A 144,179-nucleotide genomic window follows, 5' to 3' on the forward strand; every position below is an offset into this window, starting at 1 on the left:
GTGAATCATTTGGAATGGCAGGTAGCAGACACTGGCGGACTCCACCCACATCCCTCAGATCCCTGGTTCTTGTTTCCATCCCACCCCTACTTTTCTGCCTGCAGTCACTCCTAATGGCCCCCCTGGTGCTTTTTCAGAGAACTCCCCTCTGGCTAGAAGGCCTAATGGTGTCCTGGAATTTACACCCCCCACTCCCCACCCCCCACCCCCGCGGCAGCCCTTAAGCAATGACCAATATGCTGTCCTAGTTGGGGCAGCTCTGAGGCTAATTGAGAGCCCAGAGTTCCCCCACAGGACCAAGCCAAAGCTGCCCCGGTGGGACTAGGCTTCATGGGTCGTCCCGGGCTGTGCCCTTAATGGCTCTCTCCACTCAGCCTCTGGGGAGCCGGGCCTGCCAAGACCTCATTTCTCCCGCATCAGGACTGTGTGCTTCTGAAACACCTATCGATGTGGTTTGGATCTCCTGGCCCTCTTTGGCAGGTGCTTTGATAAACTCCACCCTGGAGAATAGCCTCCACACCGTGGAATTGATTTTCTGGAGAGGGAGAGCCCTGATTTGATGAGAAGAGGCCTTGCTCTAGCTCAGCCCGTGCTTTCTGAAGCCTCTCTTTGCTGTCCTCAATCCTGGGCAGGGTTTCTGCAAGGGCTCTGAGAAGAGATTTCCTATCCCAGCACCCAGCATCTCACCTGGGGAATTCAGCAGATCGGGCCACGTGGGCTGGATTTTCGAGGCGAGCCTAATTCACCTCTGCCACGGTGCTTGTTTATTTTTGGAGAATGGGTCCCCATAAACCTTTCTCACTGTCTTGAATCTATGTCTCCCTTTGTGGCATGAGGTTTGCCTGGGAAAGAAGTCAGATGCCTGCCTGGGCCAGGAGGATAGTGGAGGGTGAATCAGCCGTGTGGTGAGGTGACTGGGAGTGACAGGGGCTGGGACAGAAAGAGCAGGGTGCCTCCCATCAGAGGGGGCAGGGCCAGGGGCTCCAAGCTAGTTGTTGCTTGTAGGAATTGGACTTACAGGCCAGGAATTTTGGGGGAAAGCCAGAGATCCAGATGTTACTCAAAATCCCTTAACTTCCCCATATTAGCAAGTAGTTCTAATGTTTTAAAACGTTGTGGTACCAAGTAGTCTAGCAGTGCAGGCTTGATGAGAGATGCCGGGTCTGGATCATCTGCAGAAAAGCAAAGATGGTGGAGAGACGCCGCCATGGAGGCAGAGGTCTCTGCAGATGTACCCCCTACCCCCAGCACACATATGTTGTCCACTCACTTTGCACATGCTGGTCCCTCTGCCTGAAACACTTGTCCTCCAATGCGTTGCCTGGCTAATTCCTTCTCATCCTTAAGACCTCTGCTTCCTCCTGATCCCGGGCCCCTGAGATGGCCTCACCTTCCTGTGAGAGCTCCCACTGGCTCTCAGCTTCCCCTTTCATAAGACTCATCCCATTTATAACTACCCGCTCAAAGTCTGTCTTCTGTGCCATTCTGCAGGCTTTCTAGGGGCCAGGACTGTGTCTGCCTTGTCCTCTGTTCTATTTCCAGCACTGGACATAAGCCTGACACACAGCAGGTGCTCAGAAGGTGTCTTTTCAGTGAATGAAAGAGTAGTGCATCCAAGAAGCTTCCCTTAAGGGTAATGAAGATCCCACACTCAGTAGAAAGGATTTTGTTGTGTCCTTGAAAACCACTCCCCTGGCTGTTGGTAGCCACTCACTGCGATTGTTCTTGTGTTCACATTGAGGCCCCCAAGGGTGGACATTGCTGAGCAGAGAGCTTAGGGCTGTGCATGCTGAGCTTTGTGAATAGAATCTCCTAGGGTGAGGGGTGACAAACTAACCTTAAGCCAAAGCTACTCAGTATTTGTTTTGGAAAATAAAGTTTTTCAATAAAACTTTTATTGATTGACAATATCAACTTTTATTGAAACATAGCTACACCCATTTATTTCTATGTTATTTTTGGCTGCTTTTGTGCTGCAAGAGCAGAGCTGTATAGTTGAGACAGAGACCATGTGGTCTTCAAAACCTAAAATATTTACTACTACAGTAAAAATGTATAGGCCTCTACCCTTCAGTGCTGCAGTGCCCAACCTGCACAGCTTTACGTAGCGGCCATGGGGCTAAGTGCACCCCAACCCAGATTTGAGAGCCACTAGCTACTGAGACCAGGCACATGCCCACAGGACTTGTGAGTAGTCCTGTTTGGCAGGACAATCGTCAGCACCCTTTCTCCATTGCCATCCATGGATAGAAAAGATGAGAGAGAGAAAGGCAGTAATCAGAGGGCCACAGATGGTATGTGGAATAGCAACCACCTTTCCCCCTGGCCTCTCCACCTCTTATGAGATGGAAAGTATAGAACAAGTCAGAGACTGGTCATGGTCCTTTTGCTCCAAAGTTGTCAAGCTCCAGGCCAGTGACTCCTGAGTGTGGAGAAGGGGCAGGAGGGAGCTGGAAGAAACGGGATAGCCTGCAGGCCCACCTTCCAGCCTACCCCCGATTAGTGTCTCCCATGGTACTATGACTGAGCCTTCCCGTCACCTCCCCTCCCCAGTCCATAGGTTGAAATCCTCACCCCCACCGTGATGGTCTTAGGAGGTGAGGCCTCTGGGGGGTGATTAGGTTAGGAAGGTGGAGCCCTCATGAATGGGATTTATGTTCTCATCACCAAATCTTCCAGCACCTCGATCTTGGAATTCCCAGCCTCCAAACAGCATGAGAAATCAATTTCTGTCGTGGGTAAGCCACTTAGTCCGTGGTGCTTCATTTTAGCAGCCCACGCAGACTAAGGCACGGGGGTCAGTGGCTACCAGTGAAGGTGGCTGGCTGTTGCCACCACAGGGATCTCAGCAACAAGAAGCCATGAGACAGATGGCCCAAAGCAGGACCTGCAGATGGGGGTAGGAGGACATTGAGCCTGAGCCCGATTTCCCATGTCGAGGGTCCTTATGGCAGGGACATCCCCACTGGGCCTTCCAGAGGACCAGCGATTGTTGCTCTAGTTATCTAATGCTATAAATAAACAAACTATCCCATAACTGAAAAGCTGAACAAAACAACAGGATTTATTTTGCTATAAATGTGTGGGTAGGTGGTTCTCAGCAAGGACAGCTTGTCTTTGACCAACTCATCCTGAGCGAAGGGGTGTCCCGGGCCAGGGCTGGAATCACCTGGGGGCTTCTTTGCTGGTATATGTGGTGGTGCTCACCAGCTGTTGGCTGAGACCTTCCCTGGGGCTGCTCGCTGGTCCACCTCCCACCTCCATCCATCCTCCCCATCAGCTGCTGGTTTTCCTCACGACATGGTGCCTGGTCCCAGTGCCCCTGAGACAGAGCTGGATGGAATTTGGATTGTGTTCTCTACCCTAGCCCAGAAGTTCCATGGCATAATTTCTACAGGATTCTGTTCCTTAGGAAGTCAGTCACGAAGGCTGGTGTATAAGGAGAGCGCATTGGAGAAATCGTGGACATGTTTTAAAACCTCCACCAATACACTTCACCACGAATGAGTCTTTGGCACCTGCCCTAGGGAGACCCCAGAAAGAATGCAGCAGCAGAAGGAAGGAAAAGGAAGCCTGTTTCCTTCTCTCACTCCATCACTGGGGGGACTCTTGCGGGAGGCGGAAACAACCTCTGTGGTCAGTGCAGACTCCAGACACCATGCTCAGTCCAGTGTTGGGAAGAGTAGGCAAGCCTTTCAGTCAAATGTTAGATTCAAGCTTTAGGGTAGGGCTAAGCCTTAAGATCCAAAGTGAGGCAGCTTTGATAATCAGAAGGGATGGCCACGTTAGGGAATGAGATGGAAAGTCAGTTAAGGAATCCTTCACTGCTTAGGGCAGCAGGGAAGGGTAAGGGTTGGGGGGACAGGTGTCCATAGGGCAGCGTAGATAGTAGCAACAACAAAAGTACAGACGGGCCATATTTCCAGCCCAGCAGCAGCAGGCTGAGAGTCCTCTCCTAACGGTCTCCTTTGAAAAGCCTTGCTCGGTAGTCCGGTCCCATGAAGTTTGCTTTTCAGGCCCTATGTTTCAGGGAAATTGGATAAATTGATCCCTGGGGGCCCTTCCCAGACTAACATTCCCCGATTCTCTTGCTAACAGGGGCCGGGTGCTGACAGTTTAGTTAGGAAACGGTGACTAAGAATGTATTTATTTCATTAAGGCAACTCTCAGTACAGACATCATAATAGTAGCTGGAGGAATTAGCTTTGTTCTCTGATTTCAGTGAAAGAGAAGTAGTTACACATGGCCTTTCCCAGTGTCTCTGTCTCTCTGGCCTCTCTGGAGATGGCAGCCTCACCCCCCACCCCTCCCCGAGTGTGATTTGACAAGAGGCTTTGAACAAATTTCTAGCAGTGGGACCACATTTGGAGCCAGACTTCTTGACTACTGGGAGTCAGTTTTACAACCCCTGGTCTTTAGAACTTCACAGCCCAAAATGTGGCCGGGAAACCATCAGCATCACCTGGGAGCTTGTTAGAGATGCAGGCTCCCAGGCTCCGTCCCAGAGCCCAGGGATCAGAATCTGCATTTTAACAAGATAGGGGTGGGGGGTGGTTCAAATCTTCTACATCAAAGTTGGAGATGTGCTGCTTTAAGGATCACAATCCCTGGCTTATTATTCTTACTCTGTCTCTTTCAAGACATCTGGAAGTCAAAGGGTCTCAGAGGTGAATTTCTTCCAGTTTTGACCCCTGGAGTCCCTGGCAACTCCCTTTCTAGCTGGTTCTTCAGTGATGGCTAGAGAGCTTAGGGGTAGCTCGCTGTAAATCACTAGCTAAAAAGAATCATGCCACACTTTCAGTGCTTGAATTTAAAATGCCCTTCTTGGAGCCCCTGGGTGGCTCAGAGGTTGAGCATCTTCCTTCGCCTCAGGTCGTGATCCTAGGCTCCTGGGATCAAGTCCCGCATCAGGCTCTCTTGCAGGTAGCCTGCTTCTCCCTCTGCCTATGTCTCTGCCTCTCTCTCTCTCTGTGTCTCGTGAATAAATAAAGTCTTTAAAAATAAATAAATAAATAAAATGCTCTTCTTTACTCCTTATCTGGAGAATGCTAGGCAGAAATACTTAATGCTAAATGGTTTCTATTCAAATGTCCGTGTTGTGGAAAGCCAGTGTCTTTTTTTTTTTTCCTTTTAATTCCAGTCTATAGCAAGGTTTCCTAACACCCAGAGCCACTTCCAACTGTGCACTTCAGACTTTAGTTAATGTCAAATGGCTTGTCCTGTTGCAAATCTCAGAAACATTTCTGTTACAAGGTGGCTTGCCTCTAGCTATTTGTATAAAAAGCTAAATGAGCAGTGGAAGGTACAATAAAAATCCTCTATGTACTAGAAATATCACACCATTGTGTTGGGCTATTGTGCATACTTCTCTTTTACCATTTCCCCCTTAGACCACGAACATAAAAACCAACAGGGAGAGGTTTATAATTTTAGACACCCACAGCTCTCTACATTGACTTGAGTTAAAATGCTCTCATCTGACCCGATGAAGTACTTCAGGCATTTCCATTTTCATTTCGAGGCATTTCCATTTTGAACAAATTTTGGCTTGATCAAGTGACAACAGTCCACAGGTGGACTCAATCCATTTTTAGGCCTAAAGTGGTATCTTACTAAGAGTGTATCAAGGCTCTTGGGCACAATCTAAGTCTCTGAGCTAGCCCACCTTAGAAGCAAGGTTTCCCAGCACTCATGTCTACTCAACTGTAGACGCCGGATGAATAGTGATAATAGTGGGTATTCTTAAAATGGCTGCTTGACATCTGCTAAACTTGCTGATGATTTTTTTTTTTTTTTTTTAGATTTTATTTATCTATTCATGAGAAAGAGAGAGAGGCAGAGACACAGGCAAAGGGAGAAGCAGGCTCCCTGAGGGATCCCAGGATCCCGGGATCATGCCCCGGTCCAAAGGCAGATGCTCAACCTCTGAGCCACCCAGGTGCCCCCTTGCTGGTGATTTTTAGTCTTCCTAAGTTTGGGTTTCCCCTGAATGCCCAGCCCAAAGCGAGTTTGGGTGCAGGGAATTGAGAAGTGGTCCCAGGAAGCCGGAGTGAGGGGAGCAAATGGGGAAGGTGGTGGGGGGGGGCTTCTCAAGTTTACTGCAGTCTGCGGGGGCCAAATGGCCTTGGGGCTTTCGAGAAGCATAGAGAACACCTCTCAGAAAGGTGCCTAAAGGGGGATCCCTGGGTGGCTCAGCGGTTCAGCACCTGCCTTTGCCCCAGGGTGTGATCCTGGAGACCCGAGATCGAGGATCGAGTCCCACATCGGGGTCCTGGCCTGGAGCCTGCTTCTCCCTCTGCCTGTGTCTCTGCCTCTCCCTCTCTCTCTCTGTGTCTATCATGAATAAATAAATTTTTAAAAAATCTTAAAAAAAAAAAAAAGGAAAGAAAGGTGCCTGTAGCTCAGGGAGTCTGGAACATTCATGCAGTGCTCTCAAACCTGGTTGGCAGAAGGCCGCACCGGGGGCACGGAGCCTGCACTGCTCTGGCCTGGGCCTTAGCCCCAGCCTCGCAAGCTCCTGCGGCCTGGGCGCCTCACGCAGAGCGCGGCCGGCCTTCGCGCGGGAGAGGGCTGGGCACTGCCGGTGAGGGTGCGTGCAGACGGGCCCCTGCCCCATCTCGCAGCACCTGTGTGAGGCAACTCTGTCTCCGTGCTAGAGCCGAGGAATGGGAAGCTGGAGAGGCGAAGCCGTGTGCCCTGCTTTGAGGTAGGGACTTGCGGGTCCCGCAGCAGCTCTCTGACCCCAGAGCCTCTTCTGAGGACTGCAGACCACCCATCCTGTTTGCCCAGGACTGTCCCAAGTTTAGCCCTGCAAGCGGCATGTCTGGGAAACCCTCAATGCCAGGCCCTAGGAGAGGACAGGGGACCTGGTGGCATTTCCCTACCTCGGCAGCTCCTGGCTTCCTCCCTGGGCTCCCTCCCCGAGCAACAGCACGCACATGGGTTCCAGACGGTCTCTCTCATCTCTTGCTCCACTTCTGCATTCCGGTGAGGCTGTTTCCAAGTAAAACCCGGATAAATTTGGATTTCATATGGTGGTTTCTCCTGAGTGAACCTTTTGTGTAGAAAGTGGGAGACCAGAAAGTTTGGTTTTTTTGTTTTGTTTTGTTGTTGTTGTTGTTTTACTTCTTTTAAATGAGGCCCATTTATTCTAATGCTCGTCGGGAGGGTGTGATGTCTAGAAATGAAATTTTATTTATCAGCTAAGTATCCATTATTGTTTCACTAGGGTTTTTTTTAATGTTAATGAAAAAAATGTGTGTGTGCACGTGAGGGTGTGTGCGCATGTAGGCACACATCATAAGTCTACGTGTATAGTTTCTAGGGCTGCTGCATCAAAGTACCACAGACCAGGTGGCTTATACAATGGAAATGTATGAACTTGTGGTTCTGGAGGCTGGAATTTTGAGATCATGGTATTGCCAGGGTTGGCGGTGAGGGAGGATCTGGTGCAGGCCTCTCTGCTTAGCTTACAGTCACCTCTCTTCCCCCTGTGTCTCCACAGCGCCTTTCCTTATGGATGTTCTGTGTCCGTACTTCTCCCTTTACAAAGGACACTGGTCATGTTGGATAAAGACCCACCCTGATGACCTCATTTTGACTTGATTGTCTCTGCAGAGAGTCTCTCTCCAAATATGGTCATATTCTGAATACTGGGGCTAGCACTTCAACATATGCATATGGGGGGACACAATTCAATACATAACACCCTTAGTTACCCTCTGGCGTAACTAAGAAGATCTCAGTTTTGCTGGGCCTTATTGCCTTACCTTCTTCCCTCCTCGTCCCCTTTGAAGCTCCTCACAGTCTTCGCCTTGGAGGATCCCACTGACTCAGCTCTACTTCCTATCAGAATACGTCAGGCAGAGAATCAGCAGGTGTGACATTCCTATAGTTCCCTGACTCACACCTTCAACAAACATTTATTGAGCACCTGCTGGGTGCCTTGCAATGGGCCAGATGCTAGAGAACAAAACAGAGATGAACAAGACTCAAGCCCTACCCTCACGAAGCTCACACAGGGTATAGGAAGAATCTAGTCCTTCGAGCCAAATGACTTTTGGTTCAGATTCTGCTTTTATTTTTATCCAACTTTTGGTGGCCCTGGCTTGTCACATGAGATCTCTGAGCCTCACTTCTATTCTTGGCAGTAGTAGGCAGGGCAGGTGATGAAAGTGCTCAGCCTTAAGAGGGGCTCTCCGGGTGCTGGCTAGCATGTCGGCTCTGATGCGCTTGGCGTCTTTGGTTCACGTTGGAGGCCAGTTGTTCAGAGGCCCCGGCCAGCAGGCGGCTGGAGGCGGTGGAGTCCATCATGCTGGTGGCAAGGTGCATATTGAGCCCCGGTGTAGACAGCTTCCCCAGCTGACCAGGTCCCAGATGATCCAGGCCGAGTTCTTCAGTGGCACCATGTGGTTCTGGATTCTCTGGCATTTTTTGGCATGACTCAGATGCTGTGCTGGGTCACTTTCCATATCCAGATCCTTCCCAGTGGATGGATGAGAAACTAGGTATCCTTCCTGATGATGAAGACTGAAAATATAGATTGAACTCTTTGCAAGCAGGAGCCAGGTGAGAATTTCAAGCAATTACGGACTTCATATTGTACATGAAAGTTGTACAATTAAAGTATTTTGGTCAACAGTGGAAAAAAAAAGTGCTCAGCCTTCAGGGTTGTTGTGAGGAGTAAGGGTCCAAGTAAGTGCCCAGCACAGTGCCCGGCACACAGTAGCCATTTAGTTAATAGCTGTTCAGTGAATGAGAAGTATGTGCTCAAGTAGTAGCACCAAAGTGATTATTAGGAATAGCTAATTGTATAAACAGATAAAGGAAAAATCCAAAGAGGTAGGTCCTACCCTAGGCTGCGGAGGTCTATGATAGTGTAATTTTGGTCTGTTGGGCATGTTTCTTTGGGTATCCCCTCCACATGCTGTGAGTCCCACTGAAGCCCATCTAAAGTGCCCTGCATCCTCAGGGCGAGGTTAGGCCCATGACCTCAGATGGCCAAAGACTGAAAAGTTTGTCTTCCCTGGCCAAAATACTGGGTTCACTGATGCATAGAGGAACAACAGGGCCAATGATACCTCCCTGGAAACGCCATCTGTGTGTTGAAAGAGAGGGTCTTGTTTTCCACTGGCTTGCTAAACTGGGACTACATGTAGATAGCAGTCATTGTCCCATGCTGCATATAAGAGGACATCTGGGGACAGAACTAAGGAATGGAGATAAGAGAGAAGGAGACAGGAAACTGACAAAGTTGATGGTACTGTCTGAGACCCTGGATCCAGCCATGGTTGAAGCTAGACCTGCCCCTGAACATCACCTTCCTGAGTCTGGAAGTTATCTATACTGGCCTAATCTGAGCTGAGCTGAGAGATCTCTGCCTTAATAGTGGGTGTGAACAAAGTGATTGGGAACCCAGAAACTGGTCCTACTAATCTTGACAAGGAGTATCAACTTAGTTTTCTTGAAGCGCATGACACGTGGGCCCTCTTCAAAGATTAGCCCATCCTCACCCGGCAGAGGAGCCCAGAGGCACTGGAAGGAGCGGTGTGTGTGCAAAGGGAGTGATGGGTGGAAGGGCAGGGCATATTCATGCTGGAGAGGTTGTGGCATATTCAGCCACAACCTTGTGGCTATGGTTGGAGCTGGATCTTATTACTGGGGATGGAGAATATGGTTGGACTATGAAGGGCCTTGAATGCCAAGGCAAAGTGTCTTTGTTCACTCAAGTCAGGGTCCTCTGCTTTTTTCTCTCCCTCCCCTTGGGAGGAAGATGTGGAGGTGAGGGGAGAAATTGTTTGAAAGGGGGAGAAATCTTGTCTCCAGGCTGTCAAATGTCAAGGGAGGCACCCATTTCCCCCACATTTTTCCAGTGTCTGAGTACCCAACCTGAAGACAATAACTGAATGGGAGGGACCAGTTCATCAAGAAGTTAGGCCCATGGTTCCTGTGCTAAAAATACTGATAGATACGGGTGAGCAAAGGCCCAGAAAGAGGACCTGACACTGAGTGAAGAACTTGAATGCTTTAGCGCAATTTCTTCTTCAAATGGGAAGAAGGGAGCATGAAAGAGGAGGCAGGCAGGTATCGTAGACAGAATAATGGCTCCCAGAGGTGTCCACGTGGAATTCCCGAGGTCAAAACCCCATAGGATAGGTTACCCTACATGGCATAGGAACTTTGTAGGTGGGGTTAAGGGAAGGATCTTGAGGCAGGAATGTTGATGATCCCAGTGGGCCCATGTAATCACAAGATAAGAGGGAGGTAGGAGGGCCAGAGACCGAGAAGGAGGTGTGAGCATGGAAGCAGATGCCACGTTGCTTTCATTGCTGGAAGGGGCCACGCTCTGAGGAATAGTGATTCAGTCCCACGGGAAGGTCCAGGTTGGAAGTGGGTGGTGGGATTATCTCCCTGCCCCATGCAACATACCAAACCAAACTCGTGGATCTGGGTGTGTACTATTTCGGGGAAGGCCATGGAGTCAGACAGGGGTCATCTTGAAAACAAGAGGACGGCACTATTTTAACAGAGGAAATAGAATGTTTGGCATTCTATTTAAGCCTCTTAAATCAGGGTCCTCTGGTCAGCAGTGTCTGCATCTCCTGGGAACTTGATTGAAAAGCACATCCTCAGGCCTCCTCCCAGACCCCCCCGATTCAAAAACTCTGTTAAGACTGTGCAGGCAGGAATAGATTCTCCCCTAGAGCCTCCGGAAGGAACACAGCTCTGTAGACATGTTAATTTTAGTCCCTAAGATCTATTTTTGGACTTTGAACTACAGAACTGTAAGATAAAAGTTAGCATTGTTTTAAATCCCTGTTTGTGTTAATTTGTTACAGCAGCAGTAGGAAACAAAGTATAGAAGAAGCTGTTCTGAAACAGTAGGATAAAAGCTTAGGGCATGGGCTCCTGGGTTTACAGACCAGTCCTGCCGCCGTCCAGCCTGCAAGTTAACGCACGCGCTCTGGGCCTCGGCTTCTTCCACTGTAATGTGCATTATGCCCGCTGCTTAGGAGAGTTGGAGAAAAATCAAATGAGGTAGTGCACGCAATGATAATCACAGTGCCTTGTGTGTGGTAGGCGCTTAAGTAATACTGGCCATTTTTCCTTTCATTTTTTGAAGATATTTATTTGAGAGCAAGAGCAAAAGCGAGAGTGAGAGCGAGAGCGAGAGAGAGAGAGAGAGAGAGAGAGAACGAGCACAAGCAGAGGGAGCAGGAGAAGGAAAGGGAGGAGCAGGCTTCCCCACTGAGCAGGGAGCCTGATGCAGCAGGACTTGATCCCAGGACCCCCTGATCATGACCTGAGCCTAAGGTAGACACAACCCACCGACTGAGCCACCCAGGTGCCCTTTCCTTCCTTCCTTCCTTCCTTCCTTCCTTCCTTCCTTCCTTCCTTCCTTCCTTCTCTTTCTTTCTTTCTTTCTTTCTTTCTTTCTTTCTTTCTTTCTTTCTTTCTTTCTTTCTTTCTTTCTTTCTTTCTTTCTTTCTTTCTTTCTCTTTCTTTCTTTCTTTCTTTCTTTCTTTCTTTCTTTCTTTCTCTTTCTTCTTTCTTTCTTTCTTTCTTTCTTTTCTTTCTTTCTTTCTTCTTTCTTTTTTATCATGACATGCAGAAAAATGTAAAAAATATGATGTATTCAATGTAAAAAAAAAACTTTTTTTCCTCGTCTTTTAAATGTTTATCTTCCAAATCCTTTTCCGTGGGGGCTGTTTTGGGATGTCATTTGTAACATAAAACAAGAGAATTATGAAGGAGCTTTTATGAACGCTTTCAATAACAATTTTTACATTTATATGATGTTTCATGGGCTCTGCCCAAACACATAAACTAATACGAAAAAAGAGAGCAAGCACAACACAGAGTTATATTAAACCCAATCAAACCACAACTTGTTTTTCTAGCAGTTGGTTATAAAACATTTCAGCTGACTGGATAAAGGTAATCTGTTGCTTCAAATTATTTACTTTTTGATGCAGAAATAAGGACTGTTTCCATTTTTATTATTTTTATTTATTTATTTATTTTTGTTTCCATTTTTAAAGCACTGCGTGTTGTCCCAGGACATGTTCCCATTTTACGCAGTGGGGAATGAATCTTTCCAGGATCCATGTCCTTGGACCTAGAGTTGGTACATGTTGGAGGGCATGAAGGCTTTGTCCTCGATCCCCCCATCCTCTCCCTGCCTCTTCTTTCATCTATACCCTCCACAGGTGACCTTACCCAGTTCAGTGATTTTAAATCTTGCCATGTGCTTGTGAATTTGAAAAATACACTTCTAGCCATGGCCCTGTGCTTGCAGACCAGGCTCATGAACTAACGGGCTACTGGCCTACGTGATGTCTCCATTTGGATGCCTGCTACGTATGGCTGACTCATCCTAAAAAGAAGTTTTGATTTCTTTCCCTTTGTGGGCTTGCCCCTCCTCCAGCCAGTCCCCTCTCAAAGAGTGGCGTCCTCATCCACGATCCTTTGTGGGGTCTTTCCGACAGCTAGTATTATTGGCTGTATACTCACAATATGACCCAAATCTGTCCTTCTCTTGCACCTCTATCCCTGTCATCTGTACCTAGATGCCTTCAGCTGCCCCTTAAAGTCCTGTAATATTCTCGCATATAGTCTCCCTGCTTGGTGCTTACTTCACTACAATCTGTCCTACATAGTAGCGGAAACGATCTTTGAAAACATTGAAAATTTGATCTTGTCACTCTCGTGTTCAAAACCCCATAGTGGCTTCTCATCGTATGATCAAACTAAACTCTTTACCTCCAGGAGTAAGTCCTCAAAGGGCATATAAAGAGTGTTTTCTGGCTGAAATGATGTGGAAGGAGAGGACCACAAACTGTCTCAAGGTCTACTTTAGGGAAACCAAACTAAGACACCTTAACCAGACTCTCTGCATAACAGGAGAAGCAAGTCCCTACTGAGGAATTGCCAATATGTGCTTCCCAATTACTACTCTAGTAATAACAGCCCTGATTTGCACATGACTGGTATAAAGACTAAATTTCCCAGTCTCGCTTGCCTCCAAGTGTGGTTGTATGTAAGTTACGGACAATGCAACATTTGCACAAACAAAGGTTTGTGTGCACAATTCTGGGAAGTACCCTTTAAAGAAGGGAGCATGTTCTTCAATGCTTTCCTTATTCCTGCTAGCTGCAATGCAGATGTGTTGGCTGGAGCTCTGGCAGACATTGTGAACCATGAGGTGACCTTGGAACAGAAGCTACATCATAAAACACAAGAATGAAGGCTGGGTCTCTGGTGGTTTGAGGAATGTCACACCACCCCTGAATTGCTAATCACATCTCTGCATTTTTATTTTGAGTTTGTCCCTTGCAGCAGAAACAAATGCTAAGTACTGTAGAGGAGGGGCATGACCAACCAGAAGCTGGGAAAACAGTTTTTTTTTTTTTTTAAGATTTTATTTATTTATTCATGAAAGACAGAGACAGAGAGAGAGAGAAAGAGAGAGAGAGAGGCAGAGACATAGGAAGAGGGAGAGGCAGGCTGGATGCAGGGAACCCAATGTGGAACTTGATCCTGGGACTCCAGGATCATGCACTGAGCCAAAGGCAGATGCTTAACCGCGGAGCCACCCAAGCATCCCGGAAAAACAGTTTCAAGATGCCTGCAGCTCACCACCCAAAGGCCTGAGTAGACTGATGGTGATGGAGAGATGTGGAAAACATTGAGGAAGGTGTAGGATGCAGACACCTTGATAATAAATTAGAAGTGGAGCATATGCACACAAAAGACAAATGTCAAAGACACTTCCAGTTTTCTGGCCTGAGCAACCACATGGTTACTAGTTACTGAGTTAGGGGCCAAGAGAGCACACAATTAGCATTTCTGTGAAAGAGCTTTGTAGTGTTGTGTATCTCTGGCATTTTGTCATCTGAATCATTGTATTTATGTCACAAATTTGTGGTGAAATGACCCACTATTTAAATCAATGCATATGATAGGGCTATTGTATACATGTCAGTGCTTTTCCAAATATCTGTAATTTCCATTTCTCATGAAGAGAAATGCCCTTGTTAGAGCCTATTTTTAGGGGTTGGTTCTCAGGTAATGATGTTATTCTCCCTTTGAGCTCTGGGTCAGTATAATCTACAACACATACAGATTGAATCCTAGGCTCTTGGTAAGAGAAACACCATGAAAGATAATCTCCCAGGCCCTTATCCAGGCCTTCCTTACATTAGATTTATGATTTGGTGGTGGGGAGGGGAGGAGGGTAGTTCTAAAATGTGCTTGGAGCTTTAACTCATGTGGCCTTCCCACTTATTTGGGTTGGCAGAGTCACTCATCTTCTTTATAAAGGCTTGGCTCATTGAGGATGGTATTTTATATTTTTTATGTTAAGCTGGAATTTCCGGGTTGGGTTCTGCAGCATATGGCTCTGTTTTTACTAGGTTCTGGTGGGCTGACAAAGGAATTTTCCCTGTTTTGTTTATTTCATGCTGGAGTTTGGGATTGGATCTCCATGGAGGAGGAAGGAAAGTATTGGCAGGGGAGACATTGTCTATCCAAACACAAGTCTATCCAGCACAAGTCACATTTTGGTTCCAGCTCTGGAGATCTGGTTATCCTCAGACTCCAGGCCAGAATCATAAGCACAAGTGAAATGAATTGCACTAAGGTCCTTCTTTTTGCAAAACAATTGGGCTACATGTTAAACTGTTACCCTAAGGCATCTAGCTGTAGACCCACCCGATGTAAGATGAGGGTCCCTGACTCTACTCGGTAGAATTATCAGTCATGTTCTTAAAGACTTCCAAAAGAGTGGGCTGCTTTCAAAGAAAGTGATACTGCATAGCCAGCCTCTAAAATGGCCCGTGGTATTACCTATCTCCTGATATTTAAATTCTTATGTCCAACGCTTCCACTTTGAATAGGGCTGACTTGTGTAACCAGTAGAATTCTACAAAAACAAAAACAAAAACAAAAACACGATGTGACTTCCAAAGCTGGCCCCTAAAAGACACCACAGCTTCCATCATCATGCTATTCTTGGATCACTCACTCGGGGCAGCCAGCTGCCACGTCAGGAGATCACTCAGCAATCCTATAGGGAAGTCCATGTGGTGAGGAGCTATGGCCTCCTGCCAACAGCCATGGGAACAAGCCATCCTGGAGGCTTCAGTCAAGCCTTCAGATGACAGTGGCTCCCCACTGGCATCTTGCCTGCAACCTTGTGAGACACTAAGCTGGAACAACCCAACGAAGCTGCTCCCAAATTCCTAACCCACAGGAACTGTGAGATAGTAAATGTTTATTGTTTTAAGCTACACGTTTCGGGAAAAGCAATTGATAACTAAAACATGATCGTACAACTTGAGAGTCTTACTTAATTCATCTTGAAATAAAATAGCAAAATTAAAACCTATAATAGGAAACATTTTCAATAATTTTTCCCCTTCTTAAAAGTCTTATGAAAAAAAAAAACCTTTTGGGGGGGGTATTGTTGTGAATGGATGTGGCAGTTGTTTGTCATTTGCAGCTACTCCAATTTCCTTCACCTCATAGTTGGAATTTCTATCAGGGACGTTATTCTTCCCTTATGTAGAAAATCTGGTTAAAATGTCTTTCTTTGGGTTCCTATAAGGCAGACCTTGAGACGGGGATTTAAGTGCAAGTGGTCATTTGGGGAAAGGTTCCAGGAAACCCTGAGAGAGTGTGGAAGTAGGACATGGAAAGGAGGCCACTGTTTCTTATTTGCATTAAAACTCTGGTCATCACTGTGGGCAACTGGACTCAATCACACTGAGGAACTTCTGAGAAGGAACATACTTCAGAATTTATTTTTGAAGGATGAGGGGGCTGAATTATTGATCTTCCAGACCCTGTCCCTCATTGGTTGGGAGTAGCTCACTGGCCAGGGAGAGAAACAGTCTATACATAGGTGAACCTACAGGTAGCTTCTGGTGTAGGATGAGGGGATAAAGATGAGCATTGACTGCAGCTTCTGCAGAGGGCAATTTCTGGTGACCACTAACCACAGGGAAAGCCAGCTGGTGGAGAGGGAGGGGGTGATGTGGGATAGAGAGTATAAGACCTCAGCTGAGTCCCTCAGGCATTTTCTCGGGTCCCAAGAGTACAAGAGGAGGGACAGCTTAGAAGGCTCTCACCGAGTTAAAGACATTTGGATCGGACTGTTCTAGGTTCCAGACTGCAGCTCACCTTCCTACTTCCTTGGTTCCTGTTGGTCCTAAATCCAGTCTCCAAAAATAACAGAGGTCTCCTGTAAATTCCACAAGCCCTGGACATCCTCTCGAGAAGTTCCTCTCTGCCTACATTGGCCAGAGTTGGGTTCTGTTGCCCACAGCAAAGAGGCCTAACTGAGACAACAATGGGTCTCACTGAGATTAATAGTAAAGTTCATACTTTTCCAACCCAAATCCCAGCGGGATAGCATAGATTTAAGAACTTGCTAAATGGAGTCTAAAGGTCATCTGTATGTGCAAGATATTCAAGAAGGCTTTGAAAAAGAAATGTGAGGCTGCAAAGATCTGTGGTGGCATTAAGTGGAGACTGCAGTTTATAGAACCACTGGTTTAAAGATAAAGGGCCGCTGGCTGGTCTAATTTGGCAGACAAAAATTTCATTATCTAGAGCACATAAGCCTCTCCCTCTGTTGGACAAGAGATGAGATCCTGTCTATAAAAGCTTGCTCTCGATTTCAAAGGTCAACACTCAAAGCGTGTACATCTGCCACCCTCTTACTGCAGACCAAAGACTGGGTAGGAATGACTTGATATTTAAGCATGACCTGCCTGTCTAGACCTTTTCGTTCTCTCGTGCTGTCTTTCTCCTGCTACCACTTACACACCAGTGCCTGCAGACCTCATGGATTCAAAACTTGTGTTAGCCCATTAGGAAAGGGTGAGGAAAGGCTGCTTGCAGTGAGTACTTCTGAGAGGTGTCAGCAATAATGCTGCTCATTTTCATCAGGTGTAGACCAGCTACTAATCTCTTTGGTGCTGAGGGGTAGTGGGAGGGAACCAGTTTCTTTAAAATACATTATTGACCTGCTGAAGTTGTGCACATGGTGAGGTTGGATGGTCATCACGGCAGTATAGCATAGTGGTTCAAATTGTAGTTGGTGCTCAAACAGCCTGGGTTCCAGTCATGGCTTGTTATTTTCTGATTGTGTGAATTGGAATTTCTCTAGGTCTGAGAGTCATTGACTGTACGGCAGAATAACAATACCCACTTCATGGAATTGTTGGAGAGGAGGATTAAATGAAACAGCCTTTGCAGAGCTTACAGTAAGTGTTTAATAATCCCCATATCATTTATACCAGTGAGGCTCATGGCAGGAAGCAAATGGCAGACTCTGACTGGTACCTTGGAGAGAATTTAATAGACTGCTTACAAAGTATAGGCAGGCTGTAGGGACATTAAAAGGGAGAGTGCAGTTTTACCAAGGGCTATTACCACCCCTGGCCAGGGAAGGGGGGAGTGGGGAGAGGCTTACCAGAACCCTGACACTGAAGAGTTTTGTAGAGAGGACCACCTGACAAAATGGTCATGATGGATGTTGCCACCATGGTGGGCCTTGAGGAGGAGGGTAGGGAAATCAGCATCCTGACCTCCTTCTCTTCCCTCCCTCTAACGTCCTCATGTTGGTGCTCCAGAACACAAAAGAAACTGGGGGAAGATATGAACAGGGCACAAAGCAAGTTGAGAAAGGGCACAGCATGGATTTAGAAGGAACAGTAGGAAATGTCCAGGCTACGATTACTGCCGGTGTTTCTGGGATACTGAAAAGAAACTTAGAGGAAAAAAAAAAAAAAAAAGAAACTTAGAGAAATGCCAGGAGCTTCCAATCAATGTGCCCACAGAAGAACCATGGATTTTTTTTTCTTCTGAAAAGTCTCTGTTTGCCTGAAATTTTTCTGTGTTAAGCTGTCTTGATTTGAAAGTTTTGTGATTCCTCATTCCTATGATTCCTCTTTTTCCAAATTCTCCACCTAGTTTTGGAAGAAGACTGAATTCAATGAAGCAACTTCTCCCCTCCTTTGTTCATCTCTTTCTAGAAGCTTCTAAATTATGGTAAATTTCCCATCACCAGCTTCCCACTGAGCCTGTGCATGCAAATTCAATTATAATGGCTAAAAGTTCAATACAATCTCTGGAGGTTAAAGCTACATTAGGTGGAAGCTTGGTAGCTAGATTGAGGACACACAGTTATACACCAGGGTTGGGTGTATATGGTGTACATGGTTGGGCTATGAGCATCCAGCTTTGCCTTTAAGGTTAGCTGAAGTTTGTAGGTGTGGCTTACCCCATTGACAGGAGTTGATAGTTCCCTCCTTCCTTTTTAATACCCTCGTGTTTTTATCATTTGATTTAATCATTGTGTTATTTCAATAACCTCCTGTTTGAAAAGACACTGGCTTATTTATAATGATTTAAAATATTTATATTTTGGGGGTATCTGGGTGGCTCAGTCAGTTAAGTGTCTCTGCCTTCTACTCAGGTCATGATCTTGGGGTCCTGGGATAGAGCCCCACACCTGGCTCTCTGCTCAGTGAGGAGCCTACTTCTGCCATTCTCCCTGCTTCTGCTCTCTGACTCTTGCTCTCTCTCAAATAAACGAACAAATAAATAAAATCTTTTTTAAAGATAAAAATAAAGTAAAATATTTATATCTTGAATTTTTATAATTAATTCGCAAACCCTCTTCATTCAAAAAAATTTACTACAATCTTCAGCTCCACCTAACTTTCGGAAGATTAGGCATGTCTTATGACTCTGGTGAACTATTTTGAAGCGCCCACATTGACTCCCCAATTTAAAAAGTTTATAGTGAAATGCTTACTGACAATTAGAAATTTCAAGGCTCAGCGCTTTGGAAGTGGCCAGGCCTTTCTACCCCCTTGTCAATCAGACATAGATGTGCCCCCTCCTTTAAGGGCTCTCTGCAGCTGAGACAGTCCCTCGGGACTGATGGGTTTTCAGCTGATCTACCAACTGCACTTCTCATCCCCAGGGCACCAAGGCCTTCCTTGAAGGGGGATTTAGGAAGAGTACCCCCCTGTCCTTCACAAAGAGCTTGAGGGAAGATGTGACTGTATGCACATCTTGTCGATGAGGAACCTGAGATTTAAGGAGCTGAAAGATCTGACTAAGATCATACAACCATAAATACACAAGCCAGTGCCTGACACTCTCAGGACAAGAGTTTTAGATTCAAAATTTTCTCTTCTAGAAAGGAAATTTAGTGCATACACCACAAATCACACTATATCTCTGTATTAGTTTCTGTTGCTGCTGTAATAAATAAGCACCAACTTAATGGCTTACAACAACACAGATTCATTATTTTATAGTTCTGGAGGTCAGAAAACCTGAAATCGAAGAGTTGGCAGGGATGCGTTCCTTGAGGAGGCTCCAGGGGATATCTGTCCCCTTGCCTTCTCCAGCTCTAGAGGCCACCCACAGTCCTTGGTTCCAGCCTCTTCCTCTGGCTTCCTAGCCATCAGCATAGCTTCTTCCAGTCTACTCTTTCTCTTTGACCTCTGCTACTGCCATTTTGGCTCCTGTTGCTCTGAGCCCTCCGTCTCCCTCCTAGAAGGACCCCTGTGATCACAGTGGGCCCACATGGATAATGCAGCTCATCTTGCTATCTCAAGGTCCTTCATTCAATTAGATCTCCACTCAGTCCATTTTTCCATATAAGATAATGTTTTTTTTCAGGTTTCAGGAATTAGGCATAGATATTTTTGGGGCCATTATTCTATCTTTTTCTATCTAACACAACACCAGAAGTGTTTAGGAGAGCAGTCATAATCAGAATCATTAATATTTCTGCAGCAAAATGTGTATACATTCATGCCAAATCATGTACATCAGTGGTTAGCAAGCTATAGCTTCTAGGCCAAATCCCACCTGTTTTGTAAATCCATTTTGTTAGAACACAGCCCCTCCTATTTGTTATGGCTGCTTTCATGCTACAGTGGCAGACTTGAGCAGTTGTGACCTGCAAAGCCTAAATTATTTCCTGTCTGGCCCTTTACGGAAAAAAGAAATGTGCTGACCCCTGGTATAAGTAATATCTCTAAATGGTTCAGATCAGCTTTGCCACCAATTGAATTTTCCACAAACCTAAAGAAAATCTTTTGGTTTTCAAAATTCCTGAATTTTGGAAGTAGAAACAAGACTACTTGTTAATGATTGAGCAGAGGACTTGAGCCCAGATTGCCGTAAAGCCCATGCTTTTTTTTTTTTTTTTTTAAGATTTTATTTATTTATTCTCGAGAGACACACCGAGAGAGGCAGAGACATAGGCAGAGGGAGAAGCCTGTGGGGAGCCCAGTGTGGGACTCGATCCCAGGACCCTAGGATCACCACCTGAGCCGAAGGCAGATGCTCAACCACTGAACCACCAGGTGCTCCAAGCCCATGCTTTTAATCCAAACAATCCTTGACCCCATCGCCTTTGCATTTAAGGCAAGAGTATGGTGTGACTCTTTACTGGACCCATTTTAGGGCTCAGACACCAAGAGTCTTGGAGCAGAATGTGGCCCTGGGCATCACCCCCTCCTTGGGTCTGAAGATAATAGTCCAAAGGCCACTTGGGACCAGAGGTGTGGTGGCTAGAGCAGTGATTTCACAGCCGTGTACCTGAGAGCCTTTAGCCAGAAGCGTACATTCTGATCAGCGAGGTCACCAACATACCCTGACTCCCCATTGCCTCACCCAAGCTCCTTCACTCATTGACATTCCCGGCTTGGTCCCTGAAGGCATTTGAGATCCAACTACTGACCTCTCTCCTCCCTCCTATCCTATAGAGGAAGAAAACAAGGTCTAAAGAAGCAGCTAATGTAAGGTTACAGAGAAAAGAAGTGGCAGACAGGAGACCAGAACCTGGTTCCCCTGCTCTCTCTTCCAGTTCCCTTTACTACGCTACAGGTACTTGGTCTTGGCACAGGGCCAGCTGTGATTCATACACACGGCCTTTACTGGCTCGCTCCTCCTGCCACGTCAGTCCCCTCCTCTGCTTGACTTGGTTTTCCCCGCAGGTCACCAGTAAATCACTTGCCTAAACAATCATCACCTTTAAATGTGCAGTGGTCCCAGATGTTGTAATCTCTCTTGGCTTCCTTTGGTACTCTGGAGAGAAATTTCCTTGGAGATCTTCCAAATTTGGGGCTGAGAACTTGTGATCACATGAGTTTCAGACTATGCCAGACTTGGGCTTTCAAAACCATCACAGCTCACCTTTCCCCTAAGTCAGGGTTGAGCTGTGGCCTGAGGAAAAAGGTGCCTGAGTCTGGGCGGGGTCAGTTCTAGGTGGGGTTCTGGGGTCTTGTTGTTAGAAGGAAGAACTTTTGGCCCTGGGATGATGATCCACTGACATCATCCTCCCTGAGGTCATTCCTGAAGGGATTCCAGAAAGAAAGAAAAAAAAATCTACCTTAATGAGAAAGGGTATAAAATCTCTTCCAGCTGTTGGACTTTTGTGAGGACGATAAAGTTCCCTTTCTGAGCACTCCTCTGGCTTGAACTTAGCCAAACCTCCTCCATAAAGTATCCACCGTGGGGAAACAAATCACTTTTTAATTAGAATCCTTAACGATAAGTTCAGGGATAGGGCCAAGAACACCCTGGTATGCTCCATTACATCTTCCTCTTGAGAGACATTGCAGAGAGCTGGATGTTTCTAGAGGCTGAATATCTGTTTTTCTCTGCATTTGAATGTAGGTATTGTTTTCATTGCTATTATTACATGCTTCAACAAGTATATGGTCATTGATATAGATTGGAAGTTGTACCTGGAAGGGTCTGGTACACAGAAGAAATTTAAATTCCCCCATGATTTCTATCCACTGATCCTCCTCCAGTCATTCTAAATGAACATACTACCTGAGTAAAAATAAGGAGCTTCTCTGTAGATGCACTTCCACACCAAGGCTTCCAGCCATTCCCTTCCCTTCTACCATATTGTCTCCAAGCATCTCTAGAGGGAACTTGTTCAGAGCCACTGTTTGGAATTCAGACTATCTTACTGAAGCTTGATTTGCTACTTGGATAATTACTGTAATGATCTCCACCATTCAATAAAACTGTATTTTCCTGGGGTGCATGCGTAGATGTTTTGCCAAAAGCCCAAACTGAGGGAGCCCTGTAATGTCCTGTAGCCCCTTGATATTTCGTACGGGCTACTCGTGTTGGTGGGCATTCTGTCATATCTGCCCTTCATCTGGGTGAGCCCAGAGTTTCTGTGAGGCTCTTGGGCCTACTATTTGAAGTCTTCATTTATCCTCCAACTGTGCTTGTAGGTGCCTGCTAAGTACGCTAGGCTCTGTGAGGAATAGTCTACTCCCTTTACTATAACTATTATGAGTATATAAAGCTGACGTTGGATTTCTTCCTACACACCAGGCACCATTTTAAGTACTTTATATGTATTAACACATTTAACCTTCACGAGAATCTTATAAAGTAGGTACTACAGCATGATTATTCACATTTTACAGAAGAGGAAACCGCATCAAGGAAAGGTTAAGTAACTTGCCAAAAATCACACAGCTAGTGAGCCGCAGCATGAAGCAGGACTCTAACTGGTTTGGGTCCCAAGTCCATGCTTTTAACCATCGCACCCCATGAAGATTAAGAAGGGATGCTTTCTGCCCTCAACTTTGGTACAACAGGGCTGCAAAAGCAAATGCTGCCCAGGAGCAGGCAGGAGATGGAAAAGAGAGAAATAGGCCGGCTGGGCAATGTGGGGAAACAGACAGCTCCACCTTTTTTCAGGGGGCAACTGCTGCACAGACCCAGCCCATCATCACCCTGTAGGCCTAGCAAGGCCCTGCTCACCCGTGCTTCAAGAGAAGCCAAAAACACAGAGGTTTGAAAGTTGAACTCTCTAGCCATAAATGAATGAATGAATGAATGAATGAATGAGTGAGTGAATGAATGAATAAATAAATAAATAAATAAATAAATAAATAAATAAATAAATTTACGTTTACCAAATATCTGTAAGCTGGGATGAGTCTGTGGGTTGGCAGTTTGCAAATCCAAATCATATAACCCATATATGCTGGTACCCATCCTGTAATGGGGACAGTGCTGTGCTCGAACAGAGGCACACTGGGGAAATGGTATGGGAATTCAGAATAACAGAGAAAGGTGACATCTACATGGCACTAGGGTAGAAAAAAATGGCAGTTCCGGTGGTCTGTGACAAGGGGCTGGATTTGTAAATGCAGAGAGGCCCTTGTAGGGCACGTAAGGGGAATCAGAAGTTCTGTTTGGCCCCAGGGAAGTCTGGTAGTCGTTAAGTGTTGAAATGTGCTGTACTGGTTGGTAGGGAGCCAGTGGCCCCCCCAGGGGTCCTCGACCAGGCCTTTCCCAGAACCAGGAACGATAAAGGGTTAATGCAGGGCACCACTGACGTCCAGTCTGCTTGGTCAGTGCTTCTTTGGCTCCTTGTCAGGTACTTCAGCACCGCTGCCCTTGACTGTAGAGAGGGTAATGGAGCTAAGGCTGGCCCTGGGGAGTCAGGCCACGCGTAGTGACTCCGGGTGCCAAGCCCAGGTGTGCGGACCCTGACTCTGGAGAGCCCTAGAAGGTGTTCCTGCAGGCCCGGACTTGGCCGTGCGTTGGGCCTTTCAGTTCTGAGTCAGGGAGTGGAGGAGGGGAGCCCTGGTCACAGGAATTAGGGCAGAGGCAGTGGGAATGCAGTGGGAAGGCGCAGGCCGAGGAGAGGCAAGGCTGGTAGGGACGCACAGGGGCCAGTGCAGCCACGGCCGCTTCCGGATCGAAGCCCAGGTGTGGTGCAGGTGGCATTACCAGATACCTGGAGCTGGGCGTGGTGGAACGGGCGAGGAATAGAAGTAATCTTCGGGACAGTTCGGTTTTGAACAACTCCTGGAACTTTCAGGCCGTGTGTATTACTGCCTGTGTTTCCCAGGAGGATAGCCCACGGTCCCAAACAGGAACTATATACATCCACCTCCTTGCCCCTTCCCCAGAAGTAATTTCTTTAAAACATATCAAAGCTTTGAGAGAAAGAAGCACGGGACTGGCAAGTTGTACCTCAGAGGATGAAACACTAGATTTGGGAGCTTTGTCATAAAAAGTCCAGGTAGGAGCAGCCCGGGTGGCCCAGTGGTTTAGTGCCGCCTTCAGCCCAGGGCTTGATCCTGGAGACCTGGGATCGAGTCCCACGTCAGGCTCCCTGCAAGGAGCCTGCTTCTCCCTCTGCCTGTGTCTCTGCCTCCCTCTCTCTCTCTGGGTCTCTCATGAATAAATGAATAAAATCTTTACAAAATAAAAATAAAAAATAAAAAAATAAAAAGTCCAGGTAGGCCTCGCTAGAGGCAGCTCAGGAGTGCAGGGGGTAACGTTTATGGAGGGCTTGCTCCCTTCCAGGCACAGGCGAGGCTTTATGCAGATTATCTCATTTGATATTCAGAGCAGAAGGGCCCTATGAGCTAGGTTACTCTGACTATTCCCATTGTATTTAGTTTTATTGTTTTATTATTCCCATTTTAAAGATGAGGCAGCAGGGGGTCCCAGGAATGTCACATCTATTTGTGGGAACCGTCCAAAGGAAAGACGAGGACTTGTAAGGCAGACTTGATTCACTTTATGATGTGTTTTCAGAGAGCTCCCTAGTTCCAGGGGATGCTATTGTCATGAGTCGCAATTCCAGTGTTTCTACACTTATCTCAGAACTGCGGCTTTTCATGAGCGCCCAGCCCTGGTGGACTTGTCTTTGAGCCTTGTTGAGGCAGCAAGCGCACAGCTTTTCTTAGAATTTAAGGCGCCTTCCTGTAAATTTTACGTACTATTCAGAGAACTTCCATAGGAGGGGATATGTTTATTTGTTATGACAAATCATATTAGGGTCAACCCTTGATGACACAGTGGCTTCTACGTGTGGGGTCAAGTTGAAAAGCATGGACTTTGTTTTGTGTTTTGTTTTGCTTTGTTTTGTTTTTGAAAAGTATGTACTTTGGAGTCAGAGAGACCTGAGTGCCCATTTTATGTCCATTCTTTACTGGCCCTATGACCTTGTTCCAGGCATTTAAGCCTTCTGTGCCTCCGTTTCCTTGTATTTCATGCCAGCCTCATTGGATTGCTAGAAGGGTGATGCAGTCTTTTAAATAAATGCTTTTTTCGGGATGCCTAGTTGGCACAGTTGATTAAGCATCTGACCCTTGGTTTTGGCTCAGGTCGTGATCTCAGGATCGTAAGATCGAGCCGTGTGGGCTCCATGCTTAGCTCAGAGTCTGCTTGTCCTCGTCCCTCTGTTTCTACCCCATCCCACACTTGTTCACTTGCTCTCTCCCTAAAATAAAGAAAATCCTTAAAAAATTAAATATATATATGCTTCCCCCCTCTATTCTCTCCTATAATTCTCATATTTTTCGCCTATATTCTCTTTTTTTTCCACTCCATTTCCCTTTTGGATATAACCTAGGCCAGGATCAGCAACTGTTTCTTTTCTTTTTCCAGATCAGGAACATCTTAGACTTTGGGGGCCCTACAGTTTCTGTTGCAACTATTCCACTAGTTTCTGTAGAAGAAAAGCAGTCAACAGATAGGATTCACAGGTAGATGTGGCTATGTTCCAATAAAACTTTATTCATAAAACCAAGCAGCATCTGATTGGGTCCATGGGCTGTAGTTTGATAACCCCTGGTCTAAACTGAGTGGTTTTGGGGACTGCCCTGGCAAGTTTGGGAATGAAAAGTGCTCTGCTGGCAAGGAAGCCGACTTCCCGATGGGGGGAAGGATTCTAAAGTGCTGCTTTCTCAAACATCCCTCACGAACATGATGGGAACTCTGTTTCTAAGGAAATGCACAAAAAGGCCTTAGGGATTTCTGAAACAGCTTCTAGAAGATGAGATTTTAATCACTTTTAATGGTTCTGAGATTAAACTGATCAGATTTACTTTCAAAGAGGTACTTGTAAAAACAAACAACAAAACAAAACCGTTGGGCATTGGGATGTCTGCCACACCGAGAATGTGCTCTGCTTTATGGCTTCCGGAGGACAGAGGGACCATTGCATCCCAATGGGGCTTTGCTCACTGCCTGCTTTTCTCCCACAACTCTGTTGCAGGACCATTAATGCCACCAATGTCCATGGTCCCTGGGGTCTGATTCTACTGGCTCCGGTGCATTTAAAAAAAAAAAAAAAAAAAAAATGAGCGCCAAATAGGCCTTCTGAGGCTCGGACTCAAAACAATAAGGCAAAAAAAAAAAAAAAAAAATTCTCCGAATGTGCGGGGTTTCTTTAATAATATATGTGGCAGCATTGGGTGTGAGCCACTGTAACTCCAGCTCCTGGGCTCTGAGCTCCACCCCTGCGTTTACACCAAAGCCATGCTTCCCACAGATTGCTCCCCGCCAGTGACTGAGTGGATACTGGGGCCCACTTATTCCTGGGATTTACAGACTCTTTGGATGCTGACTTTGGCTCTAAACCTTCTTGAATTTTCCTTAGTCTACACAAATCCTAGGATGCTTTTCTCTACACTTCCATTCTCTCCTTGGGGCAGGATCAGATGGACATAGTTGTCTGAAGTCTCTCCCTTCCCTTTCTCTCATGAGTGTTTTCCATAATAAAAACCTTGTCTGTCTAATCCCATCTTGGTATCTGTCCCTCAGAGGACCTGGACTGGCACAATATATACTTTAAAAAATACATGAACCCCCAGCACTAGAGTAAGAAGGCCCTTTCTGTGATAGCAGCCACCTCTTACAGAGAGAGCATTTTGAGTCCCCAGCATCCCTGCCTTAGTTCGGGTCTCCCCAGGAGACTGCAAAGACTGGGACTTGACTATAGTAGTTAGTACGGAAGACAACTGTGGGGATCAGCAGCAGGAGAGTGTGCAAGTGAGACAGGGAGGACCCAGAAGCCAGTAGAGGCTGTGTTAAAGTCACTGTCACGGACGATTAAAGCCGAGTCCTGTGGGGGGGTCCCTAGGAGACCTCCGAGTTGTACCACTGAGGGAGGGGTGGGCAAGGAAGCTGGGTTGGATGGTTTTTCCATCCATTCCTATGTGCCATTGGTTGGGGGCAGATCCTGGGGGTATTAATTCCCCAACACTTTGGTCTTCTCTGAGCATGGGCAGAGCATGCTCTCCTCTCTAGTGGAAGCTCTCAGGGAGTCACAGGTGCTTCCACTAGGAGGCCATGGGTGTAGGAACAGTGAGTGCCAGGACTCATGGTTGGAGCCTGCCAGTGCTTGCCCCAACCTTCATTTTTAGGTTATGAGGTTCTGACCCAAGGCGTGCTCCCATAACCTAAACACTGTCACCTTCCAGCCACGGTGATGAGTTTGGGTCCCCAACTCAAGCTGGACCAATCACAGTCCTCCCTGGAACTTTCACTAGCACTATCGGGGAAGGAGATACTTGCTTTTGAGGTCAAGAGGACTATACGCCACCAAACGGTAGCTGGCAGCCGTCTTGCCCTGACAGTGGAGCAACTGCCCTGAGAATGAATGAAGCCAGCATAGAAGAAAGTAAAGTGAGGGAATGGAAACAGGCAGAGAGGGGCTGATGCTTATTGGTGACATTACTGAAATGTCTAGATCCAGCTGTGCCTGAAGCCAAAGCATTTCTGGGCTTTCTGATCTCAGACTGATTAATTCTGTTCTTGCCAAAGCAAATTTGGGTAGGGGCTCCATCATTTAAAAACAACAAGATTCTGATATGAGTAGACTCCTCTCCCCCAAGGGTATTATTTTTAAAATATTTTATTTATTCATTCATTCATGAGAGACACAGAGAAAGAGGCAGAGACAGAGGCAGAGGGAGAAGCAGGCTCCCTGCAGTGAGCCTGATGTGGGACTCAATCCCAGGACCCCAGGATCACTGCCTGAGCTAAAGGCAGACCCTCAATCCCTGAGCCACCCAGGTATCCCTCTCCCAAGGGTATGAATGCGGACTTGAGAAAGAGGAAAGAACTATTTCTTAGCGTAGAATCTTAGTTTCATGAGAAGACTTGCCCACAAGATATGATCTAGATAGAAGATAGAAAGAAGAAATGGAAGATAGAAATGGCCCTGAAGTGAGGCATAGCAGGAGCTTTTAGCAGACATCACAGGCCACAGATTTTAGAAGGACCCCTTCCCAGGTCCTATTCTTCTCAAAAGAAAACTTCATGGAGTGACATAATGGAAGCTCTTACGTTTGTCGTTTGAAGCTTTTCAATAATCATAAAGTAAATGAGCACGTCAGGGCTAGATTTCCAGGTAGCCATGCCACAGGAGTGTGCTATTGGAAAACTATTTTCACCAATATTTCATTCCATTTATTATTGAAGAATTCTCTGAGCTTGACTTTTTTACTATCAGTACCCATCTCCTAAAATTACTTCTGTGGCTGAGGCCTGTAGTTATATGCTTTTTTAGCCAGAGTTCTGAACTTTGCATAGAGTACAGATAATTTGCCCTTTGCAAGGTTCAAATAGTCACTGTGTAAGACCTCCCAGTGAGGAATGTTACCAGCCCCATTCCCATGTTAAACCCCTAACCCTCAATGAGATGCTATCTGGAGATGGGTCCTCTGGGTGGCAGTTAGATGGAGAAGAGGTCATGAGAGTGGAACCCTCATGATAGGATTCGTGTCCTTATAAGAAGACACACAGCTTGCTTGTTCTCTCTCTGCACATGTATGCAGAAAGAAGAGGTCAAAGGAGCACATCGAGAGATGACGGCAGTCCACAGGCCAGGAACCAAAATGGACAAGACCTTGATCTTGGACTTTCCAGATTCCAGAACTATGAGAAAACAAATTTCTTTTGTTGAAGCCACTGATTCTATAGTATTTTGTCATGGCAGCCTGAGCAGACTGAGACAGAGGGGAAGTGGATCTCACTGTAAGTGGAAAATGAGCCCGGGAGTAGGTGGCTTTTTGTCACCATCTCCAGGTCTACAGTCAGAGGTAGTGCTGCTCAGCACAGCCACATGGCCACAGTTGGTGGCTGCGGAGGGTGTGGGACCTGGAGATGTCTACCGTGGTTTCTCGACAGGATTGGTAAGGATATTTGGGGTGGGACAGTTCTTCGAGAGGGGCTGCTACATGCATTACAGGATGTTTAGCAAGCCTGGCCCTTGTCCACTAAATGCCAGTGGGGCCTCCCAGCCACGGGGACGAACAGAAGTACCTCCACACATTTCCAAACTCACCAAGGGGAAGGTAGTCCTGCGCCTAATTGCAACCAACTAGAACCGCCACGTTCTGAGCGTTTAGTCCTTGCTTTATTACCATTCTAATAGTTGGCGTGTTAAAGCTTACCCCGTGGTCAGGGCTGCCCAGGGAGTTGTAAGGGGAGAGCATGTCATTCCTTCCGTATTTGATGAGAAGGTGTCCTGGTGCTGTAAGATTTCCAGGGCTAATCAGAGGTAGTAACATCTGAAATCCAGGCCCTGGAGAGGCAAAATGGCATGTGTCCAATGGGTATGCAGTCAGTATTGTACCTTGACAAATTATTTCATTGATTTCTCGCTTCCAGACAGAAACATTAAACTTATGAGGAGTGTCACCTTTTTCCCTAGCTGGCCCTCTCTCATTTGTCTTCTGAGTCTGTGCTCTCAGAAATACCTTCCTTAATTAGTCTTGCTGCAACTTATACCACCTTCTCCTTGCCTGGGCATCCGTATCGTATTACGCTCAGAGACATTAGAACACACGGGGTCTACAGATTGATCTCTGGAGTTAGATTATAGGTTCGAGTCCTATCTCCGTCCTTATTAATCGTGAAACTGTTAGTTGTATAACTAACAGCAATATACTTTTTTCCTCCTGTCTATAAAACAGGGGTAGCAGTAATAGCTCCTATCTCAGGTTGTCGGGAGGGTAAAGTGAAATTCCTGGCATTTGAGGGATGAAGAAGCAACAGTTGCCCAAAAGTCTTCTTGCACAGAACATTCTGTGGCTTCACCAAGGTGCAAGATACTCTCAAAGTTCTCTGCCATTTTGGGGTTAAATTATTTAAAACTCCAGTTTAAAATGCAAATATTGGGAAACTCCTGGAGCACAGAGTTGTGTGTTATCTTTGTATCCTTTGCATGAACGCATGGAAGGTGGGCACCAATCGACTGTGGAGTGAGCAGTGTGTCCAAAGGCTTTCTTTGGCCATTGTGATGGTACCGATAATGGCAGCCCACCTCCACTGAGTACATACTGTCACGCTGAGCTCCAAGTGTTTTACATAGATATTGAGTTATTTAATCCTTATGAGGTAGACAGTTTTATCATTTCCATTTTTTCAGGGAGGAAACTGAAGCTGCAGAGAAATTGATTTGCCCACGTTCACACAGTCGGTAAATGTGACCTCAGAAAAAGACAGAGCAGCCTGGGAGGGAAGCAAAGCTCTGTCCTGAGAACCCTGGCCTGCTAACAGCTCCCCGGGGCCTGGGTGGGTGGGTGCTGAGTGGCAGAGTGGATGGTGGTGGTGGGTGGGTGGTGGCTTTCCTCCAAAGAGTGATCGCACAGGATGTCATCTGTTCTCAATTTCCACTCTGGTTGTCCTCCGTGGCAGTCCTCCAGCCCAACACACGTGCTCAGGCTGTTGGCCAGGAGCTAAATTTATTTGCAAGCTTTGGGTTCAAACAGGTACATAAATTGTATGTATACACCCTCATTCCTCAGTTTAGCCTGACACAGCTGAGTACCCATAAGGTTTTCACAGGCTATGTATTCCCAGGCCTAAGCCATCAACCCCGTCAGACGGCCTCCAGCTGGCCCCCCTTGCATTGCCCCCCAAGCACACACCAGGCACCTTGATGGCCAAAAACTGGCGCATTTCCACCCTCACCTCTAGTGAGGGCTTCCTGATATCCCAAGAACCTAGAACTCAGTCCAGCCTTCTGTCTGAACTCTGCTCAGCTTAGTCCTTATGTCCTGTTCTCTCACAGCCTGACCTCCTCTGATCCTTGTGATTCATCCCTCTCATGCTCCTTCAGGCTTTTCCATTGCTCCCAAATCAAAACCCACTCCATTCAAGGGATTTATTACTCTCTTTACCCTGGGGTTCTCGCCCATCTCTGTGGGCTCCCACCAACCTCCCTCCAGTGCCTCCCTGCATCTTCCTGACCTTCCTTAGTTTCTTATGAGTGAACAGGATATTTTGTTGTCGCCAAGTTGGGTGATCACTTTTCCTTCACTATGAGGGAATAGTCTTCCAGTGATGGACGACGAGCCTGTGTCCACCAATAGGCTTTGCTGGAGGGATCCCAGCAAACCGCTCATAGTGTAAATCACCTTCTTAGAAGTCTCGTCTACCATGGAGTCGGTTCCCACGTTTGTGTTTCCTTCAGTGCCATCAGGTGTATGGCTTTCAGAGGCTGTTTTAGGGAGGCCCACATGACAGAAATTTCAGATGCTCTTTCCACATTTGAGAAAAGACTCCATTCCCCCCAAACACAGGGCTTTTGGGTTTTTTGTTGGGGGGGTGGGGAAGGTTAGCCAAACAGCCTTGAGAGTAGGGCCTTAGTTTTGCATCTTCTGCAGAATTTGACATTTGTTGAACCGAATGGAAAGGGGTAAAGTCTGGTTAGGACATTTCAGAGGATAAGGAGGAGGACGTGCTAGCTAACATTGGTAGCAACCCTAACCCGCAGTGAGTGCTTTACAATACACGGCATCTGTTGATAATCCTCCAAACAATTCTCTGAGCACATATTTTTTATCCCCATTTTGTGAAGAAGAAAACAGACCCAGAAAGGGTGAGCAGGTTACCTCAGGCCACACAGCTCGTCTTGGGCAGTGGTAGCATCATAACTCAGGCTTTCCATTCCTTCTACGGTACTGACTTGCTGATTAAAGTCAGGCCATCGTTGTGTTTCAGCTTAGATAGATCCATTTGCTTTTCCCTGTTCCTACAAGACCCTGTTTTCCAAACCTCTAGTGAGGGCTTCCTGATATCCCAAGAACCTAGAACTCAGTCCAGTTTCAAATGTTGTCAGAATTCAGAAGTTTTGAAAGGCTGGTATCTACCCAGATTTTTTTTTTTTTTAATGGAATTCTGGTAGTAAGTAGTCAGTGTTTGGAATCCACTATCTGAACATTCAGGAGAGTGTCGGAAACGTAGCTGAATAATTTACTGAAGTTTCGTTCACATGTGCCTGCATTATGAAATTCCAGTCCTTTTGCTTTTTCAATCATGGGAAATATTTGGGGTTGAGCTATATCTAAGAGGGAGCATTTCTTTCTTTATTCAAAGGAGTTTAATTTTTTTGTTAAATACTGAAATACATTGAGGGGGCCTTACTTGCTGCAGATATGGAAATGGGACCACTTGGGTTATATGTTACCAGTTGCCAATCTCGCACGCGCTTCCACAATCTGTCTCCTTTCAAAGTATGACAGTTGGCAGAAATTCTCCAGCATATGAGACTGTGATTGTTTCCCGACATTAAAAATCAGCCTTCAGATCATTGTTCCCACATCTCTAGCCCCGTCCTCCGCTTGCCTCTTGCACACAGCTGTAGCTCACCGGCATCCTCGGGCACGGAGGAGACCCCCTCGGGTGTGCACACTGGGGGCATCGGGTTTGATGCTCTCTACCTTCGCTCTGGGGTGGCTAACGGCTGCCATCCCCTCATGTAGAGAATCCATCAGCTGCCTGGAGAAGGCAATGAAGCATGTGAGACCCAGGAACTAACTCTATTTCCTAGCAACCGGGGAAAACCATTTCTCCTCTGTCAGCAGGAATGCTCAGATTTATGTAAGCTACAAACGCCCGTTATCACTATAATAAACCATATATTTGCAGGCGGTATTTACAGCCAGCTAATCGTGGCACTCCATCCTGGCAGCCCCCGGCTTGAGGGCTTCCTATCTGGAGCCCCCCAAAATACGATTAGGTGGATGCTGAGTACTAATTTAGTTAACAGCAGTGCCTGACAAAGCTACTAACCGCCTAATTATGAAGGAAGATTACTGATACCATTAATTGAATGGTTGTAAAACTCTGGTAAAGTCAGATGGTAGTAAAGTCCATTTTCAATTTACTAGGCTATTAAAAGTATTTCCGGCTATAAAATAAACAGACACAAAGCATACTAAACAGGCTAATATGGAAACATAAAAAGAGAAGGGAGAAGCTTGTCGTAGCAATTAGTGGTCGTGATTAGCTGTGCCACAGACCCGGTGGTGGAAATTAAAGATTAATTTATGACAGCGCTCTGGCGAGGGAGATCTGCTGGTGACTGTTCGGCCTACAGGTGGGCCGGGCACTTGTCGTTTCGGTTGCCAAAAAAAATCATCTCTGACTTAGGCAGTGCTTCAGGCTTCTGTGAGACTGTTTGTTAACCTATAACTGAAAGCTGCTTCATTGATACAGTCCCTCCTTTGGAGCCTCCGTTTCCCTACAGGACTGAGCTGGTTTAGGGGCATTGCAGCTGTAGGAGACCCTAAGGGGACCTGTTCCAACATCACATCCTAGCAGCCGGGATCCTTACTGATCCTTAAATACAGTTCATCTGTTCATGGTGTTCCTACCTGGACACACCTCTCCACTCGCTCTTGGGGAAACTCTTCTGGTTTCCACATTTTGGAGAGTTCTTTTAGAGAACCTGGTCTCACTTGCCATTCATCCCCACTGCCTCTTCTTGTATTTTTAGTTGACCCAGCTGGTAGGTTCCTAGGGAGCTCAATAAAGGTATGTGGTCTAAGGGAAGGGAAAGCATTCCAGGGCCGTGAAGCATGTCACATCTTGGTCAGTTTCACCTAGAAGGTGTGGGAAAGTTGAGAAGAGGTTACGTAAGAACCAGTTACTATGCACAAATAACAGGAATGACGTTTGGTGTGGAATTTTGTTATCAAAACATCTTTCATGTTCTGATGTCCAGAAGCAGTGATCAAATAAGCTGTTATAATAATAATGCGTATTACGCCACTCTTGCTACTGAGGAGATCGAAGCTCAGATAGGAGCGCTGACCTCTTTCCAGGTCCCAAAGTCAGCAAATGACAGAGCTAGGAATAGAAGCCATGTCTCTGGCCCAGGCTCGATGAGTCGAACACAGGAACTCCTTTGGGGGTTAGTATTGGCCTAAAACCCTACAAATGCACTAAAGTACTTATTTGCAATATGAATGCAGATAAGAATGCACCGTTGGGGCGGGGGGGACTCCTTAGACTCCATTTTGAGAATGATGTGTGACATGTAGCTTCATCCAATGAAGTGAAGACGTTATGCTCCAGCAGAGCTTGGGTGCATTACCTTTTTTCCAGCTTCTTGGATTGGACAATTGGGGATTGCTTCACCAAAATTTAGCCACCCCATCACTTTCTTGTTTCTCCAGCCTAGATCTGAGCTACTCAGAGTGTGGTCCCTGAGCCAGCAACATCAGCACTCCCCAGAGCAAGGAAGAAATGTAAATTCATGGGCCCTACCCCAGATGGGCTGAATCAGAATCTGTTCCCTAACAAGACCTCAGGTGTTTTCTGGGGGTGTTTAATGCACAGTAAAGCTTGAAGAATGCCTCTCCAAATGTTTCTTCCTAAATTATCCCAGAGTAAGAATCATCTGAGGTATTTGCTGAACACATAGCCTCCTTGGCCCCTGTCTGGAGCTTCCCCACAGCAATGGGTCTAGATGGGTCCTTGGGCTATGTGGGTAATGCTTTCAGGGGTTCCTTTCCCTGAACAGAAGTCAGGGTTCTCTGCTGTAACCCTGTGGTTCTCAGTCCCAACTGTCCATTAGGATTACTTGGCAAGCTTTTCAAAAATACTGAAGCCAGGAATGTACTGAGAGCAATTCCACTCCATTGGGTGGAGGTGGAGCCCAGGTACTTTCCCTGATGAAAGAAAGTGATTCTGATGTAAAACCAGTGTTCATAGCCACTGTCTCAGTCATTGGTTCTCAAAAATGTGGTCCATAGACCAGTTGGATAAACATGACCTGGGAACTTGTTAGAAATGCAAATTTGGGGGGCTACCTCCCAGACCTACTGATTCAGAAACTCTGGAGGTGGGCCCAGTTTTATGTGTTTTTTAATAAGTTATCCAGACAAGACTGGCTACATAATTTGTGGGGCCCAATGCCGAAGGAAAACACAGGGTCCCTTGTTCAGAAATTAAGAATTTCAAGGAGGTGTCAGCAAAGCATTGAATAAAACATGGAGTCCTCTAAGCACCCATGAAGTCAGCACTGCTTCCAAGTGATTCTGATGCATGCTAAAGTTTCAGAACCACTTGTCCAGATTTTTCTCTAGGTTCAAGCTTGTGTCCAGGGGTGATTCTCAGGACTTAGCATCCATTGTCCCTGGAGTAATGATAATAACAGTACTATTCACTGATCATTTGTGAGATACCAGGTTTGGCACTTCCCACACATTATTTCATTCAAATCTCAACACAACCCCGGGAAGCAGGTTCTGTTATCTTCGTTCCCCTTGTACAGATGGGAAAACTGAGGGCCAAGGCCAGTCGCCATTGGTTGGTTGACTGTGTTGAATATCAACTGCATATCCCCTCCTTACAATTCTTCTTGCTACAGTAATTGTCAGCCCTGAGGCCATCTTTACTCATAACTCTCTAGGTGAGGACAGATTGGAAGAGGAGGGTCTGAAAAGCTTTGCTCTCATAGGATATAAAAGTCTATAATCACAAGTCTTCTACTTAATGTTTTACCAATAGGGAGCTAGAGGCTAAGACAAGGGACAGAGCTAGTTAGTTAGTGACAGTCAGGATTTGAATCCAGAATCTTCTGATCTCGAGTTCCTCCTACTGTTTGAGGCTGCCAGAGTCCTACACACTCATTTACAGGACAGATAATGTTCCTCTTCTGGTAGTTCTGAAAGAGAGGGGAAGAGTAACAAGCCAAGGAAAGAAATGACATCTTCAGAGGGCTAGAAAAAGTGAGCAAGGAACAGCAAAATACTCTAGAGAAGACTTGATTAGAAGAGAGAGGACACTAAAGTGAAATTGTCCCATCGTTGTCAGCTGGGCATCCCTGAGCAAATGATTTCACCTGAGTCTGATTGTTCTCAGATAATAGGAGTATAATAACTACCCACCTTTATTGGGTTATTGTGAAAATTCAATGAGACCATGGTTTAAAAGAGCCAAAGTGTTTAATATAGTATGTGCTCCATAAAAGATGGCCACTTGTGTTATCACTGGGGTAGCCTTTGCTCCAGGCCATGGGATTGTGAAGGAAAAGTCTTTGCTCTACCCCTCTCCCCATTCCTTCCACCCGCTCCCCCCCCCCCCCCCATATCTGCCTTCCTTACAGTGGTGTTAAGTAAATAAGAAAATTCTGGACTATTTCAGGTTCTGTCCCAACTCCACCACTGTCACTTAGACTTTGGACTTGTCTATCCCCTGTTCTAGGTCTTGGTTTCCTCAGCTGATAGTAACAGGCTTGGACCAGTGACCTATGAGGCTCTAAGATGCCCTGCTGGCCTCTGAGCATCACAGGATCCATTTGCACTTGAAGCCTTGTTCCTGAGCACATGGTCTCTTGATAAACACTTGAAAGCTGAGAAGGGAGAGATTCCAGAGGCAGGTGGGATTAAGGTTTGAATCTGGTCTCACCCAGCTATTTACTGGAAGAAGTGTGGGAAAGTGGAAAGTCCTCCCTCTACATGCTGAGCCTCAGTGGCCTGGCTTCAAAGGTTTTCCTGGCATTTCCACGAAGACCATGAGGATCCCTGACTTTCCATGAGCCCCAGAGCTGAATTCTGACTACCATAAATTATGGTGCAGCTCAATTCATTCCTGTCTCCCTTTTGCCCATTGGATCCCCCAGGAAGCCAACTCCGAGCTGCCATTGGTGAGCAGGAGGCAACGTCTGTGGAAGAGAAGGGGAAAGGAGGGGTGGGAAGAAAAGGGGAGAGGAGGAGGGAGGAGAACCAGGCAAAGGGAGAAGTGGAGCTGCAATGCTGTCACGAAGAAGTCCTCAGCCACCTCTGCAGGGTATCTTCCCCTGGGAGTTCCCCTCAGAGTCATCTGAGTTGGAGCTGGAGTGGGGGGGGGTGTTGGGCTCTGACGCCCCCTTGTCTGTCAGTCGTTAGAAGCAGCCCCCATGGAAGGGGACAGGCTTTGGAGAGGAGGCAGCTCTGACTGGCTGCCTCCTTCCTTAAGGGGTATTTGGATAGCTCCGTGCCATGTCCACTACTCCTTTTTCCAATTGGTGCGCCTTGGAAATGCAGACCTCCTAATCTTAGTCTTTGCAAGTGCTAATTGGGTGGAGGCTCTAGAGTCTCTAGTTTTTCACCAATTTGTTCTTTTCCTCTTGAAAATAGGTCGTAGGCACCTGGGTGACTCAGCAGCTGAGTGTCTGCCTTTGGCTCAGGTCGTAATCCCAGGGTCCTGGGATCTAGTCACACATCAGGCTCCCTATGGGGAGCCTGTTTCTCCCTCTGCCTATGTCTCTACCTCTCTATCTATATCTCTCCTGAATAAATAAATAAAATCTTCAAAAAAAAAAAAAGTCACACTGGGAGTCAAAGCTGGCTGAGAGTTCAAGCAGAGGGAGTGATATGGGATGATCTTGTCCCAATACTGACACTAAGAGCCCTTAGTTGCTATCAGTTACTGAATACTAACTATATTCAGGCTGAGGATGACTCTCATTTTCTTTAAGGTCCTTTCACAGATCTAGTGTGGTGCTGTGAGCGCTGACTCTGCACCCAGTGGTGCTAAGAGCAGCCCAGTCAGGAGCGCCTGGCCTGGGAAAGGCCAGAGAGGCTTGTTCTGGAGAGAGCAGCTACAAGGCCTTTTGTTTCCCACATCTTGTGTGTAACAACCAAAGCTCTGCTCAGTAGCATCCGTAATGGTGGAGATGAGGTTGTGTGTGTGTGTAAATATCAACCTTTGACCGGCCTCATGAATATTAGAAGTGTGCTGTCTTTGGTGAAACTAAAGCCGATACATGGATCGGCTCAGGTCCCTTAGAGGCATGCACGTGTTTTCATGAACAGGGTATAAGAATTCAGGGAGGTCTGTAAAGTTGGCCCCAAGATAATCACGAGGCACAATCACTAAATGCCTCTGTAAATGTTCATGCCGAGGGGGTGGTTGTGACAAAAGAGGTCTTGTGAACTGTTTCATGCTTGCTTGTTAATAAAATAATCGTTGATAACTTTTCTTCTGTGTGGCAGAGTCCATCTCTTTAAAACACAGAAAAGAGTCCTATGTGCCATCGCTCGCCCTGGTCACCTCCAGCTTCCTCAGCAGCTGCTCCCTGTAAATCCGTGAAAGAGCATGGGGGCTGTCCCTCGACCACATTCTCTCTGGTCCACTGGCACCTGGGCATTAGGCCAGCCACCGTCTGCGTGTACTTCATTTAATACCCATGGCAACACGAGGAGGTAGGCGCTATTGTTTATATCCACTTGATTAGTGAGAAAACCAGAGCTCAGAGCGATGCACTACCCCCATCCGAGGTCCTCACAACAGACCGAAGTGGGATGTGGATCCCTGCTTGTTTGTTTCCCAAGCCTGCTGCCTGCCAGAGGGTTGTCTGGGGCGGCAGGAGGGAAAATGAAGTGGGCCTCGTGCTGTTCAGCTGGTCCTTCTGATCCCCTGTCACTGTGTGCTACAGTAATATTAGGGAAGTGGCCATTCTTGCACATCTGGGTGACTCATTTCTAAAGGATTTTGGCCAGCTCATGGGTCTTGAATTTCACCTCAGCCATGAGAGCTTACTTCTAAGATTTTATCAAGCAGATCAAAAGGCCAATATTTTCACCTGAATGAACGAATGAATTTGAAAAAGCTCATTTCTGACTCTGTAAAAACCAAGGCCTGTATCTGCCTATGGCTCCATCATGAGCCATCCATGTGACCCTGAGCCAGTTCCTTTAACCTTTCCGTATTAATTTACTTCCTTAAAAAAAAAAAAAAAAGATTTTATTTATTCATGAGAGACACACAGAGAGAGGCAGAGACATAGACAGAGGGAGGAGAAGCAGTTTCCATGTGGGGATCCTGATGCGAGACTCAATCCCAGGACCCCAGGACCAAGTGTCTGAGTCAAAGGCAGAAACTTAATCACTGAGCCACCAGGTGCCCCTTAGTTTACTTCTTCCAAAATGGAAATCATCCCTCCTGCCAATTTATGTCTGTGATTTGGGTGTGTGTATGTTTTAAGAAATATAAAGTAGGACCCTAAGATGATGGAACTCATCGTGAGAATGCTCAAAACTGGCAAAAATATCCATAGAGGATGCATCTGCTGTCCAGAAAAGAGCATCAGGAAGTGTGGGCTTTCTGAGCCTTTTCAGGAGTAGAACTGGCCTGTGGCCTGATAGAAAGAGCTTTGGAATCAGCCTGTCCTGGTGTCAAAGACGATGGCAGCACCATCCCTCACCCCGCCATCCCCTTGGCACTCACCATTGCCATGTGTCCCCTATCTGGAGCTTTCTCTGGCCACTGGAGTATGCTCAGCTTATAGACAGGCATGGCTGGGTATGCCTAGGGATGATGCCCCTGACAGCAGCCCCGACCAAAGAGGAATGGGGGTTGGTGGATAAACACCCGTGTCCTCGTCCCGGAAGCATGTGCTCCATAGTCTTCCTGTGGTCTCCGGCTGGCCTGAGCCCTAATCGCCCACAGAGATACCCTAGGCACTAATGCATTCCCTTGGCTTTCTTCTCTGTTTCATCTCTTCATTCCTTTCCCGTGTTCCCTGGGACCACCTTGCAGATGAACTCTTTGCTCTCAGATACTGATTTCAGGGTCTGCTTTTATGGAACCAAGATCCCTGGTTCAGATCCCTTCTCTGCCACTGACCAGTTCTTCGTCTTTGGGCAAATTACTGCAGCATCCTCACCTAGAATAGGGAGATGGCGAACAGAGAACACATCTCACAAGACGGTTGTCAGGATTCCAGAAAATATCCTGTGTAAATGGTTTAGAACAGCATCTGGCATATGGCAGGCGCTCAGTCAATGCTACCACTGTTGTTTTTTATTATTGTAATTATTCGTATTATAATTGATAGCTCCTGAGATTCCCTTGGCCAAGTCTAAATCCATTCTGAGCGCTCTAAGCCCTCAAACCTCCGACTTACTCTGGCTGAGTCTCCCTGGTTATTACAGGGCATCTAATTCATGTATTCATTTAACATATCTTTAGCAAATGTTGACTTAACACCTATTATGTTGAAGACACAGTGCTACGGTGGATATAAAGAATAAGATGAGGTCACTGTCTCCAAGGAGATAAGACATATCCACACATAGTTCCGGTCTAAGATAAATTGTGATATGTGCTCTAGTCTACCTGCCAATAAAGCAGAAAGTGAGTCGAGAGGAAAGTGAGGATCACTCTATCTGGTGGAGGAGGAAGTGGTATTGGAGGTAGATTTTGAAAGTTGGGTAGAATTTCAACAGAGGAGAAGGAGGAGAGAGAATGTGGTAAAAGGAGGAGTCTGGCATTCTGAAGAGAGCTCGTCCGTTTACAGAAGCACCAGTTGATGGATGAGTCCTCTTAGCTGAGGGGACAGCAGATTCTCATGATAATAATAATAATAGTAATAGTACCTTTCACTTACATAGTACTTACCATGTGCCAGGAACTACTGTAGATGTGCTATACATGTTAACTCAATCCTTACCTTCAAGGTCAGTTCATTGTACAGATAAGGAAACTGAGGCACAGAAGAGTCTAGCGTCTTGCCCAAGCTCACTCAGATGCTACGTGGAAGGCTGGCATACAAATCCGGGCGGTTTGGCCGCAGGGTTCACACTGTGCACTACATCTCAAGAATGACACCTCTTCAGAACTTTAAGGGAATGTGTTGCCGGGATGTTGACAATGGAGTACAGCCTGTGAAAGAAAACCCCAGAGCCCCATAGAAGAGGTCTCCAAGGGATCAGAGGGCTCTGAAAGTTGCAGTTACCCTGACAACGCTCGGCTCAGGCCAGCCACACCCCCAGGCTCACTCTCACTGGTTCCCAGCCCTGGCTTTGCCCCTGCACAGAGTCCCCTTTCCCCTCGGGGCCTGCGGGGAAGTATCCATGGCTTGCGGTGGGTGGCTGCGGTTTGGCACTTGGGACCCATGTGTAAGAGGAGCTCCCTGGGGCAGAGGCATGTGTTTGTCTCCAGAACTCAAGCCCCAGAGAGCCTCAAATAGGTGGTAACATCACTGGCTTGATCCAAATCCAAACAGGGCAGGGTTTTCCTGTTTGTTTGTTTGTTTGTTTTTCCTCCAGCAGGGAGAGGAAAGAATGTGCCCCGGGCTGCTAATTGGATAGCGAAGTGACCGATTTATTATTTTCTTATCCATGCTGAGCAGAGCTATAGGAAATCTCTGGGGCGAGGAAGGACACGGTGGGGAGTCTCTGGGTCTCTTGGAGATGGAGTTCACAGTTAGGACCAAAGCTGCCAGCTGACATGTTTTCTTTGGCCTGCCCAGCATTTAAAAAATGTTTTTAAATAGATGCTGACATTTTAAAACGGGGGAGATTATACATGAAATCCTGCATTCCTGGCCGTATTGAGAAACTGGAAGATCTGGGCTCAGATCCCCCAAGGTAACAGTCTGGGCTGCAGAGCTGGGTCTGCCCCTTTCTGCAGATGGCCGGGATCCCCACCACCAGTTTCACTCAGCAGCATTAGCTCTGTGGCCCCCTCCACATCGGAGCCTGTGACCCCAGAAGGAAGAGAAGGTGTCCTCCTAGGACACCGACCCATCTCAGGACAGGCACTACCGTGCAGTTGTGGTTCAGCAAGCAGACCAACAGCCAAGGCATCCTGCGAGAGGTGCTTCTGGAGTCAGTTTAATGGCAGATTAAGTTGCCCATTACGAAGCCATTAGAACACAGCGTGATGCATCACTGGGTAAACGAGAGGGGCTGAAGTCAGAGACAGGTTCCTGGAGCGCTCCAGCCAATTTACTTCTGCTTCCCCCCACCCCCACCCCCACCCCTAGGCAGATGAGAGTAGAGACTGTAAATCACTCGCTATGCAATGGCTCATCATAAAGGATATGGAGAGAAATTAGGGGAGGCAAAAGAAGGAAAAGCAGTGATGAACAAGGCAGGGTTGTTACGGCGTGATTGAAGACAGCAAGACGGTGCCTGTGAAGCTGCTGGAAATCCAACTTGGGCTTCCGGCCTGATTTTGGCCATCCTGCACTAACTGGGAAAGCCACCATCCAGGCTACTGCTTTGCCCCAGAAGGCCCGGGGCTGGGGGTGGGGTGGGGGGGTAGAGCTAGGGGTGAATACGTGGCTGGAGAACTTCCCGAGACAGTGCCTGATGGTGCCAACTACATGGAATGTGAAGTCACTCAGGAGTCTCTTAATCCCGCTTCTGTTGCTTTGGGCTGTGTGACTTTGGATAAGTTACATAACCTCTCTGAGTCACATTTTCCTCATCTCTTGGATGAAGTAAACATCCTAAATGCAAAAGGTGGTGCTGGAAGTCATTGTAGGCACTCGCCAGGTGATGCTCTCTTCAATGTAATATAAAAGCTATAAATTGGATGATCCCTAAATAAAGGTAGAGTTCATGACCCCCTAGCTCAGGTGGCACAGTCAGTTGCACAGGGACGTCACTGGCAGGTTCCCTTTTGTTCCTCCTGAGGAATGGAGGGAAGGCTTTCCCCGTGCGGGGTTCTCGGAGTGTCCCAAGCAGCCACACAGGCTTTCCATGAGGCTCAGGTAGGCAGTTTTGAATGGGAGAGCTCCGTGGAAGAGGAAGCTGCCCTCAGATCACTGTGCTGCTCCAGGACTCCCCAGCACTGGGCAGGAACAGCCCCCATCCAAGCTTGTTCTCTCCCCTCTCCCCCTGCTCAGGGCCCTGGGATGCTGACCCCAGCAGCGCCTTGCTCTTTGTCTTTGTTTGGGCTTCCGCCAAAGCAGAGCCTTAGATGAGGACTTGAGGACTGCTGGTTTCTCAAGAGCTCAAGTGAACGGGGAGCTGCCATTCAGATCCCCCTTCAAGGAAGGACTGGTGGCCTGGGCAGGGCAGTCAGCTCCTTCAGAATCTGCCCCAGCTGCAGAGAGAGCAGCTCTAGTGCCTGAGGTCAGGCCCTCCCTTCTGGGGGCTGCTAGCATCCCCTCTGCTCCCACAGCCTGAAGGGGTGGACATGGAGAGGCCTGGCCATGCAGCCCCAGGGGGGCTCGCCCCAAATTCCCTGAAGCTTTGTTGGTCCTGCACCGCACCTCACCTTTTCCCTCTACCCAGGGCTCCTTCCTTCTCTAGGTTTCCTAATAAACATCTTGCCCAAAAATGCGGCCCAAGAGTCTGCCTCTAGAGAATGCAGGCCGTGGTAGGGTGGTCTCCGGACTCAGGAGAAAAGGCAGCAGGGAAGGCAGGAAAGGCAATGTAAGGGTGTGTTGTCAAAGCCAAAGGTGCTGCTAGGACCCCGAGAATGGGCCAAGACCTCCTGGCATTTGTCCACGAGCTGCCCACGGCCCCACATTCCTGGGTGTCGCCGTGGACTGGCTGAGAGGGCTCCCCACCTTCTGGGAGGACCCCGAGCGGAGAGTGGGTGCACTGGAAATGGGATGCTGTCAGCATGAGTCTGAGCTTTATGACGCATCTCACTGCAGCTGGGGCTGAAGTCAGCAGAGGGTGTGGGGTGGGGGGGCATGGCATGGGACACCCCAAACATGTTAGGCGTGGCTTCCAGGGCCCAGTGGAAGCCCCAGCAGGAGTTCAGAGTGAGGAGGGGCCCGTGATTTCTCCCCTGTTCCTTGCTGCCTCCACAGCAGCACTCAGGCAGAAACTCTGATCCCACAGCCCCGGGGTGCCAGCTTGTCCCACAGCCCCGGGGTGCCAGCTCGTCCTGGGATGGATCAGAAACCCCAGACCCCTCACCCCTTCTGGCTGAGGAACAAGGGCCTCCCTGGATTGCTGGTCTCGGGGTATCTGCCCCCCCCCCCCTTACTGCTTCCTTTCGCCCTGCCCTCACCTCTGTCCATGGTCTCCTCAGGAAAGGGTCTTCGGCTGGATGCTCTGGGGACCCTGACTGACACGATGGACCAGGCCACCTCTCGAGGACGACACAGCCTTGTCTCTGAGTGACCCTCCGGGCCCCGTGAGCCCCCAGCCGCAGCTCCTCGTCTCTCCTCCCTCCCTCCCTGCCAGTGTGGGTCTCCCCAGAGCGTCTGCTCACTTTTGAATCTCTTTCTTGTAGATAAATTTATGTCCTCCTCCTTCACGGCTTTGCCTTTTGATTCGGAGGAGGAAAAAAAACCCATTTCTATAAAGCTATTAAATGTTTTCCTTTCACAGACACCAGTTTTGTACATCAGAAGCGCGTTGCCTTTCATGACTATTGAATTCTCGGAAATGGGCTTCAAGTGCCTATTTCAGGAGTTAAAATCTGAACATCAGCTCTTTTTCCCTCTGTGCATTCCTGCCACGCAATCCTAATCCTCTCCGTGATGGATCCCTCTGGCTGGGTAGAAGGAGGATCATTTAAAGGAAATGTGAGAAAGGAAGGAGTACTCCATTTCAAGAGATTTTTCTCCCAGTAGTTATTTTCCACAGGTGAGAGGCAGTGAGACTGGCAGCAGATTTTTTCAGTGAATATATAACCACTCCTCCACCCTGGGTCCCCAACACACGCATTCTCCAGGAACGCTGGAACACCCTGTGAGCGCATTCATTCAGCACATGCTGAGTGCCTACTGCATGCCAAGCAGCCAGGTCCTGAGAACGAGGCATGCGATTCCTTGCCCCTGCCATGGAGTCTATATCTAGGCTGCGTGTTAGAGATGAATCCAGTGATTCACACAATGTCACGTTGCAGTTTTCTCTTTGCACTTGCTCTTCCGTCTGCCTGGAATGCTTTCCCCTTGGGTACGCACGTGGCTTGCTCCACATCTCCAGGGGTTTTCTGCAATCCTCACTCTTCCCGGAGGACCTCCGGCCACCCAGCATTCTTGCTCTCTTTTCTCTTTTGTTTCCTTGTTGATGGTCAGTCTCTGACAGAAAATAAGCCCCGTGAGAGTAGAGATTTCTCTCTCTCTTTCTTTTAAAGTCTTTTTTTTTTTTTTTTTTGTTCTCTTTAGTAATCTCAGAGCTGAGAAGAGTACACGGCACATGGTAGGTGCTCAGACAATGCTTACTGAATGAGTGAACTGTACCAAGTACTAATAAGTGTGGGGCTCACAAGGACTGGAAAAGGAAGGCTCCTGGGTGGAGATGCCGATGGGGCTAATCTAAGAAGATCCGGAGCAGTAACCAGGCCTCAAGGGGAAGGGACTGATTACAGGCAGGAAGCCCGAGCTTGGGCGGAGGCCGGGGACAAATGGGAGCTGAGGGGCTTCAGGAACTAAAAGGAGTTCAGTGAGGTCAAAATGGGATGGAATTGTAACTGCTCGCTCCCGCAGTGGTGAGCAAGGAGCTGTACTTATCCCATTTTAGAGGTGAGAAAATCAAGGCACGGGGAGTTTCAGTGACCTGTATGAATCACAGACCTGATGGGCAGCAGAGTTGGAGTTCAAATCCAGGTACTCTGACTCCAGAGCCTGGGGTCTTGTCCCCTCTGGCCGTAGGTCTCTATAGGAATAGACTCAGCCAGCACCTGTGGCGCTGTGGAGAGACACTGGATCCAGGGTAGGGACTGCAGAGTTGCAGGCAGTTGCAAGGGGAGTGTCCCCCCACACCCCAGGGGGGGATTCCAGGCTCAGCCCTCCCAGCTCTGCACACCTCACCTCTGCTCCCCCAGGCTCTCCTGAGCCACATCTGCTCTAATTGGATTGACTGTCAAAAACTTGTTCCAAAAAAAAACAAAAAACTTATTACCCATTTCTAGTCTGGATGGGCAAAAGCAGCCTAAACTCCCTAACGGTTTGGCTGTATACCAATAAGATCCCTTCAGAGATTGTTATAAAGCCAGTGCTCTGTTCTCTGGGATGATGAGTTATTTTAAAAAGCATTAACTAGGTCATTCGCAGTGCAGTGTGGGTGGTTCTCAGCCTTGGCTGTCCACTAAAGTCACCTGGGGAGCTTTTTAAGCATGTCTGTGTCTCAGCCACACCCTGGCCATTTATATCAGAATCGCTAGGGGTAGGACCCAGGCAGCAATATTTTTAAAGCTCTCCAGGGAAGCCTGGTGTGCAATAGAGTCTGAGAATCACAGCTCCCAGCTCCTCAAAGGGTGGACGGGTGGCCAGTACCATCAGCATCCCTGGGAGCTTGTTAGAAACACAGAGGGGATGCTTGGCTGGCTCAGTTGGTAGAACATATGACTCTTGATCTCACAGTTGTAAGTTTGAGTTCCATGTGAGGTGTAGAGATTACTTAAAAAAATAAAATCATTAAAAAAAACCCATCTTGCTCCGCTCCAGACCTACTAATTCAAAATCTGCATTTTGTTTTTATTTTTTTTGTTTTTGTTATTTTCAAAGTCTGCATTTTAGTAAGGTGATTCCTGTCCACGCTGAAGTTGAAAAGGCAGCTCTCTCTAACCACACTGTCCAGTACTGTAGTCACGTGTGGCTATTTAGATTTAAATTAAATAAAAAAGATTCAGCTCCTCAGTCACACTGGCCACATGTTGCATGCTCAGTCGCCACCTGCAGCTAGTGGCTACCACATTGGACAGGGTAGATACAGACTATTTTGATGATTGCAGAAAGTTCTACTGGAGAACGTTGCTCTAGAACATTCTGGAAAGGGGTAGTAATTAGCCACCATCTGTTTCCTTTGGCTGCTACCAGGCATACAGATAGCAGGCAATGACACTCACTTGGGTGGGACAAAACTGAGATGCAGTCAACTTGGCACATATCTAGATTATTTTCCATTCATTTTATTTTATTTTATTTTATTTTTTATTTTTTTTATTTTCCATTCATTTTAAATCAAGAGCATGGCCATATCTTCCTAAGCCCTGCATAAGTGCAGTTGGTGTGTGACATGGGGCTGGGGGCACAGATGGGTGGGGGAGAGAGAGAGGCAAGATCACTTTCAAGGGCTAGGACAGAAGGCGAGACTGTTACCCTGGCCCCCACCCTCCCTGTCAGTCCCAGTCCAAGGCAGCAGGAACACACTCCCTAATAATCACAATGCAGGAAAGCACTCGGCGACCAGATGTGACTCATTGGTGACTCCAGGTGCAAATATGAAAAGCGGGCATTTTGTCAGCTGAATAATAATAGCCAGGCTCCAGTGTGATGAGGCTGGGGGCTTAGGTCGTTTTTCTTTGCAGGGTAGAGTTGTTGTTTTTTGCGGGAAGGAGTTCAGTCCCTTCAGCAAAACCCTTCCTCTTTTTATTTTTTTATTTTTTTGAAAAAGGCCAGGCACTGTTTCTCCTGGAGACCTTTGGTTGCTGACAGCAGGCTGCATAATGCAGCGGGAGCTGAACAGTATGATGATGACAGCCCACACCAGCAGTGGAAAGCGACGTGCATTTTCCTGAGAGAAAGCTGTTCTCTATTTAGAGGGCCACTTTGCCAGCTGACAGCAGGAGAGGGGCCGCGCTCAGCAGGCAGCGCCTTCATCTACGCACAGGGTCCTGTGAGTGCTCGCCCTGCAAAGTACTGTGGGGCGATGGGGAGATCGTTCAAAGGGTGAAAGGGTGAAAAAGCAGAATAAGAGAATGGTTGAGCAAAATGTGTCCCTCTGGGTAGCAACTTGTGCCATGGGGTGCTGTGTAAATCTTAACGAAATGTCAATCTTACCACTCCGTTCATATTGTTAAACAGTAAGGCTTTGCATTTTGGAGTTGTTTTGTGATAGCTTTATAAGCTTTATAAGGTTGGTCCTTGTGACTACCTCAGGAGGAAGTCGCAGCAAGTTTCATCATCCCCTTTCAGGTGACAGCCCAGGGTGGTCAAGTGATTCTTCTAAGGTCACACAGCTCCTAATGAGTGGAAAACACAGAGCAATCGTTTATTTACTAGTAACTATTTCTTGAGAATCCTATCAAGTGCTTGACTCCTGGGATGTTTCTGTAGAGTTTCTATTTCCATCGACCTTAGTTTCTTTTTTTCATGGAGCTGGGTTTCTAAAGAGGCTGTGAGAGGGGGAAAAAAGGCGGGTGCGGGGGAAGAGGAGCAAATTAGCAAATGATTGCAAATTATGGTGAATGCCATGAATGAAAAAAACTCAAAAAACCACAAAACAACCCAATGGCCGAGGGTAGAAGCACTAGGAGAGAGGTAGGCAAGATGGGTAAGTGGATTTGCAAAGTCTTCTCTGAAGGGGAGACATTTGCGTTGAGGCTTGAGGGATGGGTGGTAACTGGCCTAGTGGCTAAATAGCCTAATGTGGTTATTTAGATTTAAATTAAATAAAAAAGATTAGGTAGGGAAGGGGCCTAGGTAGGGGAGGGGTGGAGGCTGGGGGGCACTGCAGACCGAGGGGACTGAAGGATGTAGGGTGGGAATCTGCTGGCCTCCAGGGGCTGCCTGCAGGAAGGCTGTGAGACAGAGTGTGATGCAGGACAGGACACCTGGCTCCCTCCCTCTGCCTTTCACCCCACATACCTGTAACTGAGGGGCTAGCCTCTCAGTTCCTCCTTTCTCCAGGTCCTCTCCTGAGAATCAGATCTGCAGGCTGTTCCAAGGTTTGGCGCTGTAGCTTGCGGGGATGGTGGCGAGATATGGCTCTGGAAAGTTGGATGGAAGGGCAGTGGGACCTCAAAGACACTGAAGCCTGGGTGTCCATGGAAGTGGGAGCAGAAAGGTGAAAATGAAGAATTGAGAGACAGTCAGAGGGCAGAGGTTCCAGAGCAGCTGTCAGCTGTGGGGAGAGGGGCACAGAAGCTGCAGCAGGCTGTGGGTGGAAGCCTCTTCAGTCTCATCTGAGAGGTTACCTTAGGCTGCCTCTCTCTGTTTCTTTGGACAGGCTATTGCCCAGAGACTGGATTAACATGAGCTTATGGAGGTTATTCTAAAATACGATAAATCAAGGCTTGACTCCCAACTGAGAGCCCTGCAGAGTTTGTCAAAAGGCAGTCATAACGATGGGCTCCTGCACATAGAGATTGGAGCCAGAGCCATTCAGCAAATAACAGAGTTCTTTTCTTCTCCACGCCTATGCCAATTGGCTCAGCACGGTATCTCCAGTGACTGCTGCATTTGGGAAGCCTGACTTACTGGATGGAACTGTACACATTGTGAGGTTGGGCCTTGTTAGGTCAGATTAGGAGGAGAGGAAGGACTAATCAATGTTTTGATAGTCATTTCTCACACGTTCACTAATTTCACCATTCTAAGCCTATTACATGCATGAATTTTTTAAATCCACATCAGAACCTTGCAGAAATGAGATAGGTATAATCTACAGCCCCATTTTACAGAAGAGGAAACGGAGGTACAAACTCCTATTGTTTTAAAAGTTATTTATTTATTTTAGGGATAGAGAATGCACATGAGGTGGAGAGGGGGTACAGAGGAATAGGGAGAGAAACTTTAGCAGACTCCGCACATAGTGTGGAGCCTGACACAGGGCTTGATCTCAGGGTCTGAGACAAAACCAAGTCAGACGTTAAACCAATTGCACCACCCCGACACACCTTGATGTATAAACTCGTAAGAGTTAGTAGGTGGCACAGCCAGGACTTGAACTTACTGTGGCTCCAGAGTTCCTGCCGTTTAGCGGTTTAGCGTCGTAGAGGTGACATAAGAGACCTCCGGTCTCATTTGACCACAGATACCACCCCCTTTGGCCACATCACCTGACCAACATGACAATCACTTCTAGAGCACTTATTAAGGGCAATATTAGGTAACTAATACATTACTGTAAGCTCTCTTCTCCCTCACGAATATGATACATACAGGATTTATCAGTAAAGGCAGTTGGTGAGGAGAGGATAGCTTACAGATGTGGAATGAAACAACCAAAGGTCTAGAAAATTTGAGTTTCTACCAACATATGGCAAAGTACATTGCCATGCAATAAGCATTAGGTTGTTTCTAAAAGAACTAGTGAGAGAAATAAGTCACCACCATGTGAATTCAACAAACCATTGTCAGTTGCCTACTCTATGGAGGGCACTGTATGAGAGACTGGTGTACTACATTGGGTTGTTCTGACCAAGTACCACAAACTGGGGTGCTTAAAGTAATAGAAACTTTAAAAATATATATATTTTATTTATTTATTTGACAGAGAGAGAGAGAGCACAAGCAGAGGGAGTGGGAGAGGGAGAAGCAGGCTCCATCTCAGGACCCTGGGAACATGACCTGAGCCAAAGGCAGATGCTTTACAGACAGATCCACCCAGGTACCCCTAAAGTAAGAGAAACTTTATTCTCTCACAGTTCTAGAGGCTTAAAGTCTGAAATCAAGGTGTTGGCAGGACTCTGGGCCCTCTGAGGGTCCTAGAAAGAATCTGTTCCAGGTTTGTCTTCTAGCTTCTGGGGTTGCCAGCAACCCTTGATATTCCTTGGCTTATAGATGCATCATTCCAGTCTCTTCCTCTGTGCTCACATGTTCTGCCCTTTGGTCTTCATGTTGTCTTCATTCTATGCATGTGTGCCTCTGTGTCTCTACTCCCTATAAGGACGCCAGTCAGATTAGGGCCCACCCTAATGACCTCAGCTGACCTTGATTGTATCTGCAAAGACCCCACATCCAAATACGGTCAAAGCCACAGGTACTGAGGGTTAGGACTGCAACAGCTTTTAGTGGGACACAGTTCAACCATAGCACTAAGATGGATAAGCTCCTTTCTCCACCATGGCAATTAGAGACCTGTGTGTCTCTAAGAGTAACCCATATGGTAAGCTAGCAAGCATAATTTGGGAATGCCTCATGGGCCAAGGGACAATGTCACTGGCCTTCAAAGGATGAGTAGAAATTCAGCATTTGGAAGAGAAATGACATTTCAGGCCGCAGAACTGGAGTGAGCAGAGACAGAAAGGCCAGAAAACAGAGGAACTGCTGAGGGCTAAGCAATGGCTCTGACGCTGAGTAGGAGGGAAGATTTGTAGCCAGGTTAGAGAGGTATTGATTGCTAGTCTGAGAATCTGTACTGGATTCTTGGAACAGTCGTGAAGTGCCGGCTCATAGCCCTCACCTACCCTTTACCGTGCCCACACCTGAGGTCAGGCGAAGGTGAGTGTATGGGGTCTGCCCAGAGGCAGGAACCTCTAGGTGCAGCAGCTTTGCCTTTGCCCTAGGGCAACCCTCTGGAGAGGGTTGCAGGCAGCAGCTGGGGAATGGGAAACAGAAGGACCCCGCAGGATCTGGTGGGACACCCCAGCCTCTGCTACACAGGGGAGAATCCAGGTGCCAAGATCCTGGCGGCAGGAGGAACTAAGGCAATGGAGATTTGGAGCGGGGTCTGGGTTAAAGATGTGAGCTTGGGATTCATCCATATGTAGGGGATATGAACACCTGGGAGTGGGTGAGGTCCCCTAGACAGAGCACGAAGTGTTCAAAGAAAGGAAGCCAGAAGGCAGAGATGAGAAAAACCTGAATCAAGGAGATCAGTGTGCCTGCACTTGTTTAATTAGACAGCTCCAAGCGCTAGATAATTGCCACCCAGGGTGAAAGCCCATGCCTTGGGGAGCTTCAGTAAGACTCATCCCCACCATTCTTTAGGGACTGAAAAAAAGTCACTTTTTTTCAGTGACTTCTGCATGGCTGAGGTTCATTTCAATAAGGGACCTTTGAGAGACACAGGTCTTTATTCAAAAAAATAGTGACCTGTGTTAGTTCAGAGCTCAGGCTCTGAGGTTTGACCCTTGGATCTGGCTTTTGACTCCATCACTTATTTAACTGAGAGACCCTAGTGGAAATTACTTACTTTTTTGAGCCTCCATTCCCCATCTGTCCAACGAGAAGAGTAACAGTACTGATCTCAAAGAGCTGTCCAGAAGATCATGAGAGACTGCACGTCAGGTGCATGGCGCGATGCTGTGCCCATGACAGGTGCTGTCAGTGATGGTCACATTCAGTCAGCCGCTGGGGCAGCACTCCTCAGACGACTGTTACAAGTCCAAGTTGTCGGGTATTATGCTGAGTGAAATAAGTCAATTGGAGAAGGACAAACATTATATGGTCTAATTCATTTGGGGAATATAAAAATTAGTGAAAGGGAATAAAGGGGAAAGGAGAGAAAATCATTGAAAATATCAGTGAGGGACAAAACATGAGACACCTAGCTCTGGGAAGTGAACAAGGTGTAGTGGAAGGGGAGGTGGGCAGGAGGTTGGGGTGACTAGGTAACGGACACTGAGGGGGGCACTTGGTGGAATGAGTACTGGGTGTTATGCTATATGTTGGCAAATTGAACTCCAAAAAAAAAAAAAAAATTAAAAAAAAAAAAAGTCCAGGTTGTCACCTATGCTTCTGGCCTACCTGCTCTAGACTGAAGGTTCCAGCGACCCTCTCTTTGGGTTCAATTAATTTGCTAGAGAGGATCACAGGACTCAAAAAGACCTTTTGCTTGCTAGATTACCAGTTTATTATGAAAGGATATAATTCAGAAACAGCCGATGTAAGAGATGCATATGGAAGATATGACGGGAGGATGCAGAGCTTCCTTGCCCTCTCTGAGCAAATGTGACACTTTCCCCGCAACTCCACAAGCGCACTAACCTGGAAGCTCTCCAGATTCCTCCTTTTGGGTTTTTATGGAGGCTTCACCACAGAGGCATGACTGGTGAAATCACTGGCTGCTGGTGATCGCACTCCCTCTCCAGTTCCTTTTCCCTCCCCAGAAGGGGAGAGGTGAGGTGGGGGCTCAAAGTTCCAACCCTCTAATCACGTGGTTTTTTCTCCTGGCAGCCAGCCCCACCCCACCCCCCAATCCTTAGGTGTCTTCCAAATGTCACCTCATTAAAATAACAAAAGACACCTTTATCACTCTCATCACTTAGGAAATTCCAAGGGTTTTAGGAGCTCTGTGCCAGAAAAGGGAAGCTGACCCAATACACATATCTTATTATAAATCACAATGTCACACCATCCATCCCTTGAGGGAGAAGGGAGGGGTGGCGCTGAATTAACTCCTGAACTGCGGAAAAGCTCTGTTGATATCAGAAGCAGGGGGAAAGATCACAAAAATAACAGATGTTTGGGGGATTGTGAAATACTACCCAGTCCTAACAAGCCTAGATTAGACAACAGTGTGGTGTGGATACTAAAACACTTGGGTATGTGGACAGAGAGAAAAGGGACAAAATACCTTCAGCCATTTTACTGTGCTATTGGGGGAGAACCCTGTGCCTCTTGATAATGTAAAATTGTAGGAAAGACAGGGCTTTGTAATTTGATAGGTGTGAATTCAATACCAAGCTCTACCAATTACTAGCTCTGAACCTATCATAACCTTCAGTTGTTTCATCTGTAAAACTGCAGTAGTGGTACTCACCCCCATAGGGTTATCACCAAGATTAGATGAGGGTGTGCACGTACAGTGCCAATGGAACGCTGGCATCTGTAGCTAAAAGATGTGAGGAGAAGGAGAATGATAAGGGCTAAAGACTTACTCTGTCTTTCTGGAAAGGGAGGACACCTCCCGACTCTAACTATGTTCTATTCTTATATCACTTTATGCAAGGTTAAGATCCTTAGAAGAGACACTCAGATTGGTCAGGCTTGGATGACGGGGAAGGCCAGGTGGGGTCAGCACACCTTGCTTGGCCAATCCACTGAGACTGTCTAAAAGGGGGATGGAGTGGTTCCCAGCAGAAACTTGGATGCTTCTGGAGAAGGGTGGAGTTGGATGCTGGATAGGAGAAGCACAGATGTACGCTACAGACATTCTCCAATGCAGCGTTCTAGGAAGCCCTGCCAGACTTTGGCCCTCTCCTGCTTCCTTGCATTAGGTGTTTCCCCTAGTGGCACCCAGAGAGGAGGTGAATGGGGGATTGTGGCTGACGCTGTCAGTTACCTCCCTTAAGGACCTTACTCCACCTTCCTCCTAGTCCACAGCACCTGCTTAAATTCAAGAGTTCACTGTTCCATGTTACGAGGGGATGTTGCTTTTTCTCATTGATTGTGGTAGTTTCATGACCCTTGCCAACAAGGAAGGTCAGGTGGCTCTCATAGCCAGTGGGTTATCAGCTGTGACGCTCTTGGAGAGACAATGCTCTGAATAAAAAGAGACACATGGAATAAAACCCTTCTCTTCTTCAGGCAGATGTTACTGGGTTCCCATGTGATACCTGAGACTGTGGCAACCGCCTTGTAATAACAAGGTGGCGGGGCAACTTGGTGGCTCAGTGGTTGAGCGTCTGCCTTTGGCTGAGGTCCTGGGATCGAGTCCCTTATCGGGCTCCCCGCAGAAAGCCTGTTTCTCCCTCTGCCTGTATCTCTGCCTCTCTCTGTGTGTCTCTCATGAATAAATAAATAAAATATTTTAAAAAAATAACAAGGTGGCAAGCCCAAGAGCTGAGTGGATGTGATGGCAATGGTAGGACAGAAATATATCACATCATCATTTGCTGATCTACTTCTTGTAATGCCTATCATCCAAACTACGTTTAGATAAGTTTTCTGTTACTTGTTGACAAAGCATTTGAATGATATATGCCCATCCACCTCAATATCTCCAACAACAAGGAGGACTTTCTGTTCTGATCAGTGGTTCTACAAGTGTGGTTCCTAGACCAGCAGCATAGGCATCACCTGGAAACTGATTTGGAAAGCCAATTCTCAGGCCCCATCCTGCCTTCCTGGATCAGAAGGGAGGATTGGGGGCAGCAGTAACCTGTGTTTAAACAAGCCCTCCCACTGATCATGATTTAGGATGGAATTTGCCGATCCTTGCTTTATATTAATATATGTCATTCTCACATCAGAACTCACCATTGGCAGTGGTCTCACACATTATTCCTTCTAATGTACCCTGTCCTGTTACTGCTTTGATTCCACCATCCCTAAAATTAAACAATTTTTTAAGAAAAGAAAATATTTGAAAACTATTGGCCAGATGAACTTTTTGCCCATTGTTTCAGTTTGCTTGCTTGAAGTCATTACCTCCTTCCAGACAGTATGTTGGTCTATAATAGCTAGTCTATAATAGCTAGAATGTGGCAGTTAGTTCCAAAATGTTTAGAAATGCTAATAATCTTTATTAGTAATGGTCCATGAGGGTATCCACTGAGCTTTTGGAAGTGAAATTAGTAAGGAATTTTGGGGACTTGTACACTGCTCAGGATATGCAAATAGCTATGTGAAGAGCAAAAGGATTCAGAGTTAGAAGAGGAAAAGAATGAAGAAAGTCACTGCAAGAAAAAGGAAAAAACATAAAAAGGAAAGCATTCTGGTTGGGACAGTAGGTGAAGATGGATTTGTCTTCTAGGACTCTATGCATTTAAACAAATGGAGGGGAATGTGTGGGGAGGCGACTCAGGTGGGGGAGTGCCATGAACAAGGTATCAGGGAAAGAGGGCATGAGATGTGTCTAGAAAAGTGGGCAGCCATGGATAGAATGGTCTACTGGACGCCCTGTGTGGGATGGAGGACCACAGCAAGACCGAACTCTGGCACCACTACCTACTAACTGTGGTCTTGGACAGCTTCCCTAGCTTCTCTAAGCCTTAGTTTTCTCAGCAGTCCTTGGACTCAAGAATAGAGGCTTGGTGGGAGGTTTACATGAACCAGCATGCTGTAGACTGTATTGTGTGCCCCCCCCATTCATATATTGAAGCTCTACCCCCACCCCCCAATGTGACGGCATTTGGGAGAGGGGTCTGTGGGAGGTGATTAGGGTTAGATGGGTTCATGAGGGTGGCTTTTATAAGAAGAGGAAGAGACCAAGATCCTGCTCTGTCTGCCATGTGAGGACACAGCAACAAGGCAGAGGAATGCAAGCCAGTAAGAGAAGTCTCGCCAGAAAGCCAATCAGCTTGCACCTTGCTCTTGGACTTCCAACCTCTACAACTATGAGAATATAAACGTCTGTTGTTTAAACCCACCCAGTCTATGGTATTTTCTTATGGCAGCCCAAGCCGACTAATACACGGCATATGTTAGGGACCTTGTAGGGGGCTTGGCTCATTGTAAGTGCTCACTAAATAAGATGCATAACAATAAACACACTAATGAGCAGTAAATTTGGAGGATGAGATTGCTAAGGTCTTTGAATGGCTAAACTGGGAATATAATTTATTCTGTAGATGACTGGAAGTTTTCGAGCAGGAAACTAAAAGACAAAGCATATGTGTGCAGGGTCTGAGGTCACTCTGACAATAGAGCATTATATAAGGCAGGATTGGGCAAACTTTAGCATCAGAATCAAGTCCAGGGCTTGTTAAAACAAGTCCATGCTGCCCCACTCTCCTTTTCAGATTTAGTGGGTCTGGGACAGAATCCAAGTATTTGCATTTCAGATAAGTTCCTAGGTGATGCAGACGCTCCTAGCCCAAGGATGCCACTTCCAGGGAGGGAGGAAGAGAAAGGAATAGAGACTCTTGTGACCTCTGGCTGGTGACTTGCTGCCGGGAATGGCAGCAGAATGCTTGCTCTGCAAATGTTCAATCCACCCTGTGGTAGATGATGGATAATGTAGGTGGTACGTGGAGCTGCCGGGAGAAATTGCTACAAGTACAGCAAGCAATTATGGCGTTGGGTTTCTGTTTCTGTTTTAAGGGTAAACCACTATAATTATAAAACTTGCAAAACCCTGACTTATGAAGTGTAGATCCTGGAATGGGGAGAAACACCACGTTCCTGCCTTCTCCAAGTTACAGATTTTGGGTCAGGGCTGACCGCTTAGGCCACCTGCTAAAATGACACAGACTAGTTGCAGGGTGACGTCATAAATAATGCCGGTGAAGTTAGCTGAACACCAGGGTCATTAAGATGTTCAGTTGCATGTGGGATTGTAGGTATGAGACAGACTTTTGTGTTATTATTTATTTTTTTTGTATGACCTTGAGGTGAATGGTGGCTGTTTCTTCCTCAGCATTCCTTTATATTATACCTGCCCTCTCCCCTTAGCTTTCTTAGGGAAATTGTTTTGTCACCATGAACTCCATATGGTGCTTGTGAAGCTGCCAAACTCTTTGGTCTGTCCTTCTGGCCCCAGGGTGGGCACCAGATCAAAGTCTGGCCAATCACAGAGCCAAATCTGCACCCCCCCACCCAAGTGGGCTGAGGAGGCACGTGACCCAGCATAGCCTTCAGAATCCTTCTGTGGGACTCATCTGTGGACATCAGAAGAGAGACCCTCTCTCCCTCGGGGCACTAAGCCAAGCTGGTGTTGAGTGTTGGTGTTGAGTAAAGCATGCTGTTCACCAAACCCCTAAACCGTGAGGAATCCTCTTGTCACAGGAGGGAATGAGGCCAGGCCAACCCATAGAGAAACAACAACCCAACCCTTGAAGAGATGCTTATCATCTCTGTCACTAGAATCCCAAGACTGATACTACAGGTAGATTTTCATTTGCATGAGTCAAAATTTTTTGCCTCTTTTTCTTAAGCTTTGAGTTGGTTCCTGGCACTTTTAATTAAAAGAGTGAAAAACAAAGTTCATATATCCACCCATCACCTTCTAACTTGCAGAAATCAGGTTGTGCCGGAGAAATTGCGTATTCCATACTCAAATGCTGACATTGGCGTAGGAAGGAGTCTTTGGGAGGTGTCTGAAATTTCAGGGCACTGTCTCCATGGGAAGCTTTGAGCATTACATTTGGAAATGCTAACGAGAGAGAGGGAAAAAGAGAGCAAAGGTTTATTAATCTTCACATGGCCAAGTCAGTCTGTTTAGGAGGGAAAAAGAAACAAAAAGTGATGGAAGATGCTGGTAGTGTTCTTGATGAAAAAATGGAAGGTTTTCATCATTAGGTAGTGGGAACGCTGGTGATCAGGAACTTTTCCTACAAGAAGCACCCTCGTACTTTTCATGTTGGTAGTGGGGGTTAACACTCCTGGGATTGTTCATCAAGCTAATGCTAAATAACCTACATATCTGACCAAAGTGAATTCACCCCTATGTCCTCAACAAAGGGAGCAAGCAAAGGGAATGATAATTCAGCAGTGCAGCCAACCCTTGCTCTCATCCCACCCAGTGGACGATGGACACTTTGGAAGGTGAGTTCCAGCCTCTCACAGTTGAGCATCTTGCTGGACTTGTGGGCATTGGAGGGGTTTTCCAAAAGCTAACTGTAGCTAATTTTTATTTTTGTGAAAATTGAGAACCTGACTCCCTCAATAAGATGAGTTACCCCTACAGGACGCCCCATATTTCAAGTTTTTATTGAAGCATATTCAGGGGCTTAAGTGGTGACTCTGCAAGTGTGTGTGTGTGTGTGTGTGTGTGTGTGTGTGTGTGCTTCTCAAAATGTATCAGGTATTATCTGAGGCTCAGCATTAATAAGCCATATAATTACCAGGTTCTATAGTATTCGAAATCAAAATCACTTTTAGATTCCTTTCCTCCTCTGGGCTGTTGTAAGTGATAAGCACATCAAAATACTTTGTGATGGCTGTGTAGGAGAAAAGTCCTCTCAGTGCAAATTACCAGGCAACTTTTATCCCGTTGAATAAACTCTAGGCAGCCACTCTGCCATCAACAACACATATGAAAGGCTGAACTCTGTGGTTGATCTGTTTTGTGTGAGGTGGGCACTTGCTGTTCTATTTGCCCAGTGGCGCTTTTTAATTGGAATGATTTTTATTTGGTCTGATTTCCTGAAATAGAATACATTGCCTGCTAACCCCAGAAAGTCTATCAGCATAGAGAGCAAACTGTCCTGGGCTCTTGGCTTAGCTGTTTGGGGAGGAGCCGTGGCAGTGGGAGTGGGGGAGTTGCAGCATATTCAAATCTGATATTGAAACAGTTTGTGTGTGTTTAGGGAGTAACCGCAAAATTTGACATGCCATCTCCACCCAAACCCCAAACCCCAAACCGGTTCCATTCCAATAGCCAAGCCTGCTCCAGGCCGTGCTCTCAAAGCTTCTTTTGAGTAGTTTATTTCTTCCTATTTACAACTCCCAGAGTGAGCTGTTTTTTAAGGGAAAATCAGTTTCTATTAACGTCTAGGACCCCGAGTGGGTCTTTGCCTCTAATTTGTCCTGCTTTGTTTCAGCGCAAGCACACTCTGAACGGGTAACCAGGCGAGCGGGGGCCTGTGACAGTCACAATCACCTCGAGTTGATTTATGCACAGGGATTCAAGGAGCAATCATATTTTAAATAAGGCTAATCAAGCTGTCTTTTTGTGCAAGCCCCCAAAACCACACACAGACCTCACCCTCAGCGTGCTCTCGTTTCCACTGAGTAAAAGCAAAGGCGAGAGGCTTATTAGGAGCCTGAAGCTGGCCCGGAGAATTAAGCTAGTGCTGCCCAATGTGTAAGCACAGCAGAATACTCGTCGGAGGGAGGAGGACAAGGAAGCCACGTGGTTCCTGCAAATTAAGGGACTGGATGCTCCGCTCTGGTTGTGATTTTTCTGTTTCAGTTGAGCCCACTTTGGGTTTCTTGCCTTACGTTCTTTTGGTCGACTACTTTGCCTCATTGTGTTTTTACTGCTCAGGACTCTGGCTCTGGGCTTCCAAGGCCGCATAACCAAGATCAAGTTTACTTTTCAACTTTGTGCTGTCCTCTTTGTTCAGTCCTCACCTCCTCTCACTTTCTTCCTCCCACCTCCCACAACCACCTCTGAAACACTAACCCCCTCCATGTGGCACTGGTTTTGTAACCCACCCAAACCTGTCTTTTTTTTTTTTTTTTTTTAAGTTTCTACTGTGTCCCAGGATCCACAAACTTTCTGTTAAGGGCTCCAGTAAAGCATTCCAGCTTTGTAGGTCATATGGTATCTGTTGTAACTACTCCACTCTGTTATTGGATTGTAATAGTAGCCTGGCCATCAACAATGCATAAGGAAACAGGTGTGCCTTTGTTTCAATAAAACTTTATTTATAGATAGAGACAATGGGCCAGATTTGGCCTGAGAGCCAAATGTAGTGAATCCCTGTGACATACATAGGAGATCTACCAGACTTTGTAGAGTATTCCATCAGCAGAAATACTGGCAGCTCTGATTGAAAGGATGAGGAGAATAAAGTGAAAGAAGACTATCAGACCCTCTAAATTTTATTAGCAGGAAACAGGCTGATAAAACTAGTCAGCTGCAAACAAATGCTACCTGTCATGCAAAAGGAAGGAGAGGGTAGGGGTCAGTTAAGCGTCTTCAGCTCAGGTCATGATCTGAGGGTCCTGGGATCGAGCCTGCCATCAGGCTCCCTGCTTCTCCTCCTGCCCCTCTCTCACCTCTCATGCTCTATCTCTCAAATAAGCAAGTGAAGTCTTTAAAAGAAAAAAAAAGTTAAAAAAGAAAAAAGAAGAAGAGAGCAGAGCCATGGGCTTCAGGGCAGAATTGGGAGCCAGGCTCTTGGCTCCCTGATGGATTTTGCGCAATTGGAGTTAGAAATTGCTTGGGACCAGGGGGTCCTTTTTTCCTTTCCCTTTTCTCCCTTTTTGAATAAGAATGTGTGTAAGGTATCCCGAGGGGGTTCTAAACCACAAGGGATAGATAACTTGTTTGCCAATTTTACAGACTCATAAATGGAGAGGAATTATGCCCCTAGATGGATCATATGAAGAGTCACACCCACACTTCATTTAGATGATTTAGGGGATGAGATCTGAGACTTTTGAGCTAACGAAACTTAGATGAGTTTCTGGACTTGAGTTATGCTGTTTTGGGGAACTAGGAATGGGGTAAATGCCTGTGAGGCAGATACTAGGGGACAGTTAGTAGATTGCTGTAGGTTGAATGATGCCCCACTCCAAAGATATCCACATCCTAATCCCCAGAACCTATGAGTATGTTACCCTTCATGGTAAAAGGGACTTTGTAGAAGTGATTAAGTTAAGGATCTTGAGATAAGGAGATTATCCTGTTGGGCCCAATATAATTACAGGGGTCCTTGAGAGAGGGGCACAGAAGCATCAGAATCTTACTCCAGTGATTCTTAGCAATGGTTGATGCTGTCCCGAAGGTGATATTTGGAAGTGTTTTTGGTTGTCACAACTGAGGAGGCTACTGGCTCCCTCTAGTAGGTAGAGGCCAGAGATGTTGCTAAACACAGGATAGCCCCTGCAAGAATGATCAGACAAAAATGTAAATAGTGCTAAGGTTGAGAAGCCGTGTCCTATCAGTCCTGTGAGGGTGGGTGTGGTTATCAGGCATGCTTCATAAGTGAGGAAACAAGGTAAGAGACGTTGAATTAGAGAAGGCTGCAGAAGACCGAATAGGTGGTAGATCGCAGAGCTGGAGCAGAAGCACTTGTCTCCCGGCCTCCAATGCACGGCTTTCTCTTCACCTCCACTTTACCTACCACTTTACCTCCGTTTAGCTGGGCTGGACATACACTGATTCCAGCCTAGAGTCCATAGATATCAGATGCTTCAGCCCATAGACATTTGCAAACCAGGTGTCCTGGGGAGTGGTGGAGGTTTCAGGCACTAGAGCAGGCAGAATAGAATTCTTTCAGGAAGAGATACTTTCAGTCTCCCTTGGTAGATGGGTAGGAATAGGGCTGATAGGCATATTCCACCAGAATCCAGAGACATCCCTGCCTTTTTACAAACCTGAGTTTTATATTCTCTTCCAACTCTTGTGAAGATTTTTGGGCCCACATAGATACTCATTCAGCCAACATTTCCAATTCCTGTTTCTGCGGAAATCTACATCAATAGGACCTCTAAGTACTGTACTCGCCTCCCTGTTTGACAGAAGAGGAAACTGCGCCCCCAAGAGGCTTGCAGTGACTTGTCAGAGGGGGCACACAGCTTTCAAAGGGCAGAGCTGGAATTTGAACCCAGGCCTTTCAGCTTTAAGTGCAGAGTGATTTCCACCATGGAACTTTGTACACAAGGCTCTGTGTGTATTGGGGCGGGGGGGGGGGGGGAAGAGGTTTTGTAAAATATTCCCTACTTTTAAGGCATCTGCTATCTAAAAGAAGAAGTGGAGTCATAAGCAGGTAACTAAAATATAAGTGAAAGTGAGAACATGTGTTTCACATGGTTGCAAAACCTACGTTTCCACAGGGAAGAGAAAGAGAGAAAGGCCCTTGGGGGTGGGTTGATGGACATCTGGAAAGTCTACAGGGAAGAGGTGCCACTTGAACAGAGGCTTAAATTGCAGGCAGAACAGAAGGCCAGTGCCCCACATCAAACAATAGATTCACTTCCTGAAAGTGGTTTCTGCCTCCAGATGCTAAAAGAAAAACTTCCTCATTTGACTTTCAGCCAGTCCTCAGTGACGAGCTGTGGGACTCCGTGCACGTTCTGATTATTGCTCTTTTTTCTCCATTCATAATTGAACAGCCAAGCAGTCTGAGTTCTGTAAGCTTCTGATAGGGCCTGAAGATTTGCTGTATTTGGCATGCCTTGCGATTTCCATCGTCATCATGATTATACTAAGTTTATGAGACAAGCCTCTTATCATTGCTATCAGCACTTTTGTTTCCCCATATTCTGCTCATTTTTCCCAAATAATAAGATCCAAGCGCTCTTAAAACAGTCAAATAATCACACTAACTAATACTCTCCTGGGCAATCACAGTAGCAAGGTGGAAAGGAAGACCACACGCTTTGATTCCACCCATTCAGCTGCTCATGAACTGAAACCTGATTTCTGGGAGTGAAGGATGATTTGGAGCTCTCAAAGCAGAAAGCATGAATGTGCAGATAGTATAAATTCATTCATTTATTCATTCCTCTATACATATTTATTAAATACCCACTCCACTCTGTGCCAGGCACTATTTCAGGAACTAAAGATAACAGCCACAAACTCTCCAGGCAAGTCCCCTGCCGGAGCTTCCCTGCTAGATGGGGGAGACCTGTAATAAGCACACAAGCAAATCCGTAAAGGAGGTAAGCTCAAATTGTGACAAGTAGGGTTGTCAGGTCACTTGCCCTCCTGGCTTGCCCAGCGCTGAGTCAGGGCACTTAAAGTTCCAGGCTCCACGGGCGGGCGGCTGGTTATACAAAGTCAGGGAATCCAGGCCATCTGGTTTGCAACCCAGAAGTCCTGGGGATGCATCTTCTCCCAGGGAACCCCTGCTGCTTTCCCCTCTCTGCTTCCCCTCCACCACCACCCCCAACCCTGTAATCCCTCCCTCCAGCCCTTCCTAACCTCTCAGATGCTGCTGCTTCTCTACATTTTATTTTATTTTATTTATTTTATTTTATTTTTTTGCTTCTCTACATTTTAGTTGTGGAGTTTGTTCTGCTAGTCTTCAGATCACTCTCCAGGTTATTTACCTGGAGGTAAATGATATCTACTTGTAAACGTGGGATGGGGTGAGTCTGGTGTCCTCCTGTTTGGTCACCTGCTCTTCTCCCGGGTTGCCAGATCAAATACAGGCTGTCCAGTTAAATTTAAATATCAGATTTTTAAAAACCACTTTTTCAGGTGTATTTACCAAAATTGCATCCTGCGTTTTTATTTCCTCAGTCAGGCGGTACTGAGGAAGTAAGTGGAGTAACTGGGATGGTGTATCATTCAGGGTTCCACCGGGAGGCCTATACAGGATATCTGTATTTGGAGATTTATTGCAGGGAATTGGCATAAGCAATTATAGGAGCTGGACAGGCAAGTCCATCGGGAGGGTAGGCTGGGGCTCAGGCACAAGCTGAACCTGCTTTCCATTGGCAGAATTTCTTCTTCAGGGAAAACTCAGAGCTGCTCTTAATACCCCTCAACTGATTGGCTCAGGACAGATTATGGAAGACAACCTTTTTTTTTAATTTTTAAAAGATTTTATTTATTTATTCATGAGAGACAGAGAGAGAGAGAAAGAGAGAGAGAGAGAGAGAGAGAGAGAGAGAGACAGAGGCAGAGACACAGGCAGAGGGAGAAGCAGGCTCCCTGCAAGGAGCCCGACATGGGACTCGATCCCAGATCTTCAGGATCAGGCCCTGGGCTAAAGGCTGATGATAAACCGCTGAGCCACCCAGAGATCCCCCAGAAGGCAACCTTTATTGCTTAAAGGAAACTGACCACAGACCTAATCATTTCTACAAAATACCTTCCCAGCAACAGTGAGACTAGTTTTCATTGACTCACTAGGGATTTTACCTAAGTTGGCCGTTGCAGATAGAAAGGGGGAAGGGTGCCCACAGTCAGCAGGGAAGGCTCCTCTGAGGTAGGGACATTTGAATTGAGACTTAAACTTTGAGACATTGAACGTTGAACTGCATCTAAGAGTCAGGAGATCAGAACATTCCAGATGACAAGAATAACAGTGCAAAGGCCCTGAGGTAGGAAAGAATCCATTTCATTTTAGAAACTACGAAACAAGTCAATATAATTGGGAAGGAGTGATCAAGGAAAGAGTGGTACCTGGTTGGGTGGAGGAGGAAGGCAGTCTAGGTCACATAGAATTGTGTATGAAAGTCACATTTATAAAACTCCAGGACTATTACTATTTATAAAAAGATGTTGCAGAGGAGAGAAAAGAGAGCATGCCTTTGAAAAAGGTTTCTTTCTGAAGTATTTCTGGGTATCTGGCTGGTACTAAAGCTGTCTGGTTGGCTTTAAAAAATTCCTATGGGTCGTATAGGCATTGGACTTCACCCGACTGACATTATCTGGGACTCCACAAAGTAAGACCAACCCTTATTATTGCTTCTGAAAAGAAATCTTTTCAAGAGCTGGAGAAAAAGCCCAATAGGTAGGCAGCCACTGTAGGGCATCTCCAGCTCATAGGTTTATCCTCAACCAATCTTCTTTTTGAAGGCTAGAATAGTCAGATGGCAAGCCAATTGTTTGCAGAAGTAGCTGGATATGAGTCAACACTTACTTTCTGTCTGTGTGGCAGGACTTATGGTTTGTTTAAGGAAAGAGTCTAATAATTTTCCTTAAAGAGAAAACAAATCAGTTTTACCTATTGATCCTCTATTGGAATTCCACGGGCAGTTTTATCTCTTGGAAATTGTAAATATATCTGTGAGTCCTCAGTGCTGGTGCAGGAAAAATCACTATGTAGACTTCTGGAGTTTCTTAGAATCCACAACTTCTCAGAATTTGCCTGTTGCCTCAAAGTCAGATGCGGATCCCTCTAAAATGTATATGATATCTTTAGGAAAATCACTTGCTTTCTCTCGACCTAGGTCTATCTATTATTTTATAATGAAGATTTTTCTGCTCTCTGAATTTTTGCTCAGCCTGAAAATTCTGCTTCCATGAGAATTCTCTATATTGTAAATTATCCCCAGTATGGCACCTTGATTTGATAGAGAATAAGGCAAGAAATATTGATTTCTGTTGCGTTCACTCCCTGAAATACTGATGAATTCTTCTTGTTCTTTCTCCCACCCCCACTAATGATCAAAATGTGCATAGGTGTTTTGGTTATCTCACTGCTAGGTTGACACATTACCCCTGAAATTCAGTGGCTTAAAACAATAGACAGTACAGTCTCACAACTTCTGTGCATCAAGAATTTGGGAGTGGCTTAGCTGGCTTCCGGCTCAGGGTCTCTTGTACTTGTAGTCAAGATGTCACTGAGGCTGTGGTCATCTGAAGGCTTGTCTGGGGGCTGGAAGATCACATGGCTGTTGGTGGCAGGCTTCAGCTCCTCAACATGTGGGCCTCTCCACAGACTGTTGGATGTGTTTCCATGACGTGGCAGCTGGGTTCCCCCACAATGAGTGACCCTCGAGAGAAAGGAAGCCGCAATGTCTTTGAGGATCTAGTCTTGAAAGTCATAGGTGATCAAGCCACCATATATCTGTTTGTTATATAGATGAGCCATTTTATGTACTGTTGCATCCATGATAGATTGTGCAGAAATGTTCAAGAGCCAGGCTTGGTGGAGGATGGCCTTCTGAAGAAGCAGCAAGCCGTATAGCTGGGACACCAGGAATTAGCTGCCCGTGAGTGACTCCCAACTCAGGTTGGGTTCCCCTAGAAGTAGACTTGAGACAAGCATAGGTGTGCAAGTTGTTTATTTGGGAGATCTCAGAAACACTGGTGAAGCGGAGATGTGAAGCAAGAAGGGAACATAGGAAAAAGACATGGGTTATTGCTATGGCGCTATTTACTCTCTGGGTGACTGGAGCTAAATCCCACTGAAGAACCCTGGAAATGGTGTAGAGCCCACATCTCAGAGTTTCTCCACCTAAGGGAAGCAAGAGACCTAGGTTAGGGTGTTCGTCCACCAGCTCCCATCAGACTTGGGTTGAGAGCTATTTCTGATTGATTCCCTATCCTTTCTGTATGAGGGTACTAGCCTGCATAGCAAAGACACACAAACTGAGTGGTTCACCATAACACAAATCTGTTATCTCACAGTTCTGGAGACCAGAAGAGCAAAATCACAGTGTTAGCAGAGCCATGCTTTCCTTGATTATGCTAGGAAGGGATCTGTTCCATGCTCCTTTCTAAGCTTCTGGCAGCCTCTGTTGTTCCTTGGCTTGTACATGTGTCACTTTATCCCGTCTTCCTGTGGCATTCTCCTTGTGTGCCCTCACATCGTCTTCCCTCTGTGTATAGCTAGTTGACTCTGTGTCCTTGTTTCCCCTTTTTATAAAGGCACCAGTCATATTTGATTAGTGCCCACCCTAGTAATCTCATTTTAGTACCACTGTAAAGTACCTGTTCCTAAATAAGGTCACAATCTGAGGTGCTGAGGGTTAGGTATTGAGGAAGACGTTACAATTAAACTCACAATATCCTGTGCAGTCAGAGCTGGTGTCCGTTGTTGGGAGCAAGAAGATATATCCAGTAGAGATCCTGTCTCAGGATCTCTGGGATTGGCTTCTGGACCTGGGGCTTCCTGGGTACTGTTGGAAGAGCCCAAGGGTCAAGTGCAGCTAGATACAACATAGGAGATAGGATGCCCCAGCTGTATGAATCCTTATTGTTTAGGTGCTCAACCTACAAATCTCTGAGTCATCCTTGATCCTCTTTTCATTTACTTACTACTCCCAATCCACAGCAGATATGCCAGTTCTGCACAAACCTTTGTATCTAGATTCCATCCCTTGCTTCCCATCAGCCCTGACATTATCCTACTCCAGGCCATCTTCATCTGTCATGTGAGATAAGGCTTGCAGCCTCCTACCTGGTCTCCCAGCATCTGCATGGATCCATCTGGGAATCCGGGATCCTCTTAGAAATTGTTGTGGGCTAGGAGAGCCTGGCTGGCTCAGTCCAGAGAGCACATGACTCTTGATCTTGGGGTCATGAGTTCGAGCCCCACATTGGATATAGAGATTACTTAAATAATTTTTTTTAAAAGGAAGCTATTGTCTGAACTCTGTCCCCCTAAAAGTTATAAGTTGAAGCCCTGCCTTGTTTTGTTTTTAAAAGGATGCACCAAATTTGCTCTTCAATCTTCAGTTCAGTTTTACCTTGTTTTTCCTCTTATCTTTCCCTCCCCCTCCCCTTTTCTCTTCCCCACATGGCTGCCTCTCATTTCCTCAGAATGCATAATAGCACTCTGAAAGATTGAAAGGTCAGAGGCATGGAGTGTTTCCACAGAGTAATGTTAATATAAATATTCTAGAGAGAAAACTGATCCAAACATGGACCCAACTAACACTGATTTCAGCAAAATGAGGTCCCAACCTTCCAAACTATCATTCCCTCTCCTGCTAGGTTTTTGCATCTCCTGTCCTTGACCTTGCCTCACAATGTCCCTTCCAAAGCTATAACTATATTTCTAGATAAATAATTGTATATCCTTTCTCCTGGGATAGATTATTTTCCCCTAAAGTCATATCTGCCCCCAGAACAGAGATAGCAAGCAAGTGACTGAAGTATTTGAAACAGGTGTTTTGAGCTGCAGTGTGTCTATGCCCAGCCAGGCTTGGCCTGTCAAGCTGGACAACATGGGGTAGGAGATGGATAGGATCCCAACGTTCCCACAGAGCCTGACTTTACAGCTGAGCCTCCTAGCCACCATCAGAAACCATCATGAAACCCATGAAACCATCAGAGAGGGATGTGGGGCCATGCCTTTTCCAGTGATCTATCCAAAGGCATCTATGGGTCAGGGTCTGGAACAAGTCACACTATATGGGTCAACTTCCCATGACTCAGCTCATTCCAGTTTTTTAAGTATGAGTGATACCTGGTTAAAAATGAGCACCAGAGTTGTCTTTAGATGAATTCAAGAACTAGGCATTAAAGGGTAAGATGTTGTTCGTTTCCTCTTCACTAAGTAATGGTGAAGGGGTCATGGATCCAATGTGTACCATGTCATACACTGCCGGGCCTCACCTTTAACGTTCTTCCTTACCAATTCAGTGATACTGACTGGATTTCCAACTGCCAGCACCTCTATTTCTTTTCCTGGGAGCTTTCTCTTGCTGCTGGAATCTCCTTTGAGCAGCATTTTTTTTAAGATTTTATTATTTATTTATTCATGACAGACACAGAGAGAGAGAGAGAGAGAGGCAGAAACATAGGCAGAGGGAAAAGCAGGCTTCATGCAGGGAGCCTGGCGTGGGACTCCATCCGGAGTCTCCAGGATCACACCCCAGGTTGAAGGCAGCACTAAACCTCTGAGCCACTGGGGCTGCCCCTTTGAGCAGCTCTTAACTAATTACCAGTAGAAGTTGCTATATAAGTTAAAAATAAAATCCCAGCTCCCTCACCCCTGGGGCAGGGTAGCTCAAAGACACAAGCTCTATGCTAGTAACTAGAGTACAAGATACCCATATCCTAAGGACTTTAAAACTAGAGTGGCAAGGTTTTAAACCAATGATAAATGTTAGGAACCCTATCAGACAGCCCCTTTGTTACAGAGAGAGAGAAGGAAAGAGAACAAGTCCAGTCAACTCAGCTAGGCCCTTGTGGCAAGGAATGACTTTGTGTTTCACCTGGATCTTCATCTTTGTATATCCAGATCTCTTTGGGGGATGTGCATCCTGAGCTGACCCAGCTTGAAGAATGACTCACATTAACCAAGTCTCCAAGAGTCGGTATAGATCAGAATGCTAAGTTGTGAACTAAGACTAAGTGAATTTTTGCCAATTGCCAAGCAGACTCAGGATTACTACTGTAGGCTCAGCAGTGTTTCTCCTCCTCCACAAGAAGGTTCCCAGCTGAAGCCAACTCGCAATCCAGAAGTCATGGGATTGTTTGGGGGAACCATGAAACAGAGCTAAAGTCAAGGCCTAGCAAAGATGCACAGAGATTTGAAGAATGAAGTCATTCATGTGTGATGGTTTTGAACTTTCCTTAGAAAGGGGAGGAAGGAGGAGATGTTTTCAGAAGGTGTGGTTGGTGAAGCTGGGGTTCGAGGACAGCAAAGTGTATAGCAGCCATTGTGAGGAAGAACATGGAGAATGAACAAATCAGAGTAACAAGATTTTCAAGCAAGAATAGCACTTCTAGGGTGCCTGGGTGGCACAGTTAAGTGCCTGACTCTGGTTTCGGCTCAGGTCATGATCTCATGGTCATGAGATCCAGCCCACATTGGGCTCTGCACTCAGCATGGAATCTGCTTGAGGTTCTCTCTCTCCCTCTGCCCTTCCCACTCCTGCTCTCTCTCTCTCTGAAATAAATAAATGTTAAAAAAAAATAAAGAGTAAATGCTCCTTCCAGCCACTACATGTATGCTAAAACAGTTTGATTTTGAACATGGCCAGAATATGAGCTTTTCAATCAGATAGACCCAGGATTTCATGCTCACCCCACCAGAAGTGGACAGTCCTCTCTCACCCTCATCTGTAGAATGGATGTATAATGACACATCTGGCTCCTAAAGTCAATGAATATTCAGTGAGACGATGCAAGAGAAGTGCTGAGCATGGAGCCTGGCTCATAGTAAGCACTCAATGAATGGTAGCCAAGTTGACGGTTTTCATTTGTTCAATCTCCAGTCACCTGACGTTCTGCAGCCTGGAGACAGTAGCAGATAACGTAGGTGTCATCTACTCTTGGCAATAGTCAAAGGTTCAGTCATTGGCCAAGGGGATCCAAACAACGAAGTAGCCAGAGAATCAAGTGAACATCAAATACAATCCTGAGGGAGAGAGAGATGAGTCTAGGATAGCACATCTAAAACTTCACTGTGCACACAAATCACTTGGCGGAACTTGTTGAGATGCGGGTTCAGATCCGGAAGGTCAGGGCTAGAGCCTAAGATTCTATATTTCTAAAGAGCTCCCTGGTGACATCAGCGCTGTTGGCCCTCAGCCCACACACAGAGTTACAGGATCTAATGTGAAGCCCAGAAGAAAAGAAGGCCTGGAAGCTGGAGTACAAAACTCAAATGTGGTCAAGGAAAGCCAATGATAATCTTGGAGTTGTATTTCTGTCACTCATCTGGAGCTGTGCCTGGTAGTCACTAGCCCCATGTGGCTCTTGACACTTAACCCTGATGGAGATGCGCTGGATATGTAACAAACACACTAGATTTTGAACACTGGGCGCAAAGAAAAGATCTCAGTACTCTTTTTATGTTGATTATCATTTATGTTGAAATGCTGTTTTGGAGACCATATTAAATAAAATATATTATTAAAATTAATTTCACCTGTTTCTTTTTACTTTTTTTTTTTTTTTTTTTCCCTAAGAGGTGGCTGCTAGACATTTTTAAATTACATTTGCGGCTTACACTAAATTACTATTGGACAGCACTGGTCTAGAAAGAGCCTCTGTCTCCCGCCCCCTCTGAGCGCCTGCCTAAAAACCCATCGTTGCCAATTCTCTCGGTACCTTGGGGAACGTGGGAGACTGGAGAGGTTCATCCCTCTGAAGGGGAGACAGGCAGGCCCGAGCAAGGGAGCTGTTTGGGAGGAACAAGAGAGAAATATGCCAAGTCATTCTCCGCAACAGCAGAGCTATTGCCATGGGGCCGGCTGGGCGGCCTGGATCCCGGAGATGCCAACCTGCCACGCTCCAGTGCCTTCTGTCTGGGCTTCTTCAGTTCTCTCTCAAGTTCCCTCCCCATCCTGGGCGACAGGTAATTAGCAGGGCCAGCTGGCAGCCTCCACTGGGCACTGCCGCCAGAGAGCCGGCCGCCGGCCTGCAATTACTGTAATCCTGGCGTGGCCTTGCAAAGAGCGCTCTGTTCAGCTCGCGCTCTGCAGCATGGCTCTCGGGTGCCAGGGCTTGTAACCTCTGCGTTCTCAGGGTGTCTCTTGGCAATGAAAGACCCGCGGAAGAAAGTCTCCAGTGTGCATACCTGCCGCAGACTTCCCTTGGTAAATAGCTGGCCAGTCGGGCATACGTCGCTGCCTGCTGGCCGTATTTGAAACGTCTCAGCCCAGCCACAGATTCCTCGGACAGTTTATTTTATGAGTTCCCAGTATCTCCCTCTTTTAGGAAAGCGTTTCCCAGGCCCGGTGGCCGCTCCTTCCAACTCCAAAAACGCTTGTCCAGGGCAGATCCCAGGCCCTCTAGAAGTGCATTCCGAATGACATTCGAAAAAAAAAATCCATGAACCTTAGGTTCTGTGAGGCTAGAAGGGAACGAGGAGTAAGGCTGTTTCATCACGTAGAGATCTCTAGGCAAAGCCGGGCCTGCACAGAGGCAGCAGATAGATCCTCAGTCACAGGCTGACGATTTGGATTCTCAGGCCTCAGTCTCATACGTTAAAATGGGCATAGTAGTACCATGTACATTGTGGAGCTGTTGTGGGGATTAAGTGAAACAGTCCTTGCAAACACTCAAATGTATGCCTTTGAAACTAAGTCAAATAACAGGGAATGAACTGGAAGAGGCTTGATAGATGGAATGCATGTAGACCTAACCCGAGAGAATGTTCCAGGTTAGAGCACAGAGATTTAAGTGGGCAGGAGCTCCTTTTAAAGGTGTGGTCTCTCCCTCCACCAAGGGAATGAGAAAAGGTTCTCTTGGAGACACAGTGAGTACAGGACCCCTCTCTACCCCGTCATTAGAAAAGTGCACATTAAATCATTTGTGACATTTGGCACAAGATGAAAATGCAGGGCCTCTCGGTCAAAAATCAAGAAGAAGTTGCCATTGAAGGCACCAAAATGGAAAACTTTTTCCATTCTGTCCATCTCTGGCTCTGGCTCTCTCCCCTTGTGTGTCTATTTGTAGTTTGATGTGCCATCCCTCAGCAGGAGGATTCTCACCTGGCCAACGCAGAGCATCACAGGCACCTGGGACCCTGCAACTCATCAACATGCAAGCATGTACCACCCCATCCCTCCCCACCAGCAGGTTCCCCCCTTCCAGAAACCACCAGACTGAAGCCCCCATGTCCCAACCAGAGCTGTAGAAGTCAACCCCCAACCCACAGAGGACAGGCCACCTCTGGCTGGGACACATCTGGTCTGGGTCAGGATGCATAAAACACTCACTCCTGCCCGGCTGCCTATCAAACATGCCATGGCACTGTTGTGTCTTGCTCTGCCCCAAGATGTGACCTGATCCTGCCTATTTGGGTGCTGGCCCCTAGGTCAGTCAGGAGAGAGGGTAAAATACATTTTTGGGCAGAACTTAGGGGCCCCTGGTGGAGATGGTTGCCAGCACTGGGCAGTGGCAGGCAGGTGGAGGCCAAGCAGGTTTCTGGGGTATCAGAGGGTGTAAGAGCAGACAGCAGGGAACTCATCCTGGAGAGACAGAGGTAGAGATGCAGTAGGAGTCAGGATAGCACATGTTCCACTGTAGCACATGCTCTACTGTCCCATCAGAACTGACCTGTGAAACCCCAAATCAAGCATATAATTATTGGGAATTCAAGATGGCACCTATAGAGCCTGAGCGCCCCAAGTGCAGGGCCCCTCTGAGCCTGATCCCTGGCTGACTGCGCTGCTTAGACTCCGAGTAACCAGGCCCTGGATGGAGATGACTGTTGTGTTACCTCCTTATCCCTTTTTTCCCTTCCCAGGTAAAGCCTCGGATCCAGATCCCAGCTCTGCCACTCACTAGTTCTGTGACTTTTGGCCAATTGTTTAATCTTCCCAAGCCCCAGTGTCTGCATCTATAAACATGGCAGAAATGATAGAAATGGACTCTAAAGTTGTTGCAAGAGTTAAAGGAGATCATGCAAGTAGGGTTTAGCTTACTGCTTGATGTAAAGCAAAATTGTAAACAACCATTAGCAATTGCTAACAAAGCAATTCTATAGGGACCCATCCTCCCAGTTTATCTCCTGGAGAAGCAACCCTTTACTCTTTTCCAAAGCTCAGGGATCCTATGGTTCCCTTTTTTGTGGTACCTGATGAGTAGCTGAAGGAAACAAACCAATAGGCAGGGTTCTATTAACATAAATAAGAAAGTGGACATACTTAGTCACATCCGGGCTTATTTGCTAGCAAGTGCTGCTCTTATCACAGGTTCAACCTGGTCCCATTTGTAAAATAGCTGAGAGGCAATCCTATGGCTTCTATTTAACTTTATCTATTCCTTCTTAAAAGCTGATTTCATTCCCCATTTTCCTAAATCCTGCTCTCAACCCCCTAAGAGAACTCTTACTCTGTCATTACCTGCATGACCTTAAGTGAACCACACCTAGTAGCGCCTCTCAGGTGTTTAGTGACAGTCTTTTTACTAGAAGGGAAGCTACCTGAGGACATGGCCTATATTTGGTTTTGCCTAGGAATGAGAATGCTGGTACTTAACATGATCTCTCACTTGTGGAAGATACTCAATAAACGTTTTACAAAGTAAAGGAATACTAGATGGAAGAATGGATGGATGGATGGACGGATGGACAGAAGGAAGGAAAGAAGGAAGGATAAATGGACAGATAGAAGAAGTTATATTTTATGACCTCTTGAGGTAATTCCCAGCTCTAACAATCTTTAATTAATTATGCTTTAAGTCTAACTGCATTGTCTCAACTTCTTCCTTGAGGGGTGAAATTGAAAGCTTCAGAAACTCTTCACATGAGGGGCCCATGAAAGGGGGAAGCCAAATCAAAAGCGTAGGGTGGGTTGGTGGGGTATCCCTGACTTGGCGAGGGCTTGAGACCCAGATACACTAGTGCCATCTTGGTTCTAGTGGAGCTTTTTATCCAGGTCACAATGTCTCTTTAGGTACCTAGGGCTCCTACTGCATTCCCCCGGGGGGCTGGGCTCACAAGAGTGGTAGGCAGTCAGATGGGGATTGAAGCAAATTCTCTGGGCACAGAAGAGCTGCAGCCCTCCCCTATGATTGGCTGGCAACATGTCCATACGTGTTCCCCAGCAGATGGCCTGAGAAGGGCAACTGAGCACTGACTGGGTTGCCATGTGGCTCCCTGGCACTAGAATGGATGGAATCACTCCCAGAGACCTAGAGTCTCTTGATCTCACTTAGCTCCTGTGTCCATGGTCCCTCTTCTCCTTCTCCCTCCCAGGGGTAGAATCGTTTAATTTATCTGGCAGTGGGGGGAATATGTGTTCTGTAAGTATGAATATAAACATTTCTGCCTTGCTTTAAAATAGTGTTGTGTTTTTTTTTTAACTCAATAAGCAAATTGCATCCCCCCACTTCCTGCCTTTTTTTTTTTTTTTAATCTATATCCTACGGTGACTGCCTTCCCACAACACAGTGGGTGACTCATTCTAGCTGTTTGGGCTAAGGAGAAAGACCCCTAGGCTAGGGATTGCTTCTCAAACAGTAATGTGCACATCAATTCCCAGGGGATCTTGTTGAGCTGCAGTTTCTGATTCTGTAGGTCTGGAGCAGACTGTACCGTTCCAACAAACTCTCAGGTGATGCCAATGCTGATGGCCCAACAAGCTCACTTGGAGTAGCCAGGCTCTATGGACAAAAGAAAAGTTCTAGGATGAAAGAGCAGAGAACAGGCACATCATCTAATATTTCAAAACATTCTTGTACCACACAGAAACTGGAGTTCTAGGAACAAAACTGAGAATGAGAACGAGAGGGACAGAGAAGGGCAGGGGGTAGGGAAGGAGGGAGAGAGAGAAAGAGAGATTGAGAGAGATGATTGCAGCCAACTGGTCTACTCTCCTGTTTTTGCTCCAAATTGAGTCTGAAAACCAGATAGTGAAGAATTGCTTGTCACCAGTCCATGTTCACAGGCTGGAAAGGGTCATAGAATCCAAGAGGGGAAACTGAGGTATTATATAGTAGGGAAGGATTTCTTCTTGGCCTCCAGAGACTACCCTTCCAAGATAGAATGGGAGTTGCCTGTGTTCACCACCCTAGGCCCTCCTTTGGATTGAAAACAAATGCTGGCCCTCTTCCCGTCCATCTGCCCGCCGGCTGCAAGGCACTTTTCTTGCCCTGCTGCTGGTCTCTCACACACACAGCTTCCACAAATGCTCTGGACTAATTGGAGCTGAGACAGAAAGATGGCTTCGAGCTTGAAGTGGCACTTTCCCCCTGCTTCTTGGCAAAGCTCCAGGGCCATGGGATCATTTAGGACCAGAGAAGAGAGGGGCATGAGGGCCCTTGAGCGGCCAGCCCTCACAGTTCTGAGCGTCTAGTGGGCTTGGGCTCTGAGACCACCGGAGGGATGGATGGCAACTTCCATAGGCTTCATGTTGTCCTTTATTTTATAAAGCAGGGAGGCAATGACAGCCCCAAATGGATTAGATGTTCAAGAGCCCTTATGGGCCACTTCTCCTCCATCCATTGGGATCTTCAGTTCAAAGACCCACAAGAGTCCTTGCACATTTTCTTTCAAGCCAAACTCCAGCCAGCCATCTAAATCTTTCCAAAGAAAAACTGAGTAGAGGCTTAGGAGAAAACTTGCCCACTCAGCTAATGAATGAGGATCTTGGCCTGCCTTCATAGGTGAAGGTCAGAATTGAGGTTTTGCCTGACTCTCCAGCTCATCAATCTAGGATTTGGGATTGCAAGCCCAAATGCCTACTTGGGCCAGGCTGGAAATACACATGGCTGGACAGGAGAAAATCAGGACTGGTGGGTAAAGAGGGCCGCTTCAGATGATGGCTGCCATATGGGTGTATGGGCCCAGCTCTCCCCAGGTCCTGGGCTGGGTGGGGGAGATTCTAGCATTTTTTTTCAAATAATAACAAAACAATTTATAAAGCAGGTACAACATGCCAGGCACTGCTTTTAGCACTTCAGCTATTTTAGCTTATTTGGTTGTCATTTTAACTTTATGAGGAAGGTACTATTATTAGCATCATTTTGCAGATGAAGAAATCGAGGCCCAGGGAAATTAAATAACTTGCCCAAGGTCTTCCAGCTTGGAAAGTGGCAGAAATGGAATGTGAATCTAGGAAGTGTGGCTCCAAGCCCCTAATCACCATGCTCTACTATAAGCCAGGAAAGAAACATCTAGATTCTTATGTTCACACTTGTATTAGTTTTTTATTGCCAGGTAACGAATTACCACAAACTCTGCAGCTTAAAACAGCACCTGTTTCTTAGCTCACGATTCTATAGGTAAGTCAGAATAGGTTCAATTGGGATCTGGGCTTAGGATCTTACAAGGCCAAAATTAAGGTGTTAGCTGGGCTGGGCCCTGTGGAAGCCCTGAGGAAAAATCAGCTTCCAAGCGCATTCGTGGTGTTGCCAGAATTCAGTTCCTTGTGGGCGTGTGACTGGGTGCCCATTTCCCTGCTGGCTGGGGGCCCAGGGTGATGTCAGCCTCTAGAGGCTGTTCTTGGGTCCTTCATCGCCATCCACTCCATCCCAAAAGCAGCTACACCACGTCAGATCCTTTGTGTGTTGTCAATCTCTCTACTTCCTTTCTGCTACCAGGGGTGGGGGCAGGCATGGGGATGGGGTGAAAACTCTGCTTTTAAGGGATTGCCTGATTGGGTCAGACCCACCCAGATAATCTCAATTAGGTTGATTGACTTGGGACTTTAATTCCATTTGCAAAATCACTTCACAGCAGGGCCCAGATTCCTGTTTGATTGAATAACAGGGTAGGGGGGTCTTGGGGGACCACATGTAGAATTCTGCTTACCATAGCACTTAACTTTAATAGGTATTAAAATCTTGTTTATGACAAACAAAACATCTTCAGGAAAGGGGCTGGGGGCTTCTGACATTTGGTCTTTTATTTTGTTTATTCAACAAATCTTTATCGAGGACCCACTGGGTGTCGGCACCATGCTAGGTGCTGAGAATACAGCAGCAAACAAGACTGACTGCCCCTGGCCTTGGCCTTCCAGGTGCCATGTCACTAGGGCACCTGTGGGGGTCCACTTGGTGAAGTGGCTGCCATGATCCCCGGGCTCCATGCCCGTTACTCTGCTTGAGTATTTATTTGTCTTCAGTTACATGCCCCACAAACCCTGTTTGTTTTTCTCTCTCCCTGAATATTCATGACCACGAACTGCTCAGATTCCCTAATCAGTCTCCCATGTGAGCTACATTCAAACAGGGACCACGTCTAACACCTCTGTTCTGATGTTTTGGCCAAAGCAAATAGAATTACCAATGAACAGGAGCCGGCTACATTCCTGGTCCCCGTGAGACAGCTGCTATAGGCAGGACAACTGGAAGTCCCAGGAGCAGGACAGCAGATGCTGGCTGGCACTGGGAAGGCAGGAAGAGACGTGGTAATTTCCTGCCTGCCAATTTTTGTGAGTCCCGTGGTTTATCAGTAGCCTCCTGAAAGAAGGGAATGTCTCCCTCGGTTTTAGGCCTAATATTTCTTAGAGCTTGAGCTGTTAACCTTCTAGAGAAGGGACTTTCTCCCTCCATTTCGGGCTTTATATTCCTGAGAGCTTGAGCTGTTACCTGCTGCTAAAATATGATTATGCACAGCCAAATGATCTGATCCAATATGCACAGCCTTATGTTTTAATATTCTCATTAGTTCAATTTCATTAGTATTTACTGAGCCCCTTGCATTCGATGCTTTAGAAATGTAAGTAGTTCCCCCCCCCGCCCCCTCCACCCTTCTCTGCACATGTTCCACCTACATGTCGCATCCCGCACAGCCTAGCAGTTGATCTGTGCATCTCAAAAATATGTCCATGTGCTAGTGTCCCTCAGAGTGTGACATCCAGGAAGAAATAGAATAATGCAGATGTGGTCTAAGCATGACCCCTTTGGTTGGAATGAATTTCTCCTTCTCCCCATGCTCCACTTTATACTGACTCCTGAATGCTGGGGTCATCTTGGGATAAAAGCAGATCCCAAGGGGCTGTTGCGCTTGACTGAGCATTATCTCCCCGTTCTGGATTCCTGGGAAAATGTGCCAGGCTCCCAGCAAGGTCCCCCCTTGGGGCTCTAGCATGCATAGGAATCACAGGCAGGCCACCAGGGGGGTTTTTTGCATAAAGATTTCATAGCCTGTTGAGAGAGAGAATTGATCACCAACACTGAGACTCATTGGACCAAAACTCTAAGAAGGGAAAGGGTGAGGGGCTGAAATCACCAACTCTACCCCCAGGATGGGACTCTTAACATGCATGTGCTCAGTGTGTGCCTCTATTAGCTCACTGAATTCTCACAAGACCCCCTAGAGGTGGGTCCTGTTATGACCAGGGAGTTTCAGGGATTTCGGCTTCTGCAAGGTTATGCAGGCTGCAAGCTGCGGTGCCCAGGGGGAGAGGGTCAGGACCCTCCCAAGATGGTTTGGGAAGCTCAGTTTCTGTCATCTGGGGGAGATCATCTGCAGAGAATGCTGCCAAATGCTGTTCGTCCCCTTCCCCAGCCCAGCCTGCCAGTCTCATGAGAGAGGGATGGAGATCTGCCCCACTGGGGGAAAAAAAGAAAAAGCAAGGAGAGGGGAGCTTTTTAAAACAAATTTTGATATTAGCATTGAGGGGGCTGGCTGGAAACAGGCAGAGAAATGAGTTTTGGGCTTCTCCCAGGAGAGAGTGCTCATGGTTTTACTTTGTTTTAATTTTCTCTCCTGATGAAAAATTTGCCATGGTTAGAGAGGCATCGAATAAACAGAACTGTGACTGATGTTTTTCAAGTTCCTTAGCGGATTCCACGTATTTTTTAGAGTTCCATCAATATTTCAACAGTTTCAACATGGTTCCCCACTGGGAGGCTGGGGTGGAGGGAGGGGTACCTGACATCTCCTTTCCCCCCAACCATGGCCAAATGCTGGGCTCGTGTCTAGGGCCCTGAGTTTTGGGAACTTGTAGGAAGTGGGAGCAGACGGTACTGGGGACCCACTGTATGTCCTTGACGCTCATCTCTACCTGTGAAGGCAGCTACTGCCTGCTGCTGCGACTCTGCTTATGGGCATTGTCCTCATAGGACAGATGCTCCAGGCAGGGCCAAGAATGAATGCTCTGTTAGAGACTGAATATCTGTGTTCTTCAAATTTGTAATGTTGAAATCCCAACCCTTAAGGTCATGGTATTGGAAGGTGAAGCCTCTGGGAAGTACAGATCCTATGAATGGGTATACTGCCCTTATAAAGGAGACCCGGCGAGCTCCTTTGCCCCTTCCACCACATGAGCCAGGAAACAGGGTCTCACCAGACACCGAGTCCCCTAATACCTTGATCCTGAACTTTCTAGCCTCCAGAACCATGAGAAATAACGTTTTGCCTTTTATAAGCTTCCCATTCTTTTTTTTTTTTTTTTAAGCTTCCCATTCTATGGTATGGTTGCTATGACTGCCAAATGGATTAAGACACACCCTCAGCCAATATGATGGACGGACAAAACCCAGCCCTGCACTTTCAAGTGGAATAATTCTGAGGCATCGTCCACACGGTCTCCCAGAGTTCCCCAGAAAGAATGAACCCCAGCTGCCGCCAACAAGACCTTGCTTAATAATCACCTCTACTGGGGCATCTGCGTGGCTCAGTGGTTGAGCATCTTACCTGTGGCTCAGGGTGTGATCCTGGGGTCCTGGGATCAAGTCCCACATCACACTCCCCACAGGGAGCCTGCTTCTCCCTCTGCCTGTGTCTCTGCCTCTCTATCTCTCATGAATTAAAATAATAATAGTAATAATAATAATAATGATGATGATGATAATAATGCCCTCTACTGGCTTCTTTCTCTTCTCTGGCTCACTTTCCCACTCCCTCACTCATGCTTCTTCCCAAATAAACTATTTTGCTCACATCTTCGCCTAAGACACCGGAGAGAGTTCCACCCCAGAGAGGGCCACCTGGAAATCTAATTTAAAGACCAACAACTGGAAACCTAGAGAAGTGTCGCCTGTTAGCGCAAATGTCTCTACTCTCATACTGTCATAGGCTGGAGGGCATGGTTCTCAGAGACGCACCTGCCATCTGTCTTTGTCTTCCTTGGTGTCTTCTAGTGGACGGGCAAGACTGCCAGGAAGCAGGGCTTGGCTGAGGTTGAGATACCCATGGCTGGTGTGTGTGTGTGTGTGTGTGTGTGTGTGTGTGCGCGCGCGCAGGGGTAGAGGCTGACCTGACACAGGAAAGACTTCAAGGATTAGCCTCGGCCTCCTAGGTATGGCACAAATGGAGTAACACGGGCAAGGAGCCCATCCTGGCAGCAGAGACAGATGTAGAGTTTGAGAAGAGCTACTGGCAAGATTCTTCCCTTTGATCACGCTTGGCACGCACGTGCAAAGTCTATTTATTATTCCTTTCCTCTGAGTCAGAATGTCCCAGAATCATTCCTGTAAGCTGGGCCCTTTTCCCCTCCACTGACACATTCAGGGTCCCCTCTCCCTCCAACCCCACTCTCTCTCAACCCTGGCTTTGTCCTCTTCTAGTTAAAATCCCTCTGGGATGGAGCAACACACCGAAAGTGTATCAGTTAAGAGGCACTAAGTGGGGGACCCTGTGTGAAGTGCTTTATTTACTTTATTTTATTTTATTTTTTTTTAAAGCAGGCTCCATGCCAGGAGCCCGACGTGGGACTCGATCCCGGGACTCCAGGATCGCGCCCTGGGCCAAAGGCAGGCGCTAAACCGCTGAGCCACCCAGGGATCCCCCTATTTACTTTATTTTTTTAAAAAAATTATTCATGAGAGACACAGAGAGAGGCCAAGACATAGGTAGAGGGAGAAGCAGGCTCCCTGCAGGAGCCTGATGTGGGACTCGATCCCAGGACAGGATCATGCCCTGAGCCACAGGCAGATGCTCAACCACTGAGCCACCCACGCGTCCTGTGTGAAGTGATTTAAATGAACAGATTATATTCTGCTAAAAACGTTTCGTTCTACTTCCCAAGTGAGCACATCAGAAAGCACAGACAGGTTGAATAATAGGCCCGATGTCACATAGCCAACATGGCCCATCTAGGATTTGACAGTAGGGCTGGTTGCCTCTGCAACTTGCGTTCTTAACCACTTCGCTATTTTACCTCCTGGAAGTTTATTTGGTTATAGGTATAAATGTCTGAAGCAGGTGGTAATTCTTTTTTTTTTTTTTTTTTTATTTATGATAGGCACACAGTGAGAGAGAGAGGCAGAGTTATAGGCAGAGGGAGAAGCAGGCTCCATGCACCGGGAGCCCGACGTGGGATTTGATCCCGGGTCTCCAGGATCGCGCCCTGGGCCAAAGGCAGGCGCCAAACCGCTGTGCCTCCCAGGGATCCCGCAGGTGGTAATTCTAATTAGACTCTGGGTTTTTACAGCACCTTGCAGTTGACAAAGCCCTTAAATTCCCATCATATAATGTAACGTTCGCCGTGATTCTTTGAACCGTATAGGGCGGGAATCATTAGGATGTGGTCCTTAGCACAGTCCATAAACAGCAGCCACTAGTGATGACAGCATCACTCTCCTTTTACAAGTGAGGAAACAGTCTCGGCTCAAGTGACTTGGCAGAGACACCCAATAAATGAGGAGCCATGTCTTGTGAACTTGCACACAGCTCATCCTGTCACTCTTTCCCTTTGCACACCCCAGTGACGGGCCGGGTACATCCTACCCATGAGTCCTGGGATCCCGCTCTCTTCTTCAGAGCCTGCTGACTGATTGTCCTCTGGAATGCACGGGGCTTTCAAGGAGTGTTTATTTCCCCTCTGTAAGCCCCGCACAGAAACCAGAAGCAGGATGTCAAAATCACAAAGGCCTCCGGTTGCTGTGCTGCTGGAATGCAAAACCAAGGAATTGTCCTTTCTTCTCTTGAGAGGTTGTAGAGGAATGGCTGGAAATTAACTTGGACTTTTCTGGGGCATGGGAAGGAGGAGAGAGAAGGTTAGAAACAGTTTATCCAGACCTGCTCTGATTGGAAAGCTGGCCCATCACTCATTCCGGAGGACACAGGTGCGGAGCGAGGAAAGGGAAGGTCTGGTGATATCATGGCCCATGCTTCCCATCTTTATCATGAAATGCCAAGACACAAGGCAGTGGCTCTCACTTGAAGGTAATTTTGTCCCCCAGGGGACACTGCTGGTTGTCACACGTAGCGGGGAGGAGGTGGGTGGAATGGTTCTGGCGTCTAGTGGGCAGCAGCCAGAGATGCTGCCAAACATCCTCCTATGCACAGGACAGATTATCGAGCAAACGTCTGTAGTGCGCAGGTTGAGATGGCCTGCGGGAAGACATCGTGAACCTTCTTCCTGAATGAGCCCTGTCCGCAGAGAGCAGTGGACAGAGAAAAGGTACACCCCAAGTACACGAGGGTACAAAAGTGACATTTCTTGGAAACATGTTATCTGAAAATTGCCAAATATTACAATATATCATAAGAAAAATATATTGGTCTTTGTCCCCTTTCTGGCACAGAGCTCCGAAGACTCTTGGAATTTCCTGGAATGAGGGTGATAAAGATGTCTTGAGTCATGTTAATGAGGGGGCTCTGGGACCACACCTAGGGATGGGGGCTGGCTGCCAGGAGAACAAACCGTGTGATGAGGGCTGGAGCTCTCAATCCCACCCCCTGACCTCCTGGGAGGGAAGAGGGGCTGGAGATGGAGTTCAGTCATCAGTGGCCAGTTATGCCTGTGAATGAAGCCTCCAGAAAAACCCAAAAGGAGGGGATTTGGAGGGCTTCCAGATTGGTGAACATATGGAGATTTGGGGAGAGTGGTGTGCCTGGAGAGGATGTGGAAGCTCCTTTTATAATCAACCAGCAATCTAGCTAGTGACGTGTTTCTCTGAGTTCTGTGAGCCGCGTGAGCAAATTAATCAAACCCCAGGAGGGGACCATTGGAACCTCCAATCTATAGCCTGTTGTTTAGAAGCACAGGTGACAATCTGGACTTTCGACTAGCTTCTAAAAGGGGGCAGGAGGGCCGTCTTGTAGGACTGGGCCTTTAACCTGTGGGATCTGATGCTATTAGCAGGTAGATAGTGTCAGAGCTGTGTAGGTCAGCCAGCTGGTATTGCAGAGAAGTGCTCGGTGGTGTTGGAAGAAACCCATAAATCAAAATTGTCACAATCTTAATTACATTATACCTCAACCCCAGCTCATTCACCACCTGCTTATTCTCAGCCTCTTGGGTGATTTCGGCTTAGCACTTGCACAATTCATGATTTTTTCAGTTATCTGTCTGTCACCTCTGTGGTAGGGCATTTCCATGAGGATAGGGGCCATGCTTGTCCAGTTGCAGCCTAGTGCCTTGCTCCGGCTGTTTTAAATGCACAATCTTACTATCCCATTTTACAGGAGAGAAAACTGAGGCATAGTTTATTCATTTATTTGGAGAATGAACAAAACTGAGGTTCCCCTTCCCTAAAAATGCTGTGGTCATGCTGCAGCTTAGTTATATGCTTTCTGGTCTCGTGTTCCCAGGAGTCAAAACCTCACCTGTTTGCGAGGTTTAGAGAAAGGAACACACTAGGGATCTGGTGAGGGACTGTAGCTCCCTCAGAAGCTGTTTGATCTGCAGTAAGTCAGGTCTTCATTCTGAGCCTCGGTGCATTTGCGTGCCAAAAAACCAAAACAGGATTGGATTAGGTCAGTCTTCTTAAAGTATATACCCCTTAGAACATTGACTCTAGGAAATGTTACACGATTTTCATCCAAAAAAGCTGAGAGTCCGCTCGTTGAGAAAATGTTTTAACTAAAGAAAGATTTAGAAATGCAGGATTTACTTATTTATTTGACAGAGAGAGAGAGAGAGAGAGAATGAGCACAAGCAGGGGGAGTGGCAGGGAGAGGGAGAGGGAGAAGCAGGGAGAGCAGGGAACCCAATGTGCGGCTCAGTTCCAGGACCCTAGGATCACAACCTGAGCTGAAGGCAGACGCTTAACCAAATGAGCCACTCAGGTTCCCTTGAAATGCAGGACTTAATCAGAGCCTTTCATATACCACTGTATGGTTGAATGCCCAGCAGGAATATGTCTTTATCCTTGTTTCCCAAATATCTGTTTAAGGAAACCTTTTTTTGAGAATCACGTTAAAGGATCTGAATTCCATGACACACACCTTGGGCAATATGGGATAGCACAAAAGCTAGGAACCCCCTTACTCTTACGTGTCAAGCTCAACAGTGAATATAGAGGGGTGAGGGTCTATTATCATTGGCTGGGACCTAGTGTTTGTGTCAGAGCCTCTTGTTATTTCTGATACCTGATGTCCCCTCTCCTGCCCTGGCACATTGTTAGCAAGCTTTTCTTACCCCTCTTACCTCTAAGGGTGGAGTCTGTGCCTAGTCTTGGCCAATGGGATGAGAGCAGGAGACCTGGCCTCCGGAAACTGCTCCTGGACTCAGGTCTTCTATATTGTCCCCCATTCCCAACCCTCCTCCATCAACTCTCAGCCAGATGTAAGGGTCCAGTGAGGTGTCTCAGAGCCTCAGGAAATGTGGATCCACCAGATGGAGAAGACCCAGGCCTCTGAAGGCTGCCCAACCCCCTGATTGGAGCCAAACAGGAGTGGGATGTCCACCTGCTGTTGTGTGAAACCTCCAGGATCTGAGACTCATTTGCTACAGCAGTAGCTGAGGCTGCCTGACAGTAGTTATTTGGGGGAACATTCCTGCACAACTTGTGCCACTCCTATGGAAAGGGAGTGAGAAGATGTACAGATGACCTTGCCCTTTTCACACCTCGGGTCTCTGACCACGAGGCCACTGCTGACATGAACAGGTGCCTCGTATTCATTTCCTGGTGTCAGTCACCAGAGGCACATGGAAAGACACCCGAGGAGGATATCACGATGTGTCTCAGGTGGCAGACCCTTTAATAATGATGACCAGTGCTCACAGGGACACTCTCCTACCTTTCTTCCTTTAATCTGGAACCAACAACAGGATGAAAAAAAAATCCCCAGAAATATGTGAGCTGCTGTCAAGCACAGCCCAAGCTTCTGTCGCTTGTTGTCAGTTTCCCAAGGAGAGAGTACCTCTTGACACCTGTCAAGGCTCTGACACTTCCCACCTGCCTGTGGTTAGATGGGAGGCCACCGCAGGGATTAAATCTCTGCCGGCTGCCTGGCCCTGGGATGCCCGAGGCTGCTGCGGGCTGCAAAATCCCCTGCTTGGCACCTGCAAGCTCTGTGCCCAGCCACAGAAGAAGCAGAGTCCTTGCTGCCTCTCCAGGCAGCCTGCATGTCTGGAATTTGGCACCAGGGAGTCTCAGGGAGCAGGAGGCAACCCAGGCCAAGCTGGGTTCAGTCCCATCTGTCTCCGGCTTCTGTTTGGCATCTTGGCTGTGCTGCTAGGAGCCCTCTGCAGTGCCCAGCCTCTCTCAGCAGCTGCTCAACAGGAGACAGGAAAATCACTCTCCTTCCAGTGGACTGGTCTAGGGAGGAGCCTTCCCCAGGAATCCATGGGCCAGAAGCAGCCCCGGGTGGCCACGACCGACAGGCCAGACCAGGCAGGCGTTTGAATCTTCAGACGGAGTCGTGTGTCTTTATTTCTTCCCCATGCAGCATGGCTGCTTCAGGCTGAGATATTAGCTCAGATAAACTCAACATGGAAATCATAATCCAGCAAGTCATGGCCATTCTTGTCAATTCTCTTAAAGGTTAATCTGCTTTTCTCCTTATTAATGAAGGGCCTCGGAAATGCAGCCAGGCCTCTCCCGTGTTTTGGTAGATTTGGGCTAATAGACTGTTTTATTTCCATGGTAACAGCTTCCAGTGTTACAGGAAGATAATTTTCCAGACAAAAGATTTGTGGGTCTTATTATTCTGCAGAGATCTGACTGTGAAGGCTGAGAGAGTGGGTTCAAGGGCTGCCTGGGACTGCAAGGTTGACCCATTCTGGAGCACCTGTTTGCCTCCAGCTTCTGGGTCTCAAGGCTTATTAGGGGGATGCATTGTGGGAAATTGGCAGGGACTGAATAGGAAATTGGCTGGGACTGAATAAAGATATTCTTTGAAAGACAATACTCTAAATTCATTCTCTTATCAGCCAATGGGATTTCAGTGAGAAGTGGCTCGAATTATAGTAATCGCTGGTACAACAGGAGCCTCTGCCCTGTGGAGTGAGCGAGGGGCCAGCCTTCTCACAGTGAGAGTCTCTTGGAGAGGTGCCTCTCAGGGGTCATCACCCTCCCCACCTCCCAGTCCCAGGGCAGACTGGTCGAGTGCTCAGCACATACTCTGTGACACCAGCCAAGTCACAGGGAAACAAAGGATGAACAAAACAGGCGCGGCTCCTGCTCCGAAGGAGCTTAGAGTTGGCCTTTGTGTCAGGGAATGGGTGGGTTGAAACAGACAAGAAACCAGGCAATGGCAATACTTTGTGATACATGTGATAACTGGGATATCCGGGTGCTATGGGGATTCACAGTAGGGCAGAAAAGGCACCCAAAAAGAGCTCTTTTAGGAGGACTTGAGAGCTTTGTAGGAGTGAAAGCTGCTCGGTCATTCACTAAATGACTATCATGAGCCAAGCACAATCATAGGTCCTGGGGACTCAAATGTGAGCAAAACCAGACAGATTCCTTATTTACACCCTGATAAAGAGGTATTAATCAGCTCTGAGGAGTAGTGACATGGGAATTTGACCAAGACAAATATCAAGACTCTTGTGTATAAGCTGGTAGGCTGTGCACTGCCCGACTCTAGGGAGAACTATTCATCACTGATTTAAATATTTATTTTGATGGTTTTCTGGAAGATGATATCTAAAATGTCTTGAGAAAGGGTCACCATATCTTAAATTGCACAAAATTAATTCTGCGGCCTAGTGAAAATTTGCCAGGGAAGGAAGGAGAGTCTTCTCCAAGTGAGTGACATTGTCTAGGGAACTGGACAGTGGGTAGAAACTCGCTGGGTGAGGAGAGAGAAGGAAAGGTGTCCCAGGTACGGAAAACCACAGGCATTCATTGGACCAGTTGCCTCCCAGAGACTGAAAAGAGGCCAGGAAGCTAGAGCAAATGGTACCTGCTGAGGATAGAAAAGGGGCAGGAGAGAGTACCAGGTCAGAATCTCACTCCCCCTGCCTAGGGTTTCCAGTGATGCTGGTCATTTGGCGCCCTGGGCCTGTAGATAGACATAAGTGGGTAAAGTAGATGCAGGGGTGGCAAGGGGTCATTTGTTAGTTAAGGAAACAAGGCAGCCTTGGTAGCCCGTAAGCACATTGGTCCATGGATCACGTGCATCAGAATCACCAGAAACACATATACGTATACAACCAGGTAAGTCCCACCCGAGACCTAGCAAAACAGAATCTCTGGGGCAAGGCCCAGGAATCTGCGTTTCATCCAGCAGGCTATGCAACTCTGTTGCTGCCTAGGTTTGAAAATGGTGCCAGTTAAGCTTGCGCCCAGGGTGGCCACACTCTGTTCATTATTCTGTCTTAGCTGTCTCTCAGACTTTAGGCAAGCACAAGGCTTCCTTTGGATCTATTTCTTTATTGATCCAATGAGTCCCATAATATCTGTCCTTTCTTCCCAGAGGACGGTGTGTTCATTCTTCCCCCATGTTCACTGAAGGAATACTACGTCAAGTTGGCAAGACAGTTTCATTTCATGGGTTATATGCAGTTCTTTAGGAAGTGGCCACAGGGAAGAGAGGGTTGAGAAGGATTCTGAAGCTGGTTGCAGATGGATTAAGGGTATCTGTCACAAGCATTGGAAGGGAGATGGTGACACATCAGTTCTGAATCTAGAGCTGTCTTAGATGAGATGCTGCATCCTCAGAGTAGCCTTCCCCGACCCCCTAACGTGGCACCACGCACCTCCCTCATGTCACCGAGTAACACACCCCCATGTGATTGCCATCACAGCCTTCACTATAATATGCATCTCTCTTATTTATATAATCGCTTCATTTGTTTGTTTTTATTTTTTTTTTTGCTCTCTGATCTTTTTCTTCATTGACTATATGCTCCAGGAAGGCAGGACTGTGCCTTTGTATCTCTTTGGATTACCACTGTCTCCCTCGCTCTTGGCACAAGCTCTTGGCACAGAGTAGCTGCTAATTAAGCATGTGTTGAGTGCATGCAGAAAGGCATCAGGAAATTGCCATCCTGGAACCCAGTGCACGGCACTGCAGAAGGCAGAGAAGATACGGTGAGACTTGGCAGGGACCAGCACTCAGACAGGGAGGCAAGACCTGCTCCGAAGGAAGATAATGCTTAAGTCAGATAAAGGAAGCAGAAGGGTGATGTGGGACTACAGGGAAAAAAAGAGAAGACTTGAAAACACAAGGCAATACCCTTCAGTGAGAATGTTGTGAAATATATAATGAGTGATCCATGTCACCTTGCTCTGAATGGTTAAAAATACTTTCCGAACACCTGAGATGGTCAGCATCCATGAGGTCTCCACAGGGAAGGGGTTGTACCAATGAAGGTACGGATATGGATGAGCTACAGTACAAAGTGAGCCACAGCCTCAGGGCATCTATTCTGGAGAAGGGAAGACTTACGTTCACACAACCTATACACAAATGCTCGTAACAGCTTTGTTGGAAAGAAGCCTGACTTCCTTCCCTGGGTGGTGCAGCAATACCCTTGCTACTACTCACTCATAAGAGGAAACAACCCACCCATACAGGTAACAACTAGATGAATCCCCAGGGAATTACACTGAGTGAAAAAAAAGCCAACTGCAAAAGGGGCATAACATTCTTGAAATAACAAAATTACAGAAATGGAGAACAAATGAGTGGTTGCCAGGGGTTAGGGAAGAAGGAAAATGAGTTCCTCGGGAGGGAGGTGGGTGGGATTATAATTAAGCCACTGGATGAATCCTGTGGGAGTGGAATTGTTCTGTATCTCCACTGTGGTGGTGGATGTGCTAACCTACACATGTGATAGAATTGCGCAGAACTCAATACACAGATGCACATTCAAACGAATCCTGGTAAAACTGGGGCAATCAGAATAAAGTATGTGGACGGTATCCATGTCGAAAACCTGGTTGTGGTGTTCTGCTAGTTTTGCAAAATGTTACCGTTGGGAGAGACCGTGGAGCTGTGTACATGGGATCTCTCTGTATCACTGCCTACGATTTCATGTGAAACTAATTATCCAAAAATAAAAAAAAAAAGTTTAAGTGGAAAAAATCGAATTTTTTTTTTTTTTGTCTTCCAACCTGGTTGAAAGTTGGAGGATTTCCCAGAGTGCATTTCAGCCTAGCAGATTCCATTCTGTGCCCCCTCACACCCCCCCCCCCACTGCAGTGGGACCAAATTGTTTACAGTCCATTCTCCCAGAGACTCTTGGCATTCCATGTAAGCTGCATGGTCTGTTATAGACTATAGCTCCAGCAAAGCTTTCTGGAAGACATCACTGGAACTCTTAGTGTCCAGTGTTGACACAGAACTAGTTTTCTGGCTTCCAGGCTGGTCAAATCGGAGGATATCCAGATACTGGAATGGTAACCCATGAAATACATTTGGGGAGATTGCTCCGGTTGCAACCTGTACTTCCACTGTGATAAGATTTATGTCTTTGATTCTCAGTGCTTGCTCCCCACCAGGCTTCCTGCTAGAGTGTAAGCAGCTTGAAGACAGAGAGACTGTGGTATGTTCCCTACTGTTATCCCTGGTTCACAGACCCATCACACAGACATCCCCATAGTGGCCATTTGTTGTTTCTGCTTGTCTAGCATCCATTTGTCCTTCTTCTGATAGCAGCTCATTTTTCCTTTGGGGAACCACCCCTCCCCAATTGCAGACAGTCTTGGGGAGAGTATGAATCAAAGTGCCCTGGCTCCTTCTCTGGCTAAGGAGAGGCAGGAGACCCAGGCCAGAACGATCAGAGGTGGTGAGTGATGAGCCCTAGATTTTCACAAAAAGTATTTTAAAAGACAAGTTCTCTCCTTTCCCTATGATTACTCTTCTGATAGGATGTCAGTTGAGAGCTGTGGGAAGCCTTTTCACTAACTTCCCTTGAAAGAGTTTATCTGCAACAAAATGATGCATCATTCGAGCACCTGGATCTGGCCATACCTGAAGCTAAAATATCCTCAGACTTTTCACTCGAAAAAGTAGGCTATGGTGATGCCTTTTCTGCTTGAATCAATTTGATTTGGCTTTATGTCATTTGCAATCAAGACTCCTAAGCCATTCAAGTACTTAGTATTCAACAAATGAATGAATGAGCAAATGCAATTCTGCAAATATTTACTGAGTATCTCCTACTTCTCAGGCATTGTTTGAAGTCCTGCAGAAAGAAGCAGAGGAGCGGCAGAAATGACGGCCTCCCTTGAAAGCCAAGTATGTGGCCTGACAACCTAGAATTTGGGTCAAACCATCCAATTATAGTGGCTGCTTAGAAATACCTCTTCTCCTCTCGGCCTCTCCCTTTCTTCTCCCACCAACATAGCTATGGTTTGTTGGTAACTCCGTTCTAAGGCATGGCCCATGAATTCTCGAACACCAACGCTCACATTCACTTGTGGGGCCAAGTGACTTGGTTCTGTCTGGTTATCAGATGCAAACTTTGTCACAGCAGGAACTTAGACCAGACATTAGGGGAATATTGCGGGACCAGATGGTGTTTCTGAAGAAGGTTGTCCTATTTTTGCAGCTCTAGGATTTGACAATAAATCTGCCTGGCAGGCCTCAGATGTGATTTGGCCTCAAAATGGTCTCTGTTAATCCTTGATGCTGTGTGTATCTGTCAAGGTCCAACTAGGAAAACAGAGCCTGCTCTAAGTATTTGAACAAAAGGAATGTAATACAAGAGACTGTTTACTCAGATGAAGGAAGCGACTGAGAAGCAAGGGACAGAGAACTGAGAGACCACCCAGAGATCTGCACTGGCAGGAAGACGCTACTACTACCAGGCTGGAGAGGGCAAGGGAGCAGGTGGTGTTACCTGGGTCCAGGGGCTGGAGCCACCCGGCAGAGGCTGGAGTTGGGCAGGTCTGTGCGGTGGAGGCTGATGCCAAGAAAGACATACGGTCACTGCAAGAGACACAGAGAATGAGAAGGAAAAAGATTCTTTCTTATCCCTTCCTCCCACCTTCCAAACTCACAACAGCTTCCTCCCAGTGGTCATACCCAACCCAGCACCTCTCAGTAACCGCACCTAACCCAGCACCTCCCAGTGGCCACAACCAAGCCAGGACTTCCCAGTGGTCACATCCAACCCAGTACCTTCTAGTGGCCTCACCCAACCAGGAACCAAGTTGAGGCAGGGAGCCTCCTGTGATTACAGAGCACAGCAAAGGTGGGCAAGAATGGATGGGGAGAGGACGGGGGTGGCAAGAGACCCAGGGCTGCACACTTCTGTCACCCCAAAGCTGCCATTGCTGGGTTCCCATGTGCATCATTCCCCTTCTTATCCGGGAAGAAATGGACCTTTTGAAACAAAGATGTCACCAAGCCTCTGTCAGAAATCAGGACTCATATGCTGTTCATATGGAGTATAAAATGGCACAACCACTTTTAGAGAACTTTTACAAGTTTCTGATAAATGCGACACACATCCACCCTAATGACCCAGCAAGTCCACTCTTGGGTATTTGCTCAAGAGCAATGAAAATATTGCACAAAGCAAATTATATGAGAATGTTTATTGCATTATTTATAGCCCCAAATTGGAAACCATGTAAAGATATGTCTGTAGGAGAATGGATGAACAAAATTATCATGTGATCATAAGATGGTATACTTCTGAGCCACATAAAGGAACACACTACTGCTACACACAACAATATGAATGGGTCAGAAAGGGTTATAAGTAAAAGGGCCAGACACCTACAATCTCGTTCCATTTGTGTAGACTCCAACAAGAGACAAAAGCCTAATGCACGGTGATAGACATCAGATAGTGGTTTGGAGTGGAGGTCAGGGACTGACTTGCAAGGGGAATTGAGGAAACATTCTAGTGTGACGAAAATGTCCCATATCTTATTTTGGATAGAGGTTATCCAGGGGTATATAATTATCAAAACATTACACTGGAAACCTAAGATTTATGCACCTTCTTGTACATTATTTATAGGTCATATTAAGCCGTAAAAATAAAAAACAGAGAATCCCTTTTTAAGGTTGAGAACAAATTCCTTCCTTCTCTCTTTGGTCTGTACTCTCAAGAAGGACAGCATTAGGGGATCCCTGGGTGGCTCAGCGGTTTGGCGCCTGCCTTCGGCCCAGGGCGTGATCCTGGAGTCTGGGGATCAAGTCTCCCATCAGGCTCCCTGCATGGAGCCTGCTTCTCCCTTTGCCTGTGACTCTGCCTCTCTCTCTCTCTTTCTCTCTCTCGATCTGTTTCTCATGAATAAATAAATAAAATCTTAAAAAAAAAAAAAAAAGAAGGACAGCATTATTACATCCTGGCAGATTTCTCATTCCACATTTCCACTCTGTAGGATGTCACCAAGAAGATAAGAGCACTCTGTCTCTTAAACCGACTAATTAGGAGTCAGATGCAGCCCTAATGCCCCCACCATCCATATAACTCGTGAGCATCAGGTTGACGTGTATTTAACATTCAGCTAAGAGACCATAAATACTTAATCATGTGACCACTACTTTTAAAGACATCACTTATGACTGTGCATTTCTTTTGGAAATGGTGCTCATCTGGCTTCATCCAGATATCCAGTAAGGATCACTGGGAAAAGATACAAAGGCAAGAAATGTAATAATCTGGACGTGTTGTTTCCCCCAGCAGCCATTTCCTGTTTTCTTACTCCCACCGCTGGCTGTTATTAAAGGTTCATGTGGTTTTGGGGGAAATGGACTCTCCCCACCCACCTCTGATCCTGCCAGTCCTAGGTTTGTAGCATATGACCTAGAATGAGCCGATCACTGCATGCTAACCCTGCCCCCCTCACCCCCCACAGAGATCTGGTGAAGGTGGATGTATGACCTCCAATCATATTGAATCCCAATACTTCGGCTTACTAAGACTTTTCCTCAACACAACCATAGTTTGGGAGTATGAGGCCTGGCATTGCTATAGCTATTGCTACTTCCAAGCAGGGAGTCACAGTAGGAACCTAGCAGAGAGAGATGAGAGCAAAATTGGAGTATAGCCCTGTTGTCATCATGATAATATGTCTGAGGTCTACTCTCTATCTCAACTTTTTGGTGACATGAGCCAATAACTCCTCCATTATGTTTAGGCCATATATTCTGTTATATGTAGCCCATGGCATCATTTTGTGTGATAACCAGCACAGTAGGCTCATTTGGGCAGCAGGCCTGAATCTGTGAAAAGTGGTAGGACTAGGAATCAGAAGCCTTAAGTTCTGGTGTTGGCTGGGTCACAGCTGAACTGTAGGACCCTGGGCAAGTCATTTAATCTGGCAGGATCATTCTTTAGTCCTCCACGTGATGAGGCATTTAGAAAGCAGGACCTCCAGGTCCTTTGGCACTAATAGGAGTGACATTGTTGAAAATAATTATAATAATAACTTACTAAGTTCTTGCCATGTGCCTGGTTCTGTGTTAATTGCTTTGGATTCAATGTTTCATTTGATTTTTGTTATCACTTGGGGTTTAATCCAGAAAGAGGAACCACCATGAATATTTTGGAATCTGTGAATATTTCAGAATAAAGGATTTATTTGAAGAAGACCTCACATGTTCATGGGAGAAATTGAAAACTGGGGTCCAAAAGGAAGAGTTGGAGGATCAGAATAAAGTCAACAGGAGCCAGTTCTCTAACTGGTCCCCCTGCAGAGCTGCTACAGGTGGAAAATAAGGAGTCTGCTAGGGAATACAGGAGGTAATGCATGTCCCACTGCCACCATGGGTGCAGCAAAGGGGAACCAGGTGTGAAGTCTACAGAAGGCTGTTATCACAGACACTGGCAGAAGGCCTGGGGCCAGTTACGTAGGACTGGCAGTCAGGAAGAAGGGGTGGGAGGCACCTCGTGACTCAGTTGGTTAAGCATCTGCTTTCCGCTCAGGTCATAACCCAGGGGTCCTGGGACTGAGCACTGCCTCGGGTTCCCTGCTCAGTGGGAAGCATGCTTCTCCTTCTGCCTCCACCCCTCCCCTGCTCATGTTTGCTCTCTCTCTCTCTCTTCCAAGAAGAGATGGAAGCCGGGCAGGAGAAAGTGAAGCCAAGCTGGAACTGATACCTCTTCATCTACGTCTTAATGCATCAAGCACAATGACCCAAGAGTAATGGCTGCTGCTTCACTTTTCCCTTCCAAATTCATGCTTTTAAAAAATTAACTAATTAATTAATTAATTAGCCTAGAACAGCAACCCAAACACACACAAGGAAGAGGATTCTAGGAAATGTCATTCCAGCTTAGCCAAACCGACAGTGCAAACCAGCAAACCCTCTAAAGAAAGATGGATGAGGGACGCCTGGGTGGCTCAGCGGTTGGGCGTCTGTCGTCAGCCCAGGGTGTGATCCTGGAGTCCAAGGATCGAGTCCCACTCAGGCTCCCTGCATGGAGCCTGCTTCTCTCTCTACCTGTATTTCTGTCTCTCTCTGTGTCTCTCATGAATAAATAAATAAAATCTTAAAAAAAAAAAAAGAAAAAGAAAGATGAATGAGCATTCCCCTCCAAAGTTTAGAGAAGCTAAACAATTTGCCCAAAGTCACCCATCTGCCTAGTCCTAGAATCAAGACTAAGACCTGGAAATTTTTTCTTCTATTATACCTCCTTGGTCTATTGTACTTGATCACTTCTCCTCCAAATTTAGTTTGTAAATTTTAGCTATGAAATGTTGATTTTACTCATAATTCTTTTCTCTTGTCATTTTCACCTTCCTAATTCATTTCATTAATGACTCTGGCTCTTGCTTCTTTCACTTCACTGTCCTTAGCTTATTGATTCCTGAGCCTCACAGCCTCATGGCCACAAGACAGCTGCTGCAGTGCCAGGCAAAGCATGGAACATGACAGCAATCAGCTGAAGGAGAGACAGGGCTATTCCTTTCTTGAGACTCTTTTTATTGGTTAGGAGCTTCTTTCCAGAAGCCCCCATCCCTAGGGCCTGGGTCACATGCTTGAGCTCACTTGCAAAGGAGGCTGAGAAAACAAGTATCCAGTTTTCAGCCTCCATCTTGGGAGGCCACTTTGCCAGAACAAATGTGGACAGGATACTGTGAGGCAGGCATCCACCTGTGTCTGCCATAACCTCACCAGTTCTTTTTTAGCCTTACCCTTTTTAGCCTTACCTTTCAGTCAGCAAGACTAAATGGTTTTGTCTGTGTTTTGATTTACACAGAGAGTAGAAAGATCCTCTTTCTACTTGGGAATCCCTAGAATTGTCCACATTAGCATCACTATGCAAAGGACCCAAAAACAAAGTCTCCAGAGCATAATGCCCTCCAGGAAAGGAGTATTAACACTATGCCAAACATATACATTGGTGTTTCTCAGCCACTTTTTGTTATGATCCTCTCCAAATAGGTTTTGGAGGCTTTTTTTTTTTTTTTTTTTTTTTTTCTGGTGAGCTCCCATGAAATTTTAAAACGACTGGTGTAGGTTTGTCTGTGTGCTATATGTATATCTGTGATTTATACATAGAAAGCGGAAGATGTTTTTCCATCGGAGATTCCATTTTCTCCTTCTTGGCTGTCATCCGGTCCCTGTTGGGAAGGCATGATCTAGATGCCACCTTGAGCTTTTTCAAACAGATTCTTCATATTTTCCGAGGATGTGGATATTAGTATTTGTCTAGCCACAGTATTCAGATGTGTCAGCCCAGCCCTGAGGAGAGAATGAATATTTGCCTCCATTTCTGACTTGCCTTTTCTTTCTTTCTCTTTCTTTCTTTCTTTCTTTCTTTCTTTCTTTCTTTCTTTCTTTCTTTCTTTCTTTCTTTTTCTTTCTTTCCTTCTTTCTTTCTCTTTCTTCTTTTCCCCCAAGACTTTAACTCATTCACCTTAGTTTATGAGGCTTCAAATGTGGAGCTTGTAGTAAAATAAAATTAAAAGTTCAAGAAAGGGGCCTGGGCAAAATGAAGGCGACCTAATCATGCTGTAGGGGAAACACACAGTTCATTAGTTGAGACTTTTGACTCGCAAGTACCTGGACGAGTTACTTTTGGCAGGGGTGGGGGATTTCGCTGATGGGAGCCAGCATCCGTCTGCTCAGGCTACCAAAACTGAGGCAGGCAGACGGGTGGCTTGAACAGCAGAAATTAACTGTCTCACAGGTCTGGAGACTAGATGTCTGAAGTTAAGATATCGGTAAGGCTGATTTCTTCTGAAGTCTCCCTACTTAGCAGGAGGATGGCCACCTTACTGTGTCCTCATGGCCTTTTCTCTGCACATGGGCATCCTTGCTATCTCCTACTCTTATAAGGACACAGTCCTATTGGGTTAGGGCCTACTGTAATTACTTGATACAACCTTAATTACCTCTTAAAGACCCTATCTCTAAATACAGTCTGTTCCTGAGGTCCTGGGAGTCAGGGCTTCAACATATGAATGTGGTGGGGCAGGGAAGGCACGATTCACCCCTTAACAAATACGAGATCTTTTGTGGACATTGCAGCAGAGCAGATACGAGGCTGCTCCACCTGCTATTGGAGATCTTTGGTTCTAGAGCAGGTATCTCCCACCAAAACACTTCCTAGCACGAGGAGGGAGGATAAATGAGGAGGCCAATAACAAAATGATGCAGCAGAGACTGTGGGCAGTGGGACAGCAGATGCCTCATCTGAAGGAAGAGCTTACTAAACGTCCTATGAGATAGGAGCACAGGCCCAGTGTAGCCAGATCGCCCAGTTTTCTAAGAAAAACTGAAAATCTGGGGGTTTTTGTGACGTTTCCAATTTTAAAAAAACTGCTGGCCAAATAAAATATCTGCCAGCTGGATCTACCCTGCTCATCGTTCCTTCTTCAGCACATTGCTGGGATGTGACCCAGCTGCCTTCTGTAGGGCTCCGTTCTGTGGGGATAGTTTCGGGTTGGCTGAGCCGGTGCCAGATGTCCCTGGGAAGGATAACTCAGCCAAACTATGGCTACTGGGTGGGCAGAGTGACAGACAGGGTGGTACCTAAAGAGCAGGGGCTCAGCGGAAACTGTAAAATCCCCCACTGGGGAGGGGGTCAGGGTAAAACCTGCTGGAGCATCTCTTCCTGGAGTCAATGAGAGTTGTATCACAGTTGGAAGCAACTTTCCACAGCTTCCAGAAAAGCAAAATCGAGGTGAAACAGGTTTAAACTGGAACTCAGGGAATTTAAATTGGGCTTTTGGGGAAAGTTGTAAAGGAGTTTTATGGCTCTGAGAATCTACCATGGGGTCTCAGGTTCTCTCAGATGGAATCCAAACTGGGCTGTCCTGGCTGGTCTCCAGGAAGACCTTATCTGTCTTTGTCTCTACTCACTCTCTGCTGCCCCAAATCCCATTCACTGCCATGGCCCCGAACAGCATAGGCCATTTCTTATCTCATCAACTTGCAGATCAAAGTGTGATTTGGGCTGTGAGAGCCAGCACCACCCCCCTTTTTTTCCCTTCCCATCCTTTGAACCACCAAAAGCCTGAGCACACTCTTGATGTTGCTGATTCTGTATTTAGGTGATGTCTTCATTTTGGGGGCGGGGGTGGATAGAGAAAGAAAGAAAGAAAGAGAAACGTCACTGCGATGGGCTGACGCCAGTGGGAAAACTGGCATTAAGAAACTGTTATTAAGGAAGAGGATGTGTGGAGAGTGATGATAAATTCCATGCGTAATTAGTTATTAAGAAACAGGTTGGCACCCCTATTCATCTACTCTGACACGTCTTCTCCCATCTATTAACTTGTGGCTATTTGAAGGTTTCACATGCAAACAGAGCCAGAGATATCAGTGGGGGGCACAGCTGTTTGGGGGAAACAAATTAAATCACGTCCACTGAACTGTTTTGCTGTTTAAATCCATTCTAAAGATATCCGAAGACCAATGAGGGTTCTTTCTTTCTTAGTCAATCAAACCCAGCTCAGGCTCCAGAACAGTCATTCTGATGGTGGTTCTGTCCAACATTCAGAGGACAGCAGCTGCAGAAGGGGAAATTATAGCATCAGAAACTTCCCAGCTGCTAGATTCTGTGTGGATCTGTTTCCGATGACTTTTCTTTTATTACTTTTATAATTAATTCGCATAATGCTTTACAGTCAACACAGTTGACAGGATGCTTTCCAACCTTCATTTGTTAGAATCGGTTTATAGGGTGCCTGTCTCATGTGCCAGGTTCCTTTGTGGTAGTGACAAGGAGAGGCAGAAAAACAAGTAAAGAAATAAATAAGCAAGATAATGGATCTCAGAGGTGGGACATAAATGATAAAAAGGAGCTGTGTCCAGGAAGATCTAGGGAATGCACGTTCCAGACCAGGTATGATTCTGCTCCCCAGGGCACATATTGCCATGTCTGGAGACATTTTTGGTTGCCACAACTGGGGGCAGGGAAGGGTTACTGGTCTCTAGTGGGTAGAGGCCAAGGATGATGCTTAACCTCCTACAGTGCAAAGCACAGTCCCCACAACCAATATCCAGCCCCAAATGTCCGTAGTGTCAGATTGAGAAATTTGGTTCTAGATAAAGAGAATAGCTTCAAATAGAGAGAACAGCAAGGAAGTTGCGGGAATCAAAAAGAAAACCTAGGATGTGAGTCTACTCGTCAGCTCTCATTGCAATAATGCTACAATGCTACCACAAAACTCAATGACTTATAACTGCAAGCATATCATTTCTTTCTGTTGCTCTGGGGTCTTTTGGGATGGTTCTGCTTCAGGCACTACTTATCTAGGCTTTGCTCCAGACTACAGGGTAGGCTCAAATCTGCTGTACATCTTCCTTCAGACAATAGCTACCTGGGGCACATTCTTCTCCTGGCAGATCACAGAAGCACGAGAGGCTGTGCCAAACGGCACACACTAATTGCAGGGCTCTTCCCACACCATAACCACTAACATTTACTGGCCAAAGCAAATCTCATGTCCAAGCCTCATGTCCAAGTTCAGGGATCACAAAGTCTACTCTATCATGTATAGACATGGCAGGGTTCTCATGGAACGTTAAGAATGGAATGCAAGATCCATCTCTATCTCACTGGGCATGGCAGAGAGGCGTTGGGACTGGAGAGGCAGGCTGGGGCAAGAATAGAGAGGTGGACTGTGGATTTCATTCTGAATGCTCTGCAAAACCATTGGATGGATATAAGCTAAGGAGCTGCACATAATTACGCTGAGCAATTACAAATGGCTGCTTTGTGAGGAGCAGATTGTAGGAAGCAAGAGGAAGACGGGGGACCAGGTAGGACACCATTGCAGTAGACCAGGGGAGATACAGTAGTGTCTTAAGTCTAGGATCTGGGCAGTGGAGAAGTACCACAGTGCACACGCTCGGGATGTATTGCAGAAACAGAATCATCTGACCTTATTGATAGGTTTGGGATGTGGGGAAAAGAAAAAAATCAGGGATGACTAAGCATTTTGTCTTGAGCCACTACATTGGATGGGAGGTATAGCACCACTTTGTGGAGCCAGAAAACCTGAGAATGAGCAGTTCCAGGGAAAATCAGTCTTCATCCCATTTAATTTAATTGTCTCAACAGGTCTATCTAGAGGTGCTTATACCATCTCCTCTTCCTAGAAGAGGAAATAGGAACTCAGAAAAGTAAAGTGACTTGTTCCAGACCACAACTCCCGTCAGTGGCAGAGCCAGAATTTGACTGTAGTTAGTCTGTACTCAGACTGCACAGCTGTACATGGTTGTTTCACTCCTTCTCTACACCTGTAGGAGGCTCCGTGGTTTGAGGCTTCTGAGAAGCTTGCCTGCTTCTGAATCTATTTTTTTCCAGACCGTACATTCCAGAATTAGTCATCTATGTGTCAGGGCTGTAGGAAGCAGGCAAGAGCTTGGAGCAGAGCAGCCTGGCCTCATGTCCCAGCTCATCTGCATTCAAGCTTGTGTATAAAGAATACAGTTTTTAGAGAAGGCACAGGGACCAGACTACTTCCATGGCCTTGAGCCCTCCAACCCTGCTTCCTCTACAGTCACTTCTATCCCATCCTCCTTCCCTCATCTGCACTTAGCCATAGGGACTCTCTTGGTCCCCAGGACAAACTGAGTTCTTCCTCACCCAGGGACTCTATGCCTGCTGTCCCCTCCACCAGGATCCTCGTTCATGGCTCTTCTACAGTCACTCTATCACCTCCATAGTGCTTAACACTGTAAGCTTTTCAAAATGATTTCCTTTCCCTCTTTGCCATGCCAGAAGTGTGAGGGTATTTTTTTCCCCTACCTTCACTGTGAGACCCTGGTGGGGCCCCTGGAGGTAAAACTCACAAGAGAATGGGACCACTTTGGAATTTCTAATTCTCTAGCTGGTCCACACGGAGCCCCCAGCAATTCATCAACAAGAAGTAAATGTCCTCCTACCCATTGGCTGTAGTCCTGGGCCTTTTCTGCTCTTGGTAAACTATGATACTCTGTCCATCTGCCTGTCACTCTGGTCTTGGGGGCAGTGGTTTTTCCCTGTGCTCTCAGTTCTCCCAGGTGTCTTAGATTTGCTTACTTTCATTTTGTTTAACCTTTTTCTTCTAGTAAGGGTAAAAATGACAGCTTTTGTTCTTTACATGGTGGACCAGAAACCCCATGATTTTTTTTTTTATTATTGTGTTTTGTCTGTTTCTCCACTTCACAGAGATCTTCTCCATTTTACTCACTTTGTTTCCTTGAGATCCTGGAGTATAGGTTTGCACATGATAGGTGCTCAAAATTCTAGGCTTGTGGATGGATATGAGGACCTGGATCCATTGCTTCATGTCAGATGTTTTTAGCTAGGAGTTGAAATACATAATCTCTGAGGAATCCCTTCTAGTATATAAATGCTATGATGATGAAGCTGGGAGTTTGCTTACAAAATGTGACCTGCAGGATAATTTACCAAGCCATGAAGTCTATTAATATAAATGACATGGTCCAATTTGCTAGCCAGTCTCCTTTTGAAATTTCATATATGCAGGAGGACCTCAACCACCAAATGAGGGGGTCCCCCAGCTCCTACAGATTAAAAAGAATAGGGGCACCTGGCTGTCAATAGGTGGAGCACACGACTCTTGATCTCAGGGTTCTAAGTTTGAGCCCCATGTTGGGTGAGGAGGTTACTTAAAAATAAAAATCTTAAAAGCAAAAAAAAAAAAAAAAAAAAAAAAAAAAAAGAACAGAAGAGACTGGAAGCTCTTTTTTGTATTTCTGAGAACCTTTGGAAAAGGCATATTTCTCTATTATTATGAACATGAACTCAACAATGCCACTTATTAATTTTTAAAGTGTGAGAAAGAATTAATTACTTCTAACTACATGCTGTTTCATTTGAATGACACAATATTTCAAAACACAAAACAATGGGTTATCATGAGGAAGAAAATGATCGAGCTTCTTGCTGATTTAAAAGGGGGGGGGGGCCAGTCTGGGAAACTCAGAAAGTGGAATTTCAGCATCCAACTCCTGTGACTCTTCTCCACCATGCTGAACCCCTATCACGTTCCTCTGAACTGTGATTATCCCTTTTTGGGGGCCCACATACAGTGAACACCTGGTGATTTGACCTGCTAATGATTTTTGCAGCAAAGACCTGGTGAAGGCATCCTGATTATTCATAAGGAATCCATCCTTCCTCCTCCCCCAGACCATGGCAATTGAATAGAAGTAGCTCCAGCTTTCTTGACTCCTGGTGAGCAGGTGGCAAGACTCAGTAAAGGGGTATATTTCAACCTAGGGATGGAAGTGCGGCCAGCTCTAAACAATGAGAATCTGACTCAGGATTTTAAATGGAAGTGTTTGCAAGAAAATTGTCTCTGTATTTAATCAGAAACTGGCAGTGTGCAAACCTATGGCTGTTTGCGGCATTTTGTCACTCTATAGCTAAGAGTGTCATAGGCTGGGCACTCCAGGAAGAAGACTCAGGCAAAGGTTTATGTGCAAAAGGTTTATTTTGCAGATGTTCCTAAATGGCATGTGCAGGAGAGTAAGGAAGTGAGACAGGAAAAGGGGAATAAGCCCAAGCAAAGTGCATTAGTGAGCTAGATACTACTGAGGGAAGTGGGGCTTCATCCTGTTAGAGACATCTAGAGAAAAGTATAGACCATGGCTCAGAGTTGTCCCATCTCAAAATAATCAAATCAAATCAAAATAATGTTTGAATCTACTAATTCTGCCCTTCTTTGGCTGAGGACTGCTCCCAGGACAGTTGGTTCCCTGGCACTTTTGCTTGCCTGCCACAGCCTGAACCTGCTCCCTTGTCAGAGAAAGCCCCCAGGCTGAGAAGCACAGGAGCTACACATGGGTGCCATGTGTGTGCACATGGGAATGCTAAGTGTGGAAGCACTGTGTACAGGGACCCATGGGATCTGCTGCAAAGACCTTCCCTGAGAACAAAGCCAGCCCAGATCAAGCAGAGGACAGAGTCCTGACCCCACCATCTGGCACCTGCCTCCAGCATGTGTCAGCTAGCACTGCACCCCTGGACTTTCCTTTATCTGAATCAATTTCTCCTCTCCTTCTGAAGATGGTTTGAGACTGGTTTCTGTTCTATGTAATGAAAAGATCCTGATGGATATGCAGTGTTTCATCTCATCTTACAAGTACTTGAACACGTAAATCCCTGTATCTCCCTTAGGAGTAGAATCTATAATGAATGTACTTTTGAGTCTTCCATAATACCTGTTAACAAGGTTCATATCAATTTTAAGAAATATTTGTTAAATGAATGAATGAGTACTGAAAAGACTCACCAAAGTGCCACACAAGTCTGTATATAATGGTAATTCACTTTAAGGCACCTGGCAGAGGGTAAGTGACATAGGGAGAAAACATCTGCAGCAGATTTATCCTGACATTGGCCCCACTAAAATGGAGAGGTAGGGGTGCTGGGGATGGCAGTACCACTGGGACTCCATGTGAAAATAACCCAAGTGTTAGTTCCTCTACCCAGAGAGATTCCTTGGTTTTATTTTTTTCCAAAAGCCTCATTTCCAGCTTTTCATTAGCTATGCCTTAGCTTTCCATCAATCCTTTATTTTTCCCTAATTTGGCCTGATTTTGCATTTCAATCTCTGTCATTTGCCGCCCCAGAACCCTAACAAGCAGAGAAAATACAAAGCACAACCATCCCTGCAGAAACCAGCGTCCCCTCGTCTCAGTCCCAGATGCTGTCTCTCGTGGTGGCAACATGGGGGATTGTGTCATCAAGCCTGCTTCCCTGCAAGATGCTGACTTTAACAGATTAGAAATGTTGCCGGCACATCCCACGCTTCCGCTAATAAATGATTCCATATCTATCATGAATGAATTTTTCAAGTCTTCCATTACTGCCCTGTGTACCTACTCACGAAGTACATTTCCAGGCGATTTTGTCTGAATTACATGGTTAATTGCCTCATATTTCCAGCTCATGTTACAGGCCCCCTGAGTTAGAACGAGGGAGAGAAGTACCATGTATCATTTCCTGTACAGAGGACAAATTCATGGATAGAGCAAGGCACGTACTAATGCTGAATGCTAATTTGTTTCTAGCTTCCAAGTATAACTAAGTTTAAAAAAACATAAAACCCAAAGATAGAGAGGTAGAAAATTCAGTCAGTTATCTAGATAGATGTGTTAGCTTCCAAATTGTATATTCTTTCATTCATTAATTTTTTTCATGAAAACATGCCCATGTGCTGTGTGCTGGGAAAGGTAGAGAGGGTAAATGCACCGAAGTGCTGTCACAACCACTCTAACTGGTGCTGTGATATGTGCACCCATTAAAAACCAGAAAAAGAATAAAAGCCAAATAATAAAGTTACAATACAAAGCAAGATAAGATAAATGGTTTCCAGAAGTTTAGGCAGTAAATCCTATGGGAGTTCATAGGAAGGTAAGTTTAGCCATTTAGACTGAGATTCATGATCAGAGTTGTCTCCAAAGGCAGGACCTGGATGGATTATAGAGGGGTGCGCATCTGCTGGGTAAAGCCGAGGGGGACATCATGCCAAGATTCTGAAATTTCCAGGCACAAGGAAAATCGGGGTAATGTGCATTGCCGGTGTCCCTTGTAAGTGGACCTCCCCAGCATAAATGTCTCATTGAGTCTGCTCCTTGGCTGTAAAGCCCCGGCTGTCTTAACTGTATTTGGAGCAGAGCTGAGACTTACCTCTCTCCCCTACTGCACTGGCCTTGACATGTATCACAATAGTCCTGAATCAAGATGGGCCCATCTCACACTGCGTGTACGGTATTCCCCACTGTCTGCAGGTGAGCTGAAGGTTACAGCAGTCAAGGCTGCAGCAGGAAGCAGAGGGCGTGCTCAAAGGAGCAGGTGCAGGAGAGTTTACTAAGGGGACTGGTCCAAAAGAAGGGATGGGAGGGACGCCACAACACACAGAACAGCACAGGGGTAGCAAGGAGAAAGGAAAGTTTGAGCTGGTAGCTAAACAGTCATCACCACTACTAGGCTGAAGTGGGGAGGCAGATTCGGGGACCTGGAGGCAGAAGGGAGGCCACTGTGATGCCCACCTTCCAGATCCCATTCGGTGACAGGCTCGCTGCCCATCTGCTGGCAGTAGATGGCTGGCAGGTATGCCAAGGTCATACCTTTTCTTGGTGCAGCCCACAGCCAATGACCGCCGCATGTGGGAGTATCTTGGTCCGGTGCTGCCAGAAGACCAGTTCCAACTCCAGGTCCCCTGGTGGCTGGCCTGGACCATCACTGGGCTGTGTCAGCAGGGGCCACACTTGGTCACAGGGGTCTGGGCCACTCTATTTGGGCTCAGCCTTCATGAAGCCCTTCTAGAGCAGCTCAGTTACATGAGTTCTGTCTTCAACCCCCTTCTCTGAATGGAGGGGTTCAAAGCTGGCCAGCGTTGGGGTATAGAGAGCAGCACATTCTGCCTCCCAAGTTCTAGCTTATTGTGTAAACACATGTGAAGTGACTAATGTGGGGCCAGATATGGGTGCAGGCACAATCTCTTCCCTTCTAGAGCGTACAGTGTACCAAGGGAGCCACACATCATCCAACTATGTCAATCATGCACATGGCACCTGGGACAGGTGCTCTGCTTGAGCATTACTTGGTGCTCCGGAATCATATCATTGTGGGGCAGGTCCTGATCGGAGATGCCTGCCTTTAGCAAGACCCATATTAAATCAGATTAGCAATAATTCACATACATTTGATGTCTTCTGTTAGTAATATTCTATCTGCCAACTGCCCCCCTCCCCCTCCACCCCTTAGCTATAAATCCCCAGCCACCATTACTGTATTTAGAGTGAAGTTAAGGCCAATCTCTATGTCTTATTGCAATAGTCTTGACACCGATCACAATTGTCTGAAGTCTTCCTGCCATTTTAACAAGTGTCAGAATAATTTTTTCTTGCACACATCCAAGGCTGTGATTTATCTTTCATCAGATCCATGTCAAATTAATCGTGTCATAAGTTTCATTTGATTGCAACACTGAATTGCACACATTGAGGCATCCATTGTTTCTGTCATCCATTGGTCATGTTGAATGGATATCTACTCACAACTTGAAAAAAATTAGACCAAGTACCATTTGGTACTCATCAGCTTAGAAATGAAATTTGAAGTAATAGAAATAGATGAATTATTCAAAGGTGACTGGAGAAAAATTAAATGAGAAGACCAAAGCCCAAGCCTTGGAGAATGCTGGTAGTTAGGTTCAGCATAGGATACTCAGGGTTAGGAGAAGATAGCATTCAGGAAAGGCAGCCTGTATCCCGATGTCAAATATACCAGGATGTCAGGGCTGAGATGGCTATATTGATCAGTATTTTTTGGGTTGCAAGTAACAGCGCTCAAGTATAACTGGCTTCAGCAAAAAATGTTAACTTATCAAATAAAACATTTCAACAGGATCTCTTCAGAAATGGTGGACCTACTGTCTCAACATATGACATGAGGACACTGTACTGCTTAGCTCTACTCTGCTAAAATGACAGTGGGGATGGTTGTTACACCTGAAACCAACAGGTTACTGAAACTAGGAAACCCTCCTGCTTTGAGGTAGCCTTTCTTCATATCATGGCACCCAGTAGACTTGTATCCTCTCAACCCCAAGTCAGGTCTCTTCAGAAAACAGAGCCTCTATCTTTACTGCCATTCTGAGACAAACCACGTAATGGGTCACACTGGATGACTCAGGTTCCACCAATTATGAACCAGCTGTGATGGACAAGAGAGTACAATGATCCACTTGCCGGTCTGAGTATCATGTCTACCCTAAAGACAAAGGCAACGCTAGGCCCAGTGTGGACCGAGCCTCTGCAAGGGCTGGTTTGCCAAGGGAAATTCTGTCACAAAAATTGGAGGAATTCGATGTTAGCCAGAGAAAAATAATAAATGCCTTCTGGAAAAATGGAATAGCCAGATATTTAAATCTGGAGCATTCTTCATGAAACCTCATGATACACCATACTTAAATATGTAGGTAAAACATCTGCACAGCCGAGTCAATTGTGCCTTTCCTTCTAGGGGTCTTATCATCATGGAATCACAGCCTCTATTATCCCAGTAATTCTGTTCTTTCCGAGCTCTAGAAATAATGTCAACAGATCCACAATTGTTGAGCTTTTGGGAGATAAAGATGTCCGCCCCCCTCCCCCCATACACATATGCAGTGCTATTCTTGGAAGAAGGATTGTGAGAACTAAAAATGAATCATTTTGGCAAACGAGGGTGGATTAGTACAATACAAATGACTTTCAGGATAATGGCACCTCCTCCCCCAAGTAGATTTGATAGAGGTGCAATGTTCTGTGCTCCTAGTCTTACGAGTGATTCAGGCTCTCACTGAACACAAGTCATGTGACTGACTCATGAGTAAGGCAATCGCCTGCTGTATGCTTTATAGACTTTATTCTAGAGGAGCAAGCAGAGAATGTGGGAGGAAGTTGTACAGTGAAAAGGCCAAAAGGAATACCTTCCTTTTTAAACCTGAGCTGAGCTCATCTCTATTGATGGGTAACCTAGTAAGGAGTGATAGGAGTTTACTAGTGTTAGGAACCTGTTGTTTCCTATCCAACACCCATTCCCCATCGTGCCATGTTAGCAGCTCCCTGGTTTTATACAGGTATGAGGCAGCCATAGCTTCAGAGAGGCTAGGTCCTCCTCAGTCCTATGACGGAGTCATGGTGTGGCCAATATCCATGCTTCTCACCACCCCATCATTTTCTGTAGTAATAGAAATCCCAGATTTTAGCTGGGCCCATAGCTGTGAAGAGTAAAGACATTTCTCAGCCTCTGTTGCAGCTAAGTAAGGCTGGGTGACTATGTTATGGCCAGTGGGAGTAAGTAGATATGGTGCATATACTTTCTGGAAGCATTGTTCATAGGAAGGGATGTTGTCTTTTTGCTGCCTTTTTTCCTTTCCTCTATGCTGGAATGAGGACTAGACACTGGAGCTGGAGCAGCCATGTTGGGTTGTGAAGCAGGGTGGGACAGAACTCTAGAGGAGATGAGGAAGAGAGACTCCTGGGCAGCCTAACCAGACTTCCAGATAGGAAAGTCAACTCCTGTCTTTCATCTGTGGCATGAAGTTTTCATTTCTTTTAAGCAAATGTAACTCCTACTTATTATATACATGCTAATTCTGTGTTTCTATGCTTGATTCAGCCTTGGGCATGTGAATTTATTCTGAACAAGGAGATATAATGGGACATCTAATGAGAGTCTAGGAATTTTTTCTTACTTTAAAGATGAGGCAAAAAGAAGCTCCCTTATCCTTTTCTGTCTTTGTGGTTTTTTAAAATATTTTATTTATTTATTCATGAAAGACACACAGAGAGAGGCAGAGACACAGGCAGAGGGAGAAGCAGGCTCCCAGCAGGGAGCCCGATGTGGGACTGGATCCCAGGAACCCAGGATCATGACCTGAGCCGAAGGCAGACGCTCAACCACTGAGCCACCCAGGTGCCCCTTCTGTCTTGTTTTTGTTTGATGTGATGCTAAAACTGCAAGTGACCTGGGAATGCTGAGTGGATCCAGCCCAAGGCAGAGCAGAGGCTGGCAGAGCAACCAGCAGGAAAGAATCTGAATCCTTGGTGTCCTCATCAAGCCATCTGATGAACCTCCCTGCTCCCCCAGCCTCCAGGGACACATCTTACATCTAGTATTCCTATTATGGGAGATATCTTTCCTTTACCTAAAAAAAGTACTTTGCCTTGTGTTTTCTCTCAAAAGCTGGTTGCAGTCTAACAGTCACACCAGTCTGTTTCCTCCATTGTAAATTCAGGCTTGGATTCTGAGGCAGGGCATCAGGGGGGCCTAAGCCACTGGCTCGGGGTCCAGCAGACCTAAGTGGTTGCACGTCTCTAGGGTCTTAAGACCTAGAAAATAAAAGGAGAGGGTCAGACATCAAGCTCATTAAGGCTCCCTCAGGTCTAGCCATTGACCTGTTGGAGGCGCTCAGGACTCCTCCTTTACCTTTACCTAGTCTGCACATTTCTCAAATCATTGTGGAGTAGGGGCTGGGATGGTAACTTTTTATTTTGACATATATTCAAATTTAAAAAAATACATTCAGGTTTATAGAAAACTCAGAAGAATAATGCCATCATAACTCCCCTATGCACTTCATCCAGATTCCCCATTGATGAACATTTTACTACCTCTGCTTTACAGGAGGAAGGAAGGGAAGTAGGAGGAAGGATGGGAAGAGAGGAGGGAGAGAGAGAGAGACAGAGAAAGAGAAAGAGACAGGATATGCTCCTTTCTCACTAAATATTTTAGTGCTTATTTCCTAGGAGCAAGTCTTTTTTTTTTTTTAATTTCTTTTTATTGGAGTTCAATTTGCCAACATATAGGATAACACCCAGTGCTCATCCCATCAAGTGCCCCCTTCAGTGCCCATCACCCAGTCACCCCAACCCCCCGCAAGTCTTTTTTATATACAAATAATAGTTACCAAAATCAGAAGATCGACAATGAGACAAATACCACCATCCAACCCAGGCCTCTTTTCAAATGGGGCTGCTTGCCTCAATATTGTCCTCTATAAATATCCTGTCCTCTCCGGTCTAGGCTCAAACAAACCCAAGGCCAAACATTGCTTTTGGTCATGGAGGCTACTCAGCTCCTTCCAGTTGGGAACAGCTCCTCATTCGTTCCTCATAGCCTTCATGACGCTGACATTTTTCAGGAGAATGGGCCAGTGATGTTGGAGAGCATCACTCAGTTTGGCTTTGTCTGATGCTTCCTTATAATTCGATTCAGGTTGCACATTTTTGGCAATGATGTCACAGAAAGTTCTGTGTTTTCCTCAATGTGTGATATCAGGGGGCACCCAGGGTCTGCTGGCCCCATAACAGGTGACATTAAGCTTGCTAACATTGACTGAGAGAGAATCTCCCAGGCTTCTCAGCTGTCAAGTGACTTTTTCCCTCTTTATGAGTAACACCCATACAGTGGGAAGAGTCTCTGAGACCGTGTGCATAGCTGTTCCTCATCAAACTTTGACCCATTAGCCTCAGCTCCTTTTGATGTTTCTGAGCAAACATCAGTTACTTCAATGAGGATCCCATGCTGACTTCCTTGAATCTTGTCAACAGGAAGTTTCAAGAAGTGAGTGCTACCCTTCTGAGCAGGTCCTGTTCTCCAGACGAGCCCCTCTGCCTGACTAGAGGGTCTAGAGAGCCTAGCTGTGACCCCATTGTTCAAGGGTCCCAGGCCCCTTCTGGTCCCTAGGCATCCTCAGAAGTGCCCCACCCCTGAAAGGGGGGCTTGAGACCAGCCTCCTCTCTTGCAGAGTGGTGAGGCCGCTGCTGTGGGCTTAGGCACTGATAGGTGAATAGGGCACAACTAGAGGACGCCCGTGCTTGGGGTTCTTTACTAACACTGTGATTCCCACTGTGCTCTTACCTACACCCCTCTGTCATTCCCAACACAGACTTTTGATGCCTGTGACTTTTTAAGGTTTTTTTTTTTTAAGTTTTATTTATTTACTCATGAGAGACACACACACACAGAGAGGCAGAGACGCAGGCAGAGGGAGAAGCAGGCTCCATGCAGGGAGCCTGACGTGGGACTCGATCCCCGGTCTCCAGGATCACACCCTGGGCTGAAGGCAGCACTAAACTGCTGAGCCACCTGGACTGCCCCGATGCCTGTGACATTAATGCTCTTTGGCTCTTCTCCTGGTCTCTCTTCCCTTCTCAAGGTGGTGGGACAATTTGAGATATAAGCAGATGCTATTGCTCTGCAGTATTTTCTATAATGGCCAGCCCTTCCCTCACTCTGAACAGCTGGGTCACCTGCTCTTACTGTCTCAGGGAAAGATTGCATCAAGGACGAGGCAGATAATTCTGAGGATTTTGTGTTTCAAACTTTACCTTTTTTAAAAAATTTAAAATAATATAAAATGAAAGAGAGAGAGGTTATCTTGTTCCTTGTACCCCCCTGCCCTTTATAAAGTTCCTGAAGCCTGGGCTAAAGTGTGAGGAAGTAGGGGAACCAGAGGGCAAGAGAAGATTCTGGGCATCCCGACCCCACAAGAGAGCTGAGTCCTAGTGGAGAAGCGACAGCAGGCCCCCCACACTGATATAGGTAATCTGAAAACACAGGCTTGCACCCCTATTCTGAGGAGAATACAGGGATGTGCCAAGGACCCAACAAGTGTCCCAGGCATGATTAATTCAGGGAAGGGACCCAGCTGGAGCACAGAGGGCTGGCATTTCCAGAAGGTTCTGTGGTTAGACACGGAACAAAAACCAGATGGAACAGGCATGTCAGCAGACTCCAGGGTGGAGCTGGAGAGAGGACTGCATTGCATTCTGCCCATAGATCTCACCTGGGGAACTTAGAGGAGATTCTGTACCAAGAAGAGACAGGGTTCAGAAGTGACAGAAATTAAGTTTCTGCCACTATGTGGGATGGGGGCTTAGCGTAATGTTTAAGTTGTTCATCAGGTAAAAAGAAGGTTATGTGTCTTACAACCTGAGTTTGCAGTCTGAGACACACTCACTTCATAGGTCTTGTCTTCCTCTTTTTTTCTGCTTTTCCATCTCTGTCATCCTCTTGTTCATTTTTACCTCCTGTATCGGTTAGGTTTAGGTTAGCCGCATGTAACAGGAAAACACAAGTTATCAGTAGCTGACACAAGAAAGAAGTCTGTCTCTCTTTTAGTGGGAGAGATCTTGAGGTAACAATCAAAGGCTAGCAACATCGTCATCAGGAACCCCCTTCTTTCTGTGTGTTCATCCTCCTCAGCACCGGCTTCATCCTCCAAGTCAACTCATCATCCAAGATGGCTGATGGCTCCCCCTGTCACAACCAAATTCCAGGCTGGTGTAAGGAGAAAGCAGGAGAGGACAAAATAGCATGATGAGTCAGATGAGTCAGCATCCTTTAAGGGGCCTTCCTGAAAGTCCCACACTAAACTTATACTCTTTAGCTCACTGACTAGAGTGAGGGCTACACCCAACTGCAAGGGAAGTTGGGTAATGTGGTCCTCTGCTGAGCACTGAATTAAACATTGGGTCTATTACTAAGTAGGAAGGGAAGATGGATATTGGGTGGCACCTAGGAGTTTCTTTCAAGCCAACCCCTTTTCTCTCCCTATATTTTCTTTCTTCCTCTCCTTTGTATCTCTCTGGGCCTCATCTTTTCCTGTCTGGCCCTGAGTTCCAACCTCATTTCACAGCACCTGGAAGAGCCACCAACCTCCAAGGCCTGGTCTATGTCCACAGTTCCACACAAAGGGCCATTGTCTGCATTGCATGAGCCGGAGCTAACAGAACGCACTGTGCTGTCGTGCTTGCCTTGCCCACATGGTTTCAGTTTCATGAGGTTGCAATGGATATGCTTCCTTCCTGACACTGATTAAAGTTTCAGCCCATCTCCTATTGCCCATTGTGTGGGATGGTCTGTATGTGGACACATGCCAAGGAAGTCATTCTAGAACCTCTAGGAAAGTGACCAAATGGCCCAGTGAGCTGGAGCTGACTTTGATGCAGAAAGCCTGTAGTGCAGGTGTCCTGGAAAATGCTGGAGAGTCTTCCCTTTACTAAGGAAAAGGGAGGAAAGGGGAAGGAACAGATATTTTTAAGGGACTATCTCATCCCAAGTCTTATAATAATTCTAAACTATGACCTGATGTGTTTTTCTCTTACACCAAAATCTGTGAGGTAGGTAGGTACTTCTCTTAGTTTGGCTTCCACCTAAAGCCGCCCTGAGACAAGGACATAGGTGTAGGTATGTGTTCCAGCAGAGGTGCCAGGAGGGATAAGTGAGGAAGTTCTGTGCTGTAAATGTGTATCAACTGGCTTTCCAAGAACAACAACCCAATGTATAGCACTTAGTGACCTCCATGAAATAAACATGCCATCATAATATCACTCAACACAGAGTTGGAGAGACATGTACCCTCAGTTCTCACAAACCAATACAAGGGAGCTCCTCAAATCAAAAGTGAGATAAAGGGAGAAATCCAGTGAAGGAGGCCATACGAGAGCAGGTTCTTGCTGTGGGCCAAGGGCACAGGTTGCAATGTTGTGTTCTGTGAAACAGTGTGAAGCACACCTTGGAATCCATCCACAGGGACTCTGGACGTTCATCAGACTCTCTCCTCTACTGTTGTGGTTGCCCCTGAATTCTTAACCCTCTTCATCTCCAGTTGAGCCTTCAAGCCATTATCTATTTTATTTTTTTTAAATAAATATTTTGTTTATTTATTCATGAGAGACACAGAGTGAGGCAGAGACACAGGCAGAGGGAGAAGCAGGCTCCATGCAGGGACCCTGATGTGGGACTCAATCCCAGGACTTTGAGATAATGACCTGAGCCAAAGACAGACACTCAACCATTGAGCCACTCAGGCATCCCAAGCTCAAGACTTTAGACAGAGAAGGGAGAACACAGGTCAGTGAGGTGAGAAGTTGTCGGCAGGCTGGAAAGAGCCTTTGCCTACAGATGCAGCTGAACTCAGGTGGGCAAGAGTACAGGGGATGGGGCAGCAATGGCAAAAGCATGTGCCACAGAAGGAACCAAGACACTTCTGGAAAGGACCAACTTGTAAATATTTTACTAGCTGGCTTTGCATGCCACATGTGGGCTCTGTTGCATGTTCTTTGTTTTGTTTGTTGTTTGTTTTACAATGCTTTTAAAATGTGAAAAACATCCTTAGCTTGTGGGGCTGAGTAAAATTGGGCTGCAAGCCATAGACTGCCAACTCCTCTCTCCAGGGCAGCAGTGGCAGGACCCAGCGTTTGTCAGAAAGGCAGGCTCTTGGGATCCATCCCAGTACTAAATCATAGTCTGTGCACAAGAAAGGTTTGAGAACCACTCTGCTACTACACTACTATGTTCATTATACAGTTAAAGAAACCCAACCCTCAGAGAGGTTGAGTCACTTAAGAAAAGTCACACAGAGCCAGGACTCAAGCCCAGGTCTGACTGATCCCAAGGCCATTCTTTACAAATCTAGGTATACTTATAAATGAAGCATAAACGAATAATTTTTTAATCACCATATTTAAAGGAAGCTGGCTAGTTCAGAGCAATATGACAGTGATTTAGCACTAATGTCATTGAAGGAGCCCTGGATGTGGGGAAATGAGTCTTTTCAGCATTCACTTTTCAGGAAGACAAGCAAGGTAGCAATCCAAAGGGGAGCCTCTGTGTCTGAGATGACCATTTTTCTTATACAGGTTCTCAGATATCTTAGGAGTTTTCTGCCTTCCTCAGTAGATTGGGACCTCTTTGAGAGCAGGAACAGGGTATTCGTTTTCCTTGATGACCTCACAGAGGATCAGTATATTGATCTACAATGGAATACATTGATCCATTGTTTACAAGAGAGGTTTACAAACTCCCACCGCTGGATTGACTTCAATGATACCCTTTGGTAGATTAGAGACCAATTTAAGAGAATCAACCTAGGGAATAATTCTTCACAAGGCACTTGCCGACAGGGTCCATTCTTCTACAAAGGTGTCATGGTGCAGAGGTAAGAGCATAAAAGTCAGGCCCCCAAATTGACTTCCAGATAGTCTGATCTGTTCTTTCCATCAAGGGGTTCTATTATATGTGTGTTGGATCTTATGGACTTACCATTTTTAGTTCTCTTCCTTAATCTTTTTTGCAAAATGATTAGTTTGTAAGCTATCAGATATTAATTCTGATCTTGGTTTTCAGTAGTATTGCAGAAAAGATATCACTTCTAGTCTGTGTGTGTGTTTAACAGCTTTGTTGAAATATCTTTGATGTATAAAATCTCTTGTGTGTTTTAAATGTGACATCCATCTTTGGGTTGCCTTGGTGGCTCAGCCAGTTAAGCATCTGACTTTGGCTCAGGTCATGATCTCAGGGTCTGGGATAGAGTCCCACATTGGGATCCTCACTCAGTGGGGAGTCAGCTTGTTCCTATAACTCTTCCCCTGCTCGTAGTCTCACTCTTTCTCTCAAATAAATAAATAAAATCTTTTAAATGAATGAATGAATGAATGAATGAATGTGATATCCATCACTTTCATCTCCAGCAAGTGTTTATCAGATATTGGATTATGTTTTTTCTTCATGACTATCTGCTCTCATTTCACAGATCCAATGTCCCTTTGAGTCATGTTGAAAACACTAATGATAAATCACCTAGTGTTTACTTTTTTATCTTTCATAAGAAAACATTAGCTTATTGCTTCAAATCAGTCCTCTTTTCATTGCCACAAATAGTAATCTCTGTTTGTTTATTTTCTTTTTTTTTTTTTTTTTAATTTTTATTTATTTATGATAGTCACAGAGAGAGAAAGAGAGGCAGAGACACAGGCAGAGAGAAGCAGGCTCCATGCACCGGGAGCCCGACGTGGGAATCGATCCCGGGTCTCCAGGATCGTGCCCTAGGCCAAAGGCAGGCGCCAAACCGCTGCGCCACCCAGGGATCCCTGTTTGTTTATTTTCTTATACAGAGTAATCTCTCTTTGTGAATTATTGGAACCCAGGATGGTTTCTTTCAGAGACTTTGTTTATCCATGTCTGAATTACTGGTACTCAGATGAAGGGAAAAGAGAATGTGAGATAAAGGTAGTAGTGTTTGCAGGCTGGGCTCTGATGCTAGATTGCCTGGGGTCAAGTCCCAGTACTGCCACTCCTGACTTGTATGATTTTGAGTCATTTGCTTAATTGCTCCAAATCTCAGTTTCTTCATCTGTCAAGAGGGCATACTGAGGGTACTGACCTCCTAGGTATGTCATTAAGATTAAATGAGCCTGGACACACGGTGTTTAGAGAGTGCCTAGCACATGGTAAGCTCTGAGAAAGTGCTAGCCATGGGGCTGCTGCTAGTAGTGGTGGTGGTGATTGTGGTGAGGATGGTGAGGATGATAATGATGATGTCAGTAGTCATGGTTATACTTCATTCATGCAAACTTTTTGTCTTTCTTTCCAAGTTCATTGTTTCTTTGCACTCAGGTCAAGCCAGTCCTTGAATCATCTCTCATATATTAATTGCATTTTGTAGAAGTTCTTCAATCATGGTTTCAGGCATGTGGATCTGGGCCCACTCCCTGGTATAGTAATGTGGTAAACTTATTATTTTATTCAGAGCAAAATCTATCCTGCTAAAAAAAAGGCCTATTTTTCTTGGGGGATATTTTAGTCCATGTTCCATAGGAAATAGATCCTGAGACAGTGTTCATTTGGCAATGCTTTGTTGGAGGATGCAATCCCAGGTCACAAGAGTGAGAGAGAAAAGAAACAAAGCAGAGAAGGAAGGAAAGCAAGTGCAGCTCTGCATCGTTGAGTGAGCCACAGCTGCAAAATGAAGCACAGCTAGTCGATGATGCAGAGTGTATGTCTGCAGAGGGGTGATGTAGAAGAGTCCAGCAGGAGAACAAGGTACAAGGAATTTAATAGCTGGTTCCTTCACTCCCCAGTCTCTGACTGGTCAGTGTCAGCCCCATGGGGCACTGATTGGTGGTGTTACCCCCACAGAAGCAGCTGCTAAGGAAGTCAGATTCCATGGCCGAAAGTATGCTGCTTTTCCTTTTTTAAGAAAAAAAGTTTTTTTTTTAAGATTTTATTTATTTATCTGAGAGAAAAAGAGAGCATGAGCAGGGGGAGGGACAGAGGAACTAGTGGACTCCCCGCTGAGCAGGAAGCCCCACCCACAGGGCTCTAGCTCAGGACCCCAAGATCATGACTTGAGCTGAAGGCACCCACTTAACCTGCTGAGCCACCCAGGCATGCTGGGCTGCTTCTCCTTCACCTGGAAGTAATGGAAAAGCAATGGAGCAGGCCAGTCCTGGCCCTCAGAGCAGGTGTGACATAAGCCATGAGAAAGTTTTGCCTTCCCTCCAGGGGAGACTGGGCCACCACAGGGGTTGAAAGAAGGGAGCCTGGCATATGGATGTGAGTCCTTCACTGATAGAATCATGAGAGGAACATTTTATCTTCTCTAGTACAGCTCATGTCCAGCCATTCAAAAGCTATCTGTTTGCCTGGGACATGTTTTAGCTTGGGTTGCCTAAAGATTGAAGCTTAGAACTGTGGAGCTGAGTGAACAGAGGGAGGACCGTAAACTGGAGCTCACACCTTTCAAGTACCTAAGGATGTTAACATGTGTTTATTGAACTGTTGTTTTTTGTTTTTTAAAGATTTGCATTCAGGGCTGTTTTTTCTGTTGAGTAGGGAACCTGTGAGCTGAGGGCCAGAGTGGAATTGCAGAGAGTGGTGGGAGTCTGTGGGGGTGGAGGGAGCCTGGGAGGAGGAGGCAGCCATTTCCCTAAGACAAACCCAGAGAATGACAAAGAGGCTTTTCCAGGAGTTTCATGAAGTTCTCTCTGTTCTGTGCTATAAATGTTCTTTCTTGTTTTCTTCAAGGTCATTAGCAACATCTACGTTATCTCCAGTATGTTTCAAAGTGGATTTATTTGGGTCAGGGGCATTGGTGAAAGCGCGGAGTTTGGCCTCAGAGTGACCACACAGCAAGCTGAGGTGCCTGCCCCCTCCCCCTCTGGAAGCTATTGGATTCTTGATTTTAAACAATAGAAATTAACTCTTAATGACTTCACTGGAAAAGGAATCTGGAAGATCCTGGGATCTGCATGTTAGAAAACAGGCAGGAACCAAGGCAGTGCCCACAGATCAACCCACAGAAAGACCCACAGTGGGTTGTAATAGGAAGCATCTGCCTGGATGCCTCCAGTGCCACCACCAGGAATGAATCAGTCACCTTGGGGCTTTGCCTTGCTCCCCACAGAGGGATAATCCAAGGAGCTCAGCCCAGTCTCACGGGTACACATCCTGCTTGCAGAGGGAAGCAAGGGAAGCAACCTATTTCAGCTAATGCTCCATGGGTGGAGAGAGGGAGTTGCTTCTTGTAATTCCACGTGGAGAGGCAGAGATTGTGTTGGAAAACACAGTTAACAGAACAGTCTGTTAAAGAAGCAGACTCTAGGATCAGATGGCCTGGATTTGCAGCCAACATCTGCCATTTGCTTGCCAAGTGTGCTTAGGAAAGTCACTTGAACTCTCTGTTTCTCAGTTTTCTTGCTTAGGAAATGGGACAAAGTTAATCCTTAGCTTCAAGTATCCTTATAAAATGAAATGGTTAGAGCTCTCATTTCTAGGGCCACATTTTTAGGGCTGAAAGTCATTTAGCAACTTGTATTAGTTTCCTGTGACGTGACCAATTGCCACAGACTGGGTGGCTTAAAACAACAGAAATTTATTTAGAAATTGAGGTGATACACTTGAAATCAAGGTGTCAGCAGGGCCGCACTCCCTCTGAGCAATTCTGTCCCTTGCCTCTCCCAGCCTCTGGTAGATCCTGGCATTCCTTGGGTTGTGGCCACATCACACCAATGTCTGTTTTTTGTTTGTTTGTTCGTTTGTTTGTTTTTTTCATCTGAATCTTCTCCTCCTCTGTCTTCTTTCATCTATAATGAGGGGGGGTTGTTTTTCAATTGGGGGTTCACCTAGATAATATAGGATGATCTCACTTTGAGATCCCAACCTAATTACATCTGCAAATGCCCTTTCTCCAAAAACACTCCAAGGTCCCATTCATATGTTCTGGATAGACATATTTCTAGGAAGCCACCATTCAACCTACTACATGATTCTTTTTGCTTTTTTCTCAAAAATTGGAGAAGGGGTTGACTGCTTGCTAGATAACCAAAGCAGTAGACCCTTTTTTTATGTGTTGATAATCCCATTGTGGGGTGGAATTGGGAAGGGAGAGGGTTGCAAAACCTGACTCCATCACATGAACCTGTGCCATCAATATAGTTTTGACGAGAGTCCAGAAGGGTGTTTTTGGAGCTCATTTAAGAAAGGAGTGAACACACAGGAATGACAGATCATTCCCAAAACATATTGTTTCCTGCCTTAAGACCCAAGCTGTTATCTGGATAAGTAGTTGGGTGATTGAGAGCTTTTCAACCTTTGCTAAAATGACTGAAAAGCTTAAGGCTGGAACTTCAAAGATAAACTCCACGGTAAGACATCAGTGACCACGGGCTCTCTCGTGCTGCAGAAAACTTCACTTTTGTGCAGTCAGCCCTGCCTGTGTTTTGGGAAAAAAAAGGATTCCCCTGGAAGAACCTGAGACATGGGGAGGAAAAGTCTAAAGACCCCAATTTCATTCTGTTTGTACCCTCTCAGGTGGTGGCAGAAGAGAGAGGATCTGAGATCTTTCAGTAAAAACTCAGGGATAGTGAGATGTGACTGCCTTACCTTTGTACCATCAAGGCACATCTTACCTCTTGAAGGAATCCAGAATATACCACTGTGATACAAATATTATTTTGAGGAGAAGCCATTTGAGTACCTGAAATTTCTTATTGTCTAAAAGAAGAACCTCCCAAAAGAACTCAAAAGAACTCAATTGTTGTAAATCCCCTCTGCCATTTGCTTGCCAAGTGTGCTTAGGAAAGTCACTTGAACTCTCTGTTTCTCCATTGTTGTAAATCTCTGGAGTTACCAGAGAACACTGACTCCTCCCCAGGGATTAGAAGTCTCCATATCACACCAAAGAGATGTTTTCACAAAACTATAGCTCCCATCTGTTCTAACAGCCCACTTACCATTTCATAAAGTCATTTGTTTTTCAACAGGTGCCCTGAAACCTCGAATTCTAACCACACCTTTGAGTCACATTTTTCTATGAACTTCCATATATGCATGATTAATTCTTTTCTCTTACCAATCTGTTTTTCATTTTTAATTTGCGAGCTCCCAGTCACTAACCTATGCAGGTAGAGTAAAAGTTTTTCTTCCCTGTCACTTTCATATACAGTGCAACACAGTTTTGCCTTCAGGAGATACTCTTGAAGAAATGAGACAAGGAGGAGAAGGAAGCCAATTATGTGTGTCGCTGAACATCCTATCATAATGGACAACTGGGTCTCAATCCTGCTGGGACTCTTAGAGAACTGGGTAGGATATCTGAGAGATGTCAGAAGTTGTATCCAGGGGGTGAGGAAGCTGGGAATTTATCCTCCTACTCTCATTCATCATTGGCTGAGGGCTGCTCTTGCCTGGATCTGTTTCCCAGCACTTAGAGCCCCACATGAGTGCTGAGGAGGAAAGTCCTCTGGCAGATGACAGGTGCTTGCAGAAGACACCACAACATAGAGGGGTCATAAGGGCAGCAGGATGTGGGTGAGGCACCACCAAAGTCATGACTGTGGGCTTTGCAGTTAGAAAGTCCTGGATCTAAATCCTGGTTTAGCTAACTGTGAGATTCTGGGAAGTTCCTTATCACTCTGAACCTCATTTTCCTCCTTTGTGAATTGAGGATAATAATACCTACCTCACAAGTGTTGATTCAAAATGAAACCCTTGTGTGAAATGTTTGGTCTATGTCTGATGCAAGGGAAGCCCCTGTGAGCAGGAACTACTTTGTACCATCATAAGATTAACGCAGCATTAACGTTATGGCTCTCGTTTGAATGGACCCGGAAATTCCAGAAAACCCTGGCAGAAGACAGTCTGTTGTGCACACATGTTGGTACGTCATTTAAATGAGTCCTGGAATCACTACATTCTTGGGTCTAAGATTGGGGGTGAGTGCCAGCATGGAGTTCTGCAGTTCAGTCTGGACATTATCTACCTATAGTTAGCATCAAACCCCACAGGTTAAGGGGTCAGTCCCACAAGACAGTCACCCACTTCAGATGCCAATTGCAAGTAGTGGGTCCCCAGGGTACCCAGATTTCTGACTAGCTGGGCTATGAATTGGAGGTTCCGTAATCCCCTCCTCAGATTCAATAATTTGCCATAACGGCTCACAGAACTCGGGGGACCGCTTACCTACGTTTATCAGTTTGTTATAAATAAAGGATATGGTAAGGATACAGATGAAGAGCTACATGAAAAGTTATAGAGCGCAAGGTCCGGAAGGGTCCTGAATGCAGGAGTGTCTGTCCCCAAGGAGTGAGGGTATACCACCCTTCCAGCATGTGGATGTGTTCATCAACCTGGAAGCTCTCCAAACTCCCCACTTCAGAAATTTTTGGAGGCTTCATCATGAAAGCATGAACAATTATTAACTCAGTCTCTAGCCCCTCTCCTCTCCCTAGAGGATGGGGGATAAAGCTATAAGTTCTACATTTCTAATCATGGCTTGGACTTTCTGGTGACCAGCTCCTAATCTAAGAACCTACCAAGAGTTGCCTCATTCGAATAAAAGACACTCCTATCACCTATGAAATTCCAAGGGATTTAAGAGCTCTGTGGCCAGAACTGGAGCTGAAGGCCAAATATTAGGACAGAGCATGCTCCTAGCACCTTTATCATCTAGGAAATTAGAAACTTTTGAGGAGCTATGACCAGAAGCCAATGATGAATACCAAAATATATATATAATTAAATATAATATATTTATTATATATATTATATATTATATATATAATATATATTTTATGTATCAGGATATCACAGGGAGTGTGGTGCATAGCCCCTTCCCTTTCTGGGTCTGGGTCTACGACAAGTTAAGATAAAGCAAGGAGGTATTCAGCTATTCGGAGGATTTAAAAGGCCAAGGAGATGAAAGAGGACCCACAGGGGAGACCCTTCTGTGGCCATCTGAGACTGCCCGTCTAAGTGGACTGGCAGTTACCATGGAGGCAGAGCCTAAATTGTCCTGTGGCGGCTCTGGGTGTATTTGCACTGCTAGAAGTCAGACTGTTCAAGAAGGGGACAGTGCCTTCCCACCTTTGTAAATATGAAGAGCCGAAGAGAAGGGCTATGTGTGAAAGCCTTCCTAAACAGAGCTAGCCTGAAGCATGATATAGGTTCTAATCCTAAATTAATCCTGCATCACATAAAATTTCTGCTGGGCATGAAGGTCTTCAAACGTATTATTCTTGGAATCTCAGTCTCCTTCGGGAGTCAGGATGCTAGCTGTCTTAGCCCAGACTCTTTAGAAAACAGAGCCCAAGGCACATGATTATATGCTAATCTTTTATGGGGATGTGCAATCCCAGCGCAGCTAGAGTGAGGGAGAAGGGGAATGAGGCAAGGAACAAATGCCAGCAGATAGGAGAAGGTGTGTACCTAGCTGGCAAGACAAGAAACCAATTGCTGTGTCTCCAGGCACCATCCTCTGAAGGGCCATGTGAACATCTCAGGTCAATGTGCTCTCGGGGAAGGACAGGGAGGAATTACCCTTTACCTCCCGTATCCCACTGGTCAAAAGATTGCTCCATGGAGACACACACACTTCCAAGGGTTGCACATGTGGGGGTGCAGAGGCATCTTGCATCTCAGCAGCAGTAGGGATGCCCTTGGGCAGGAGGGCAGAAGAAGGCCATGTAGGCCTGAGGCAGGAGCTTACTTAGGTCATGCTGTAGTGGTGGTGAAGACTCTTCTTGACCAGATTCTTATTCTCTGAATATTGTTTTGACCAGGCTCTGTCTTTGGGCCTGTCCTCAAATGTCCAACTTTAGCAAGAATCCTGCTAAGTCAATTTTGCCAGAATCCATCATTCATTCCCCATTCCAGGTGATATCTGATCACCATGGTCTGCTTTCAGCAAGAATCACATTAGGTCAGTTTATCAAAGAATTACCTTGCCCTCTTAGTAATCTTCCATTCACTGATAGCCAGCCATACTCTGCTCCTTGGCTCTAAATCCTCACTTTTTCTTGATATATTTGGAGGTGGCCTAATCTCTCCCCTACTGCAAAGCCTCATTGTAGCAGTACCCTTGGATCAGGTCTTTCTTAGCACCTTCAACAAGCAATGGGATAGGTTTTTCTTTAGCAGTAGTCAGACCATATAGAAGTGGTCGCCCCGGTGAGTTCAAAGTCCATGCAAGGTGCCTGATACACTAGCTTAGGATCCATTTCTACAGGCAAGAATGGACTCTGGGTAAATAATTTAAAACTAAGATCTGTTAAAGATCTTTCAGAAGGGATGTCTGAACACCAAAAGTTCTAATTAACTAAGTCTAGACTACTCAGCTAGTAGCTACCAGAGTCTGACTCTGAACCCAGGCGGACTAGTTCCACACCCTGCTATCTTACTTGTTGCATTTAACAGACACAAAAGAACATTATAGCATACAGAAGTGTACATGGGCTCCATCCCTTATCAACCTTGTGATCTAGGGCACCTCTGTGGCCTTGGTTTGTTCATCTGTATCACGCAAGTGGGCATTCACTGGGATTTTATGGGAATAAATATTTTGAAAGAAGTCACTGAAAGTATACCTCTCCATGCCTGGCTCCACATAGACACACACTCAATTTTCTGTTGTTATTATTATGTTGTTGCTGTTGTTGTTATTATTATTATTATCAAATAACTTTGAAGTGTTTTCACCTAAAATGGTGCTTACTGAACACAGTACACTTTTTAGCACAAAGAAACACAATTAGCTTCTTTCAAGTTTTAATTTTGGCCACCTTTACCTCCCCAAAGTGTACAACGCATGCATATAATACAGTGTACTGGAATGATTAGTGATTGAGCATGCAGTGACCCCAGCTACTTTCTGTGAAATCCAAATTGAGTGAGCTGACACACCACAGAGACAGAGAGAGCTGTTTGGATAATTGCTAATCATTCATGAGGATAAAATAAACCTTTGCAGGAGACCTCATCCTCATACTAGATTATTATAATACTTAAGCAAAATCTCTGCCTTTAAAAATGTCTTATAAATTTAGTTTGAATGCTTGTATTAGGTTTAATACCATCTTATTTTTCTGTTTTATGAATCATGTCAGTTTTTCTCTGGAGCTTGAAAGAAACGGTATCCATTAACAGAAGGGAAAGTCATTAAATGACTCATCCTGTCACACCACTGGGAGATGCTCACCCCAGGTTTGTTTTATGTGCTCATTTGGGTGTGGGACACGGAAATACTAATCCCAGAGCTGACCCTCAGCCCCACTCCTTTTGAGACCCTCCTGAGGCTATTTCCACAGTATTCCTTATCAGCATACACATCACTCTTCTCTGGCTTTGGTAGGTGATTTTGCATAGCCACACATCAATAGTTCATTGATCGACTGAGTAGAAAAAGGAAGAGTTCCCCAAAAGTAAATTGTTCAACTAAATGGAGCTTATCCTTGCAAATAACACATTTAAAAGTTTTAATCATATTTGAAAGAAATGTTTCTAGGACGTACGTGTCCTAGTCAGAAATTATTTGGTAGTAAGTCACCAAAACCTACTCAGGCTGGCTTAAGCAGAGCGGAAGGTTTCTGGAACAGATACAGGGGCATCTCATGGAATCCAGGGCAAAAAAAAAAAAAAAAAAAAAGACCAAAGTTTCCTAAGAGGCCGGTAAATTAACACTCCCATCATTGGTCCAACTCATACTCTTGGGGACCATTTAACTACTGATCACTGTTTCTCAATTAACAAACTGTAGGGACATGTCCTGATCAAGGAGGTGAAGAACTGGGTTTGAGTATCAGCTCTGGCTCCAAACAATACTGTCACATTAAACATTTGTTTGTAGTTCTCAGCCAAAGAAGGGCATCACTTGCCTCTACCCGGAAGAAGTATTAGAAAATAGAGTAGTATTAATTGTCACAGTGACTTGGGGACGAGATGCTACTGATATTTAGTGAGCAAGAGTCAGGGGTGCTTGTTTACCTCCAGTGTACACACAGCCCCACAAGTGAAGAACTGGTCTCACTTCACACCACTCCCTCCCTCAAGCCCCCAAATGCCAGTGGTGTCCTGAGAAACAGGGAACTCCTGTGAATATTGATTTAGCTTCCTCAAAATGAATGGGTTTAGCGCTTGGGTCCATTACAGTTTTTTAATTCTGTGACCTAACCATGACAGTTCAACATATTAGTACAGAGAGGCCCTCTGGTAGTGATTTGTGCTGTTGGACACCCATTCTGCTCATCCCCATTTCTGAGCACACTGAAGGTTGGAAGCATGTGACCAGTGCTGGCCAATGAGCTGTAAGCCAAAAAGCATGTCACTTCCAAAATGAACTGTTAGTTGTCAGTGAGTTATCCATGAAGGTGCTCTTTTCCCTTTGCTGTGCCAACAGATATTATAATAGATGGTGGCTGCTTCATGAGCCATGGGTCCCAGAGTGAAGATAGTCCTGATTCCGAGTATTGATTATAGACAGGAGTATGGGTAAAAAATAAACTTTCATTATTTCAAGTCATTAAGATTTGGGGGATTGTTTGTTACTGCAGCAAACACAGCCAACCCTGACTGATACAGGCTCTCAGAATTGCTTTGTGCCAGAATTCTTTTTAAGTACTTTACCAACAGTAACTCATTTAATGTTTACAATAACCACATGAAGTAGCTGTCACCACTATCCTCATTGTATAGATGAGAAAAGTGAGTTGCAGGTTGAGCAATGTATGCAGGTGGCAATAAGTGACAGTGCTGCGATTCAAACCCAAGCACTCTGGCTCCAGAATCCTATCTTAACTGCAGTGCTATACTGCCTCTCATGTCTTTTTTTTTTTTTTTTAAGATTTTATTTATTTATTCATGAGAGACACAGAGAGAGAGAGAGGCAGAGACATAGGCAGAGGGAGAAACAGTCTCCCTGCAAGGAGCTGGATGTGGGACTCGATCCTGGAACTCCAGGATCATGCCCTGAGCTGAAGGCAGATGCTCAACCACTGAGCCACCCAGGCATCTCGCCTCTCATGTCTTATGTAGCAACTGCCCCTATGCTAAATGACCTTAAACTAAAGGGCTTCAGTTATCTAACTTCTGGTTTCAGTATTTTAAAAATTATATTCCTAATTCCTGTTATCTGTCACTTTTTTGCCATTGCCAACATACCTGCCTCTAGCAATAATCACCTTCCCTTCTCTCTTCTAATATGCTGTTTATAATCAATTATGGACTAGGAAACCAGATAATTAAGCTTGTTACATATGTTATAATTGTGACTAATTGAGTCTGGCCACCTTGATAGTCAGCATCGCTCTGTTCCTCACCTACTTGCCTTGCTCAGTCTCTGGTAATTGTGTGATTGGTGGCTCTTGTATTGTCCCCACTCTAAACAGCATGCTGTTTCGAGGGAAGGTAATGAGCTTAATTCACCTTTGTGTCTTTCTGTCCCCTTCCCCCAGTACCTAGCACAATGCTTTGCATATGTTAGGTAACTAATAAATATCTGCGAAGACTATTAAGTAATTAGGTCCTGAGTAATGGCCTAAGAGCTTGCCTATAAGTTAATTAGATGGGCTTTGCTACTAGTCTTTGGGACATCCATTTTAGCTGTCTAGAGGCCTTTGGGACTTTTTATTTGTGTCTTGGATACTTAGGATTATGGGACAGAGAGATCAATGCATTCTTTCATTTAGTTCCCCAGTAGATATTTATTGAGTTTATAACATAATATTAAGAATACTAGCAGCTTGTATTTCCTGAATATTTACCACATGCCAGGGAAATGTTTGAAACACCTTATAAGTATTAATTCATTCAGATCTACAACAACCCAATAAGGTAGGTGCTATTATCATCATCCCATTTGCTAGCTGAAGAAGCTGAGGCACAAAGAACAATTTTCCCATGGCCCCATAGCTAGTAGGAAGTAGAGTTAGACTGGCTAGATGCTAGGGATACAGGTGTACAAAACAGAGAAGCCACCTGCCCTCATGAGGTTGACATTCTAGTGGGAAAGCCAGAAAAGAAATAAATAAGTATATAAATCCATAAAATATTTGCAGGTTGTAATAAATGTTCTAAAAGGAATAAACAGAGTGCCATGATTGAAAACAAAGCAGTGGCATGGGAGTGTGATCCAGGAGGCCATCTGTGATGGAGTATATTAGTTCATTATCTATTACTGTATAAAAAAATTATCCCAAAATGTAATGTTTAAAGTAATAAACATTTATTATCCCATATTTTCCTTGGGTCAGGAATTTGGGAATGGCTTAGTGGGGTGGTTCTAGCTCAGAGTTTCTCAAGAGGTTTTAGTTAAGATGTCACCTGGGGCTGTGATCATCCAAAGGCTTGACTGGGGCTGACGGATCTGCTGTCAGACACAGGTCCATCAGATGGGCCCAAGAGAAATGTCAGGGACTTGCAGTAGCTGGCTACAAGGCTCTCCTGATGTCTGATGCTAGGACTTGAAATCCAAAGAGCAGCAGCCAGATTGGAAGATCACAAGCAGGATAAAATCTCATGAGCACAAGCTAGACCCCACAGGACAGGCTGAAACCTGTGTTCATTCCTGATGATGAGGGCGTCCTACAGTAGCCAGGGCCCTTCAGGACAGATCGGAACACACACAGCTGGCCCACCTCCTGCTTCACACCAACAAGATGAACCAGAAGACCAGGAATAAAGTATATATGCTGCTGCCCACCCTCTAGGCACCCACCCACACACACAAAGTCTCTAAGAATCCCTACCTGGAAATATACAAAAAAGGGAATTCATTAGTTCACCTTAGCCAGGTTAACACATTGCAAAGCTGTCACACCATCCTACTCTCTCCTGTGACTGTCAGAGGGGGTCTTGACAGGAGGCATCAGTCCCTCTCTGTGAGGCCTCTCATTAGGGATGCTTGAGTATCCTCGTGTCATGGCAGCTGGCTGCTCCCAGAGCAAGTGATCCAGAGAGAGAGTGAGGAGAAACCTGCAGCATCTTCTGTGGCCTGGCCTTGGAAGTCCTGTGTCACTTCTGCCGTTCATAAGTGGGTCACTGAGACCAGAACACACTCAAAGGAGGGATAATGAGGCTTCACCTCTTGCAGAAAGCAGCATCAAAGACTTTGTGGACATATTTTAAAAGGCAGCAGCTCAACCGGCACAGAGTGTTTTGGGCAGAGGTGACAGCCAGAAGCCCTGAAGAGCTTGACGTGAGCAGGATCCTTCCTGAAGGTCACTGCGGCCTAAGCTTCAAGGGAAAGCCCCAGGGAAGAGCTGTCTAGCCTGTGGCCGGGCTTTCTCAATCATGAGGCAGAGTTTGTATTTTATACTAAGTGCAATGACTAGAAGTCATGGTGAGGTCTGAAGAAAAGTGTCTGATTGACTTTTCTGAAGTGCTGCGGGGTCTACTCTGTGAGGAGGGGTTTGCATAGAAGCAGGAGCCCCCAGGAGCCCTGAAACCCCAGGTCTGTTCTTGTCCTGGCTCTGCCACTGATTTGATTGGTTCACTTAATAAGCTCTCTGGACCTCACTTTCCTCATCTGTAAAACGAAGTGACAATTTCCTGCACTCTTCCCAGCATGTCAGCAGGACGCAGGGAGAGATGCACGTGGAGACGTTTCATAACTGCCAAGTGCACTGCCATTGGGGATCTTTTGGCTGACTCGCTCCGGGTTACCACCACTTCCAGAGTTCAGGGATTTCAACGCCAGAAGGTACAACGGTCACGAGAAGAATATTTTAGCTTCACTAAATCTAGTTGTACAATTGCTACTCAATGTTTTAACAGAGTTAATACTTACTACAATGGTTAATTTTATGTGTCAGTTTGGCTGGATCACGAGCACCCAGATAACCTGGTTAAACATTGCTCCAGTGTGTCTGTGGAGGTGTTTCTGGGTAAGATCAGCATCTGAAGTGATAAACTGAGTAAGGCAGTTGGCCTTCCCCAATGTGGGTGGCCCTCGATCAATCTGTGGAGTGTCTGAACAGAACAAAAGGGGAGAATTCTCTCTCTGCCTGACTGCTGAGTTGTGACATCAATCATTTCCTGTCCTCAGACTGGAACTAACACCATCAGACTCCCACTGGAACAGAACCACCGGCTTTCCTGTGTCCCTAGCATGCAGATGGCAGATCATGGGATTTCTCAGCCTCTGTGGTGATGTGAGCCAATTCTGTTTCCCTGGAGAACCTCACCTAATTCACCCCACACAGTATTTCAGTAACCAAAGTCCATCACATTGTGTACAGTGCCTCCAGGTCATGGTGGCATCCCTGCAACCATCCATGAGGACTTGCACCCCCGGCCATGTGGCATCAGCTGTCTTTGTTCAGTGTCCTAGAAGCAGAGCCTAAGAGGGGAGTTTGGTGCAAATGGCATAAAAAGGGGGTTACTCTCAAAAGACACGCATGGGGATGTGAGAGAAGATAACAAAGCAGGAGAAAGAGCAGGCCGTACTCAGAGGCCTGGCCTATGCCTGATCCCATGGGGAGGTCAGGAGCATGAACCGTACCTACTTGTCCTGCCCGGAGGTACGCAGGCCTGGTTGGCATACAGCATCCTTGCCTCTTGTGTAACAAGTCACCCAAGACATAGTGTTTTCAATCAACAGTAACCCATGTTTACATGTTTACATGCACACCCATGTTTACAGCAGCATTATTCACCCCAGCCAGAAGGTGGAAGCCACCCAAGTGTCCATCGATGGGTGAACGGATAAACAAAATGTGGTCTGCATGTACAGTGGAATATTTTACAGTCTTAAAAAGGAAGTTCATCACAACATGGATGAATTTTGAAGATGTTATGCTAAGGAGAATAAGTCAGACACAAAAAACGAGTACTGCATGGTTCTGCCTAGAGTAGTGGAATTCGTAGGGATAGAAAGGAGAATGGTGGTTGCCACGGCTGGGGGAGAGAGGATGGGAAATTGTTTCATGGGTTTGGAGTCTTACGTTTTGCAAGGTGAACAAGCCCTGAAGATTTACTGCATAACAAAGTAGATACACTTAATTCTACTGAACTGTATACCTAAAAATGGTTAAAGTGGTAAATTTTATGTGTTCTTTACCATGACTAAAACTAAAGTAAGTTTTGAAACAAGAGGGAACCTTTATTAATGGTACTGTGTCTCTAGATCACAGGTGTGGGAATGTCAAAGCTTCTTTCCTCATGTGCCTGGTTCTTAGCCAGAGAATACTTGAGGGGCCAAGGCTCCTTGGCTGTGGTCCCTCGGCACAGACTCTCCAGTGTGGTGTCTTCAGGGTTGCTGGACCTCTTCCATGATGCTTCAAGACCACAGTGGCACATGTTCAGAGACAGAGACAGAAACAGAGAGCAAGACCTAAGCTACATCTTTTCTTATAATCCAACATTGAAGGTGCATGTCCTAGGGATACCAAAATGAAGTACCACAAACTGGGTCACTGAAAATGAGAAATTGGTTCTGTCGCAATTCTAGAGTCTAGAAGTCCAGAATCAAGGTTTTGGGCCACAGTCCTTGGGAAGGTGCTAGGAAAGAACCCCTTCTAGCCTCTTCCTAGCTTCTGGTGTTGCCCACTATCTATAGTGTTCTTTGATTTGTAGACACACCACACCAGTCTCTACCTCTATCATTCATGGCACTCTCCCTGTGTGTGTGTGTGTGTAAGTCTCTACATCTCTCCTTATAAGGACAAGAGTCATTGGACTTAAGGTTCACTCTAATCAAGTGTGACCTCATCTTAACTTGATTACATCTGCAAAGACCCTAATTCCCAGTAAGGTCATATTGAGGGCTACTGGGGTTGGGACTTAGACATATATTTTAGGGAATACAAGTAAACCTAGAAGGCATGCAGCATCACTTCCACCTCATCCTACTTCTTAGAAGTAAGTCATTAAGGCTGGCCCATCTTTAGATGAGAGAGGAATTTGGAGACTGCCTTTGGATAGGAAGAATGGCCAAGAACTTGTGGAAAGTGTTTGATCTCTCAGGTATCTCTGGATCTGCATCTCCAGTCAGCCATGGGCCAGGCTTCAGGGCTGGTCCAGTCTGCCAATGGGGACCTGGGAGCAGCACCAACAGCACCTGCCACAAAGACATGGCCACCAGCCCTTTGCAGACTACATCTCCCCTTACATGACATGCTACAACAAACTCTTCTTCCATTATAAAAATAGGACAGCTTTTGAAATGAAAGAACATTTTAAAATTCTATTCAGACACTCAAATAATAATACCCTCCCTAGTAAAGCATTTAGAATGGGTTGTATACCGTTTCAACAACTTTTTAGATATTAACAGATTTAATCCTCCCAACCATGGAAAGTCATTGCCACTATTATTCTCATTTACAGATGGGGAAACTGAGGTCCAAAGAGGCTAAATAGCTTATCCAAGTTCACATGACTGATGAGTGGTGGAGCTAAAATTGGATGTTCAGCATCTGGATCCCTAACCTATGCTCTTAGCCACATTATCATACTGCTGTACTATCACAGAATCCAGTGAGAACAAAACAAAGCAAAACAAACTTGATCTTCCGCTACATAATAATTTAGATTTATAATTGAGTTTAAACATAATTCCAAGACATCAAGGATCAAACAGGCACATGACTACCTTCCCAAGAAACTCCATGCACTGAAGCATGACCATGACATTAGCCCTTCTTCCAGAAGAAAGAACTTAGATCAGTCAAACCCAAGGCTGCATGGAGTAAGGCAGGGGTAGGGGTGTTTTGGAAGAGCAAAGCTCTTGAAGCTCCAAATTCCAGCATTAGCAAACCTTTCAGCTGTAACTAATCTGCAACAGAGCAGTGATGTGGGAGGTGGGTATTTTGCAAGCAGACCCTGTCTCCTGGTAGTCGGATGAGGTAAATCAACTGATTTCCCCAATGAGATATGTTTTCTATTGAGCTTGTGCTTTCAATTATCCAAATGAAGAAAAATTCCATTTTTTTGGCTCTTTACCAGATCTTGATTTTCTTGCTCATTCTCAGCTCCTGGACACTTCCTCTTCCAAAGCTACTTGGAACTAAAGATTCTGATATTTCGCTTAGTGGATTCTGTGTGTGTGTGTGTGTGTGTGTGTGTGTGTGTGTGTGTGTGAGTGTGTGTGCATGTCTTTGAAGTGGGGCAGTCAGGGGTGGTACAGCACTCTAAGCAGTCATGGACTACCAGATAAAATGCCCTTGATCTGATTTTGCTTCAAACCATCAAATTGCATCACTCAACAATCCCACAGCCTCCAGCTGATGGAGTTGCACAAGTGCTCAAGGATAATTGGCATTTTAATGGGGAAATGCCATGTTCCCAAGTGTCAGAATAGCAATAAGATGCCCCAAGGGCCATTAACACAGTTCTTGGGTAATTAAAGTTGCTCGCCCATCAGTCTTGGTCTCAGAACTGATCCCATGCTTGCAGCAGGGCTTCTGGGGTGCCCCATTCTCACAGACCACTAAATTGGAACGCTAATGATCAAAATGGCTCTTCCCATGCAAACACACCCATGCAAGAGGTACTGAAGATCACTTGTAGCACTGTCTGTCACTGCCTTTCTTCTGTCTTATCTTCGGCCACAGTTGAGCTTAGGTGAGAACACTGAGAGCTGTGGGTGATAGAAGGAATACCCTTTCTCTCTAAGTCTTCTTGTATCAACTTGAAATAAAGTCACATTTCAAAAAGGAATTTTGATCTCATGCAGTCATCATTTTCTGAGAGTTTCCTTCCAGACATTAGGTACGGTGTGTATGGAAGGCCTTGGCTTGGTGAGTAGGGTTGGACAACAGTTTCACCTCCATTCATCCCCTTGGCAAGGCACTCTGGTGTCAGCATTGCTCATGCTGGTCCTTGCTAATGTTGAATGAGCACCGAAGCACCACCTCACTCTACCATCTGATGCACCCAAGCATCACCTCACTCCACCACCTGTACAACTGTCATTACCTGTATGGAAGAGGAAGTGGAGATTAAGACAGGGAAGGTGCCTTGTCCAAGGTTACACAGGAGTTGGAAATCAAGCTCAAGATGACTTCAAACTTTTTTTTTAAGATTTTATTTATTTATTCATGAGAGCCACACAGAGAGAGAGGCACAGACACAGGCAGGGGGAGAGACAGACTCCATGCAGGAAGCCTGACATAGGACTCGATCCCGGGACTCCAGGATCACACACTGGGCTGAAGGTGGCGCTAAACCACTGAGCCAAGGCTGCCCTCAAGATGACTTCAGAGCTCAAGATTTTCATCACAACACCATCCTTCCCTCATTCACTCTTCAAAATTTGTAGGTGACTTATGTCTGTTCTTATTATAAAAGTATACCCTCCTCAAAGAAGTTGTTGTTGTCATTAAACATTTTATTTATTCATGAGAGGTACAGAGAGAGAGAGAGGCAGAGACATAGGCAGAGGGAGAAGCAGGCTCCCTGCAAGGAACCTGATGTGGGACTCATCCCAGGGACCCCAGGATCATGACCTGAGCCACCCAGATGCCCCCCTAGGAAAGAATTAATTCTCATTTTGCCCAAAGGTTCTTCCCACCACTATCTTGGGAGTGTGGAATAGGGTTCAGGTTAAAGGGTGAGGACAGATGGAGGTCTTTGGGAAAAGACTCGAGGCTGCTAAAACAATAATACATAGGCTGGATGGTATAAAAAACAAACATTTATTTCTCACCATTCCGGAGGCTGGAGAGTCCAAGATCAAGGAACCTGCAGAGTCTGGCAAGAGCCTGCTTCCTGATTGGTGGCTGTCTTCTTACTGTGTCCTCACATGGTGGAAGGGGTGAGGGAGCCCTCTGGCATTTCTTTTACAAGGGCACTAGTCCATTCATGAGGGTTCCACCTTCATGACCTAATCACCTCCCACTGGCCTCACTTCCCAGTACGAACACATTGGGAGTTGGCATTTCAACATACGAACTGGGCAGAGGAGACACAGATATGCAGTCCATAACAGCTGGTGAGGTGGAACGGTGCTTTCTTTCCCCCAGCAGGAACCGTCTCCAGGAAGAGAGATGCAACAGTCAGAGCTCTGACAGGAAGCAGATGACTCACTCAAATAGGGTAGTTTGTGGGCTGTTGAATAAAGGGACTCTACAAAGCTAGGATAGGGTTTAAGTGGATCAGGAAGGGATGAGAGAAAATTTCAAGTCCGGCAAAAGTCAGAGCTATTACCTCCTGTGATATGAAAGGAAACAGGACCATGGTTTCAGATCTCCAGAGAAGGTGGTACATGGAGATGGTTGTCCAATAGGAGCCATGTCCTTCACTGGAGGGACAGGGCCAAGCCCCTGTGACCTGGCAAACGGGGTAAGAGACAAAGCCCAACCTCATTCTCTTCCCATTTTGAGCCTTCCTACCAGTGCTGCCATCGGCCAAACACACCCCAAATCCAAAGGGCAGAGGAGCCCCATTCTCAGGGGTGCCCCCTTCCCCAGGCATGCAGCTCTGGGATGGAGCTGGATCTGGAGTGGCAAACAAAGAAACCCAACAGAACAGAATGGCACACCAGAAGTGTGTAACAGGATACAGAATGGAACTAACTCCTTTCCTCAGAGCTTACTGCTGGGGAAAATTCTTACTCTCCTATTCGTGTTTTTATTCGTTGGTTGGCTTTTTGTTTGTTATTGTTGTTACTGGCTTCCTCCCCCAGCTTCATTTATTCATTAGAAGAGGAAGGATTAATTGACTGGCAAGCCAGCAACAGAGCAGGCTTGGTAGCCCAGCCCCTTCCCTATCTCTCTCCCTTGGGGACCTGCCTGCCTACAGAAAGTATGTATTCAGGTCTGCTGTCAGCCAGGTGGTTATCTTAGCAATAAATCCCTGCCTCTGAGGAAAAGGAGAAAGGCCTATGATTTTCCAGTGTTGCCTGAGACTGGCTAGGTAGACACATCAAATTCTAGGATGCAGTATTGGTGAGTCTTTTGACCAAATCTAAATACATCTCTGATCTGGCTTTATCAGAAATGAAACTGGTATTTTAATCTTGACTTGCCTTATATGCTTGTCATCACTCAGTTTCCAACCTAAAGTGGAAAAGAAAAGGCTGTATTTATTTAATCTCAAAATTAGCAACTGGTGCTCAAAGTTGAAGACAAAAGAGCGTCAAAGAGGTACCAAGCAGACATGTCTCTGGGGCTTATTAAGAAGCAGGTGACCTGGTCTGCCACCATGCAGCAGTCCCCTTCCTGTGCCTACCCCTGCCTCCCGCACCAGCCTGAAGCCTTTAGGGGTGTCCCTTACTGGTGGGTACCTAGAAGTTAGCATTGCTGCATCTCCCATCCCTCCCCCTGGAGGACGGAAGGGTGGTGCTTCCTCCCTGAAGCCAAGTGAGAGGAGTTACAAAAGGACCACCGCAGAATTGGACAGGTGGTAAAGAATCAGAGAGAGATGGGAAGAGAAGAAAGTCCACACTGTAGTAGTGGGTCATGTAGATGTCAGAAATTGTAGCTCCATCTGGGCCATTTTGCTTCTAACCCACCCAAGGAATTACTCCAGCACCACGGACAGGAGTCGGGGGAAAGGGGCTGATGGTGGTCTGGTACCTATTGCTCTGTAGCAAGCCATCCCAAGACTTAGGGCTTAACATGACAACCACTTCATTCTATGTCATGATTTTGTGGGTCAGGAATTCAGGCAGGACTCTGCTGAGAATTCATCTGCTCCCTGTGACACTGACTGTGGTCCCTTGGTGGTATGCGGTAGGTGAATGGGCTGGTCTGATGACTTGGTGGCACAGGTAGATAGATGGCTGGACTCAGACTATTGCTCTGAGCACCTGGCCAGCAAGGCATCTCAGAATACACTTTTCACATGGCAGCTCAGGGCTCCCAGAGAATGTTCTTAGAGACCCCAGTGGCAGCTGCAAAGTTTCTTATGACTGAGCCTGAGAAGTCCCAGCCTGTTCTTTCGATTGTGTTCTATCAGCCCAGGCTTAAGGGGAGTGGAAAGAGATCCCTCCTCTCCATGGAAGTTGTAGCAAAGACTCTGCAGCCATCCTTATGTACCCTGGAGGCGCTTGGCAGATGTCTAGCCAGAAGGTATGTCTCAGGTCAGGGAGATGCGGGTGGGGAGGCTGCTCTCCCAGGACCTACTGTATAACTTAGTTATCTGCCCCAGGAGAAAGCCTGTATTGGCTGCCAGCCCAGCAGAAGGCATTGCCAGAGAAGCTGGGAGAGCCTTAAAGAGAAACAAGAGTACCAGTTTGGGGACGTTTGTCCCTTCTTCCCCCATCTGCCTCTCAACCCCTGACGCACCAGAGGAGGGAGGCTAAGAGATGAGGGGAACGAGCCAAAGGAGAAACCATGCCCCCCGGCCCTAAAATTAAAACCATGGTCCTTTTTCCTTTCATATCACAGGATCCCCAGGTCAAAGCCAAGGGTGCCATAGGGGCTGGGAAGTGAGAGTTAACTTGGATATGAAACGGGAACTTGAAGCTAGCCTGGACTGGGCTTTTAAAACCTGAAAATGCCTAGAAATGGATGCAATGTGTTGAACTTTCATGAAGGGAGATCAGACACAGCACAGGTGAAGGCGGCAGCTAGAAGAAAGACCGCAGTTGTCTGTCTCCATATCGAAGCCAGACTGTTCGTTCGGTAAACTGGTAACATTTGCCTGGTAACACATGGGCGTCAGGCAGCCAGAGATGGGTTTGTAAGACTGGATGGTGCTCCTTTCTGAAGAAAGTGCAGGACTTACAGCTTTCCCAAACAAGCCACTGGGAGCCCACCGCCTCTACTGAGATGGGGCAGGGACACTGGGGACCTGAGCTTAGACACCAGAGCAAGGACAGTGGGCTGGGGAGGGAGAGAAGCTGAGGGGGACCAGACAGTGCAGACAGAGGAAGGATTCCCAGATGCCTGAGGCTGCATGCTGGGTGGGCAGAAGGGAAGGGCAGCACATTGTGCACCATCCCCTGGACTTTGTGCATGCTTCCAATGGGCCATGAGCGGGAGTGTTGCCTTCAGGTGAGGGACTCGGGTGGTGTACCCTTTCTGCACTGCTGGCACTGCCAAGCACTTACGTCGAACACAAAACGGAAGCACAGATGCCAGCTCTGGGTTTCTGGGCGGCTCAAAGGAGCATCCCCCACTTAGGAAAAGAGATGAACAAGGAAGAATGAGTTCTAACGGTGCTAATAACTGTGTCAGTCAGGATTGTGACACGGACACAGATGGCACTCTCAGTGTGGATCATTTGAGGAGTGGTTAGGCAAGGGACTATTTATAAAGTGGTGGGCAGGTTTAGGGACTCCACCATCGATAATACGCCTTCCTGGAGCAATAACAGGGAGCTATGACCCTCCCAGGACAGTGAGAGCAGGTGAGGTCACACTGACTGACCTGGAGGTGGCAAGGGCTTCCAGGTGTGAGCAAGGACCTTTAAGGGAATCCTGCCAAAGACAACTCCAGAGAGGGGAAGAGGGGATGAATTAGCGACACCCAACCAGAAGTTGGAGGACAGGAAGTAAGCCTCCTGGGGCACAGAGCAGGGGAAAGTACTTGGTGGACAGTGGATTGAGGGCAGAAAATAGAAAATATCCAGCATAGTGACAATAAAATATAATATCAGTGATAGTGGCCAAACAGATACTCATTAAATTCCAAATCTAGTGCTGATTTAATCCTTATGACGTTATCAGGACAGTTCCTATTAATATGGCCCAGATCACAGATGATGAAAACAGGGCTCAGAGAGCTTGAATAAGCTACAGTGTCACAGGGCTCGAAAGTGGTAGAACTGGACCCAGACTAGCTATTTGTGCTCTAAAGCCTGTGTGCCTGCCCCTGAGTCATACTGCCTCTTCGATACAGGGAAGCAGGGAGTCTTAGTCTTCAGGACGTAGCAGAAGACCCAGTACTCCTAGAGATCTAGCATCAGCTCCTAAGAGGAAAAGTGGAAGCAGTTACCCCTCCCCAAATTCCCAGGACTCCCAATGGTGGAGAGTGGTCAATGAAAGGATGGGACACGTGGGGCGAGAGTATGCCCAGATGGACCATGTGAAAGGGACATACTTTTTAAAAGTAAAAATCACGACCCTTATGCACATCAATAATGAGTACAGGTCAAAGACTTTATTTAACTCCTTAATTAATGAAAAAAAAACAGTTAAGTATTTCAATCAGTTCAAAGGAGAGTGAAAAAAAGCAGGCCAATATATAGGTAGTCAGAAATGTTGACATGGGTTTTTGCTAATAGACGTAACACCATCCTTTTCCATGTGGGGGAAAGGGCGAGGTTGGGGGGGCATCAATTGCATCTCCACTGGACAAAATTTATTTGCATTCTAACCATATAGTTGATTTCCTATGTCGTACAGATTTTGAAATAGCTCATTAAAGACAATGGAAGGGACAGACCCCTACAGAATCCGATAACCCACCCGGTAAAGTGCATCTTGTATTCCATTGAAGGAACATCAAACGATCTTTTTTCCCCCTTCTTTTTAACCTGTATCAAAGACTTTCCCAGCCACTCTTGACAGTTATGATTGCACTCCTCTGCGAGTCTACGAGCCAATTGTCCCTGTGCTTATCCAGATTTGGGGGTGGGTGCCCCACGGGGGAAGCAAGAAGCTAGCAGAGGGGCATTGCACTGCCTCTAGGACTGCTCCCAGACTCTTCTCCTTGTCCTTCATTTCCAGGGAAAATACCACCCTCTTTCCTTTCTCTGGCTTCTTCACCCCCTCTTATCTTGTAACAATAAACTGTGATGTCTAATTCATTAGCAACTGAGAAACTCCTTCTTTTCTCCAGAGCAGCTTCATCTTCAAACTTTCCATGGAGAGTGAAATTCTTTGCATCCCATGTTTCAGAGCTACAAAGAAAAAGAAAAGAAACAACAACCAAAAAATTTAAATTTCCAGACGAAATTAAAAATTAAATTAATTGGTTGAATTGAAATTGAAACTCCATACTAAGGCGTTCATCTTCTCCAAGTCTTGAATCACTGTCGCCTTCTCAGTAAGATCTTCCCTGACTCCTGTTAGATGGTGACCCATCACTCCCATTCACCTTGTATCCTTCTCAGCTCTAGTTTTTGTCATCTACTAACTTCGGACTTACTTATTTTTGAAGGGACTCAGAACATGTCACCTCAAGCTATACCACTTTGGCATAAGGATTGTTTTGAGCTGAAGGCAATTAAGAAAGGAGACACAGGAAGAGTTCATGCTCCTGCTATCTGCCTGAAAGTAGGGCAGAAATTTCCCTTTTGTAAAGGAAATTTCCATTTGCAAAGATACTCCCCCCCTCCCCGCCCCAACCCCATACCAGGAAGAGGAAGATCACTCTTCTCGATAGAGATGGGACCTGGATAAGGTGCATAAACAGCCCTCATCTACCATTGTTTCCTCCAAGCACTTCCTAGTCATATGCCCACATTTACCTTCCTCTCCAAGCCCAAACCCCCTTGTCTTTTGTTTGTCATATTTCCACAATACTGTCCCAACCTTTGTTAAAATGACATATAAGGGCGCAGGTATAACTGCCTCTTTGAGTTTTTTCACTTCTTTTCTGTGAAGCCCCCAGGCATGTAATAATATAAACATCCATATGCCTTTTGTCACTTAAATTTGCAGGCCCCAGTGAAATCACCTACAATGGTAGAGTAAAAGTTTTCCTCCCCTACATTGTCTATCTCCCTTTTCTCGAATATCACTTCCTTGAAAGTAGTGATTTTTGTTTCTTTTGTGCAATCAATAACCATACCCGCCCCCCCAGCACCTAGAAACCCCGAGCCTGCCGTATAATAGATGCTCTTTGAAGGTCTGCCAAATGAATGAATGAATGGAAATAGTCTGAACACTCAGATTCTTTCATATTTGTTTCGGCTTGAGTGCCTGGCTTCAAACTGCTTATGTAACCAGGGTAGGCCCTTTCCTCAGTTTCTCCCTTCCTCCTCTGTTTCACTCTGGCTCTGACTTTGAAAGCTGCCTGAGATCATGGAGCAGGACATAGAAACAGAAAGTTCCAGAACTCTTGTTGTACAAATCAAGCTGTATGAGGCCCAGGTTCTCAAAGCAAGAGTCTAGACCTCTGAAATGCTCTCAGGAAAGATCTAAGTTTTGTCAAACCTGAGGCTTATAAATTGGTAGGGGAGGCTGGGGGGAGGGATCTTGAAGAAAACTAGATAGGAAAGTTTATATAAATGAAAAAGAATGATGTGGCATTGCTAGAGCCTTGGAGAGGAACATGTCCTTCTGAGATCTCGTTGGACAATTCCCTAGGAATGCTTATATCGAAGGACTTACACAGAGGGCTTCCTGGTTGCAACCTGGCCACTGCTCTGCTTCAGCTTCAGTGGACCAGCAGCAGGGGCATCACCTGGGAGCCTACTAGAAACACAGAACCAGGGGCGCCTGGCTGCCTCTGTGGGTGGAGAGCATACGACTCTTGACCTTGAGTTTGTGAGTTTGAGCCCATGTTGGGTACAGAGATTACTATTTAAAAAATTAAATTAAAAAAAAAAGGCAAAAAAGAAAGGAACATAGAACATCAAGCCTCACCTTAGGCCCATTCAATCAATATCTGCCTTTTCACAAGGCCCTGGGGTTTGGTTCATGTGGCTTGGCTGGGACTCAGAACCCTAGAGTGCCCCATCAACTGACAGTCCCTCACACAGCCCATGCATGCATGGGAGCCCTGGAACATTCCATTAGCTGCTGGGTGGATCCTCCTCTGCTCCCCCCCAGCTCTGTGGTCATGCTTGCTGCTGGCTAGCGCTCCCTTGCCAGTCTAAGGGACCGGGATACTCAAGTTCTTACTGAGACACTAATGGCATCCACTTGTCCTTCATGAAGGCACCATGATGCATACCAGCACCATTAAACAAGGGAGCTAGGGCCCTCAAATAGATGATGAGCAGCCCTGCATCAGATTTCTGACACTTGTTGGGGTTACCGGGGGGTGGGTGGGATGGTGGCAGAAGCTGACTGTCTGTGTAGCACAGTGGCCACCATTATCCATCTCTAGCTAGAGCTCTCTGCCAGCAAGACAGCCTGCAGTAGCAGAGAAGGAATGTCCCAGAATCCCAACCACCTGGGCAGCTTTCTGCCAGTGACTGATAAGACTGGGAGCACATGTACCCCTATTCCCTCCCTTCCACAGGGTGACTCTGAAGCACATGCTCTACACGGGCTCCTGGACCCCTCAGCAGGATCATGCTCCCACTCCTCCCACCGTGGTAACTTACTTGAGGGCATCCTTCCCTTCCCTGTCTTCCCTCAATCCTCTAAAAAAAAAAGTGTCCTGGGGCTTCTTTCCAAATCAACTACTTGTGCTTCGATCCTTGTCTTAGGGTCTGCTATGGGGGGAACCTGACCTAAGACAGGGAAGACAGGTTGCGGTGAAGATCCTGGGCTGATTTTTCTTCCTCTGTTGACTGTGATGGCATCTGGAAAACCAGACCACTTCCTGGGGAACAATTCAATTCTGCATAGAATAGAAGCTATGGAAAAAGGCAGAACGTGGTGCTCCTGCCCACTGAACAGGCAGGCCTTAAAATTCCTCTTGGGTTAACTCAGAGCTTCTCAACCTGGGAATTTCAGACTCGATAATCCTTTGCTAGAGGCAAGGTACATTCTGTGCATTGTAGGATGTTTAGCACCATCCTGGCCTCTCCTCACTAGTTGCAAGCGATGCCACCCTTGCCCCACCGTGTGACGATCAAATATGTCTCCAGACCTTGCCCAATGCCCCCACCCTCCACTCGCGGGGGAAGGGATACAAAAATCGCCCCCACTGAGAACCACTGGGTTAATTCAACCCGTTTTTCATCTGAGCCATGGCCAGCAAAAGTCAGGCCCACCATTTTCCACCTGCAGTAAAACTTAAAGCCCTTTGGTCCCCTTCTGCCCCCTGCCCCGCCTTGCCCCAAGCCCTCATTATAAAACCCATTTGTCACTGCTCCTTTCGGAGGATGGATTTCCAGATTGTCTGCTCATGGCTAACTGGCTCGCGTTTCCGGTAAAAAGGCCCAACAAATCAGCTCCAACCTCGTCTGGGATTCCAGAGTGCCCTCAAGTGGCAAGAAAGCACCATTACCTCTGGCTCCCCTTCAAATTCCAGGCCACCCTGGAAAGAACTGGGGGTGGGTGGGTGGCCAGGATGGAGAGGGGCCCGGGACCTTCTCTTTGCTATGTTTTCTGGAAAATCTACTTCTTCACAGCGTTGTTTTGAAAATTTAGCAGCGTCTTCTCCAGGCTGCTTTGTCCTGGAGCTTGGTTTTGAATGCACCCGTGCAAGGTTTACCCTGTGGGATGCGTGTGGCCATGGGCGTGGGCATTCTGGAAGTCTGGTCAGGTAGGGCAGGAGTGCAAATGAGGTAGGTCCTGAGAGAAGAGGCTGCAGGCCACACTGGGTTGACCGGGGTGTGTGTAAGTCAGCCCGGGTGCAGGCAGAGGGCAGCCAGGCCCTGTCAAACCCAGGACCAGGCGGGCTGCGGCAGAGGGCTGGCCTGCAGCTCTTACTCACAGGCCCTCAGGTAGGTGCTGTCCCATCCCACAGACCCTGTGTTCTCTCTGACTCACCAGTTTTAGCACTCAGCAGCCATGAGAAAGAGGCATCTGAGTTCGAGAGTTTTCTAGGCTTGCCTCAGTTGGTCAGAATGCCTCTCCAGGAGGGACGCTTTGGAGGATGGGGGGACAAGGGGCATGCCCGGGGGTGAAGCCCATCCATCCATCCATCCGTCCATCCAGTCTGTGAGGAGCAGGCCTGTGCAACCCGAACAGACATCCAGAACTAAGGAGCGCATCAGGCTGGGAGGAGGGAAGGCTTTGGGCACAGCAGGGCATCGCCACCTGCCAGTCGCTCCTTCCAGCACTAGGTGAGGGGCACTCTGCTCTCTGGAATATATTTTAAAACTGCTTCAGCTCGGAGAACTCAAAACAAGCTTTTCACCCACATCAAGTCCCCGTGGTGCCAAGTGCACGTGGGCAGTCCACCTCGCCCGTCTTCCCTTTCCTGTGGATGCCCACGTTCAGCTGCCTCGGAGACTCAGGGGAAACCTCCCGACACCATGGTCATGCGTCACCGGAGCCCCGTGCACACGCAAGGAGCAAGGATCGGCCCATAGAGGCGCTCCGTCTCTGTGTGTTGAATGAATGTGTAAGTCAGGGATGAGTAGCATTTTGAAATGCAGGAGGGAGAGGAGAGGGAATTCAGGGGAGGGATGCAGCATAAGGCAGTGTGTTTGGAGAACACTTCGTAAGAAGACTCGTTTTGACTACAGAAGAGCGCTCATGACACAAGGCAGCAGGAAACAGTGCTAGAAGCTTGCCCGGTAGTCAAGGGTCAGGAGAACAGGTGACCTTCACTTCGTAAAGTCAGTGACATGTTCTCCAGCCGTTGTCCAAAAGCTTCATCATTTTCCTTAAAAAATATTCTGTAATGCCCCTTCATACCACCCTGAAGTCAAATTCTTTCTAAAAATAAAACCTGCTTATTACATCATTGTAAAAAAGTATGATGGCCCAGCTCTAATACAAAGGAATACAAGAAATGCTACTTAGAATATCATATGCATTTCAATATGTAAACGCTCAGACATGGGGATCCCAGGGTGGCGCAGCGGTTTGGCGCCTGCCTTTGGCCCAGGGCGCGATCCTGGAGATCCGGGATCAAATCCCACGTCGGGCTCCCGGTGCATGGAGCCTGCTTCTCCCTCTGCCTGTGTCTCTGCCTCTCTCTCTCACTGTGTGCCTATCATAAATTTAAAATAAATAAATAAATAATTAATTAATTAATTTAAAAAACGCTCAGACATGGATTCATTAAGAGAAATAATGAAGTAGTCAGAAGCTTGTGGCTTATAGAAAAGTTGGGATATAAGAAATGTAAGACAATAGTCAGCTGAATATTCAAATTCACAAAGAATCACTGTGGATGCAGCATCTGCAAATGTAGACTCTTAAAGGGCGTTTGCTCTGCTGATGCAGATACCTTGAGAGGTCTTGCCATGGGTGACATTTTTCCATGGAAAACAACTTTTGATAAAGGTTCAAACAAAACAAAATGCAACTACCCCTAGATTTACAAGGTAGTTTGGGTTTCTAGAAACCTCCATATATATTAAAACCGAACTCCAATAAAAAAAATTTACAGGGATCCCTGGGTGGCGCAGCGGTTTAGCACCTGCCTTTGGCCCAGGGCGCGATCCTGGAGACCCGGGATCGAATCCCACGTCGGGCTCCCAGTGCATGGAGCCTGCTTCTCCCTCTGCCTATGTCTCTGCCTCTCTCTCTCTGTGTGAATATCATAAATAAATAAATTAAATTAAAAAAAAAATTTAAAAAAATAAATAAATAAAAATTTACAAAAAAATAAAAAAATAAAACCATGCAAAAAAAAAATCTGTGCTGGTATGTAGGTGGAATTAAATTATTTGCTCATATATTAGTCATCTACTGTTACATGGCATTAACGCCCAAACTTAGTGGCTGACAATGCAAATAAGCATATATTCTCTTTCACAGTTTCTGAGGCCAGATTCAGACAAGGCACAGAAGGGACAGTTTGGCTCGACTCCATGACGTCTGGGGCTTCAGCTGTAACACTGAAGGGTGAAGGCTAGAATCATCTGTGGCTGGGGCATGCACTTCCTGGGTGGATCACTCACATGGCTGGTGGGTTGGTGGCGGCCGTTGGAGGGAGGCCTCAGTTGCTTGCTGTGCAAAGTTCCCTGAAGGGCTGTCTGAGTGTCCCCACAACACGGCAGCCAGCTTTGCCCGGAGTGAGTGATCCAAGAGACACAGGGACAGAGAAGCCATCCGTTCCGTAACCCAGCCTCAGAATTCACATTAGCATCACTGCTGCCATATTCTCCTCAGCATAGAGTCACCAAGCCTGATCCATATTCTCGGGGAGAGGCATTAGGCTCCATGCTTTGAAGGGAGGCGTGACAACAAATATTCAGACATCTAGTACAACCACTATGACTCAGATAACACTGGTTTTTCACCTACGTGAGCCCCCAATCAGAAATTGTGTGGGATGTGGCACAAAATCCATTAACTGGAACAATCTACACATTACAGGATGTCTGATACTCTGTTACTCACCCCCTGCTCCACCAAATGCCAGGGGCACTTCTCTGTTGTTGGGACCATCAAACACATCCTCTGCATTTCCATCATCTCCTCACCTAGAGAACCACCTGGTGGATCATGAGAGCAACAGACAACGGGGGCGGGGTGGCCAGGAGGCAGCAAAATCAGACTTGGGCATCATGATGATGATTCTAACAGCAGTGTGCAGGACAATTTCCCAGCTGCTTAGGAGACGTAAGAATCACCCTGGGCCATAGCTCCAGCCTAGCTCCTCCACCCCGATGC

The 144,179-nt window shown here is 46.3% G+C and overlaps 2 long non-coding RNA genes and 1 pseudogene across 2 annotated transcripts; 2 read left to right on the top strand and 1 right to left on the bottom strand.

The window, feature by feature from the left end:
• The first annotated feature begins 8,193 nt into the window (after positions 1-8,193).
• LOC144291203 (NADH dehydrogenase [ubiquinone] 1 beta subcomplex subunit 2, mitochondrial pseudogene) lies at positions 8,194-8,653 on the top strand (annotated as a pseudogene).
• A 19,058-nt stretch (positions 8,654-27,711) lies between these two features.
• LOC144289736 (uncharacterized) lies at positions 27,712-45,201 on the bottom strand. The gene is made up of 4 exons (XR_013357669.1): positions 43,852-45,201; positions 40,547-40,758; positions 29,271-29,401; positions 27,712-28,752 (listed from the first exon to the last, which is right to left on the bottom strand). It is a non-coding gene; the product is annotated as an uncharacterized LOC144289736 (long non-coding RNA).
• Positions 45,202-45,267: 66 nt separating this feature from the next.
• On the top strand, positions 45,268-103,087 carry LOC144291204 (uncharacterized). The gene is made up of 3 exons (XR_013358529.1): positions 45,268-45,397; positions 47,187-47,408; positions 102,898-103,087. It is a non-coding gene; the product is annotated as an uncharacterized LOC144291204 (long non-coding RNA).
• The last annotated feature ends 41,092 nt before the right edge of the window (positions 103,088-144,179 follow it).

Source organism: Canis aureus, chromosome 19 (assembly GCF_053574225.1).
Source record: "Canis aureus isolate CA01 chromosome 19, VMU_Caureus_v.1.0, whole genome shotgun sequence".
In the NCBI taxonomy this organism is placed as follows: Eukaryota; Metazoa; Chordata; class Mammalia; order Carnivora; family Canidae; genus Canis; species Canis aureus.